General features: G+C 42.5%; 1 protein-coding gene across 3 annotated transcripts; it reads left to right on the forward strand.

The window, feature by feature from the left end:
- Positions 1-7,478: 7,478 nt before the first annotated feature.
- Positions 7,479-111,782, forward strand: LOC306987071 (retinoic acid receptor beta-like). Of its 3 annotated transcripts, none has more exons than XM_079591055.1 (3): positions 7,479-7,964; positions 66,850-66,998; positions 111,765-111,782. In XM_079591055.1, the coding sequence occupies exons 1-3, from the start codon at positions 7,835-7,837 to the stop codon at positions 111,765-111,767; spliced, it is 282 nt and encodes a 93-aa protein (XP_079447181.1). In that variant the 5' UTR covers positions 7,479-7,834; the 3' UTR covers positions 111,768-111,782. The 3 variants fall into 3 exon arrangements, 2 of the variants coding, with proteins under 2 accessions (XP_079447181.1, XP_079447180.1); XM_079591054.1 differs by lacking the exon at positions 111,765-111,782 and adding an exon at positions 83,781-83,826; XR_013795083.1 differs by lacking the exons at positions 66,850-66,998; positions 111,765-111,782 and adding an exon at positions 64,790-65,213.
- The last annotated feature ends 32,397 nt before the right edge of the window (positions 111,783-144,179 follow it).

Consider the following 144,179-nt stretch of genomic DNA (forward strand, 5'->3'; position numbering starts at 1 on the left):
GGTGCATGTGTGTGTCTGTGTGTGTGTTGAAATCCTCTGATCATGGTAGAATAACCCAATTGATCAGTGTGTCTCGGTGTGTGTGTGTGTGTGTGGCTATAAACACACATTATGCATTTTTGTGTGTGTTTGTATCACTGTGTGATTGTAACCAAGGCAGGGGCAGTGTGAAAACCAAGGCATTGGTCAATTCTGTTACCGTACCTTGGTAACAGAATTGACAGTAACAGAGTTGACATTTTTAGCATTTTTTTACTAATAACACCACATGCTAGCATAAAGGCTAAGAGCACATGGCCTGATACAAGAGATGATTTTAAAAACTTTTAATACCTCCTTTTGTTAATATCTTTGAACTTTGCTTTCCCTATGAGATTGTTGAAACAGTTTTGACATGTTATATAAGAACTCTTGGTGGAAGTGCCTGTAAGATTACATGGCTTCAGAGAGAACAAAACACATACCTCCTAGTTCTTCAGAGTTTAATACCAAAAGGGAAGTGACATCATCTTGCGTTGCTTAGGATACTGATGCGACAGATAAGCATAATTTAAAGAGACAATAACATGTAGTAACAGAATTGACACAGGATTTATGGATTGGTATTTTTCAACAATAAAAGTTACTTTTAAACAAATTAATTTAGCATAATTTGGAAACTGTCACCAATAATAATTTATAAACAAAATAATTAAAACCCCAACCTGAAATTTGTAATTTAAAACATGTTTAATGCATATTTTACCCTTGTTTGAAAAAAGTACCACCCACTAAGGACAGTATGATATCATGACTTTCAGCATCATTAAATAGCTTTTAAAATAAAATATTTTCTAGTTTTACACTCTAACATTTTGTGACTCTTAAAAAGAATTAAAACAAATAAAAATGTGTTTTTGGAGTAAAATTTTGGTAAAGCTGTTAAAAATAAATGGCTTCGGACTTCAAATGTATCTCCAATTAAAGAATCACCCATATGTATACGCCTTAGTGCTTAAGAGTTGTATTTCCAAGTACGACTGATTAAGATCATTCATTTTCCCTGTATGAATATTGTCCGGAGTGATCCGGATACATATTCATATGGTCAAAACGGTATAAGCCCATATTTGGGAACCATTTTAGAGCGTATGCAAATAATATTCATCAAAACCATGATTATTTAATTTCCCATTTGAGTGCTAATTTCCCCAATTTATACTCAAAGTCAGTGTTCTTACAGAGTAAAGCCTGTTTATGCCATTAAGAAAATTAAATTCTGGCAAATAAATTTTGTTTTAAAGAAATTTTCATATAAAAGCAGCACTCATTCATCAGTGTACCAGAGATGTGCACATCAACCGTCGCCGAGTCCGCCGTTGAAGGTGATGATAATCAATTTATCCTCACGCGTACACATAAGAATAATAGTAATTTGACCAACGAGTGCGGACACTTAAATCAGAGAAAATTATTGGTCCGGGTGAGTGGTGGGTGCATTATTTGTTTTTGGCAGCGTATTCGGGTGACGTTGGAGCTCATCCGCGCATCTCTAATTATCCAGTGTTTTACTTTCCGCACTATTTACATTTATTCATTCATTTTAGCTGACGCTTTTATCCAAAGCGACTTACAATTGCTATATATGTCAGAGGTCGCACGCCTCTGGAGCAACTAGGGGTTAAGTGTCTTGCTCAGGGACACATTGGTGTCTCACAGTGGATCCGAACCTGGGTCTCTCACACCAAAGGCATGTGTCTTATCCATTGTGCCATCACCACCCCTATATTCAAAGGTCAGCAAAACATTGGTCTCGTAAGGCGGAGAAAAACTCCACTGTGTGGAGCCTTTGTCTTCCATCGCGCCATTAATAAGTCATGTGATCGCAGTTGGTGTCCATCTGAGTTGACTCGCATTTACTGGGGAATATCTGATTTGTCTGCTTATGGCAGACGCAAATGCACGTATCCGATTCCTATCTGATTTATTTCCACACATGAGTGAGGCCTGAATATTGGAATCCATGTGCTTTTTTCCTGCTTACACATTCGCCGGACATATCCGATCTGTGCCACATGAGAGGGAAAGAATCGGAATTGGGTCACTTGAACCATGCAGTGTAAATGGGGCCGTAGAGCATTACAATAATCTAGCCTTGAGGTAATGAATGCATGTACTAATTGTTCTGCATTTGTCAATGATGAAAAATGCGGTTTTACATATACTAGTCAAGTCAAGTCTCCTTTATTTATATAGCGCTTTTTACAATACACACAGCAAAAACGCCAGTGTACATTTAACTCAATTTGAGTCCAATTTAACACTCCTGAAATGTATATATGACTCCCTCCATTTTGGAGTTAAAATAACACTTTTGAAAGTGTGAAATATATACATTACTCATGGAGTACATTTGAACACTTACAGTGTTTAAAAATAACACTTTTGAAAGTGTGAAATATATACATCACTCATGGAGTACATTTGAACACTTACAGTGTCTTCACACTTTCACTTTCAAAAGTGTTATTTTAACTCCAAAATGGAGGGAGTCATATATACAATTCAGGAGTGTTAATTGGACTCAAATTGAGTATAAAAGCAAAGAATTTAACCTAACATTGAATGCACATCAAAACAATCCAGAAAGTTAAATTGTAACCTTAGTCTGGGAACATAGTAGAATTCTTTTCATTGTAAGGTTAAAAAAAGGCAAAATGCAAACAGTTGTTTTAACAAACTAGTTTTTTTATTAACGAACAAGCCCCTTTACATCATAGGTTAACTTTTAAAATAAATGATGAAGGCACAATAAAGGCATTTCTGTCATCATAATTATGTGAAAGCTGCTCATCAAATGGTCTGTATCTCTGTAATATTTCAAGTCCTGTACATGTCAGTGAATGCAAGTCCTGTGAAGTGGAGTACCTTCGACTTTGCAACAGTACAACAGTACTTGAGTCAACACAACATTCAGCGGATGAACAACAGTTGCAGGATATGAGTGGATCAGTTGTGTCCAGTTGCTAACAGTAAAGTTCAGTGCATATATAGTTGTTTCACAGAGCAGGAAAGGCCGTGCAGATCCAACTTTCTCAAAATATCCTGGAGTGCTGGTTCCCTACACAACACAAAGCCAGACCAATTACAATTAATACTATTTGTGTTTTATAAATACAAGTTTATGGTGGAAAAAGTTAAATCATCTTAGACTTTTGTAACTCAAACAAGAAACTATTTTGGTTAGATTACTGATTATTGAATTTACTGATTTCCAAGTAAATTAAAGACTTAATTAATCAAAAAATTTAAATTCTGTCAAATTATTCACCCTCATGTTGTTCCAAACCAGTAAGAGTTTTGCTCATCTTCGGAACAATTAATGAAGATATGTTTTATAAAATCTAAGAGATTTCTGTCCCTTCATCAACAGCCTATTCAACTATAAATTCCAAAGCCACAGAAAGGTATAAAAGAAATCAGAAGTAATCCATGTGACTGAAGTAGTTTAACCTCAATTTATTTACAAATTATTAATCTTCAATGCACGCTCACTTAACATCTGCTTTCACGTCAAGAACATGCACGAGTTGTAATGTTCTCATGAACGCATGTTGGAAATTAATATAATTTATAAATTAAGTGGTAAATGTTTTATTGCTGCAAACACAGCACTTGTATAGTAAAATTGATATTAAACCACTGGAGTCACATGGAGTACTTTAATGATGTACCTTTATACCTTTCTGGGGCTTGAAAGTGGTAGTTGCGTGGACTGTCAATGGAGGGACAGGAAGCTTTCAGATTTCATTAAAAATATCTTCATTTGTATTGTGAAGATAAAAGAGTCTTACATGTTTGGAACGAGATGAGGGTAAGTAATTAATGACATAATTTCCATTTTTGGGTGAACTAACCCTTTAGGAATAAATTAAGACACGCACATTAAGAAATCTCACTAAATGGTCAGCTGCCGGAAGAATCTTTGTTCCCTTCTGGTGGCTTTATGATGTAGGGGGAGATCTATGACGAAGAGAGTCGGAGATCTTCAGGCCCTTTCGGTATCTCCTACCTGCCTGGAGTTCGCTCCAGGCATGGTTAAGGCTTTTTTATACCCTAAGCAAGGTTATGTCCCTAAGGTACCTACCATCACTCCTAGGCCTATTGTGCTGCAGGCTTTCTGTCCTCCTCCGTTCACTTCATCGGACCAGGAAAGGTTGAACCTCTTGTGTCCAGTGCGAGCACTGGACACTTATGTTCATCGGTCTTCTTCTTGGAGGAAGGCCGACCAGCTGTTTGTTTGTTTCGGATCACCCAAGAAAGGTCTTCCTGCTTCTAAGCAGACAGTTAATAAGTGGATAGTTGAGGCTATTACTCTTGCTTCTGGTCAGCCTTGCCCTTTGGTGGTCAGAGCTCATTCTACTAGAAGTATGGCGGCCTCTAAAGCTTTAATTTCTGGAGTTTCTCTCCAAGACGTTTGTGATGCGGCGGGCTGGTCCTCTCCGCTTACGTTCGTCAGATTTTATAGCCTGGACCTGGATGCAGCCCCAGGGTCCCATGTTCTTAGTGCTTAGTGTTTTCTGGATGACAGTATTACACTCAGGCATTTGTTACTATGGCGGTTTGGGTATTCTCGTTCCCAAAGCGTCATCGACGCATCGCGAGTTCCCTCGAAAGGGAACGTCTCAGGTTACGTATGTAACCATAGTTCCCTGAGAAAGGGAACGAGACGATGCGTCGCCCTGCCATACTTCCTGCATTCCTGGGATTGTCTTGCTTCGGCAAGTTTATGCTGAAGTGCCGGTTTCACCGTATGCGCTTATGTATCTTCCTGGTCATGACGTCACCCGCACGTGGCGCTCGTTCATTCATAACTTTGGACTAAGTTGACACAGCTGCTTCAGATTCGTTCACGCTGTACGCGTTCCAAAAGCGTCATCGACGCATCGTCTCGTTCCCTTTCTCAGGGAACTATGGTTACATACGTAACCTGAGACGTTCTGTTTTTCAGTTAGGTTTCAGTTAAGATAACGTTAGGTGTGCTGCCGGCAAAACGAGAGTAAAAGATAGTTTGAGGATAAATACATTATGATATTTGCACATCACAAATATTGTCATAAAAAATATCATTATGAAATACGTATTGTAAATGAGTTAAAACACTTACTTTGTGTTTTCACTGTTAAATGCAAACTCCGTGTCTGCACTGCGTCACGAGTCAAAGATGTAACGGGCCTAAAGGTTTAGGCACGCACATCATATAAATAAATATCGTTATAAAACAATATAATGGCATGAAATACATGTTGTAAATTAGGTTAAAAACACTTACTTTCGGAGTTTTCCCTGTTAACGTTACAAGCAAACCTCGTCGTCGTCAGCTCCGTATTGAGTCAAAGATGTCGCCTTTGAGAAAAGTTTCGGCTCGGTTAAGCGCGCAGAGCATTTAAATATCGCTATAAATCAATATGTTATAAAAAATACATATTGTAGATTAGATAAAACACCTACTTTCGTCGTTTCCCTGTGTAAAAGCAACCTCATCTTGTTCTGCTCCTCATCGCGCGTCAACGGAAATGTTTTTCTGAGAGCGGTTTAGCCGTGCACAGCACATAAATATTGTTATAAAACAATATGATGTAATAAAATTATATAAAAGGCATATATAAACACTTAATATGATATAATATTTGCGTTTTCCCTCCTCATATGCCTTGCGGTGCGAGTCAAAGAAAATGGCGTCTGTGAAAAAAGTTTCAGTTCGTTTCGTCGCGCCCAGCGCGTAAATGTCCCGGATGTAACTAATTACACTCTCTCTGTGTTATAGATTTAACTCTACATATTTTCACCAGCCAGAGGGTGCGATTTACACTAGCAGAGTTAATTCAACACCAGAAAATTAACTCTTTACTCTAGGAGTCCTTAACACCAGGATTTCAACACTGGAGATTTTGCTGTGCAGATTGTATCAAAGCAGCTTCACAGTGATAACATGAAAATAATACAAAAAAAAACAATTTCATTATCGTCCACCTTTAAGGCAGATCTATAATATTGTTGAATATTAAATGTCCCCAACTAAGCAAGCCAGAAAGCAAGGCAACAGCGGCAAGGAACCAAAACTCCATCAGGTGACAGAATTGAGAAAAAAACCTTAGGAGAACCCAGGCTCAGTCGGGGGCCAGTTCTCCTCTGGCCAATGAGTGAACAGTGTATAATTATGATTCAGGAGCATTACAGGTCAGAAGTCAGAATGAATCAGAGTATTTGTCCAGTTCCGGTTGGTTGAAGTCGGAGTGGAGAGGAGGAGAGACTGGTTGACACTTCACGTCAGCGGCGTCGTCGTGTCCTGGCGCTGGTCCTTCATCAGATCTGGATCCGGCCTGGTTCCGGTGGACAGCGGTAAACCTCGGGATAGACAGAGAGACTAATATTAGCGTAGACGCCATCCTTCTTATGATGTACCAAGTACATCAGGATTTACGGGAAGTGTTCCCGGTCCCGGCTGTTCTAAACTATGCAGCCTAACATTGAGTTATGGAAGTCTATAATGTGTTATGTGTATGCTAGGCCGAAGAGATGTGTTTTTAGTCTAGATTTGAACTGACAGAGTGTGTCTGCTTCCCGGACAATGTTAGGAAGACTGTTCCAAAGTTTTGGTGCTAAATAGGAAAAGGATCTACCGCCAACAGTCGATTTTGATATTCTAGGTATTATCAACTGGCCGGAATTTTGAGATCGCAATAGACGTGAAGGACTATAATGCGTTAAGAGCTCGCTCAAGTACTGCGGAGCTAAACCATTTAGTGCTTTGTAAGTGATCAGCAATATTTTTAAATGTATACGATGTTTAATAGGCAGCCAATGCAGTGTTGACAGAACGAGGCTAATATGGTCATACTTCCTGGTTCTGGTAAGAACTCATAAGAACATATACTAGACACGTGACTTTCAAATGAAATATTGGTATCAAAGAGCACACCCAGGTTCCTAACCGACAAAGAAGACTTAACAGAGCCCTACCTTTAAGTATATTCTTTTAAACTATTATTTCCGTAATAAGTATAGTATTTTTATGTAAATTATTTAAAGTATATTATTTCCTAAATAAGTAGGCTAGTCTTTTGAAGTATATTCTTCTTCTTTTTATTTATTCTGTAATGGCTTGTGCAGGCTACTTGTTTTTCACAAGGGCTGCTAAACTAATGTTATGTACTGTAGCCTACTCTTTACGCAATGCTGTGAAGTTGTAACTCAGGAAATATGAATGTGTAAGGAATAATTCTTTCGAGGGAAATGCTGTGTTGAGTTGTGCTTCTGTTCTCAGCCTCTCCTGCGTTGCAGAGCTGCTGGTGTGTGTGTGTGCGCGCGTACGTACGTGTGATGTCACACTTGTGTGGGTCATTTGAAGGTTAGCAGCCTCGAAAGGGTTCATAGAAAGTTCACTCGCATATATTAGGCAACTCAAGCTTTCATTGTGTCGGAATGAACTAGTAGGAAATGAGCACGCATGCAGGAGCCGAAATCCGTCATTGTGTGTTTAAACGCGCTATATTTATAAAATAATGTATCATTACAGAGAACCTCTGTCGCTAACCGGAACGGGACCGGTCACAATACCGAGCGGAACCATATTTGTATTCGTTTAGCGATCATTTTTATTCTGTAAAAGCAGGAAAATCGCAAGTGACCATCGGGATGGATCGCATTATTTTGTTGTCTGGTAACTGTGTGGAAACAGAAAGAGATTCGCGCGTACCAAACCAGTGAGAGTTTGATGGAGTTTCTGTGAACATTTGAAGGACGACCAGATTGTTATCTCATTCTTTTATTCTTCAGTGAAATAAAGTGCAGGATGTTTGACTGTATGGATGTGTTATCGGGACACATGCTGGAGTTTTACTCGTCCAGTTCCTCGTCATGCATGTTGCAGGAGAAAGCGTTCAAAGCGTGCTTCAGCTGGCAACACCGACGCAACAAACACTGTATGTACTTTCATTCCCTTAACTAGCAATGTTTTATAATGATTCATGCATGACGCTTAATTACTGAAAAATCAGCCTTTAATTGCCGTTTGCAAAAATTCATTGTAAGAAAGGCTATTTAACCATGTACCATTTGTACATTTTGCACCTGTACCATGGCATAAAAATAAAAATACCATGGTATATGATAAGGGTAATCACTCAGTAACATGGTACGTATCTGATAGTATTGTATAAGTTCCATGAAATTGGCATCTGATACCTCACTGTACCATGGTAAAATCCTGGTCCGTTATGGAAAGGTTTGCTCTATACACACACACACACACACACACACACACACACACACACACACACACACACACACACACACACACACACACACACACACACACACACACACACACACCAGATAAACAGTTTACTATGATAAAAATTATGATACAATTATAAATTATACCATACATTACTGATAACAGCAAAAAAAAAAAAAAAATCATCTAAAGTATTAAAAGTATTACCACAGTATAACTATGTTTTATTTTTGGACAATAACTTTACATACAATGACATTTTAAAATGTTGCCACATTTGGCAATTAATTAAATATAATTGAAGTAACCATATAACTAATAAATAACATGTACTTTACTATCTAATAATCTACTTATTTCATGGTGCTGCTTGTAGTTATTTTTTTATTATTGTTTATAATTGTTATTACAATAAAAATGTTTTATAACAATTACTTATAATTTGTTGCATGGACAATGTTTATTAAAGTGTTATCAAACATTTTAGTGATAAGTTAATGTTTATGGTCCAATGAATAATTAAATATTAGGTACCTATAGCAGAATGTTATTAAATGAAATGTTCTTGCAATATGTACATGTCATAAAACTTCTAATTTTCTCCTAGCCTGAGATACTATATTTTGTACTCATATTATCTGTTGTGTAGCCAAAATCTAAATACCTGGAACATTCCTATGATGTCCAAAAACACAAACCACCACATTTTTTAGATACAGCCGATACTACATATCTGCACGGTGTGAAATGGAAGCTGTTAAACATCCTGACTGGAACATCCCCTCTATGATGGTTGTGGTTTAGGAATGTGCTCTGTAAACATTTATGACTTTGACACGCACTGGCTCCAACCCACACAGAAAGACAGATACACGAAAACAACATTTAAACACGACTAACTTCATAACATTAAAAAAAAAAAAAACTTTGCTTGAGTGCTCATTTATTGTGAAAGCACGTCCTCCAAATGTCTGTTTGGTCCTTTACCGTCAAAAGCATTATGTTTATGTCCTAATGACCCTCATGAAGATAGCACTGAGTGCATGTTCACTGTCATTTCCCCATCCATATATGCTCAGTGGACACAAATCAAAGCAAAGTGGCACTGATCAGACGGCAGCCGTCTGACAGTGTCAACAGCCCACTCAAGCTCCCTGAGATGCCCTCGTTCGTGGTGTACTGAAGAGATTACCACAACCCATTCACTCAATGTGACTGAATATCTTTTCTATATGAGCTCTATCTTGAACTTTCCCCAGAACTGCTTGATCTCACCAAAGGTTAAACAACTGTATTTAAATAAAAAAATCTGTTCTACAGGATCATGTAACAGAATCCAAATCATATATTATATAGTGTGCATGGGCGTCAGTTTGGTTTGAAATGTGCTGGGGACAGAGACGCATTCGGAAGTGCATTTTCAGAAGTGCTGGGTACAATGGCGCATTCATTTATTTTCCTCTTTCGCGCAGGTCATGTTTTGAAAGACGATGTTCTGTAGCTTACTAATGTAAGCTCTCCAAGCTATGCTCTCCACAGAACATAAAATATAAATTTTAATTTATTTTTTGTGTTCACATTTATGAGGAAAAAACGATGTTACGGACGTGACAGTTCTTGGTTACGGACGTGACCGCTCTCAAATCGGCACTAAAAGACTGCTTTAACTTTCACAGAGACCTCAAACAGAAAGTACAAAGCCTTTCTTTAAAGTGAATTTTGTTTTGTATTAATTGTATCTTAATTTTAATCAATGTTTCATCAACCAATTGCCTGGATTTAATCAATAATAAGTAAAGCAGATAAGAGATATCACAACGACGCGGGTGGGGGCGCATGAACTGGAGCTCGTCTCATAAATTAACCGAAACTCAGCATAGCCTACTTGCCTCACGGACCTGAGGAATATATCTATTATCTACAGAACGCTTGAAATCATACTTTTAAACAGAACAATTCAAAACGAAAGAAAACTATGTAATCCGTGTGCATTTCTCTCTGCCGCGTTCACTTGCCTACTGCGAAGATCGCGAGTCAGCATCGTCAACTTCATCTTTGCAGCCGACACAGAAAACACTTGTTTATTAATAAACAATTAAAATGTCTCCTTGCTATATTTGACATTCATAATCATTACTTTTGCCGGTTCTTTGTGACAGCTTTTAGGTGCTTTATTGGCAGCGCCACTCTTACTTGAACGGGTCACACATCAGCACCGAAAACATGGAGAAACAAAAATCCACAAAAAAAATCGTGATATGAACCGAATCGTGGGTTTGGTGTATCGTTACAGCCCTATTAACCCTAAAAAGGTGGTGGGTACAAAATGACTCATGACGAAATCTGGTGGGTGCGCAGCAGCTATGAGTAATTGACTAAATTTCTATAGGCCAACAGATTCTTTAGGAATCACTCAACCTTTTTGGCATCTCATAGAATTAGAAAATGGTCGTCATCATTAGTGTGTATTTGTAATGATTTGGTTGTGGTGGTGAGACAGCATTCAGCAGACAGAGTGAAAATCCAAACGCAGTTTATTATCCAAGGTCATAGTCCATACCAGGCAGAGGGTCAAGCACATGTAAACAGTCCGAGATACAAATCCAATCCACAGAGGAAGACAGGAACAAGAAATCCAAAACACAGGAAAAGAAACCAGGGGCCTGTACTGTACCATGATGGTAGTTGAACAAACTCCGGGTTACAGGATTAGTTTTGAGTTGAAAAAACCAAACCAATCCAACCACTGGTACCATGATGCTGATCATCCACTTTCTCTGTCGACTCAGGCTTTGATACTGAGTTTAGGAGTTTAGGTGTGACATCAATAGCGAACAGCCAATCACATGCTGATAAAGAGTGACTGTGATTCATTTCTCGCGAGAGAAGCAGCGCAATTCACTTCTCCAGAATATTACGAGATTGAAAAATATAAAGAATTTAAACAAATTTACACAGCAAGAAGAAAATAGCTGTCTATGAAAGAGACAACTAAAAGAAAAAGTATTGCTATATCAGTGCAAGTAAAAATTGTGAAGTTAGTTTATACAGTTGATAAAGGTATTGAGAATTCAGCAGCCATATCACCCTGTAGCCCAAGACTGGTTGCCCACTGAAGATAAGCAGGGCTGAGCCTGGTTAGTACCTGGATGGGAGACCTTCTGGGAAAACCAGGTTGCTGCTGGAAGTGGTGTTAGTGAGGCCAGTGGTCTGTGCTCTCCCTGTGGTCTGTGGTGGGCGTTCTGGCGCAATATGGGTGCCGTCGCATCATGCAGGTGGATGCTGCACATTGTTGGTGGTTGAGGAAATCCCCCCTTTGAGTGGCGAGAAAGCTATATAAATGTAATGAATTATTAATTATTATTAGAATTGAACTTTTAAGCTCACATTTAGTCATTTTATAGATTAATCTGTTGATTCTAAATCGGATTTATATTACATTTATTCCTTTAAACTGTGCGTAAAACATTTTTTGATAAACTAAAATTGTATGTGTGATCGATTAAAATAATTACGTAAATAGTATCTAAATCATACAAAATTATTATTCTAAATAAGTGTTAGCCTACTAAGTCAGACAATTTTGTCTTTACAAATCATTTGCTGACCTTTAATTTGGAGTAGAAACAGGTGGAGTGACTTTATCCTTTGCTCACAGCTGATTGGTCCAATTTCGGTTTGAGATCTCTTACCTGGAACATCACCTGCCCCGGACCAGGTTAGCCATGGAGCGTGAGTTAGTATGGCGATAAACACTGCTAAAAGCCAAACCACTTTCAGGGTGCCTAAAAGCCAGGTTTGGGGCAAACTAAACTGAAACATATCGGGCTAGCCACCTAAACCGGTTTCACAGTATAGACCAGGGCTATTCAACTGGCAGCCCAATCATCTCCATCCGGCCCGACGACACCAACCTCGCTCCTCCTCTTTTCCTCGCGGTGCGGCTAATTTAGTATGATACGCGCTCCGATTGACCTGAGAAACGTTTTACATGCGAATATTTCAGCAGTTATTATTTGTGTCCCGTATTTCTGTCGACTGAACCAACAATACCAATAATTTGTGAATTATTTATTATTTTGGTTAGATTCTTTCTAAACGCTTTTGCATGACTGTCTAAAACTATTCGGATTCGTTCGGACCGCTCTCTCACTGCGTATCCGTATCTGAAGCGGTTTCTCGATCAGTAACAACAAATAGCGCTGTTTTCAGTTGTTTCACTAGTTGTTTCAGCATGGCCCAGCACGGATTTACTCCTGGGTCCCGGACACTATTATTAAACAGCGTTGCGACAACCAGTGGGAAGCGTTTCAATTCGACAGACACCTCACTGTTACAAACCACAAATCACTCGATGATTTAGCAAGTATTAAATCGGATGAAACGGCCTCAACATTCCCAACCAGGGGTGCGTTTCCCGAAAGCATCGTTAGCCAACTATGATCGCAAGTTCCGCCGTTATCAGCATAGTTCAACGATTTGGTGTTTCCCGAAACCATCGTTCCAACGAACGTTCGCAAACAGCATCGCAAACTTGTGTGGTTGCAACGACAGCTCTGGAGCTGTGGTTAGAAGCATAGTTTCTAGTTTACATGACATGTAGACTGAATAAATCCTTATCTTTAGCAAAATAAGCAAGCTGACATTCAGTACAACCCGTATTTTTTATTTAGAATACATACAAATGTAATTTACGTCTTTTAGTTTGTCAAGAGATTTAAAGCACCGTTTTTGAAGACTGCGCATGTGCGAACGTGCTCTACTATGTAAGAACGAGCCAAATATTGAGTCTGGTAATAAAGCAAAGTAACTGAGAAAAATTTGAAATGGTCTTCAGATGCCATGTATGTAACTTATATGATGAAATCTATCGTTAATTCGATTTCAAACAGATTAATTAAAAAAAGTTATTAGTCCACCACGTGCGAGACGTCATAAACCAACGTGGTTGAACGATACTTTACGACATTCGGTTTCGGGAAACACTCGTGACTAGCTAGTTGATTTCTCCAACGATGCATCGTACTATGGTAGTTAAGCAGTGAGCTATATAGTTGTACGGGAAACGCACCCCTGACTGATGAGAAAGGCACGAGAAACATTGTGCCATGAACAAAATGAAAAGATGAACTTGTATAATTATTTTATTTGTTCCAAGGAAAATAGTTGTTACACAGCTGTAAATTATTAGTCTTAGTCTTATATATCTGCATACTGTTGGGTACCCCATTTCCAAGTAAATACAATACTTTTTAGGTTTACTTTACAAAAGTTGAGGTGGGTTGGTTTGGGGGTTTCGCTTATTTATTGAAACATAACAGTTTCAATAAATAAGCGAAACCCCCAAACCAACCCACCTCAACTTTTGAATTTGATAATCCGGCCCTCGAATGTAGCTAATTGAATTGCCTTGAATTGCCCAGGAACTGCTCAAAATGCTGACAAAGCATGTGAACTCAAACAAACAATCAAACAATACTTCATTCTGAACAAAGGCAAAAAGGCATTTAAATAGACGGGATGATGATCAAATGAAACAAGACACAGCTGAAACAGATAAACTAATAATGAGCAAAGGGCTCTGGGAAATGAAGTCCGAATAACAGAGTTTATGGAAACTGTGAGGGACTAGGGTTGGTACATGGCAGCTGACAGATGTAACAGTATTATTATATTTGCTCTGATAAACCAGCTTGTGTTCATCTGTGGTGCAATAAATTTACAACAAGATAATAAGGATGAATTTGCTCTTTTGTTCTTTATTTTATACTTTTTATAATATATATATATATATCATTATTATTATTTTTATGTTCAAATAAGATTCCATTTAACTCTGCTTGAATTGAAAAGCCTTTCAACAGTGTCACCTGAGTATTTTAATTGACATATTTTGAGTAATGGAACCCTTTACCATATTAATAAGGGACATGGAAAATGTGAGTTTTGCAGTGATGAGAAATAGAAAACAATTGAGCTCTCTATTATACTCCGTTCCTAAAATAAGGTAGAATTCTGCACACAGGCTGCAGTCAACTGCACAAAGATCTAGTGGAGATTATTGTTGGCTGTGTTTGAAATAATACTAATTGATTTAAAAAAAAAAAATAAGATAGTTTCAGTTCAAAGTATAGAAGAAAATTCATTTTGATTGAAGGCTGTGTTTGAAATAATACTAATTGATTAAAAACAACTTAAGATATTGCCAGTTCAAAGTATAGAAGAAAATTCATTTTGATTAAATTCATGTTTTATTATACAGTAATAACATTACTATTATATTGATATATTTTTAAGTTAATTCATAAAATGGTATCCTTAATCGTGAAGATATAGTCCCTGGCTTGTAAACTAAGGTTATTAGTTGGTCTCTATAAGTGTTAAGCAGTAATATACTGTGCACACATTATAACTAGTGAACATGTGTTTCATGTCATAGCTGTTACTAGTAGTAGTAAACTGCTATTATTATTTTTTCAATGGTTGACTTATAACTAGACAGTGGGTGATCTAATGTTGATATAGACTAATGGTGCTATATTATTGTCAATGAACCGACTCGACCCTCGGATATTACGTCACTTCCACACTTCAAGCGTTCTGGTATGTTTTGCGCGTCTGAGTGAGAGAAAAAACATGGACACCACGTCACTACCTGAAAAGCTGTTGCTATGGTAGCACTGGCCGAGTACCAGGCGCTCCAAAGTATGTGCTTCACCTAGTTTATCTTCTGTTAGCAACGCTAACCACGTTAGTAGACACCCGTTTGAAACAAGGCTTCATTTAATATTGCACTCACAACACCCACAGGCAGTGAGACGGAGGCAGTAAGGTATTGCAGTAATATGAGTGATTAAAATCGTAATTTAAACAACCAAAGCGGTCCGAAAACAATTCATACTTACAAGTCACACAGGGCGCAGCCATCTTGGCTGCCGTATCGGAATTCTTGCTCTGTGTCCTCACGGTTGTCTGACCTCCGAGCTGGGAAATCCGAGGAATTGGTGCGTGTTGCTAGGCAACGTATGTCTTCCTAGGCGGAACTCCGACACTGATAAATAATAGAACGCACCATAATACTATTAGAAAAGTTGTATCTGAGCTTTTTTTTTTTTTACTTTGTACCAGAATTTGAAAAAGGAACAAATAACTAAAAAAGTAAATACAAGTTTTATTGCTTTTTATGTTTGTTTTTGTTTTTAGGACATGAGAGGATAAGTCTACAAGGTTTGTGGTGAAGCTCAAAATTGGCAAATATTGGCCTAATAGTGTTATCAAATACATTTAGTGACCAGTTGTCAGTCACTTGTTTCAGTGTTTTGTATTTTAGCATAGCTGGAATGCTGCACTGACCATTGTATCAGCATCTGGAATATCTGTTTTATAAAGTCAACCAGATTTTAGAAGCCTGTCAAATCTAAGAACTCCTATTTTATTTATCTAAGGCCACATTTACACATAGCCGGGTATTTAGAGAAACGAATATTTCTCCCCCTCCGTTTTCAATAATAACATCGTGCACACAACCCGCATAAATACGCCGTCGAGCGCCTTTATAACTATGCTAAACCTATGGGCGGCAGTGTAGGGAGAAGGATAAAGCCATGCAAGCCAATCAGAATCCTCAGAATCGACAAGAGAGAACCTAAAACTCCGTTTCTCCCAGTTGACACGGCAACACATAACCGGCGTTTTCAGAAATCTCCACTTTGGCCGGAGTTTTTAGAAATGATCGTTTTCTGGGATAAAAACGGCGTTTTCGTGTAAATGACAGGCCAAAACGCAGAGAAATATCTGCGTTTTCCCATCGTGTAAACGGGGCCTAATTTAAGCAGTTCAGCACACCAAATTTGTGTTGGGCTCAAAACAACTGTATTCCCACACCACTAGTCTGTCATCAGAGCTCTTAGCTATCTTTGAACCCTTTAGCCTCAACATGTGAAAACATCATAAGAGGAGTTTGGAGATTAAAGCAAGATATTTATACAGCTCCCTCCATTATGCTAGCATGATATGTGCTAATTACAACCATTGCTTGCTTGCTCTCTGTCTTACTCCCTCTTTAGTGCTTCACAGGCAAACTTGAAAGGCCATAGGCACAGTGTGCACAGCAAGCTAATTTTGTGGGTCTGTGATGTGATGGCTGAACGGCGGGAATAAAAAAAGCTCTAAAACAATTTAGAAATGGGATGAAGCTGCATGTATTATGTAGTTGATGATTGGTCTTGATATTACTATTTCTAATACTGCACTGAAAGTTAATGAGTTAATTTAAACAAAGCTCTAAAATCTTTTTTAGCCTTCTTGTCATCTCACAATAACAAAAATTTAGATTTTAGACTTAATTTCTTGGTCAACTTAATTATTTAAATTCTCTTTTCTAAAATACAAAAACACTTTTAAGTGTGTGTGTTTTTTTATGTTTTTTTTATAGATTTTATATAGATTTAACACCATCTAATAATCTAGAATTGTTCACACAGGATTTTTGTAGAAGCTCTTGGAAAGAGTTTAATCTCTACTGTATGTATGATCTGTACACTGTAAGACTTTTCACTGTAAACTTACAGTAAAATACTGGCTGCTGGCTTGCCAGCCACATACTGTATTTTTACAGCACTAGTACTTTAAACAGCATTTACAGTACTCCACTGTAATTACCAAATACAGTTTATACCACGTACTTTTACAATATTAAACTGTCTACAGCAATAAATTATACTGATTTTATTGTTACATAATTAAAAAATATTATACTTAAAAGTTTCATAAGAGTAGTCACAATAGGAAAAAGAAACCAACTTTCTCTGGGTTTTAAAACATTTATTTTGGTTAAAAGCAAAGATCAGAAAATTGCCTTATGTGATTGTGAACATATTGGCTGAATTTTTTTTTAAACGTAAAATGCAATTTTAACACTTAACAACAAACAGGTAACACTTAGCACTTAATTAAAGGGTTAGTTCACCCAAAAATTTTAATTAGCCCATGATTTACTCACTCTCAAGTCTGTATATGACATTCTTCTTTCTGACGAAAACAACCAGAGTTATATTGAAAATGTCCTGGCTCTTCCAAGCTTTATAATGGCAGTGAATTGCGGTTTCTGTTTTGAAGTCCATAAAAGTGCAACATCCCGTTCAAAGTCTGCAAGTTTTTGCAGAAGTGAGGAAAGCTGTAGGCTTACAGTGGTGTTCTTTTGTTGCACAACTTTTATGGCCTTCAGTTCTCTTTGAAGTTACTTGTGCTTTCTTTGTTTTTGATCCACGTTCAGGATTGATGTCAAGAAAACGTGTAAAAGGCAGAAAAGAAGAAAAGAAAAACAATTAAATATTATGTACGGAGTATATATATATTGAGAGAGAGAGAGAGAGAGAGAGAGAGAGAGAGAGAGAGAGCACAGATGATGTGTAAATAGAAATCAGATATCTGTTTTAACGACTAGTTTGTTTGGATAAAACTTAACAACATGAAAAAAAATGCATGTTGTGATTAATAACTTTTTTTTTTGCCCTGGTTACAATACATCAACTCAATGTGTCTGTTTACATGCACACTGTCTTAATAAAGACTACTAACTAAACTTTTAGAAGTGGGGTTGCCAGATTAAAAATTTTATTCTACAACTTTGTCTACTTATCACCCAGCTCATTAACAATATCATCCCCTCATCAGAGTATCAGTGGAAAGGGGGCCTTAGAATCTCAGTTTATGTAGAGCACACATTGCCAGAATCCAGTCCAAACCTGAAAGAAATAATTTAACTCAATTGCAAGCCTTGCAACGTGTTTACTGCATACATGACAACATGATAATGTTAAACATGACATTTACCAGACTAAAATGGATGTTTGAGCTGGCTTAAAATGCTGTCATTAATTACTCACCCTCATGTCATTCCAAACCCTTAAGACCTTTGTTCATCTTCGGAACACAAATGAAGATATTTTTGATGAAATCTGAGAGGTTTCTGTCCCTCCATTGACAGCAGCGTCATTGCAACTTTCAAGGTCCAGAAAGGTGGTAAAAACATTGGTAAATAGTCCATGTAACTACAGTGGTTCAACTTTAATATTCTGAAGCGACGAGAATACTTTTTGTGCACAAACCCTCCCCCAAAATAACGACATTATTCAACAATCTCTTGTCTTCCACGTCATTCTCCTACGCTATTTTGCTCACAAAAAGTATTCTCGTTGCTCCATAAAATTAAGGTTGAACCACTATAGTTACATGGACTATTTTAACAATGTTTTTATTACCTTTCTGGGCCTTAAAAAAGTTGCAAAGACGTTGCTGTCTATGGGTGGTTCAGAAACCTCTCAGATTCATCAAAAATATCTTAATTTGTGTTCTGAAAATGAACAAATGTCTTACGGGTTTGGAACGACATGAGGGTGAGTAATTAATGACAGATCACTAATCCTTTAACTAAAAACAACTTGCACTGAAATATCTTAAAATATGGAATTGCCACTGTTTAGTTTCAAGATGCACACCAGTAATGTTTTTCTTTTTTATGAGACATTTTTATAAAAGCTGCTTAAATACCCAAATTTTATTAAGACCTAGACCTGGGTTAAGCTAAGCCCTGTATGGAAACCAGGGCCATATTGTTCATACCAGTAGTCGGCTGACAAAACTTTTGTGAAGTCCTTAATAGTCCTTAATAAATACTTTCAAGACAAGGTTAGTGACACAATTTAATCTACTATATATAAATAGCAAATATGCTAATGACTAACCTCTGAACAAACATCCTTACTGGTACTGCAAGCTGAAGTTATAGGAGGAGCCAAACAGCGCTGTCAGGGCAGTGATGAAGTTAGGCTGTGATCCTTCACTCACACCTTGACCTTCCAAACTTAATATCCAGCACTGGTTGCTTAGAGATTGACCTGTAATTGAAAACAAAAATGAATAAATAAATAATATTAATAATTAAAATAACTATTGTGGGTTCCACTGTGGTTCGGTGTAGTTGTCTATTCATAGTTCTACATAACTGTTAAAAGAACTCTGAAACACCATTCACAGGATTCACCATTTCAATCTGTTTTAGTAGTATTTTTGGGTAGGGTTCATCAATAGTCAAGTCCAGTCAAGTCATCTTCATTTATATAGCGCTTTTAAAAATGTAGATTGTTTCAAAGCTGCTTTACAGAGATAAATGGATCATTTAAGGTAACAGATTGTTTTGGCTTTATAGCGGTTCTTTAATAATGTTATTTTCCGCTAAGACAACACCGCTCTCTCTACACAGACTTTAAAAGCGAACCTGTGATAAACACTGATGGTGCTCACGTGCGCATCAAGAATGAATTCTATAGTTATGTGCGTTTGAATATATGTGCGCATGTTTGTAATTCTCTACAAACCAAACCTTAAACTACTTGTCCTGCCTATAAATTTGATACAGAATTTTATTTTATCACTACAGGGAGATACGTGAAATTTCCAGAATGCTTTATCTGTAGAGTGGTAAAGGCATCCTCCATAGGGAGAGGCTAGTTGGCACTTCAGCACTGCGTTGTCATCGGGTCCAGGCGAAGGTCCTTCGTCAGATCTGGATACGGCCTGGATCCGGCAGGCTGCGGGAAAACCTCGGGATAAACAAAGACACTAAAATTAGTGTAGATGCCATTCTTCTTATGATGTAACGAGTACATCAGGATTTAAGGGAAGTGTCACCGGGTGAACAAACCCGGAACAAAAAAATGTGGTTGAGAACCCGGAGAAATGCCGGTGTAACACCGGGCCGGCTGTGGGTTTACCCATCATGGCCGCTGACTATAATGAGCGCCAGCTGAAGCCAATGATTAGCGCTTCATTGAAGCACATGCCCAGGAGAAAGGAGTATAAAGAGAGGAGCTTGAAACACAGAGAGGAAGAAATGTTCTGGCAATAGTGAAGCTCAGTACGAGTGTTTGAGTGGGTTGCAGCAGCGACAGTGAGCGGCGGCAAATGCGGAAAAGCTGAGGTTTGATGTCTGATCGGTGTTCCATGTTGGGTCCCCCGAGGCATGCTCATTAATTGAGTCTTTGAAGAAACCACGAACAGCAACGCAACGAAGTAAGTGAGAAAAATTGCACGGAGAAAGGAGAGTGACTGGCAGAACAGAGAGTGGAAACCCGCTGTAGGATTCATGTGATTCACCGAGGAAAAGTTAAGTGCACCCTTTTGATTCACCTTTCTGGGAAAACCACATGTGAAGATTTGCCATCACCAGTGTACGACTAACCTGTGTTTGTGGGCAGTGTGTGTTATCCTGTTGACGGCGAAGAACAGTAACTGTAACGGCTGGGAAGATCGCTGAATCCATGTCCATATTCTGAAAACCATTAATTCTTGGATCATCCACCCTATGAAGAGAAGAGAAACGAGTTGATTAATCACTGTGAAGATAGAGTGAGTTTGCAGTGTCCGAAAGAGTGAAACAAACACGTGTGAAGATTTACAAGAGTGATTTATGCACAAGTGTGGCGAGATCAAACAACTGTGTTCTCTCTGATGGATGAAATTGACCCATAACTTTGAAGATTCTTTCAAACGGATCTGTCCCCTCAGCTGTGTCCAGGTCCCTAAGATTGTGTGCATGGTGCGGAGGAGAAAAGCTCAACGCACCTCTATTGCCACAGTTCCCGAGCACTGTATTCCACCAAAGAAAGTCCAGTCTCATTATTTCTCCCAACGACGCCGTTCTATCACACACACAGAATGAGAGCGAAGGCTGGTGACGAGAAAAGTCACTGCCTGTCCCACGAGCCTATGCAACGAGTCTTCCGGCGAGAAAAGTCACTGTCTGTCCCACGAGCTTATTCAACGAGTCTTACGACTAGGAAAGACACTGTCTGTCCCACGAGCCTATTCAACGAGTCTGACGACGAGGAAAGTCACTGTCTGTCTCACGAGCCCACCTAGAGAGGAATATCCTTACCTGAAGAACGGGAAAAGTACCTACCAGCACCCCTCTCCCCTAATCTCACCAAGGCTACGGCCACGAACATCCCCACCCCTGCTTTTATCACTTTTAAACTTAATAAAAACTTACCTTTTAAATTCATTCTTGTTGTCTGCCTCTTGGTGTCCTCTGGTGTCTGCTCCTCCGGAGTGGTAAATAACCCTCGGCCCTAACATCGGTGACCGAAGTGTTCCCAGTTTCGGCTGACCTAATCTATGCAGCCTAACATTGAGTTATAGAAGTCTATAATGCATTATGTGAATGCTAGGTCAAAGAGATGTGTCTTTAATCTAGCTTTGAACTGACAGAGTGTGTCTGCTTCCCAGACAATGGTAGGAAGACTGTTCCAAAGTTTTGGTGCTAAATAGGAATAGGATCTTTCTTTTAAGAAAGGATTAATACTATAATTAAATTTTTAGCAATGATTAATTTCCTAATTAAACGAAAAGTCTCCCTGTAGAAATGAAAGTAGTGTTAGAGGTAGTTAGCTGGACCTCATAACCACAGGAAAATAATGCAACAAAGTAATTTTCTAGAAGAAACATAGTCCAGCTTAAGTAAATTCAGTGATGGTTTATTTTAGTTGTAAAAAAAGTTATTAATTTAGTTAATTTATACATATAGCCGCTCTGGAGAAAACAGTGATGTAAAGCCGTATAAATAGCCGTTCTTGCCTTTCAATTCAGACGCATGACCGCTTTTAGGGGCCGTTCACATATCACGTGCAAATCCGTTATTAAAATCCTACAAAATGTAGGCGCGCGACAAGAGCGCTCATAATGAAAGAGACATGGGTCGTTACTAGGGCTGCAACTACCGACTATTGAAACGATTAGTCGACTAATCGAACAATTATTAAATTTTTCTAAAATTTAGCATGAGATTGCTTTAATTCTGTGGAAAATGATAGTAAACACAAGAAAGAAGGGGGTACTTCAATGAAAAATTCATATTTTATTGAACTTTGCTGCTGATAGGCCGATTCATACTAAAAGTAAATAAAAATGCCCTGTCTAAAACCACTGCATTAATAAAGAAACTCATTATTATAAAGGACAGGCACATTTGTTTTATAAGAAAAAATAAATTAAAATCAAGTAAACATTTTCTTCCTGTAAACCAGGGGCAGGCACATTAGCAGCAATAAAACAGTAAACCAAAATATTAAGTGCATTTTGTGAGATACATTCAGTGGTCAATCTGTTGCAAAAGAACTTTACAAGTCGTCTCAACATTATGAAATCTAACAATTTTAAAATAAGCTTTCAGAGTCGTCTGAATTTAAGTTGTAAACATGGACTGTGTGATACTACCTGGACACAATCCTGTCATGGTGGACAGACCAAGTTTAAAATCAACATGAGGCTCAGGCTATGTCGTTCAGTTTATTCATATTAAGGAAAGTCAGCATATCCACATGGTCTCGTGTGAGACTTGCTCTCTTCTGGGAGCAGATATTTCCTGTTGCTGAGAAGATTCGCTCTGCAGGGGTGGATGTTGCAGGAATGCACAGAAGAGATCTTGCTAGGTTTGACAGTGTGGGAAAACGCCCCTCATTTTCGCTCCACCAGCTGAGAGGGTCTTCTTTTTTGGCTATTGGTGGCTCTGTGAAGAACATCTGAACTTCCCTCCTCACCATTTGGATTTTTTTGTTCTCCTGGGTTTCCTCCTCTTCCTCACTCAGACTGTCAGTGTCAGACTGAAGCAGGTTATCCAGCGCTGACTTTCCCCCTGGGATATGACCCCTCTTCTTCTGCTGTAAGAAGCTCCTCAGGGTCATCATGTAGCCCAGTCTTGGCCTTTGCTTCTTTGATAGCAAGAACTTCAACTGTACTTTGCACCCGCCTTGTGCCAACTTCAGGTGAGATAGACTTCAGCTTTCTGAATCTTGGGTCGATGGCAGCTGCAAGAACAAGTGGGTTGTCTCTCTCTGCAGACACAGTGTTAAGATTCTCCCATCTCTCACTTATTCCTTTTCCTGCAATGGCTTGAAAGGCTTTTCCTGAGCTCGTCTCAAACTGGGTTTGCTGTATGGACCGTTGCAGCCCTTTGACCAGCTATGGAAGACATGAAGCAGTAGCATACTCCTGCCCACTGAGGAAAATGGTAGCACATTCAAAAGGCCCTAACCCTTGCACCAGCTCTTCAAGTAGTGCCCACTGCTATGGTTTCAGGTCCAAGTAATGCTTGCCTCTTGGTGTTACCTCAGGGTCTGAGAGAGTTGCAGTGACTGGCCAGCGCTGCTCCAGGAGTCTTGCTACCATGTAATAGGTACTATTCCATCGCATACTGACGTCCTGGATCAGCTTGTGCTCTGTGGTGTTCATTTGCTGCTGCTTCTTCTTCAGTTTTGAATTTGCCAGCTCACTTCTCCTAAAGTGCTCAATAGGTTTCTTGCAGCACCAGTAGCTTTGTTGATGCTGGGCTCTTTGAGGGCACTGTTGACGATAAGTTGGAGGGTGTGGCCAGCACAGCGGACTGAAGACCAACCGTGTTTTTCTTCCAGGAGTCGAGCTGCCCCCACCATGTTAGACCCGTTATCATGTACTATTGCTTTAATTTTGCTAGGCAAGATGTCAAATTTCTCTATCACCTCTTCCATCCATATCATGATGTTCGCAGCAGTATGCCTCTCCTCCAGGGGTAGAGTGGCAAGGTTCAAAGTCCTCATTTGCCAGTCTTTGGTGATGAAATGACACGAAACTCCAAGATATGCCTCTGTGGCACGGCTGGTCCAAACATCACACGTCAGTGTGAAGGAGCTGTTCACCTCTTTTAGGATCTGCTTTACCTTTAAACACAAAATTTAATTTTTTTAAATATTTAACATGCAAAAACCTACATGTCAACAGAAACTATTCAACATACAAGTTTTACATTTTTAATAATTGCAGCTACTATGATTTTACCAAAACGAAGTTTCTACTATGAGTTAACCAAATACTCAAATGTATTTCAGCTATTTTAATATATATATATATATATATATATATATATAATATGATTTTACCAAAACGAAGTTATGTATTTCTATTTTAATATATATTATATATATTATATTAAATATAATATTAATATATATTATATTAAAATAGAAATACATAACTTCGTTTTGGTAAAATCATATTATATATATATTTATATATAAAATTGCTTTTAAATTAAATTTGTGATTTTTTTTTTTTTTTATGAAATGTCTGACTGTGTGTGCATTCTAAACAATTACCTTCAGAAACGTTGTACTGTATTTCTGCTCCATCAAGTGGGTGAAATGGGTTCTGGATGGCAGGATGTAGTCTGGATTGAACTGGGCTATAATTTGTTTAAACCCAGCACCATCGACCATGGAGAGCGGCCTCATATCATAGATCAGCATCTGCAATACTGACTCAGTGAGGGCATTCGCCTGTTGTGGGGTGCATGTCTGCTTCTTTTGCAGAAAGGGGTCCATGGTGGCTCTCTTCTTCAGACTGCATGCATTTAATTTAAAATACCTTTGTCAGGCACAGTCGGGCATAACGTTAAATCCTTTTTTTTTTTTTTTTTAAGCGAAAATACGCTTATAAAATGCACAATGTACATCCAAAACAAAACGTATTGGCTGTCATGTTATTTAAATCTTACCGAGGCGAGTCAAACTCCGTTTCATTTAACTGTCCGGCGTGCTTTCTTTTTAAATGCTCGTGCATCACTGAGGTGCTGCCGTGATAGGCAATGTGCCTATGGATGTACATTGTGCATTTTACTGCTTTGCAAACCATGCAGGTAATCTTTTTATTAGCCGTATCCAGGCGAAAATGCTCCCAAACTTTTGATTTTTTGTTACGCGCAGCTGATGCGTTGGACGCCGCCATTTCTGTTTGTTATCGCTCAGCAGAGAAGCTAATGCGCATGTGCGACTCTCGGCAGAGATTGTAATGAGGAGAGATGCCTCACTCGGTCGCAAAAAACATGTCTGGCGACAACTATTTCTATAATCGATTTTTGTCGACAACGTCGACGAATCGTTGCAGCCCTAGTCGTGACTTGATCTGTACTTGGAGCATTTAGAAACAAAGCTTGCCTATATCTCTGATGATTATTCTGTGTGTGTTGAAAAAAACAGATTAAACACACTCGCAACAGATACACCCCAAAGCGGAGAGGTTATAGCGTTGCCAACGGCACTGAGTGGAGTTTTGGCGCTGTAGTGGACACGCACCGTAACGATGTACAATATAATCATCAGAGATGCACGCGATTACATTTGTAAATTTCCAAATGCTTCAAGTATAGATATTCTGTTAATTCGCTCTGTGCCAGGGCACGCACCGTAACATCTCAACTTTTCAGAATGCCGCAAGCTCACCGCAGGTCATGTGACAAAAACCAACCTATCAGCTTCGGCCTTTCCGTAACAACATCGAAAGCTGGGCCGAACAGCTGATCATAGCTGTATATTATTTATTTTTATTTCTCATCTCTATAAATATATCTAGTTGTAAATCTAATGTAAGGGCTATAAATCAATTAATCCTTTGCTGATACTTCATCGTCATCATTGAGAGCGCAGTTCATGGTTGCATAACGACAGACGCCATGGGAGCAAAAGCGCTTGTGGCAAGGAGACAGCAGCGCGGTCACGCTTTCCACGCGTTTTTAGACACGATATGTGAACAGCCCCTTACAGAGTTAGCAAATTACAATATTTTTGTCATCCTTGATGAAATACTTCCACACATCTAATGTGTGGTGTCTGTTGGTGACGTTCGCCATTTGAATGCACGCTCGAGTAGTCGATTGTTTCCGACAGCGCCGAGAGGTCTCTCGACTACTTGACTAGTATGTGCAAGCCATATTTGTGCCATTAATTACCACCCCAAAAAAGCATGTCTTAAACCAGACACTAATTTGTGCTGCTCTTGGTAGATTGCGTTTGTCAGAAATAGGGTATCCAGGGAAATGTTGGCATACCGCCATGTAGGACGAACCACATCCAACTGTCAGCGCAAGAGGAAGCTGTCTGAAATGGATGTCCAGGTACTATGTGATCTAGAGGCGTGCGGTGCGGGACTAAATTTGATGGCCGAGTGCGAGTGCGGGCGGTAGCCTAATGCACTCACTATGTGCTATAGGCTGCGGGAGAATAAAACGATTAAATAGAAATATCTATGAATAAAACATATAAAAACTAATAAATTGTTATTCCTCTGTTGCAGATAAGCAACAAGAACAACTAAAACAAAATAGAAACGATTTACAGGCCAGAATTTCTATTTTTAACATGTTTGCAGCATTGAGCGATGTAGCTAATTACAGACATATGTGTTGATTTCTTGAAATTGCTTTGATGCCAGGCGCTCTGGATACCGGCAAACATGTGACTATGGTGGATGGTGTCTCTATTTTCACGTTCCATGTAATAGAATCACCGATACCTAGGGCACTTTTCAACAAGATTTTCAGTGGGTGTTTCACTGAGAGGGGAGAACCTATTTAATGCTGTTATCGGAACGGAAGAGCAGTGTTTTGTCCTGCGACTACAGCGTCTCATGGTCACCCAATTGCCCTGCTGTACAGGCTCTACAGCTGGAACCGAACAATGTACAGAGTTCACTAAGCTAGTCGCATCCAAAGCAGTATCTAAAGCCCTAGCACTCTTACTATCCTCGATTAAAGTTTGAATGCGTGTCTCTAGTTCTGAAATTTTCTCCGTCAGCCTAACTATCTCCCTGCATCTATCACATGTAAAGTCCTTGGCGCTGACAGAGAAGGCTACGCTACATGTGACATGAAGTGCAAGTCACAATAACAAGAGAAGACATGACTCACCATGTTTGCTGATCCTACTCACCACAGTTATTTGATGGACTTGAAAAGGTGGGAGCGCGCAAGAGAGAAAAAAGACTGCAAAAACAGGTGGCAGATTAACAGGCTAGCGGATGGCTAGCGCGTTTTGCGAGTGATAGTGATTTAAATTAAAGCTAGCGAAGTCAGATCAATGTGTCAGACAAAATTAGATAATATCAGATATCTGGTTGATGAGTTTTATATATTTAGCGATATGAACAACAAGGAATGATAGTAAATATAGAGATTCAAAACGGATAGCTATACAGACGCAAACCATACAGCAGCAAGACAAAAATATACATACTGCAATGATTCTTGAACTCCTTTAGAAGTAATTCCGAATTGGACATGGCACGATTGCTACTGACGTAACTTGCAGAGGAAGTGCTGGACACTGAGATTGCAAGTCTGCGAATGCAAGTCTGCAAGTGCAAGTGCAAGTCTGCAGTCAAACCCTATTGGGTGTTTCAGTTTCATGTCCAATACATTTCTAAAATGTAAAGCTCTAATTTTATCACTACATAGAATATAATATTATATACTACATGTTAGATAATAGATATAAGGGAAGTATTGTATCAAAATAATATCTTGTGTAAGGCCCGGCTGATCGGCCCAACTTCCTGTTTCTGGCCAGCCGGTGGAGGACGCGTGTTACAGTCTTTCCGCGTCGCAAAGTAATTCAAAGGGGGGGTTAAAAAGGAAATGTCTTGGATTATTTCCAATCTTACACTTGCAACTGGACAAGCTAAACCTATGAACTATGGTAGTTTTAAAATCCTAAAAAAAACATTTTTAAATCCCTTATGATATCCTGCAAGAGCATTTTTTCCTATTGAATATTATTCCAGGAATCCTTCCAGGAACTACATGAAAGATTTTTGTTTTGTATTATGCTGTAATTGCCATTTGGATAATTTTGAGATTCCCTTTAGGATTGGTCGGGATAAGTTCCAATAGGAATCCTGTACACATTCCTTCAGAATTGTTATTTTCATTCCCATTCTCTCTCTTTCCTTGGCAACCTGGGTTGACTGTATGTATCCGCAGTGCTGTTTCTAGTTTTTTTTCTTGAGTGAATGACCTGGAATGGGTGTGAGAGTTTCCTGTTTGACCTTGCAGTGGGTTCAGCCAGAGGGTAAGAGTTCAGTGAGACAAACCATGAGACTTTCTTTAACAGCACAGTTCACCGTTTTTACCAACCTCTTTTTGGCCTGTCTGTCATTGTCCTTTTATCATCTATTGGCTGCTCTGTGTATGTTAGAATGCAGGAAGTCGCCCGGTCACTTAGATGAGATTTAATCACCCAGAAAATGGAGAAATGTTCCTATACACCTCATGTGGTGAATGCAGCCTGCCATCAGAAAGAGTAAAAGGAAATGTCGTTATGTGCCTCATGTGTCCACAGGTGTCCTGAACCTCTCATCGCTACCCCAAAATAAACAGCAATGAGTTAAATGTAAGAATGTTTTTTTATATTCTACAGATATCATCTGTCTCCTCCTCTCTGGTGTAATGACCCTGAGTTATAATGGAAGAATGCCTATTGTGTTACAGTTATGATTTAGTCATAAATGTGTTGCCGTTAGGTGGCACAGTGGCTCAGTGGGTTGTCTCACAGCAGGAAGATCCCAGGTTTGAGTCCTGGCTGAGCCAAAAGGCATTTGTGGAGTTTAGATTTAAGATGGATAGATGTGCAGCACTACATTCATGTAGTTGTGTGCAGGATGTTTTATGCCTTAAACTTGGCTGTCTCTTGCCATTTTGATTGTGGACTAGAGATCTCTTGTGTAAATACTTCATTGTATCTATTAAGTAGGGGTGGGAGAAAAAAAACGATGCATCGCGATTGTCACGGTGTGGGTTTTGTTCCTTGTTGTTGTCTGTCATGTGATACCTTGTTTGCCATGTGTCTTGTTAATTGTCTGATCATTGTTCCCATGTGTTTCTGATTAGCCACGCCCCCTTGTTATCTTGTTTAGCTTGTTTGTCTGTGTATTTATACCTCTGTGTTTCAGTTGTTGGTTGTCGGTCGTTGAATGTGTTGCTTGTAGCTGTTTCCATGCTCCATGTTCCTGTCCTGAGTTCTGTGTTCCATTGTTTGTCCTGGATTACCTGTTCGTTGCATTAAAGTAGTGCTTGCTATTGGATTCTCTCTCCGCTTCATCTATGCCTCAGCGTTACAGAGATTCTCTCTCCAACGATTCTGAATCGATTTTGAGAATTTCAGAATATTAACTGCAGATGCGTGATGGTTTATATATTAAAAACATGAAAGTCACTGACAGAAGGCTTTCAATTTCAAATTATAACGTGCACTCTTACATACTCTTAAATAGTGAAAGCACTCTTTGTTTTTTGCTTGTAATATGTTTTATTTGTTCCTCTTTGCAGAGGTCGACAGTAACGAATTACATTTACTCACATTACGTAATTGAGTATTTTTTTTGTGTAGGCTACTTTTACAGATTTTAAAAACTACTTAAAAAAGTAGTTTTACTTTTACTTAAGGACATTTTGTTTGAAGTATTGTACTTCGCTACATCTTAAATTCGCGCTCCGGCAATTACTGCATTGATTGAAGGGTGGGAGAACCGTCTATGGGGAGTATAAACGCTCAAAAAAGACCCAGCTGAAAGTGAAACGCCGTCGAATTCTTATGAAGCGAACCATGGCCAGTATGTGAATAGGCTACTTTAGATGAAGGAAAAACGTGTGGTTGTCCTCGAGGATATATATCCAATTTGCAAAAAAATGTGGACGCAATGTGGCTGCAAAAGGCATCCATCCGTGCAGATAAAGGTATGTCCCGTTTGCAGAGTGAATCCCGGAATCCAGTCAATGGAATTTACATAATGCAGGTGTCACGTAAAACCAAGGGGGTAATCCATCAGCCGGAAACTGAAGCTTCCCCGGGGGCCGCCATAGTAGCAGACCATCACCTGCTGTTAGCATTCCATTGACTCCCATTCATTTTGGCGTCACTTTGACAGTGAATAACTTTACATCTGAGGCGTTTAAAGACTCCATTTGTCCAATATTTATTTCTAAAGAAACACAACAACGTATAAAAGGCTCCATTACCTTTTATCTAACGTTATGGGCCCGAAGAAGCTGATTTTGTAAAAATAGGCTAACGATTGCATCATAACCACTCGACTCTCTGTCGCACAGTCGAGAAATTACCTTATAGACAGGCGGAGAAGCTCGCAAGCAATCGGGGGGATGTGGAGGCATAAAGTCAAGGGAGAAGTGCATAGAGAGTGATAAAGTTGATCCTGCTGCTAGCTCATGGACAGCTAATACTCACGCTCTCCGTCTCTGCGAGATTCGGAAGGGAATGATTCAGATTTCTCTTGGCACAGCTACTAGAAGACTTACAAGACCCAGCCATCAGGAAGTGAGTGCTTCTAATTGGCTTCACTTTTCTCCGTTGAAACCTATGGGGTCACTGTGTCCATCTTATATACTGTCTTTGCGTAAAACACGCAGTGATGTAGGCTATATGTATAAATTGAAAGTAGAGCTGTGCAATAAATCCAATCGCGACATGGTCTCTGAATATTAAAGCGCAAAAGCTATGCAAATCTGATCTGAAATTCACACTTTGCCTCTGTGTGAATGAGCTGCACCGCTTCGTCTACTGCATACTCAAGTATGCTTGATGCTCATTGTGTTTTCAGCGTCTCACAAACAATATGAGGACATGAATACATGAACATTTAGAGAGCTCCTCTGAGAGAACGCCTAATAAGCATTTTCATCAATTTATTTGAGAAAAACTATTGTCAAATACACTCTGAAACAGGTCTTCACTAGAACCCGTCAAAACAAAAGTTTGGTTTAACTAGGAGAAATTATGACAGAAATATATTACTATTGGATGCCGTTTCTGTTTTGAAGTTCATAAAAGTGCATCTATCCATCATAAAAGATAATCTATTCATCATAAAAGTGCTCCACACGACTCCGGCGGTTTAATAAAGGCCTTCTGAAGTGAAGCGATGAGTTTGTGTAAGAAAAATATCCATATTTAAAACTTTACAAAGTACAATAACTAGCTTCTGGCCACACGAACATACAGATTCCACTTAAGTCTAAAGCGCAATTTATGTGAGAAATGCGACATACAGCTGATATTTACGCTACGCCATGACACACTACGCTACTTTGACGTCATAAGTTGCGTAAGTTGTGCTTTAGACGCAAGTAGAGTGCGGATGGCCATTTGGCCGGAAGCTAGAATTTTACTTTGAACATGTTAATATGGATATTTTTCTTAAAGCTTCAGTAGGTAACATTTGAAAAAAAATATTTTTTACATATTTGTTAAAACTGTCATTATGTCCTGACAGTAGAATATGAGACAGATAATCTGTGAAAAAATCCAGCTCCTCTGGCTCCTCCCAGTGGTCCTATTGCCATTTGCAGAAAAGCACCGCTCCCGTCAGAAACAACCAATCAGAGCCAGGAGGATTGTCTTAGCAGTGTCAATCAAGCTCGTGTACGCGCTGATCACACCCCTCTCTTGCACAGCGCGTACTGTCGTTCAAAATAAAGATTGCCGGTGTGTCGCAGCTGTGCTAATGTTGGACAAAAAAACTAAACTGCCAATTTCTCGAGTGGCACCTGTGACCTGCTCATACAACAAAGACGGGTAAACTGAAAAAGACAGATGACGATAAACAAGCGAAAAAGAAAGAATTAGACAGAGCCCAAATAAAACGAAGGTAAACATCGGACCGGCTTTTCAGAGGTGGAGGGAGCTAACGTTAAGTGTCCTGAAAGGATTAAAAACCGATGCAGAGTTAGCCATATTTCTGCTTGACAAGTAAGTATCCCTGCTTGATTTGTTTCATTTTATAAGAACTACACGCTGTGGGGGTGAATTCCTCGTCGGAGCCCATTGACTCGGTGTCTAAACTCTAGCCGCATAACATGTAGATAAAATGTCACGCACTGTCCAAAGCAACAATTAAAACCTGGTAATTCACTGGCTTGTCATGTTGCTGAAATAATGTACTAGCAAACCTTATCTAGCATTACATATCGCTAGAATAATTACTTGCATACTGTAACAGTCGGCAGCGGGCGGGGGCGGGGATGATATTACATGCGCTTCATGAGCCACACGCGCGCGGTCTCTTGCTCTCTCTGCCGTGCACGCGCCACGTGGTTTGGAGCACAGTCTCTGTCTCGCGGGCGCGCTCGCTCTAGATTCCGGAGATTTTAACTAATTCGCGGGCATCAGTGAGCCTCTATCAATATGCGGGATACTCCCGGAACTTCCGGGAGGCTATTTTTTTGTGCCCTGCGAGTGAATGTGCCATAACTGTTTATTCGCCGTCATCGGTCCTGCTTACTAGCCTGCGCGTTCACGGAGGAGCTGTGGATGGAGGGCTGTAACGCAGCAGAGAGCAAGGGGGAGTGACCTGTAAGTTGTGCTTGTTCAAATTTTCAGGCTAAGTCAACGTTTTCTAAAAACTCCCTACTGCAGCTTTAAACTCATTGCTTCGCTTTAGAAGGCCTTTATTAACCCCCTGGAGCCGTATATAGCACTTTTAGGATGAATAGAGGCACTTTATTGGACTTTATTAATATTACTTGTATTTGTCTGAAAGAAAAATGTAATATACACCTAGGATGACTTGAGGGTGAATAAATCATGGGCTAATTTAAATTTTTGTGTAAACTATCCCTTTAATACCGTAAACCGTAACATACTGTGAAAATCTCATACCGTTACAACCCTACACGGGAGAAAAACCCGTTAAAACCCGTACACCGCTGTTAAAAAAGTAACTCGGTAACTTTTACTCTCAGTAAATTTTAAATGAGCTACTTTTTACTTTTATTTTAGTAGATTTTTAGACCGGTAATTTTACTTGTACTCAAGTAAAATTTAATTGAAGTAGTAGTACTTTTACTTGAGTAGAATATTTTATTACTCTTTCCACCTCTGCCTCTTTGTTATTTACTTCTTGCTTTTATGTTTTGAAGCATATAATAGTTTATATATTAAAAACTCTTAACGTACAATTGTTTTAATTAAAAAAATTTTTTTTTTTTTTTTTTTTTTAAAGTGCTACTTCCTACTATTAACCCTTTGGGATCTGATATTCGTTCTAACATACACCTTAAGGTGCTACTTGGACACGTCATCAGTGATGAACCCGGGGTCAACAGGTGTTTCGGGTCTTAAATCAACAGACACCCTCGCCCGGGCGACCCTGCCGGGGGTGATCAGTCCCCGGCCTGTGTCCAAGTGGCATGCTACTCCATGGATCTCCCCTCCGGATCCACAGCCATCGTGAGGCTTTTTCGGCAGCCTCAGTGATGTTCTTTATGGCTCGCCTGCACAGTTGACCTTTAACTCCTAGGATTTTGAGTGTTCGGAGCAACGACCGCCCAGCAAAGCCCCGGCATCCGACCTCCACCGGCTCACTGCGTGCTTTCCAGCCGCCGCTCCTACACTCCTCCACCAGCTCCGCATACTTGGCTCTCTTGCGCTCATTTGCCTCCTCCAGTCTGTCTTCCCAGGGGACCGTAAGCTCAACAATGACCACCTGCCTGGTCGACTCAGATGTTATCACCACGTCTGGGCGGAGTGAAGTGGCCGTGATGTAATTCGGGAACTTGAGCTGCCTTCCCAGGTCCACTTGAAGGTGCCAGTCTCTTGCATTGGCGAGGAGCCCACCTGGGGAGCGTGGCTGCTGATGTGCCTTCTCCCCAGCTCTGACAAAGGAGATGGTTTGCTTGGAGGGATGCTGGTTCTTGCTGCTCTGAATCGCTGCGATGATTGTATCTGCCAAAGCCCTGAGGACTTGGTCATGACGCCAGCGATACCGCCCATCCCCCAAAGCCTTTGGACAGCAGCTGAGGATATGCTCCAATGTGCCGCTCCTTTGGCACAATTGGCATGCTGGTGAGTCTACCAAGCCCCAGCGGTGTAGGTTGGATGGGCTAGGTAGAAGATCGTACACCGAACTGATGAGGAACTTGATGCGCAGTGGTTCAGAGCTCCACAACTCTGCCCAGGTAATCTTGCGCTGCTCGGCGTTCTCCCACCTAGTCCAGGCGCCTTGCTGTTTCATACCGACCATCTTGGTCAGGCGGTCTTCCTCCACCTCTGTCCGCACCTCTTCCTGCACCAACTGACGCTTCTCCCTCCCTCTTGCTTTGTCGTAACGTGGCTTAGGAAAACTGCCCAGGCCTGCAAGTCCCACTGCCACGTTGCCAACCAAGACTCCATGCCTCAGCCGCTCCTCCGCTCTGTCCACCGCTACCTGAGCCTGCCACTTCCTTCCCGTCTTAACACAGATTCCAGCTGAGGAGACTTTGGCATCGGATGAATCTCGGTACATCAAGACCTCCCTGGTACGGGTGATCTTGAACTCCTCGGACAAGCTGCTGAAGGGAAGCTGCAGCTTGGTGGAATGGCCATAGAGGGCAATGTTACTCAGGGACCGTGGGAGCCCTAACCACCTCCTGAGGAACTGACTGATGGTTCTCTCCAGTGCTTCTACCGTTGTCAAGGGTACCTCGTATACGAGAAGGGGCCAGAGAAGCCTCGGCAGGATTCCGTGCTGGTACATCCAGGTTTTGTACTTTCCCGGGAGCCCCGACTTGTCGACTGCAGTGAGCCAGTTCCTTACGTCGTTTCTGGTTTGTTGGAGAGCGATTGTGTCCTTCAGGGAGCTGTCAAAGATCTTCCCCAAGCTCTTGACAGGTCTTTCGGTTACTGATGGAATTTGTGACCCCTCCAAGGTAAAGCGGAACCGATCGGCCACTTTGCCTTTCTTTAAAACCAGGGACCTGGACTTGGCTGGCTTAAAGCTCATCCTTGCCCATAGGATGAGGCGTTGGAGCCCCTGAAGAAGCCATCTGCATCCCGGAACTGAAGCTGCTGTCACGGTAAGGTCATCCATGAAGGCTCTTATGGGTGGCTGCCGAGTACCAGATCTAGACATGGGGCCTCTACATTCCACCTCTGCTGATTTGACGATCATGTTCATGGCTAGAGCGAAGAGTGGTACCGAGATTGTACAGCCGGTTATAATTCCCTTCTCTAGCCGTTGCCAGTCAGATGTCACTGTTCCTGATGAAACTCTCAATCTGAAACTGCTGTAGTAGTCTAGAATGAGGTTGCGGATCGCCTCTGGCACATGATGTCTTGTCAGTGCTTCTTTGACCAGCTTGTGGGGTATAGACCCGTAGGCATTGGTAAGATCCAGCCAGAGTACGGCTAGATCTCCTCTGCACTCCTTGGCCTCCCGGATCAACTGGCTCACCACTCCTGTGTGCTCTAAGCATCCCGGTACTCCTGGGACTCCCCCCTTCTGCACCGAGGTGTCTATGTACCCGTTCTTCAAGAGGAACTCCATTAGCCGTTGGGACACGATCTTGAAGAAGATTTTCCCTTCAACGCAGAGCAGCGAGATTATACGAAACTGCTCTATGGTGCTTGCATTCTCTTCTTTGGGTATCCAGATCCCCTCGGCTGATCTCCATTGGGAAGCCGCCTTCCCTCTCTGCCAAAACACCTTCAGGATTTTCCAGAGTCTAACAAGTAGCCTTGGGCACTGTTTATAGACCTTATAAGGTACTCCGCTGGGACCAGGAGCGGAACTTGATCTTGCTGCCATTACCGCCTCCTTCACCTCTTTCAAAGTGGGCCCGGAGATGTTGAACTGGGCCGCTGGTTCTGGAGGTTCGATGAGCTTCTCGCAGGGGCCGAGATCTTGTTCCCTAGCAGAGTCACTGAATGTAAGACTGAGGTGGTGGTTCATCTCCTCTGCAGAGCACTTGAGGTTGCCGCTTTTCTTCTGCCCCAGGAGTCTCTTAGTGAAGCCAAAGGGGTTTGAGATAAATGCCTTACGCTTGCGGGCCCGCTCCTTGCCCTTTTTTCGGTGCCACTCCGCCCGCCTGAGTGTGGTGAGCTTCCTCCTTACGATCTCTCTGAGTTCTGCCAGGGCCGTTTTCTCCTCCTCCTTTGCTGCCTTGTACTGGCGTTTCAGGGATCGTAGATCTTGTCTCAGCTGGCTGATCTTTACCTCTCGCCGGTTTGGTCGTGATGGAGTAGTTGTGCCACGCTTTTCTGTGACGCCAAACCGCTCTGCGCCTATGCCCATTGTGAGGGTGCACATGGTATGGAGTTTCTGTTCAACATTCCCCTTGCATGTTGTCTCCAGGATCTTATCGAGGTCCTCATCGAATTGGTGCCAATCCTTCTTGTTAGCGGCAGGCCACTTCACCCGACGCTGTTCTGGCTTTTTGCTTTGAGAAGAGGCTGGTGCTGCTTGGAGGTTCCGGGCACTGTGGTGTGGCTCCGGGCCTGGCTCCTCCTCCGTCTGACCAGGTTCTGCAACCGGCACTCCAGAAACTGAGGTACTGGCTACTGCCCCTGTGCGTTGCTGCATTCGCCCACCCTTAAGGCAGGCCATCTTTGTCTGATGAATCTTCAGACCTGTCGGGTTTTTGCAAACCTTGCCGCAGATACATACTGTGCTCATTGTCGGTTGTCCGTTTGCTTGGGTCAAAGCCTGAAAGTCTGTCCGGTTGGGATTCTCATTCTCCCCCCCTCTCGGGAATCCCTGGGGGTATTTTTCAGAAGGGTTTTTCGTAGCTTGCTTGGGTGCTCCTTCACAGGAGCTGCAGTTCGGGCTGCTAACCCTCACTGCCCCGGGTGCCGTCTTTCCGGGCTGTCAGCTGTCACTCCAGCTGTTGCCATACTATTCATGGGCGTCATCCGGTCTTTCCCAGAAGTCACTGGCTGAGCCAGAAGTAAACGTTCTAACATACACCTTAAGGTGCTACTTGGACACGTCATCAGTGATGAACCCGGGGTCAACAGGTGTTTCGGGTCTTAAATCAACAGACACCCTCGCCCGGGCGACCCTGCCGGGGGTGATCAGTCCCCGGCCTGTGTCCAAGTGGCATGCTACTCCATGGATCTCCCCTCCGGATCCACAGCCATCGTGAGGCTTTTTCGGCAGCCTCAGTGATGTTCTTTATGGCTCGCCTGCACAGTTGACCTTTAACTCCTAGGATTTTGAGTGTTCGGAGCAACGACCGCCCAGCAAAGCCCCGGCATCCGACCTCCACCGGCTCACTGCGTGCTTTCCAGCCGCCGCTCCTACACTCCTCCACCAGCTCCGCATACTTGGCTCTCTTGCGCTCATTTGCCTCCTCCAGTCTGTCTTCCCAGGGGACCGTAAGCTCAACAATGACCACCTGCCTGGTCGACTCAGATGTTATCACCACGTCTGGGCGGAGTGAAGTGGCCGTGATGTAATTCGGGAACTTGAGCTGCCTTCCCAGGTCCACTTGAAGGTGCCAGTCTCTTGCATTGGCGAGGAGCCCACCTGGGGAGCGTGGCTGCTGATGTGCCTTCTCCCCAGCTCTGACAAAGGAGATGGTTTGCTTGGAGGGATGCTGGTTCTTGCTGCTCTGAATCGCTGCGATGATTGTATCTGCCAAAGCCCTGAGGACTTGGTCATGACGCCAGCGATACCGCCCATCCCCCAAAGCCTTTGGACAGCAGCTGAGGATATGCTCCAATGTGCCGCTCCTTTGGCACAATTGGCATGCTGGTGAGTCTACCAAGCCCCAGCGGTGTAGGTTGGATGGGCTAGGTAGAAGATCGTACACCGAACTGATGAGGAACTTGATGCGCAGTGGTTCAGAGCTCCACAACTCTGCCCAGGTAATCTTGCGCTGCTCGGCGTTCTCCCACCTAGTCCAGGCGCCTTGCTGTTTCATACCGACCATCTTGGTCAGGCGGTCTTCCTCCACCTCTGTCCGCACCTCTTCCTGCACCAACTGACGCTTCTCCCTCCCTCTTGCTTTGTCGTAACGTGGCTTAGGAAAACTGCCCAGGCCTGCAAGTCCCACTGCCACGTTGCCAACCAAGACTCCATGCCTCAGCCGCTCCTCCGCTCTGTCCACCGCTACCTGAGCCTGCCACTTCCTTCCCGTCTTAACACAGATTCCAGCTGAGGAGACTTTGGCATCGGATGAATCTCGGTACATCAAGACCTCCCTGGTACGGGTGATCTTGAACTCCTCGGACAAGCTGCTGAAGGGAAGCTGCAGCTTGGTGGAATGGCCATAGAGGGCAATGTTACTCAGGGACCGTGGGAGCCCTAACCACCTCCTGAGGAACTGACTGATGGTTCTCTCCAGTGCTTCTACCGTTGTCAAGGGTACCTCGTATACGAGAAGGGGCCAGAGAAGCCTCGGCAGGATTCCGTGCTGGTACATCCAGGTTTTGTACTTTCCCGGGAGCCCCGACTTGTCGACTGCAGTGAGCCAGTTCCTTACGTCGTTTCTGGTTTGTTGGAGAGCGATTGTGTCCTTCAGGGAGCTGTCAAAGATCTTCCCCAAGCTCTTGACAGGTCTTTCGGTTACTGATGGAATTTGTGACCCCTCCAAGGTAAAGCGGAACCGATCGGCCACTTTGCCTTTCTTTAAAACCAGGGACCTGGACTTGGCTGGCTTAAAGCTCATCCTTGCCCATAGGATATAATAGTTTATATATTAAAAACTCTTAACATACAATTGTTTTAATTACATTTTTTTTTTTTTTTTTTTTTTTAAGTGCTACTTCCTACTATTAACCCTTTGGGATCTGAGTTGTTTTCTGGGAGGTGTTCTGACATTTGCACTTATTTCTGTTACTTGTGACATTTTCATGGCTAAAGTCTTATTACACTGTATTCAGAACAAACTCTGCTACAATAATATGTCAGCAGCATGTATGTAAAAGTTTGTAGTTTTGAGATAATGTTTATGCGTGGTTTGTGAAAAAAAAAATTGTCACTTAAATAATGTCATGAAACCCACACTGATTATTTCTTCACAAGACATTTGAAAACTGTATCACGTAGCCTAAAATATTTGCTTAAAAACTATGTGAAAATCATCCTGCATACTCATTCAGATTAAAATATATTAGGGCTGTCAAAAGATTAATCGTGATTAATCACATCCAAAATAAAAGTTTGTGTTTACATAATATATGTGTGTATACTGTGTAGAATTATTATGTATAAATACACACATTCATGTATATATTTAAGGAATAATTGCATTTATATACTGTATATACATTTATATAATTTATATTATATATAAATATTTTATATATCAATCTAACCAATTTTTCTTAAATATATACATGATTGTGTGTGTTAAACTTTTATTTTGGATGCGATTAATCACGATTAATCTTTTGACAGCCCTAAAATATATATATTGATTTAAAATTTGTAAGACATGTTTTCTGTAAGAAAGCTGTATGTGAGGTAGGCGTGAACCATCATGCATATTGATGTGTTTCACACCTGAGAAAGACAAAGACCCACCCAAAATGGTCCTATTAGGTGCTATCTGGCCCTATCATTATGAAGAACCTTGCACAAAGAATGAGGAGAGACTTAAAAAAGAATGGCTTTGTGATTGTTTGGATTTATTTATAACACAACATAATCCAAAGATACACGACAAAGGACGAAAAAGCACATTATTGACTAGGGCTGTTGGAACGAATTCCGAAATTCTAATATAATTTGAATATTTAAAAGATCAATACTATTCGAATGCTGAAGTTACTATTCGAATATTGCTTTTTTTTATGTTTTGTTTTATTTATTTTATTATATGAAATCTTGCCTTTCTCGCCAACTTGGCTTACACACGCATGTGAAAATGAAATGCTTTTGTTTCGTCTGATAAACAATACAGTTTTTGAATCGTAACACAATTTTGCGCGTTATCCACGCTGCATCGTCATAACAATACTGCCAATAATGGCGGCGAGCAATGTCTCCAAGGAAACGGAGTACGGAGATCACCACTCCTGACAATTTGAGAAGCGATGTGTGGAAGGTGTTTGGATTTCAAACCATAAATGGGAAAATCACATATAAAAAAGTGGCAATTTGCAGAATATGTGTTACTGGATCTTAGTGCTGCATTTGATACCATCGACCACAACATGCATAACATGCGAAAATTATGTTGGCATTAGTGGAATTGCACTAGCATGGTTTAAATCATACTTATCTGACCGTTATCAGTTTGTAGCTGTAAATGAAGAGATGTCTTATCGATCAAAAGTTCAGTATGGTGTACCACAAGGCTCAGTACTAGGACCGTTGCTGTTCAGAGTGTACATGCTACCCTTAGGAGATATCATTAGGAAGCTTGGCATTAGTTTTCACTGTTATGCTGATGATTTTCTGTTTGCTATTTTATAAGCCTGAGGGATAAAATGAGGGTTAAATTCAACAAGAAAAAGAGGAAAACAATGGAGATTTAAGTTACTTTTGCTTGTGGGCAAACATTCTTGCATATAAAATGAATACATTTAACAACATATTCAAGAGATGACGATTTGGGGGTTTTGTAATATAAAATTATATCTTTAGGGATAAAACTGTGGGGTAAAAATATAAGAACTTAAGGCCACATTTACACATAGCCGGGTATTTAGAGAAACGAATATTTCCCCCCCTCCGTTTTCAATAATAACATCGTGCACACAACCCGCATAAATACGCCGTCGAGCGCCTTTATAACTATGCCAAACCTATGGGCGGCAGTGTAGGGAGAAGGATAAAGCCATGCAAGCCAATCAGAATCCTCAGAATCGACAAGAGAGAACCTAAAACCCCGTTTCTCCCAGTTGACACGACAACATATAACCGGCGTTTTCAGAAATCTCCACTTTGGCCGGAGTTTTTAGAAATAATCGTTTTCTGGGATAAAAACGGCGTTTTCGTGTAAATGACAGGCCAAAACGCAGAGAAATATCTGCGTTTTCCCATCGTGTAAACGGGGCCTAAATCAACCCATAATTTATTGGTTATACTACAATCACAAAATAAATGGGCTGTTTCTTCAAGATCACAAAACGAGCAAGTTTCATCAATATCAAGATATTTACAGATAGATAAGTTAGATCTATAGTTCCTTTTCTTGTTGCGCTTGTGATAACGTCGACTCATAGGTCACATGATAATGTCAACATGGCGGATGATGTACTTAACGAGATCAGGCTATAAAGTACCTACTCTTTTAGTGCTCGTTAAGTAAGTACTTATTGAAATGAAATACCTACTCATTGAGTATGCGGTTTCGGACGCAGCCATAGTCTTGACTTAAATGAAAACAAATGTCAGGCTGCACTCATTAATTTAATCAGGCTTCCCTCACAGGAACGCTCCCTTGAGTGAGATAGATCAATAAGGTTCATTCATCCAAACAACCAGATCAAGCACTCAGAGAGAGACTTCAGTCGTACACAATGAATGTCTGCTGGATTTATTTACCCTGTTCATCTGAACTCGGGTTATGAAATGTCTGGAAAAGTGTTGCTGGAGTCCTGATTGTTGTCTGGTTCATTAAAAATGTTTTTATTATTATTATTTTATTTTGAGTTTGTTGGGTCCCACTTTATATTAAAGGTGCATTAAGCAACTTTTCATGTTAAAAATACCCGTTTTATAACCCATACATGCTTAAACAATTGCCTGATGGGCTGAATGACCCCTTCTCTGATCCCATAAGATTGTTTTTATAATCCTGTAAAGTAAAATAAATAGGAGGGATTCGGGCCGGAATTTTAGACTGGGCGTGACGTCATGCAGACGTCATCACGGCACGCTCACATAGCTATGTCTGGCAGGTTTGTGTATTCGCCGGCATTCTCCGTAGAAGATGGATTGTAAGAGACCTGCTTGTAGTTCATTTCAAACACCAACGCAAACTCCACGTAAGATAAAAAAAAAAAAAACTTTTGTCTAGTGCAACCAAAAGGGCCAAATTGGACTCAGACAGGCGTCGGAATAAGACGAGAGTAAACATAGGGAAGGCTTTCAACAAATGGAGAGATCGCCGGTCTGCTCTAGGGCTTAAACGGGATTTATAACTTTATTACCTCTGAAGACATTATGATTGTAAACAAAAGATTTGCGTGTGATTCTCCTTTGGTTATGAACAGCTCGTGCTCATGCAATCGTGCGTGTGGTCCATGAGCGTGCACATCTCTGGCTGCAGTTTCGCTTGCCGCCAGAGGTGGCATAGTTCTGCAAAAACTCAGAATCTTGCGCTATGCACCTTTAAGTGGCTTATATACTAATATTTAAATTAATATCAAGTATGACATTTTGTTGTACTGTATTTTCCGGACTATAAAGGCCATTGCACACTGAGTCCGAAATTCGCATCCGAAATTTTCGCACGTTAAAAAATAAATACGACCTCACGTTATGTCAATCACGCTTGCACACTGCCTCCGAAACTTTCGTCCGTCATAAAAAAATTTGAAACGGGTTTGATTTTCTGCGTTTTTCGCATCCGTAACAAGCAGTTTGAATGGTGCTTTGACAATTCAGAGCCACCGAATCACGAATACGAAAAAACGCATACGAATATTTCGGACTCAGTGTGCAATGGCCTTACGTCGCACTTTTTTCATGGTTTTGCTGGTCCTGCGACTTATAGTCAGGTGCGACTTATATATCAAAATTAATTCATACTGACTGAGATGAACCAAGAGAAAACATTACTGTCTACAGCCGCGAGAGGGTGCTCTAGTTGGCGGAGTTGTTCAGAAGCGACACAGAGGAAGAATTCAATGGATTCAGTGTTGTGGAATGAGATCGCGGGAGCTTGGTGAACTTGTTTACCGATAACTTGTTGGACTCACTGGCTTATGTTAATTTAGCCTATTCAGCCTCCCAGATATATTATTTATGCTTAAATGCTTCTGATTGGCCATTGCGTTCAAGAAATCAACATATATGTCTGTGATTGGCTACATCGCTCAACGCTGCAAACATGTTACAAATAGAAACTCTGGCCTGTAAATCATTTCTATTTTGTTTTAGTTCTTGTTGCTTTTCTGCAACAGATGAATAACAATTTATTAGTTTTTATATGTTTTATTCATAATATTTTTTATTTAATCATTTTATTCTCCCGCAGCCCGCACACACAGAGTGAGTGCATTAGGCTACCACCCGCGCTCGCACTCGGCCATCAAATCTAGACCTGCACCGCACGTCTCTTGATCACGGGCCCGGCCCAAGTATAGCGGCGGGAAATATCGGGCTCGGGCAGAGAATCTAAGTTCTAAACAGGACAGAGTAACACGGCGGATATCGCTCATATACATTTTTTTGACAACGTAGTTAAGGCGGCAGGCGTGTGTTGCTTAGGCGGCTGCCTTAGTTCCAAAGTGCTGCGGGAAACCCTGTGTTACGTTAACATGCCGGACACCTAATCAGCCTGTTGTTCTGTGTGCTATTGTGTAGTTGAATAACTTGCCTTTCCAGATTAAATGTCTGTTGTTGGTCTTGGATTTTGTGAAATACATTTCTAAATAAATGCGACTTATAGTCCAGTGCGACTTATATGTTTTTTTCCTCATCGTGACGCATTTTTTGACTGATGCGACTTATACTACGGAGCGACTTAAAGTCCGGAAAATACGGTAATTGTGGAGAATAATGGATTTCATGTATTGAAAGTCCTCGAATCAGTGATGAGCATAGTGATAGACAACAATACAAGGCACTCTCATGGTTTTATTTTATCTTCCATGAGCATACGTACGGTAATACCGTAAGTAGTTTTAATACCAAATAAAATATAAACTAAATAAACGTTTCATAAAAGTGGTTAATATTGCTATATAACAAATATTTTAAAATGTTCTATACTTTGAATATAACATTTTCTTATGTAGATCTCAATTAAAATATTAAGGACAAGTATAGGCTAAATATACTTTTAAATATACATTTATTTATATGTATCAACTAACTATACATATAATTTTAGCATTAAAGTATCTCTCGGATTAGTATTTAAAAAGTAAACTAAAAGTATACTTTCTCATTTTTAGTTGAAGGAGTACACCAATAGCACACTTGAATACTACTTTTTTTGTAGGGGCAGGCAGATGGCAATGTGAACAAGTTGGGTGACAAAAAGTCTCTGGTTACTCACGTAACCGTAGTTCCCTGAGAGGAGGGACCGAGACATTACTTATGAGGAAATCCATTTTCCTCGAATTATGAAGTCTGATTTGAATAACTCTTTTGCTTGCAAATAGCCAATGGCGATCCCGCCATCACCTGATTGGCTGACACTCCTCAATATAGGTGACGGCGGGCGCCAAAAACCTCAGGATCTTAGCTTAACAAGAGTAAGGAGACGTATTTTCCACACGGCAGGTTACGTAATGAACTACGGTTACGTGAGTAACCAGAGACGTTCCCTTATCGAGTCGGTCTCTCGACATTACGTATGGGGAACAATAAAACCCCCGCCGTGTGGGAAAAGCCTGCCAGCTCGCAACGAGCTCAAGTAAGCACAAGCACTAATCCCTACCTCACACAGCTCAGGATAGACACCGGACCTGGTTGAAACGGCTCCCCGAGAAGCATAAGCCAGTCGCACGGGCTCCACTATCCAGTGTGATAGCCTCTGTTTCGACAGCGCGCCGCCTTTCTTGGCACCCGCGTAGCAGACGAAGAGCTGCTCTGACGTTCGAAAATGGCTAGTTCTGTTCACATAAGCACGCAGGGCGCACGGGGCACAAAGCGTGCTTCTGAGACACTGAAACACTATTCTCATTGGGGCAAAATGCTGGAATTGTAACCACCTGGGCTCTGAACGGTGTTGAGAGCACTTTAGGCGAATATCTGCGCTTGGGTAAAAGTCTGACCATGCAATCGTCCGGTCCAAACTGCATACATGCACTGTTTACTGACAGAGCATGCAAGTCCCCCACCCGTTTCCCGCAGGCTATCGCGAGCAGAAACGCTGTCTTGAATGAGAGTACTTTAATGTCGCTAGACTCAGCTGGTTCAAAAGGTGGGTCAGACAGCGCACTAAGCACTAACGACAGGTCCCAGACCGGCATCTGACGAAGGCGGGGGGGGGAAAGCCGCCTCGCTCCCCAGAGGAAGCTTGTTATCAAAGGGTGTTTCCCCACTGAATAGCCATCCAGCACATCACGAAAAGCAGCAATAGCGGCCACGTAAACTTTCAGTGTAGATGGCGAACTGCCAACATCCAGACGTTCCTGTAGGAAGGTCAAAATAATGGAAATATCGCAATTCCTGGGGTCCTCCTTTTTGTCAACATACCAGTTAGCAAACACTTTCCACTTCAGAGCATATAAGTGCCTTGTCGAAGGGGTTCTAGCCTCTGCTATTGTCTGCAGCACTCTCTGTGAAACTCCGCGCTGATCGTGTGGCAGATCAGGTCCCACAGCTTTGGGTTGGGGTGCCATATGGTGCCCTTCGCCTGAGATAGGATGTCTCTTCTCGGCGGTATCCGCCACAGGGGAAGAAGCGCCATGTTCACTAGCTCCGGGAACCACGGCTGGTTGGGCCATTGGGGCGCTACCAGAACCAACGCACATCTCTCCTCCCTGATCTTTTGTAGCACCAGCGGCATTAGCTTGATCGGAGGAAAAGTATACTTCCGACCCTTCGGCCATCGGCTCGACAGTGCGTCTCCCTCTAGAGGGGCTGTCGTCAATGCAAAGTACAGCGGGCAGTGGGCGTTCTCCTGCGATGCAAAGAGGTCGATCTCTGCTTTGCCAAACAGATTCCAGATCATGTTTACCATCTGCGGATGAAGCCTCCACTCCCCGTGCACAATGCCATACCTGGACAGCATGTCCGCGCAGCAATTCAAACTGCCCGGCACACGCACTGCTCGAATCGACAGTAGTACTCTGTCTGTCCATAATAACAGCCGCCTCGCTAGCCCCTGCAGGGATCGCGAACGTAAACCTCCCTGGCGATTTATGTACGCCACCACCGCCGTGTTGTCCGTTCTGATGAGAACATGACTGTCTTTCACAAATGGGAGGAAAACCCGCAGCGCTAGATGAACTGCTTCCATCTCCAAGCAGTTTATATGCCAGCGCGTCTGGTCTCCTGTCCACGTACCGAATGCCGTCTGCCATCGCAGAGGGCTCCCCAGCCTGACAGTGACGCATCCGTAGTGACCACTACGCGGCTGACCACTCTGCCCAAAGCAGCCCCCTGCTCGAACATGGACGTGTCGAACCACGGCGTGTCCAGACATGAACACGTTATAATAAGGCGTTCCGATCCCGCTCTCCACGCCCGCGACTGTACTCGTCTCTGTAACCAGTGCTGAAGCGGTCTCATGTGCAACAAGCCCAGTCTGCAGACGGAGGCTGCAGCTGCCATCAGACCGAGTAGCCTCTGAAACGTTTTTAAGGGGATGGCTCTGAACGAATAGGGCTAGTGTACTCTGAATCGACTGGATTCTCGACTCTGACAGCTTTGCGATCATATCGCGTGAGTCCAGCACCATACCGAGGAAAGTGATGGACTGGCACGGTTGAAGCGCGCTCTTCCACATGTTCACAGACAGTCCCAAACCTGTCAGGTGGGCGAGGAGTAGGGCTGGGCGATATGTCCTAAAAAAAATCCCTGATTTTTTCACAAAAAAAATCAATTTACGATTTAAATTGATTTTTTTTCCCCCTATTTAAAATCAATCTGCAGATGACAAATAAATTGTTCAAAACAAGTTTTAGCTTTATTTAATTATATAAAGTGCAATCAGAAACAACAAGCCAAGACGGCAGGCCCTGACTTTGTAAACAGTGAAAATGTAACATAACATAAAATGGGTGGATTGGGATTGGTGGGGATGTAAAAAACACTTGTGATTGTCAAAACAGTTGGTGACTAAACAGAATTTTATTAAGTTTAGTGACAACACAATGTTTACTAGTGGTACACTGACTGTATGCTACTGTTTATTGCTTGACACAAATTTCACAATTTCAATTCTTGTGATTTGATTCTGATCATGATTCAATATCGATTCCTTTGGATAAATATTAGGTAGGCCTGCAGTAGATACGTTAATGTGTTATGTTAATTTTTCTCCTCCAAAAAAACCTCACCTACTGTAAACATACAGAGCCCTGTCAGCTGGTATTATTGTTAAAGGTTAAAAATAACATCTCAAATTTATTTTAATGCGTTTTTTATAATGACAACGTTATATTATTTTATGATATAGGTAAAAATATAATAAATATGTAATATAGTTATCATATTTAGCTAAATACTCCTCTCTACAGACAATTGTTTAAGTCCAACTAACGTGTTATGGTTATTAAATGGCTTTCCTGAGGTAAACGTTACCCGACTGTTCTCCAGCTGTTTATGGACCTCTGTCCGCGGTTGAAAAACACTTGATCGATTGTTTTTATTACATTCGGTAAGTTGAACTGTATCTCTCAAATTACCTATTGATCATTCGTGTTTATTTATGTTAACTAAGTTAGTATAGTAACAGATGACCGGTTCACGTGCCGCTTGAACTGAGATCTGTCTGCGATCTGTCACGTCACATTTACAAGCGCCAAAACAGTGTTTATTGTTTGAATTTTGTAATTAAATTGACAGAATCTGAGAGCTGAGAATTTGTTATATATTAATAGTACCGTAACCATTTTTTCTTCGGTGTCAGTGTCCTCTTTGCTTCGCGATTTTCTCTGCGTGAGAAAATGGATGTGTGGCGTGAGAGCGAGTGGAAAGTGACAACTGCGGCTGAGCAGTTGAGTCTGAACTACAACTGAGTCTCACGGTGAATGCGTGAGAGTTGGCAGCTCTGCAGATTCAGTTTGCAAATGTTGTTGGCTTGTGCAGCCGCGGTCTTGTTCATTTGCCATGTTGTTTGTGTAGCTCTCTGGCAAACGCGCTGAGCGCGTCCGGAACTACGGGAGCCCAGAGGGGAGCGTCTGCGGATATTATAGATCAAACCGATTTTCATTCAAACATATCGACGTACACTACACATTCGAGTTAATAGATTTATCGCCCAGCCTTAATTATACGCTATACTGAAGAGGGGAAGAAAAAAAATCTAAAAAAATAGATTTTTTGAAAATATGAATCGATTTGACCTACCAACTCGATTTTTAAATCAAATCGATTTTTTTCCCAGCCCTAGCGAGGAGTCTGTGTTTGTGTTCCTCGAGGACACTCTCCGACCGAACGATGACTAACCAGTTGTCGAGATAGTTCAGAATGCGCATTCCACTGAGCTTCAGGGGAGCAAGCGCTGCATTCATGCACATTGTAAATACACGGGGGGCCAGGGCCAGCCCGAACAGCAACACTTTGAACTGGTATGCCACACCCTCGAATGCAAACCGAAGGAAGCGCCTGTGATGCGGGGTTATCTGAATGTGGAAATATGCATCCTTTAGATCCACTGCAATGAAGTAATCGTCGGGCTGAATGTGCGCGAGGATCTGCTTCACTGTTATCATTTTGAACGCGCGTTTCGCGAGCGCTTTGTTCAGTTATCTCAGATCCAAAATGGGGCGCATACCTCCGTCCTTCTTTGGTACTAGAAAATAACGGCTGTAGAAACCGGAATTCTATCGCTCTTCGGGTACTGTCTCTACTGCTTGTTTGGCCAGGAGAGAGGAGATTTCTGCCCGAAGTAGCGGAGCGTTCTGTTCTGACAACTCTGTCATAATCACGCCGCCGAAGCGGGGTGGTCTGCGAGCAAATTGGAGCGTATAGTCACGTTTTATCGTGTTTAATACCCAATATGATGTCGTCGGTAGAGTCGACCACGCGCTCAGGTGACTCGATAAGGGGGGCTTTAATGAATGCTGCGGCGGGGGCTGAGCGCAGGCCACCAGGGAAGCATTGACCGCTACATGAAAGACAGGTGACTCGTCCGCGGTATTTTGCACGGGGACATAAATAGCCACCTTCTCGGGATTCCCCGAGCTTCCGCTCTGCGAAACGTCTCCCGGGGGAGAGGTTTCGCTTATGACGCGGGTAATAGTGTAGGGAGGAAGAAAGCTCTTTTGCTGAGACATGTAATGCACTTTGTTTATTGAAACAGAACACAGCGGTTTCAAAATCAAGACATTCACATCGAACTCTGGGCAGGAACACACCCTCTTCGCAGCAGGTCCGACGAACACGTCCCGCGCTCTCTCCTCCCCGACACGCACATCAGGAACGCCGCCCTTTTTTGCCCGTCGGGCGCCCTTGGCTGCTATAGGCTATAGGGAAGTCTAGGTAGGATGCACCGTTCGGCTATCCTACGCACGCATGTCCAGCAGGCGCGCGCACGATGGCTGTATGGGGAATTAGCAGTCTTGTAACACACTCAAAGACGGTTCCTGTGGCCACAAGGAACTTTATTTTCGTGTTTTAGACAATTTAGGGATTATAATATTACAATAGGGTAGAGCTTGTAACTTGATATTTTACACTTTCATTGACTCAGTAATGGAACACAAACAGATTCAATTCAAAAGATTATGGAATTTAATGTAAAACAAGCTAACGATTATACGTACTAAATCAAAAACACACATGAGTAAATATGCATAATAAACAAACAAAAATAAAAACGATCGCAATAAGAACAAAAGGTGAGTGAGAGAGAGAGAGAGAGAGAGAGAGAGAGAGTTAGAGCAAGAGAGTGTCTGTGAAGAGATCAGAGAAGAATGAGAACTTTTGACAAAACAGTTTACACAGTTTACATCAAAAATGAAACCCCAAAAGACCTCAGCAATATTTAGACAATCTTACACAGCATTTCTTTCAGATGGTAAATTTAAGAATATACGTTACTCTGTAAATGCCCTTTTGGTGCGTCTGTGTCTGAAGGATGCGTGATCACGTGGTAGGATGCGTCTTCAAGGAGACGGTGAGACGAGTATCTCAGGTTCAGAGCGTACGCGAACTTTGTCAAATATAACTTAGTCTTAAGTTGGTATTTTGAGGGAAATACCGATTGAGGCAGAGTATCAAGAAAATAAGAACTTAGAATAAAAACGAAAGTAAAAAGCAAACGGAAGAAAACTTGTAGTGAAGAAGAGCGGTCTCTCTCGGGTGGAAAACACTACAGCAGAAGAGCTTCGCGCTCGTGTTTTGAAGGAGTTAGGGTCACGCCTCCCTCCCGTGTCCGACCAATCGCTTGGGAGGGCATGCGTGACCAAAACTCTTTTGGTTCGCTAAGAAAACGCCTCCTGGGAGGATGTCCAGCGGAGATTAAACTGTTATAAATTGATATAAATAGCAGAATGTATAATTTCATAATTTGAGTTAAGGATTCGACACCAGTAGTCTTCCTCGAATAAAACCATACCAAAGATTGCGTTTCTGTGATTTGATAGCAAGGAGTTACATGATTCTTAATAAAAATAAGCATTTCAATCATGATTATACCACACACTTATCGTTATGACGGTCTATCATATAGCGACCGTGACACACAATACAAATACATTTCAAAATACATCGGAAAAAGAGTTGATTTCTGACCACAATGTCCAGAGATGGAGTGTCTTGTGTTTGGTGTGTGTGTATAGGGTTTGTTCGCAGTTCGTTCAGAGTTCGAACGCGTGTTGAACTTTTGTCCTGAGCTCCGGGGCAATACTCTGTTTATGTGCGTTTTTCTGAAATTGATGAAATTAGCAGCTCGTGGGCTTTGGGTCCAACATCTGTTTAAACAATTCATGGCTTGTTTGTGAGGTGTTAGGTCCGTTTGACGAAATTCCGCGATGGGCATGTGAGTGTGTGTATGTGTGTACGTATGCAGAATTCTTCACACGTTGACGTTTGTCTCCCAAGGTTCGTATGTGTGTGCATGTACATCTGAGCTGATGAGATCAGCAGTGAGCGTTTGGCAAAACACTGTTCTGTTGTTCTACTGGGGTTAATCAGTGGTTAAACGATCCCATGGGGGTTCGCGAGACCCGACGCAGTGGCGACTTGTTGATCGGCAGCTCCCTGTGGAGCAGTACATGATGGTTCTTTGGCGATTCAGACAGACGTGATCTGTGTCCTCGCGCCATTTGGTCTCTTGTGTTGCAATCAAGGAAGAGCAAAGCTGTATTTGTTGATTGTAATGTCATTAACTCTAATCACGGAAAGCACTCTGTACTTTGTGTGGCAAATCAGGAAGGACAGGGTCGCTAGACTTGATTAAATTACTCAGCGGCAAACCGTCCCATCTGATATGCGCTACAAGCTCCTCGTGGACCTCCGAGAAAAAGGGCGCGGGTCTCCAGCCTGACTTCAGCCTGACAGCTCGCGCCGAGGAAGGAACCATCCATCCATTCTTAGACGGCAGCTCCTTGGGTGATGTCCACTCCAGCTCCATATCCGCCACAGCCTCTGTGAGAATGGCCATCAGCTCCGCATCCAGAGAGGCGGGGGCGCCTTCAGACGGAGACTCGGACCACGCTCCTGGGTCGGAGGCGCTGGTAGACATGACGTCGTCATCGTCGTATCCGAACGAGACCATTTCCTGCGCTTCCTTAGGAGGGCGGTAACAGGCCTCAGAGTAAGTTAGGGGCTCTGCCACTTGAGGATGGCGTGGGTGTTGGGCCGACGTCAGCGCCTCGACAGAATCCACGGATGGAGTTCTCTGCCGTCTCTCGGTCCGCGGCACGACGGCGGCAGACTGGAGAGAGGCAGGAGACACAAGGCCGTCGTTACATGTAGCAGCCAGCCTTGCACAAAGGATCTTAATGGGAAGCTCCTCACAGGCAGGACATCCCGATCCCTCGAGTGCCGCCTCCGCGTGGGCCCGGCCCAGGCACAGCACACAGTTTTCGTGTGCATCCGGTAATTCGATGGGTCCACCACACATGCGGCAAAGAGACATGATATAATCCACCGGAATGCGAGAGGGGAAAAACTCCTTACTATATTCCGCTCTGAATGCGTACATCAACGTTGAAACAGACTCGAGTGAAGAAAAAAGATTCTAAGGTTTTTGGCGCCCGCCGTCACCTATATTGAGCAGTGTCAGCCAATCAGGTGATGGCGGGATCGCCATTGGCTATTTGCAAGCAAAAGAGTTATTCAAATCAGACTTCATAATTCGATGAAAATGGATTTCCCCATACGTAATGTCGAGAGACCGACTTGATAAGGGAACATGCATGCTAAAAGAGAATAACACCGGATTACATTACGCCCCTTCTCAGACATTCCACGACCTGACAAACGGCATTTATACTTTCAAAAGATGACAAAAGATATGCCGACAGGGGTGGTAACACACTTATCTGACAAAATCTGATGAAGTGTCTGTTGCTGTCTGTCAGTGCATCAGTATGGGCTATGGAATTGGTTGACTGGCATACAAAATTCTGCAGTGTTTTTTGGAGGGTCATTTGGAGTCAAACGGGTCATCCTGTCAACAGTTGACATCCCTAAACTTTAGTGCTGTTGAAACTTTGAGTTTCTGTAAAAACATTCAAACAAAGACTTATGAAATGCTGTTAAATATTTCCAAAGACATATGTTTTTTCGAAAGAACAGTGTTTGTTTTGCAGGTTGTCAAGTATAAAGAGCATTTTAAAAGAAAAGATCTTCATACCCCCAAAACTGCAGAATTAAATGTAAACGTACCTGGTCATGGTCTCTCAGAAAATTAATCAGCTAAAGCCTTCAACTTTTACATCGTACCCTTGTTAATCTTCACAGACTTACACAACACTCTATTCTTTGCTTGAAGAATAAATTTAGTCCACTGACAATAAGCGTAATCTCTATCCTGTTACTCTCATCAAACAAGACAGTCATTTGTTCTCAGTAAAGTTGTTCAAGTCAAGTCACATTTATTTGTAAAGCGCTTTTTACAATAAAGATTGTTTTAAAGCAGCTTTACAGAAATAACAGGAAAATAATTCAAAAAAGTTTGTATCCAGAAGAAAATAGCGTCACAGTCCAGCTTAAGTAAGTTCAGTTATGTTTCATTTTTGTTTAAAAAAAAAGTTATTAATTTAATTAATATATATATATATATATATATATATATATATATATATATATCCCCTTAACGCCTGCATTTATATAGCTGTATATAAAAAAAATGTTTTATGTGTGTTTTTGCCTTTAAGTAGATGGTAAATAATGTTGAGATTATCAATTTCACTTTTGCACAACAAATAAATAGAAATTTTGGTATGTTGCAAATTTGCAACAGCATGCATAATGGTCAATAATAAGATAACAAACAACACAGTAAAATAACAGTGAAAAAATAATGTTTTATTTATTCACCCTTTTTTTTTACTTATTTATATAAATCCATAAATCCATAATGGTCAATTTGGTATGTTGCAAATTTGCAACAGCGGGCACAATGGTCAATATTAAGATAACAAAAAACACAGTAAAATAACAGTGAAAAAAACAATGTTTTATTTATCCACCTTTTTTTTTTACTTATTCATATAAATCTGCAACAGCAGGTATTTAATAATAAGAATTATGACCACTTTCATGTCACCAACACAATATACACAAACGTTAATGTTAAGGCTATAGGAAACATTGCATTAATTTAAATTGTAGATTGATTTGAATTGTAAATTAAGTTTTCAAATGTATGTTGCTGAACATGAAAGAATGAGAGGGAATGCACAGAAGCAGTTCTTTGTACTATAACAATGTAACAATATAACATAACAATGCTACTCCACTCTTTAATTATTTAAGGAGCAGGGGCCGTGAAACACCTCTTGGGTAGCCCCAGGGTTAACCTCCACACACACACACACACACACACACACGCGCGCATGCATGCATACATACATACATACACACACTCACGCACGCACGCACGCACGCACACACACACACACATGCATGCATACATACAAACACACACATGCACGCATTCACGCACACGTGGACACACATGCATGCATGCATACATACACACACTCAGGCATGCACGCACGCACAACAATGTAACAATGTTTTTCTCACTCGTGGAATGCACAGAAGCAGTTTTTGTTCTTGTTTAGGCACAAGTTCACATCACATTTTGTACACTTGAAGCTAGTGTGGTCCGTGCACGTAGGGAATTTGCAGCGTTGCCGCACACTGTCGATTTGCGGCCAGTGACCCACAGCATCAGCACGGACATCTTGTGTGGGAATAGCCTTAGTTGGTCCCCTGCGCTTCTTCTTGAACTCTCGCTCCACGTCAGACGAAGGCCGGCCCCTCTTTTTGCCTGACAGATCTTTGCCTTGCATGCACAGGGCCTGTGCAATGGAAAGCTTGAAAGCCAGCAAGTCTTTCTGCTTCTTCCGTGGAACATTCATACTGTCACAATCACGCCGATAGAGCAATCAGCCGTTGACAACCACCATGTCCACGAAGTGAAAGAAGAATCGGTGGTAATACTTCTTAGACCTGATGTGGATGTGGTAGTAGGCGTTTAGGGCATCAAGTGCATCAACACCACCCATGAAAACTGTCTGAAATAATCAACTGGCTGTTTGATTGTGTCACTGACTGGCAGAGCACCTTCCCACACTGGCACTTTTTTTGTAGAGCTCTGAGTCTGTTTCACCGTCTTCCACGCCACTTTGTCTTTGTTTTGTCTCTTTTGTGTCTTTCTTGCAGCTTGGGCACTGGTGCTATCAACCTCCTTATCACTGCTGCTCCTGTTGCTCTCTTCATCCCCTGGCTCGGGAACACATTCACCATCGCTGCCCGCACTGCCCGCATCTTGGTATTGAACCTCCTCCTCACTGCTGCTGCTCCTCACACCTGCAGGGGTCAACATTAACTTTTAGAAATGTGAAAATCTATGGATAATCTATGGATAAACTGGCGAAATTCACTAGCCATTTGTCACAAGGTGACGAAACAGAGGCGGAACGAAAAAGCCACAGAGAGACGTTCCCACCCGGAGCGATTTCAAGCGAACACCAAGCCAGCCTTGGGTGCGTCGCTGCCATAGCAACAGCAGCCGCTGATGGTGAAGTGACAGCAGGTGCGGCAAATTAAGCGGCTGTTTGGTGATTGGGACACGGAGCCTCGAGGGAGACATAAAAACAAAGCGGGGAGAAGAGAGTGGGTCGTTGGTTGTTCTCTCTTGTGTTGGGTCGTGGCTGTGATCGTCTTATTCCTGTCGAGGTGAACCGGGAGATTTTTTTGTGGATTGAAACGGCTGGCGAGACTGCTCTGTGGAAGAACTGGGAGGCGAAGAACAGAGAGGTTGAGGGCGATATCCATACCACGTAGCACTGAGTCTATCCACCTGGCTTGGGAATATATTCCTCATCGCTGCCTGCACTGAGAAAACTATCCTCACTTTCCTCTGGAGGAGCTCTGACGTGAGGTTGCACATTTACGTGCTTGCGGTAAAACACGGAAGGTTTCATTCGGATCTGCATAAAAATAAATAGCTTTTGTATTTATTTCCCAGCATGGTGTATCCCAGCATGGTGTCTGTATACAGACTATTGAAAATAACTAAGCAAAATACAAAGGATTACCTAGATAAGCTGTCACGAAAAGCGTTTTTCTATATAGCGCTGGTTAGCATTAGGCTTATGGTCTACTGTCGCTAATATGCTACAAAGCTAAATATTACAATAACTTAACAAATACTTCACACATATTTCACCTCATTACGTCGATTGTATAAGCACACAATAAGCAGGTGAGTATTTTTATCTTAGCACAACTTACCTTGTATACACCTCAGGATCAAACTTTCCAGACTCGCGACCGGAGTAATCCTCGTGCGTAAAATGTAAACAGGAAATAAGTCCGTCACTTTGCGGTCCCACTAGAAACAAGTGCTTGTCGAAGGTTCCTAGGTCCGTAGCAAATAAGCACTAACCGGCATTGGGGGAATGCAGATGCTATCTCGGCTGGTTGATTAAGTCAAACGGTTTGTCGCATATTTATGACAGTGGGCGTTAAGGGGATATATAGCCCCTCTGGAGTAAACAGTGATGTTATCGTCCAGCTCAGTTCAGTTCTTGTATAATAGTGTCAATGCAGGCAGATTGTTGAATATTAAATAAATGTTACATTTAATTTCCCCAACTAAGCAAGCCAAGCCAATGGCATCAAAGGGTCATGGAGTCACCAGATCAGCACACTCCGCCCACTCGTTCACTCTCCCCGGAATTCTAATTCACCGCACCTGCTCATCATCATCTACACACACTATAAAGAGGCACTTCTCCTTCTCTTCCTTGTCTGGTCTTGTCTTTATAGACTCCTCTCTGATACTTACCGTTGCCTACTTACCTTAAGGACTTACCTTGATGTCTACTGCCTTCAGCCTGTCGAATCCTCTTCCATCATTTGCAATCAAGATATCGAGATTAATGTTCAGTTAAGTTCACCATCCAGTTATGGTTCTCCGATACATACTCACCAGTCTCCTCTGCTGTTCCACTCCATGCCTCTGTTCAATAAATCATATTTGAATGTATTACCTGTCTGCTTCTCTCTGTAACGTGAAAAAAGACCAGACCACATGCAGAGCCCCACGGAGACTGCAATGAATCGTCCCAACGATCCGTTTGCACATTTGGTTCACGCAGTTCGTCTTTCCCTTCAACCTTCTACGTCAGACAACCCACCTACCGTTCCCGCCGATGTTGTTCAAGCCACACGTCAATCACTCAGGCGGAGGATTGCAGCGGATTCCTGTTACAGTGCTCCCTGTACTTTGAAATGCAGTCTCACCAGTTCGCCACCGATCGCACCAGAGTAGCCTTTGTCATCTCGCTGATGTCTGGATGCGTGCTACAGTGTGCTCAATCACCGTGGCAATCCAATGGCCCAATCATCACTTCACTGTCAGCTTTTTACAGTCACTTTAAAGAAGTGTTTGGACAAACCACCTCGAATTTATCAGTTTATGACGAGTTATTCAACCTACGTCAAGCCAATAATTCCGTCAGCGCTTGCGCTCTCCAGTTCCGCACTCTAGTTACCGCTAGCGGCTGGAATGAGATTGCACTGCTCACGCCTTTCGCCAGGGACTCAACGCTGATATCTGTCAACTGATGGTTGTATATGATGACGCGATGGGTATAGAGCATCCAAATGATGTTTTATAAACAAAGTTAGGGAGGAGCACAATCAGATAACCAATGCAATTACTTGTCATCAAACAATTACGTCTACCCTAATCAGCATGACAAGAAGCATATATATCCATTCTGTCAACTCACCTAACATTCCTTGACAGTTTCCAGCATCCCTCCACCACCCCGACTCCTCACCCTTGGCTCTCTTTTACAGCCAGGAATACGGGGGGAGTACTCTGGGTTCGGGCCGAATACCGAGCCCGGAGCCCTCTCCTCGGACAGCACGCCAAATATGCATACCATTTATTCCATCTGACTTATTTGTAAGTGTGAACTCGTGAAAAGGCCATCCGAGTTTCTCAACATCTCACCGCCTATTCTCTCTCAAATCCCACTGAATGTCCTCTGCACCATTAGTCGCCCTTCCCATGCGTGAACCCATGCAGATAGACTCCTATCACCTAACACATGCGGAGTGTCAGTGAAGAATTATTAATCAACTGTGTTTTTACTGTGGGAGAGAAGGACATGTCATCACCGCCTGTCCAGTTCGACCACCACACCCAGCGGTGAGTACTATTCAACTTCCACCTCAAGTAAACTCTTTGTCCCGTACTACTGTAAATATCCTGTAAACCCTCCGCATTTGTCTCAATCCTGGGATGCCTGTGGATGTCACAACATCAACCACATATCAACTGGAACATGGGAAGTATTGCAATGGAGTGATACCTGTTTTCTATCCTGTCTCTTATCTGTCCAAAGATCTTCAAAGTCTCGTCCTTTCTCATCCACCACTCCAGAACAACCAACTCTCTCCATCAACTCTACCACCGTTGAGAGTCCAGAGGTGGATCACAAGGTGGAGATTCCTCCAGAATACCAGACATTCTAGGATATTTTAAGTAAATGGTTGACAACCCAATTTCCACCACATCGGCCATGGGATCAACCTACTACCTGGGGCTACTCTGCCCAAAGGCAGATTATATCCACTGTTCATCCCGGAACTGAAGGCCATGGAGGAGTATATCCAGGAGGCACTTTAACAACAATTCATCAGATCATCTACATCCCCTGCCGCTTCAAGCTTAAGGCAGTGCGTCGTCTACCATCAAATCAACTCCCAAACATATTTAACATATGAGCAGAAACTGGCTAACAAAAGCTTATTTGATGTCTATTTTACAGTAAAAACTTTATAGTCTATCCAACTAGTAATAACTGTGCGCATATGTGCCGTTCATTCATTCTCACACAGAAACGCAATTCATATTTAAACAGTCTTTTTGCGGTTTACAGACACTATTCCATATTGCGATTAGAACAAAGCATATAATTATAAAAAAAAACTTACTACTAATCCTCAACTGGATCCATTGCTCCAAGGCAAGTTTCCCAGGATTATTCCTCACAGCCTCGCAAGACGACATATTACATTCATCTGATTAAACTTGATGTGTTTTTTATCGAGCTGATGTGGCCGTTTTGCATGTATTGTCTCAGATTATTTGCGTTTAAATAGCGCGCGCTCTCCGTGGGCGTGGTCACATTAAAAGATAACGAGCTATAATTAGCTGAAATGAGAACTCACTCTTTTTTATATAGTAAACAAGAGTGAGTTTAGCTCAGCCTCCTGCACGAAGCTCCACACAGCGCCCGTCCCAGCCTCCGCCATCTTCGCAGCGATGACAGGGCGGCCGCCCTAGATCGCGCTCTAACAGCCGTCACAGGCCTATTTTATTTAGGCTACTGTTTTTTTATAAATACCATAGAAACCATAAAGTAACATGTTGCCATGATAGTGAGGTGCTGTAGGCTATGCCTGGTTTTATCTGTGGTTATCATGATCTAAATGCATGATGCTGGATGACCAATTGTTAATTTAGTCCTTCAGTCCTCCTTGCCTGTTTTCAGGAAGTGAAGCTATGGCTTACACAAATTTTTTTAGCTCTTAATGAAAACAAAACTGAAGTAATACTGTGTGGACCAAATGATCGCTATGACTCCGGTACTTAAGATCTTGATGAGTTAAATCCTTATGTTACTTCATCAGCAAAAAATCTAGGTTTCCTGTTCGATTCATGCCTTAAGTTTGATCAACAAATTAACTATGTTGTTAAATCCTGTTTCTTTCTAAGTAAAATCTTTTCTCTCTTCTAAGAATTTCGAAATAGTCATTCATGCATTTATCACTTCACGACTAGAATATTGTAATTCACTTTATTTTGGAGCTAACCAATCATCAATTGGGCGCCTACAATTAGTACAAAATGCTGCTGCCAGGCTGTTGACTGGTAGTCGAAAGTTCGATCACATTACGCCTATCCTAACCTCTCTAAATTGGATACCAGTCAGAAAGAAAATTTTAAAAAGAGTTAAAAAATTAAATTTTTGTTTTTAAATCATTACACGGCCCAGCACCGGGGTACCTATCGGACCTATTACACTACCACAACCCACCCAGGTCACTTAGGTCTAGTAACCTTGGATTGCTCTCTGTACGTCGCTCGAGACTGAAACATCGAGGTGACCGAGCCTTTGAAATAGCCTACCATTATCAATTAGAATAGAGTCGTCAGTTGCCACTTTCAAATCAAAGCTTAAAAGACACTTTCTTAATGCTGATCCTTAATCTACTTTCTTAACCTGTAACTGTATTTATTCTATGTGTTATTTATTTTAGTATGCCTGTAATCATATTGACTGCTCTTGCAATTTTACTATATCCTTGTATTGATTAGTTTGTCCTGTTCAGCACTTTGGTCAACCATGGGTTGTTTTTAAATGTGCTCTACAAATAAATAAATAATGAATGAATGAATATTAATAAAACTCAAAACAGTCAGAATATTACATTTTACCAAATAAAAATTAGCACATGCAGAAACTAAAAAATATATATTTTTCTATTAAGATATTTATTTTGTTAAGGAAAAATGACAAATGTTTGAATGTTCTACCTCAGATTTGTGAATGTTCACCTGTTTGGCAAGTGTTTGTCATGATGTGTTTTGACAATAAAGAGTAGTTTAAAAACACAGTTAACGGTCTGGTTTCTTTTTGCTCCTAACTTTCACTTAGGGGCAAAAATCTGGCTTTAAACTTGAAAGAAATAAAGATTAGGCATTTATCGTGTTAATTATCGATATCGGCTGATATAAAAAAAATATCGTGATAAATTTTTTGGGCCATATCACCCAGCCCTACTTCCTCCCATCTCTGCGAGGCCACCACGTACTGGTCCGCACGGACAACATGTCTCTGGTGTCCTGAGGGACTGGCATAGCTGTGATTGCCACAGTCTTGGCAGGGTCGGCTTTGAGGCCCTCCTTTGTAAATATGTGACCCACATAACAGACCTGATCCAGGCGGAACTTGCATTTGAAACTGTTCAGCCTGAGGTTTATCTCTCGGGCCCGGTCGAGCACTTGTTTTAGGTTAGCGTCGTGTTCTGTAGCATCACAACCTCTTATGATGATGTCGTCCACTATTATAGTGCACGGATATCCTGCAAACAGCTGTTCGATTGAGCGCTGGAAAACTTCGCTTGCTGAGCCAAATGGCATGCAAAGGAATCTGTAGCACCCGAAAGGTGTGCCGAATGTGGTCAGCATTGATGACTTGTCATCGAGACGTATTTGTCTGAATGAGCTCTTTGCGTCTAACACAGAGAACACTGTAGCACCTGACATCTGGGTGGCAACTTCCTCAACGCTGCGCATAGGATAATGGGGTCTCTTCAGAGCAGTGTTGAGGTCTTTTGGATTGATACACAGTCTGATTTCCTGTTTATACTTTTTATGTGTTGCTACCATGGACGAAACCCAGTCAGTAGGTTCAGAAACTGTGGTTATGACACCTTTACTCTGCATGCTGTCAAGCTGTCACAGTGTCTGGTGGTTCCCTGGGTTTAACACTAGAGGTCTCAGTTTTCAAGGTTTCTAGGCATTTTCACTACATTTCCCATAATCCTGTCTGTCACTGATTGTTCATTTCCTTCAGCTGTTTCTCGTCACCTTGTTTGCACTTGTGTATATATACCCTGTCTGTTTCAGTGTTTGTCACGGAGTCCTTGTTTAATGTCCCCAAACTTCCGTTCCTGTTGCTGCCTGTTTCTTGTTCATGTTTTGTGTCTTTGGATTGCCCTATTGGATTTTGACCCTTGCCTGGACTGGTTTTGTGAGTACGGATTACCCTAAAATAAATATTGCATTTGGATCTCTCTCTCCTGTGTGTGTTCCGTGACAGAAGGACTCCGTCATGCAGAGATCCAGCGGTATGGGGTCTCCTAAATATCCAGCCACTGAGAGGGGGAATTCTCAACCTAAAGAGATTCCTCCTCGTATGAACATCTTTGAGTGTTTTGCCCTGTGGGCCCGATTGACTGAGGAAGCTGATTTAAAGAAAGCTTCCACACACCCTTCAGATCATCCCAGAGTATCGTTTGAGGGAACCCGGCTGGCAAAATATTCTGGGACCCGCGGAGGTCATAGGAGAGGAGGTACTAGAGGGGAGTCCAGGTATCACTCTCCACCTCGATCCTCCATGGAACCTGAGGTGGTGAGGTCCAGCCCAGACTTCCATCCGCCGCCGATCCCATCCAGTCCAGAGCCTGCCTGTCGCCATCAGAGGCGGCAGAGGAGGAGGAGAGGGAGAGCTTCCTGCACTCCTGACGTTCCCGAACAACCCACTGTTGTCCCGGAGACCGTTCCGGTACAGTCCGCTGACATCCCGGTGGTCGTTCCAGTACAGCCCGCTGTCATCCTGGAGGTCGTCCCCGAGCAGCCCGCTGTCTTCCCGGAGGCCGTGCCCGTGCAGGCCGCTGTCGTTCCGGTGGTTGTTCCAGTGCAGCCCACTGTCATCCCAGAGAGCGTTCCGGAGATACCCACCATCAGTCCGGCCACGGTAAGGAGGGCTGTCTTCCTTTTTTATGCTGTGGCAGTACTGCATGCTTGGAGGAGGCACAGCACGTCTGCCGATCCAGAGCCTGTTCACGTCACGTCTGCCGAGCCTGTGTCTTCGGACAAGATGGCTGCCAAGCCTGTTCACGTCACGCCTGCCGAGCCTGTGTCTTCGGACAAGATGGCCGCAGCCGAGACTGTTCACGTCACATCTGCCGAGCCTGTGTCTTCGGAGAAGATGATCGCCACCGAACCTGTGTCTTCAGACAAGATGGCCGTTGCCGAGCCAGTGGTGTCTGTTCCTGAGCCGGTGGTGTCTGTTCCAGTGCCTGAGCCGGTGGTGTCTGAGCCTGTGTCTGTTCCTGAGCCTGAGCCGGTGCTGTCTGTTCCATTTCCTGAGCCTGAGCCGGTGGTGTCTGTTCCAGTGCCTGAGCCGGTGGTGTCTGTTTCTAGTGCCTGAGCCGGTGGTGTCTGTTCCAGTGCCTGAGCCGGTGGTGTCTGAGCCTGAGCCTGTGTCTGTTCCTGAGCCTGAGCTGGTGGTGTCTGTTCCATTTCCTGAGCCTGAGCCGGTGGTGTCTGTTCCAGTTCCTGAGCCGGTGGTGTCTGTTGCAGTTCCTGAGCCGGTGGTGTCTGTTGCAGTTCCTGAGCCGGTGGTGTCTGTTGCTGTTGCAGTTCCTGAGCCGGTGGTGTCTGTTGCTGTTGCAGTTCCTAAGCCGGTGGTGTCTGTTGCTGTTGCAGTTCCTGAGCCGGTGGTGTCTGTTGCAGTTCCTGAGCCGGTGGTGTCTGTTCCAGTTCCTGAGCCGGTGGTGTCTGTGACTGTTCCTGAGCCAGGGTCTGTTCCTGTTCCGCCTTGGTCTTCACCGTCATGGCCGCCCGAGTGGTCGTCTTCACCCTGGTCGTCTCCGCCGTGGCCTCCCGAGGGGTCGTCTGCACCCTGGTCGTCTCCGCCATGGCCGCCCGAGTGGTCGTCTTCACCCTGGTCGTCTCCGCCGTGGCCTCCCGAGGGGTCTTCACCGCCGTGGCCGCCCGAGGGGTCTTCACCGCCGTGGTCGCCCGAGGGGTCGTCTCCGCCCTGGCCACCTGATGGACTGTCTGCTTCGCCCTGGCCGCCCGATGGACTGTCTGTTTCGCCCTGGCCGCCGCTTAAGCCGTTCCCCCTTGTTCCTGTTCCCCTCCATGGACCTGGCCCCCCATCCCACCCCCTGATCCTCCACATTTCCACCTCCTGCCTGGACTCTGGTTTTGTTTGTTTCTTGTGGTCTTGGAGCGTCTGGTAGCCGCTCCGTAGAGGGGAGGTTATGTCACAGTGTCTGGTGGTTCCCTGGGTTTAACACTAGAGGTCTCAGTTTTCACGGTGTCTAGGCATTTTCACTACATTTCCCATAATCCTGTCTGTCACTGATTGTTCATTTCCTTCAGCTGTTTCTCGTCACCTTGTTTGCACTTGTGTATATATACCCTGTCTGTTTCAGTGTTTGTCACGGAGTCCTTGTTTAATGTCCCCACACTTCCGTTCCTGTTGCTGCCTGTTTCTTGTTCATGTTTTGTGTCTTTGGATTGCCCTATTGGATTTTGACCCTTGCCTGGACTGGTTTTGTGAGTACGGAGTACCTTAAAATAAATATTGCATTTGGATCTCTCTCTCCTGTGTGTGTTCCGTGACACAAGCTCGGCTTTGACTCGTGTTTTTTTGACTCGCATCCCATTTTGCCACTGGGATGCGGTGTGCTGGACGAATCACTGGTTGTACAGTTGGATCCAGTGTCATAGAGAATGTGATAGGGAGTTTTCCGAGCTTGTCACTGAACACGTCTTTGTATTGTGCGAGAATCTGTTTGGTGAAATTGGCATCGCTCTCAATGCTGACCTGATGAACGTGGGGCTCATTGTGACAATTCCTAAGCGTACACATGCATTATACCCACTTCAAAAGCCCAAAGCTTCTGTCAATACCACATGATCGATAGCTAGCTAGGTCAATAGGTCAAACTAACTGTCAAAAACATGACATATTATACCGGAGCGGAGGGGAAACCCTAAGGTCAAGAGGTCAACCTGTCAATCAACCATCAATCATTTTGACATAAACCCATCATAATAACTACTTGTGTCCTGTGTGGTGAAGGCAGTTGTGAGTGTCAGAGATTTGAGGTCATTGTCTAAGAAACCAGCTGTTACCTATAGAGAGTGAAGCAGCTTACTCGGTTCTCACTTGCACCAGAGCTGTAGATTAGACTCAGGTAAACTTTCAAGTCAAGTCACCTTAATTTATATAGCGCTTTTAAAAATATAGATTGTTTCAAATCAGCTTTACAGTGATAATAGGAAATTAAAGTGACAGTGATTGTTTTGGCTTTACAGCAGCTCTAGAATAAAGTTATTGTCCAGCTAAAGTTAGATTTGACTGATTCACTTCCGTCGCAAGGATCATTAGTTATTAACTTAGGAGCCGCTAATAATAATAATAATAATAATACATTTTATTTGTATTGCACTTTACATTACAGCAATCTCAAAGTGCTACAGAGCAGATAGTTAAAATAAAAACAAGGTAACACAACCGCTAACACAACACCGTTCTAACAGAAAACCCTTAATGCGATCCGGCAAAGAACGCAAACCATGAAATAAATTCCAAGGTACAAGCCTTGAAAAATGTATAATACAAAAAATGTTATCGCTTCCGCATAGTGTCACGGATTGGCCAGGTTCTTCCACCACTATCACCCAGCGATCACAGTCACCTGAGTTTTAACAAGACACACCTGCACCCCATCAATCACCACTGCTTCATAAGCACACCTCACGCACCTCTCATTGTCCGGGCTCGTTAATTCGAAGCGGACTCATAGTGCTTCTCTCTGCGAGTTTCACTACTAAATTTACCTGTGTTTACTTACCAGTTCTCTACGACGATTCCAGTCTACCCCTGTCCGTCCAGATCTCATCTCGAGTGGTGTGCGAGCCGTAAGCCTGTCTGTCCCATCCAGTGGTGCGTGAGTGTGAGTGTGAGCTGTCAGCCGGTCATCCTCTTCATACGAAGATCATATTCACTCTGAAGTCTCATCCCGCCATTCCTGCAAAAGAAACAACGATTATTCATTCACGTATTGCACTCAAGAACTCTGCACCTCTGAACTCTGATACTCCCCTTATACTGCACGTTAATCATCTTCACACTCTGCTGTTATAAATAAACATTACATCACTGCTTACCTGGTTGTCCGTCTGCTTCCGTAACACATAGCCACGTGAACCGAAATGATCCCAACAATATTTTATTTGTACAGAGGTAAAGGGAAGGCAGGGAGGCCTTCACAGGGGAGAGACTAGTTTACATTTCAGAACTGCGTTGTCCAGGAGCAGGTCCTTCATCAGATCCGGATACAGCCTGGATCAGGCGGATTGCGGTAAACCTCGGGATAAACAGAGAGACTAATATTAGCGTAGACGCCATTCTTCTTATGATGTACCAAGCACATCAGGATTTATGGGAAGTGTTCCTGGTTTCAGCTGATCTAAACTATGTCAAGTCAAGTCAAGTCACCTTTATTTATATAGTGCTTTTTACAATACAGATTGTATCAAAGCAGCTTCACAGTGATAACATGAAAATAATACAAAAAACAATTTCATCATCGTCCACCTTTAAGGCAGATCTATAATATTGTTGAATATTAAATGTCCCCAACTAAGCAAGCCAGAAGGCAAGGCAACAGCGGCAAGGAACCAAAACTCCATCAGGTGACAGAATGGAAAAAAAAACCTTGAGAGAACCCAGGCTCAGTCGGGGGCCAGTTCTCCTCTGGCCAACGAGCGAACAGTGTATGATTATGATTCAGGAGCATTACAGGTCAGAAGTCAGAATGAATAAGAGTATTTGTCCAGTTTCGGTTGGGTGAAGTCGGAGTGGAGAGGAGGAGAGACTGGTTGACACTTCAGGTCAGCGTCGTCGTCGTGTCCTGGCGCTGGTCCTTCATCAGATCTGGATACGGCCTGGTTCCGGTGGACAGCGGTAAACCTCGGGATAGACAGATAGACTAATATTAGCGTAGACGCCATCCTTCTTATGATGCACCAAGTACATCAGGATTTACGGGAAGTGTTCCCGGTCCCGGCTGTTCTAAACTATGCAGCCTAATTATAGAAGTCTATAATGTGTTATGTGTATGCTAGGCCGAAGAGATGTGTTTTTAGTCTAGATTTGAACTGACAGAGTGTGTCTGCTTCCCGGACAATGTTAGGAAGACTGTTCCAAAGTTTTGGTGCTAAGTAGGAAAAGGATCTACCGCCAGCAGTCGATTTTGATATTCTAGGTATTATTAACTGGCCGGAATTTTCACTCTTACTATCCTCAACAAAAGTTAGGATGCGTGTCTCTAAATCTTCTCCATCAGCCTGACTGTCTCCCTGCATTTATCACATATAAATCCTATATTGCAGAGAGAAAAGGCTATGCTAAACATGTGACATGAAGTGCAAGTGATAATAACAGGAGAAGTCATTACTCACCGTGTTTGTTGACTCATTCTTACTCACTTGGGCTTTTGATGAACTCAAAGGCGCGGGCGCACGAGAGAAAAATAAATAAATAAATAATTGAGCGCACTGGTGGCGCGTTGAGGCTAGCGAATTACTAGCGTGTTGTGCTAGTAGTAACGGAAGCTAGCGATGTCAGGTTAATGTGTGATGTTGGGTTAGCTGTATTTAGTAGTATAAACAACTAGAAATTATAGTAAATAATGGTTAAAAACAGAAAGAAATACGAAGCTAATACGAGGCTTAGACGAAGCTTACAGCCACAAACCAACTCACAGCAGCAGCAGTCACAGCGAGGCAGACAGGAGCAATCGATCGCAGACCCTGAAAGACAGCTACTGCTACAAGTCTTAAATCATGTCTGAAGTCAGTTTTCATCTCAATCATAATCGGTCATGTTTCTTGTCTCTTTCTCCCCCTACAGCCATTGAAACTCAGAGCACCAGTTCTGAGGAGTTGGTCCCCAGCCCTCCATCACCTCTTCCCCCTCCTCGTGTCTACAAACCATGCTTTGTCTGCCAGGACAAGTCCTCGGGGTACCACTATGGTGTCAGTGCTTGTGAAGGCTGCAAGGTAAACATGCTATTCAATCCAAATGGAACCCATACAATAAATATTCAGGTTTTCAGGCTTGCACATTCTACTACCCTGGCCCCAGGTCTGCCCACTAAACAAGCTAAGGTTCAAACCCATTTGTGTTAAATTATTTAGACTGAGTGCTGTAGAGCTTCAGGCTAAGCTAAATTATCTTGTTTAATGCTGTCTGAAAGTTTGATTGTGGAGTAATGCAGGTCTCACAGGTTCTTGCAGGATTTCTCAACATGAATACACTCTTGTGCCATGCTATCAACACTATAACACAACACTATCAACGTTTTTGGGATTGACAACTGCATTTTCTTCAAAATGTCCTGTCCACACAACAGCCTACATTTGTGGCTCAAATTTTATACCCGAGCGAGAGCAGAGCATTTGAGTCGCACACAGACCATAAAACTGATGAGAACAGCTCCAGTGTATGGCAAAAACTGGATCTAAAACCTTCAGATGACACACAGCTCATATGCTCTATTTATTTATGTTATTATGTTATTAAGTTATTATGATACAAATGTATAGCTACTTGTTTAAGCTAAGAGGTGTTATCTCTAAATCTCTTTACACACGCACTCATCAATGTATTTGTTATTGTATACAAATATTTTTGTTGCCATCTCCAGTAGTTTGTCATTGTTGTTGTTCCATCTCATCGGTTTCTTTTGAAACAACAAGTGAACTGTGAAACAACTGTAAAACAACAAGCCTGGGCAGTGTTGCCACCGTATGAACAAACAAATTAGTGGGGAAAAAAATAATTCACGGTGCATGTGGGAGCTAAATTTGTAAGATTAAGTGTGAGGTTGGGAGTGTTTACGAAGACAAACAACAGAAATAGAATGAATAAAATACTATGTATTTACAGTGATCACAGGACACTTAAAACAACACAATAAAACTAAAATAACTCAGGCTGTTAAAAGAGTGCATTTTCACCATACCGTAAATCCATTAGAATCATACCCCTAGTTTCACAGACTAGACTTAAGCCTAGTTCCAAACTAAAATGCATGTTTGAGCCGTTTTAACGTAAAGCTACTTTTATATTTAGTGTATATTAATATTTAGTGTCCACGTATTTAATTTAATTGTTGAGTAGCTAAGTAATAGTATCCTATGCGGGGTGGCCAATCAGAATTTAGTGAGGCTCTGTGCCATGTAGATCCGCCCCAGGATATTATTAGCTGAAAGTAACGATGCAGTGTGAAAAGCAGAGGCCGACAATCACACATGCGAAACCAGGCAGAAATATTTGCATGCTTTCTAGGTGAGAATTGCGGGGAGTATCTTTGTGAATATGTATCCTGTTGTTTACTTGTAAATATTAATATACAATTCTATAGCTCTGATTGATTTTAAAGTGTCATTTGGCCGGCCGCCACTAAGATGGGTAATTTACCTCTTTGGCTTGATGAATGTAAACTGTCAGCTTAAATACACTGAAATAAGAATGCAGTGTTTATCTTTCAATCAGTTACAGGCCATTCACACAGAATTGATTTTTGCGGTTAAAAACTTGAGATGCAGGTCAGGGCTGGTCTTTTTAATGTTATTTAAAGTACATTATGATAAATGTTTTGCTGGTTACGTATAAATGCAACATTTCAGCTGTAAAGAAAATGTTAAATGTTAGCTGGATTATGTTCATAAGTAACCATAGTGATGTATGTTTATGCTGGAAAATAATTATATTCTAATAATAATAATAATAATTAAAAAACATCTTTCACGTCTAGTGAGTTGGCTCATGTGATTTATGTTTCGTGCTTCAGAACTTCTGCTAAGGGAATATAGTGAGCATCGATGCTCCCTGGTTTTCATTGTGGGACTTTTTAGGGAGCAGACTTTATATTTTACTGTTGTTTAAATTTCAAATAACATTAGATTTCACTAATGTCTGTTTTTTAGGTGTGTATAAAAACTGTATACAATGTATATACAATTGTGTATACAGTAATCACAGTAACTGTAATAGGGCTATAATGAGTCTATTGCATTTACTTAAAAAAGTAATAATAATAATGACAGGAACATAATTAGTTGGGGAATCATGTGATTTTTTTCTTTATCTTTAATTTAAGGAAGTAAACTGATTATTTACAACTGTATACTGGTATACTTGTATACAGTATACTAAAACACTTATTTTTTAACATTTATTTTTTTAACATTAAAATGTTTAGACATAATGTGTTGCATTGATTATACTTTCATACAATAGGAACATTTGCAAATTGCTCACTGCACAGGAGAGCACTTGATATAGAATACATTTTTTAAATAAAATACAAAGTGTGTAGACTTATTCATTCAATTAATGATGAAGAACAAGAAGGTCCCGTTTGAGTGTGGAGACCTTTTTGTGTTTGTATGTTCTCCCAGTGCTCCGATTTCCCCCAATCCAAAAAGACACGCAGGTTAGGTGAATTGTAGACACTAAGGCCCCGTTTACACGAAGGGAAGGCGCAAATATTTCCCTGCGGTTTGGCCTCTCATTTACACAAAAACACAGTTTTTATCACAAAAAACTATTATTTCTCAAAACTCTGGTCAAAGTGGAGATTTCTGATAATGCCGGGTATGTTTTGCCGTGTCAACTGGGAGAAACAGGGTTTTAGGTTCTCAAACGTCACATTATGCGCCAGAAAATGCTTAACGTCATGGGAGCGCCGTGAACAGGAAGTCACTTGTTATTCGTTTCGGGGGGAATATTAGTTTCTCTAAATACCCGGCTATGTGTAAATGTGGCCTAAGTTGTCCATAGGTGTGTATGCGTGTTGATGTGTGTATGAGCACTGTGATGGACTGCAGCCTTGGAAGCTGGGATAGGATCCATCATTCCTGCAACCCATCATTCCAAGTTGATAATCAATAAATATATAATCAAAATAATCTTACAACCCTACTTGAAAATAAGATGAATATAGTGATTATTAGACTTACACATTCATACACACTCATTCTGGACCATGTGGTGAGAGAGAAAGGGAAGCAAAAATAGCATACCCAGGCCAGATTTCCTTTAAAAGGGTGACATTAACAGCTTCAAAGGATTAGAATAAGGATTATAGAATATTTCTGTGTCAAATACAGTAACGTCCCTCTGGGCACAGCATTGTAAAGGACTTGTTCTAAGGATGAACTTCACGGAATAATAGGCAAGTCAAGGGTGCTCTATAGCCACTGGGTCTAAAACACACACACACACACACACACACACACACACTAGTTTCAAGTTCAAAGTACAGAGCCATCTTTCATTGTCAAATAAAAATGCTAATTGGTAATTCAGTTCAATTGACTTATTTGTATAGCGCTTTTCACAATACATATTGTTTCAAGCAGCTTTACAGAAAATGCATCACTACATTACAATTTAAAGTGATCTGTTATCAGACTGTGTCCAAGTTGAATTTCAGAAATGTACATATAAAAATCACGCAGTTAGCTAAAATCATGTAGAAATTTTAGGCCGAAACAACGAGCTCATTAAAGTAATTAGTTACAAGTTGTGAACATAATGATTACAATATATAGAAAAGTTAGGAAAACTTCATGTTTAGATGCTGGTAAAATCACAAAGGCAGAGAAATTTATAACCACACGTAAGCATCACTAATACATCATGGGGTGGTCACACTAGATTTTAAGCCTGCAGTGAATATATAGGCAGTGAGATATGTCACTCTCCAAGGCTTCTGTTTTAAATAAATTATAAATAAATGGAAGTGTTAAATGCATCATCTACTTCTGTTTCATGAGACACTGCACTCCATGCAGCACGTCTTTTTGATATAAGTGTGTATTTTAAACAGGGATGTGTATTTGACTGCTCAAAAAATCTGCTGAGTATAGGTGAAAATGGGTAAGTATACGTGTGTTATTGGAAATTAACATATAAATAAAATGTGTCTGTAGTCTTTTTTTATTATTATTGTAGGTCTATATACACATGCTCTTAAATCCTTTGTTGTTCAAATGTCTTTTAACTATCCAAATTGTTGTTCCATAATGCATATGATTCCCAATTCTCTGTCTGCCGACTTCCAAACAAAGCCGAGAAGATTGTGAGTCAAGCCCAAAGGCACAACTGATGCATATGGCTTTCTCCTTTTCTCATCTGCTCTTTTCCATTAGCATACTTTGTTTGATAATGGGTAGGAGATCTGATTTGAATTGGTGAGGAAAACATATGGCTGAGCATACTTGTATGCATATGCATACAGAAAAGACACATCTCAAGCTAAGCCATAAAGCGCCAGACTTGCTGCGGTCTGTTTGCTTTGACTCTGTAATCCTTTTTGACATTGGCATCTTTCTGACATGTGTCCTCTGTCTTGCTTTATGTTGCTTTAAACTTGCACTCCCTCACAAGTTTTCAAAAACTTTGAGAGATTAAGAAGAAAAAAAACTTTGAATTGAGAATGACTTGCTGGCATCTTTTCCTTGGATGTGTTTTGTGTTCACAATCCAAGTTATAAGCAAACGCACTGTGGTTTTATAACAAAAACTCCTTCTGAGGTGGAGTTTGTATGGATTGGGCACATATTGCACTCTGTCACTGGCTTAAACTGTATTTGTGGGTGTAGGGGTGCCCAATCCTGCTCCTGTCGATCGACTGTCCTGCACATTTCATCTCCAACCTATATCATATCATATCATAATTGTGATTTTATTTTTATTAATTGTGCAGCTCTGTTTTCAAACTACTTTGAATCACCTTGAAATAAGCCTTTACCTTAATGTTTTTCTCAAGAATTTAATAATACGTTAACAACAGCCTAATACAATGTTTATGTTTTGTTTTTAAATCCCTTGTGAAAAAGAAGTCTGTATTGGATGTATTTTTATAAAGTGTATTTAAAAAAAACTGATCTTGAATCATGTCGAGAGAATGGCGATTACAAGCACTGTGAGTTGCTCTCCATTAAAGTGCTTTGCGCTCGTTTCGCATATCGCGAGTAGATCTGGCTGGGAAACTGTTTGTTGAAACTGCTCTAATATGAAAATAACTATATTCAGCCCTTTATCCAGAACGTTTTTACTTTTCTGGTTGATATTTGGTTGATCAGTTCATGCTCTTCAGATTAACATCCACGGCACTAGCCAGTGGCATAAGTCAGAGCAGCTGTTAATTTGTTCTGGGGGCCATAACAACGGGGGCGGTCACCACAAAGCAAACTATGTCGTATTGGGTGAGGGATACTATTGCTCTAGCCTATGAGGTGCACAGTTAAGCATTCTACCAGGGGGGTTGCATCCTCCAGGGCTTTAGCAAGAGACACCCCCTTGCAGCAAGTATGTGATGCAGCAGGCTGGTCGTCTCTGCACACATTTATAGATTCTATAGTTTGGATGTTCACGTTACTCCAAGCTTACACGTCCTTGAGTCGACATCCCAAGCTCATGTCTGAGGCCCTTCTCGTGTTTGTGCGCACACACTACACAACCTTGAGGGGTCCAGGGGCTTCCAGTGCGGTGACGTTGGTATTATCTGTCCCCATTGCGCTTGGCGTGTTTGCCACACGTTTACAACCGGTCAAACGTAGACTGTTCCCTTTCGTAGGGAACTCGCACTGCGTCGTTGAAAACAACTCTTTGGGGACGCTCCCTTAGCGTGCGTCTCTGAAGTATGAATGAAACTAATCCAATCCTGATTGGTGTTGCGTCATGACGTAACATGTGACGGCATAACCGGATGTATAAAGTCACGCCGGCACACACACACACATTAGCTTTCGCTCTTCAGCAAGCGTTCTTTGTGAAAACTGTCTGTCTTATTTGGTGTTGTTTGTCTGTTACAAAAATCCCTGTCATGGCGAGTGAACAATACACAAAGTGTGTGCACCCCTGCCCTCGTTTTCTCACGGTTAGGGACATGCATTTAATGTGTGTGTATTGTTTGGGAGCGCAGTATGCACAGGCAGCTCTCGAGGGAGCTGCCTGTGAACACTGTGAAGCACTTCCCATTAGAGTGCTGCGCTCCCGCTTGGCCATTTTCAATGATGATGGCCAGGCTCGCGATCCCCGCGGTTCGGGTCCCACGTCCGTTGAGGCGCGCGGCGGCTTAGATCGTGGGGATCGCAAAAGGATCTTACAGAGGGGAACGAGACTGCTGAGGTACTTTCTTGTTCTTCATCTGAAGGTTCTGTAGCGCTCGCTCACGGTGCAGAAGCCCGCGACGAGCGCCCGATGCTCGAGCTGTCTGCTTCCGAGGAAGTGGATGTGCTCAGCATCGGCAGCGAGGAACATGAGTCATACTCGCCGGCTCATGTTCCCGCTTTGGAGGAGCTAGTGGAGGTTGAGACGCGTGCTGTGGCCAGACTCAACATCAGCTGGCCACAAAATAAGCAGGATGATCCTTGTCAAAGCAAGCTAGACGAGAGATTCCTGCAGCACCGTTCACAACCTCAGCGCCGGGGTTTGCCGTTTTTCCCAGATCTTCACAAAAAGATCTCCAGATCCTGGGAAAACCCCCACTCTTTTCGTATCTCATCACCCAATTATTATTATTATTATAGTAATGTGGTGGGTGCGAGAGATGGGATATGGCAAGATGCCGCCGATGGAGGAAGCCTTAGCGAGCTATATTTCTCCTGAAGCGGCATCTTCGCTTAAAACCCCGGGGCTGCCCAGCAAACCGTGCAGGGACACCTCTGCACTGGTTGGCCGGGCTTATATGGCGGCTGGTCAGGCTGGTACGTCTCTGCACTCAATTGCGATTTTGCAGGCGTATCAGGCTGACCTCCTCAAAGACCTGGATGAGGGCGAGAGACCGTCACCTTCGGATATTGTGGAATTGAGAAGAGCCACAGATTTATCTCTCCGGGCCACTAAAGAGACGGCACGTGCTATTGGCCGCTCTATGGCAGCTATGGTGGCCACGGAGAGACATCTGTGGCTAAATCTGTCAGGCATTAAAGAGAAGGATAAAGCTTTTCTGCTGGACGCACTGCTATCGCCTTCTGTCTTGTTCGGCGACGCAGTCACTACTGTCGTCGACAGGTTTCAGGAGGCGAAAAAGCAATCAGTGGCGTTCCAGCAGTATTTCCCTCGCCGCTCAAAATCTGGGTCTAGGAGGGCTCAACTAGTTCCCACCACCAGGAACAGAGAGAGAGCGTTTCCTCTAGAGCCCCTCCTCCGGGAGCTTGGCAACAGAGGAAACGCTCTCAATCGAAGTCCTCTAACCAGAAGGGCGACCTGAGGGCCGTCCTTCAGGCGAAGAGGGCTTCGGGAAAGAGGTCCTAACCGAAATGGTAGGACCTCTGAGGGCTGGGCTGGGCTGGGCTCGGGAAATAGCAGTTCGGCATCGAGATGTCGTCCTTGGCCACATTCAGAACCTGGGGTTAAGGCTCAACACGAAGAAAAGCGTGTTGGAACCAGCTCAGAAAACGATGTTTCTGGGCGTGGTATGGGATTTGGTTACGATGCGGGCACATATGTCTCCCGCGCGTGTCGAACCAATCCTGGCCATGGTGTCTGTGATAAAGCTAGGCCAAGCCATCACTGTAAAGCGATTTCAAAGACTGCTGGGCCTCATGGCAGCGGCATCCAACATAATTCCTTTGGGCTTTCTACACATGAGGCCCCTTCAGTGGTGGCTGAAAACCAAAGGGTTTTCCCCGAGGGGGAATCCGTTCCGTATAATCAGGTTTACGCGCAGATGCCTTCGTTCCATATCAATATGGAAGAAACCTTGGTTCCTGTCCCAAGGGCCAGTGTTAGGAGCGTCATGTCGCCGGAAATCCGCTTCGACGGACGCCTTCCTCACTGGCTGGGGCGCGGTCATGGACGGCCGCTTTGCCAGGGGTCTGTGGCAGGACCATCATCTTTCTTGGCATATAAATTGCTTAGAAATGTTGGCTGTGTTCAGGGCTCTGAGGAGCTTCCCCCCAGACATCAAGGGTTATCACATCCTGATACGTTCAGACAATACATCAGTGGTAGCTTATCTGAACCGACAAGGGGGACTCAGATCACGCCCTCTATCCAGACTGGCGCATCAGATTATCCTATGGTCCCAGGGGAAAATATGATCTATCAGAGCAATATATATCCCAGGGGTTCAGAATCAGGGAGCAGACATCTTGTCGAGGCAGGGGCTGAGGCCCGGGGAATGGAGACTTCACCCAGAGGTGGTGAAGTTGATATGGCAGAGGTTTGGACCAATGGAAGTGGATCAGTTTGCGTCTCGAGAGACGTCCCACTGTCCTCTTTGGTTCTCCTTCACTCATCCAGCCCCACTGGGGTTGGATGCCATGGTATAGGCCTGGCCGAGGCTTCGCCCTTTACGCTTTTCCCCCGATCGCTCTGCTCCCGGGAGTCCTAGAGAGGGTCCGTCAGGAGGGCATTGGTCTTCTACTGGTAGCCCCGTTGTGGCCGGCCCGAATATGGTTTTCAGACATAATTTCACTCCTGATAGCTCTGCCATGGCAGATTCCTCTGAGGAGGGATCTGTTGTCTCAGGCGGAGGGAACAATATTCCACCCTCGGCCAGAGCTGTGGAAATTGTGGGTCTGGGCCCTGAGGGGGCTCAGTACCTAGATGCTGGTCTATCAGCCGGGGTGGTTGAAACCATACTTAGCTCTAGGACTCCGTCTACTAGGTGATTATATGGCCTCAAGTGGAATGTCTTTTCCACTTGGTGTAGAGAACATGAGTTAGATCCAGTTAACTGCCCAGTGGCTTCAGTTCTGGACTTTCTCCAAGATCGTTTCTCCGCGGGTCTCTCCCCGTCCACACTGAAGGTGTACGTGGCTGCCATTGCGGCTTTCCATGCACCACTGAGTGATGGGCTTCTGGGGAGGCACCAACTGGTCATACGTTTTCTCCGTGGTACATGGGAGGATGAGACCGACAATCAGGTCCAGGGTTCCATCCTGGGACCTGGCAGTGGTTCTCGAAGGGCTATCCCTGGCTCCCTTCGAACCCCTTCAGTCGACTTCGCCCAAGGACCTTACATTCAAGATTGCCTTTCTTTTAGCTATTACTTCTCTTAAGAGGGTGTAAGATCTTGCCCTGGCAGTAACGCCAGCCTGCTTGGAGTTTGCCCCAGGCAGAGTTAAGGCCATCATGCACCCGAGACCTGGCTACGTGCCTAAAGTACCTTCTAACGTGGCACGGTCCACGGTCCTGCAAGCTTTTTATCTTCTACCGACACATGAGGTGGAGGAGGAGAGGCTTCACTTGCTCTGCCCGATTAGAGCCTTGAGTGTTTACCTTGAGAGGTCCTCTTCTTGGAGGAGGTCGGACCAACTGTTAGTGTGTTTTGGGTCACCTAAAAAGGGGCTCCCGGCATCCAAACAAAGTGTGGATTGGATAATAGCAATTGGATTGTTCAGGCTATTACTTCGGCCTACAAGGTGCACAATTTGCCTTCACCTTTGGCCGTCAGGGCTCATTCTACTAGAGGCATTGCGTCCTCTAGGGCCCTCCTCTCGGGAGTGTCCCTCCAGGAGATCTGTGAGGCAGCCGGTTGGGCTACCCCGCACACTTTTATCAGGTTTTATAGTCTGCACCTCCCTAGTACGCCTGGCTCACATGTGCTCTCGTCCTAGCTAAGTGCCTGAGATCAGTTTCACTCTAGTTTAGTTTAGTTTAGTAGATTAGTTTCATTCATACTTCAGAGACGCACACTAAGGGAGCGTCCCCAAAGAGTCGTTTTCAACGACGCAGGGTCTCTGAAAACGTTACAGTCGTAACCAGAGACGTTTTCCCCATAAAGCTTAAAATCAAGTGCAGCATCTCGTTCCCACTTCTTCAGAGAACAGGGTTACAGTCAAGTAACCCGAGACGATTCTCAATCATAGTGAGAATCATGTGTGTTTTTATGCACAGAGAAAAATAATAATAAACATTTATTTGCAATTATAAAGTATAGAAGTTAGACAACAGTTCAGAAGTTTCACTGAACAACTTTGATATTACATCTAAAATCAACAACCTGCAGGTACTGTTTTTCTGTTTGGTTCTTGTATTGCTGCTTTTAAATTGTTTTTCTATATCAACATATACTGTGGTCTTGAACATTTAAGGCACAATTCATGTCAAAGAAGTTCAACTTTTAGAAATGCGTTTCAAAACCTTCACTCTATTCCACTACACTACGTATCATGTTTTTAAAAGCAAAAAAGCATTTTATCTGCATTCATTCAGCTCACTGCTTTTTATTCTGTGTGAATATCTGACCTGTGGTCAGTGCTGCACCCCCTGCTATCATGACAGACGGACTAGTAAACCGCATTGTTCAATGAGAGACTTTTATAATTATTACGTTCTCATCGAATCGCAGGAAGGACAACCATGGCCAGGGAAAACTCACCCAGTTTTCAAAAAATAATTATTGACATAGGCCTACATCCATACATGATACATGTATATTGAAATGCTAATGATATCAGGGTACGCAGTGTTGATGCATTGTGTACAAGCAGGTTATCCATTGTTTCAGGTAATATACTATTATAGTAATGAAATGAAAGGCCACATAAGTGAACTTAAAGAGTACACTTTCATGGCTGTGAACACACTTAACCCTCTGATGGTTTTCATTTGTGTAGACACTCGTGATCTTTGGGGTCTCCAGGGACCCCAGACAATAACATGTCATTTTGTAACAGAATAAACAAATTTTTTTTATAAATGTAATTTTGCTCTGTTTATTAATGTTTTTACTCCACAACTGTGCAGTTTTTGGAGGATTTATGATATATTTTAAATGTATAATTTATGATAGATTTTAAATTTATAATAAATTAAAAAAAGTTTTTCTTTTTTAAATAGGTTTTTATACAAATTAGCTGTTTTATGTAAAATTCCCTTTATAAAAGACCCAAATTTCTCAATTTCATTTATGGGGTTAACATGGATAATTTTATATGGTTCAGTGTAACATTTTTGCCCATATTTTGGAAAATGTAGTTTTAAAAGTAAAAAAAATTATAATTTTAGCCACTAGATGGCTATAGAGCTCCACTATATGCTATTTGCTATTTGACTAACTGAAAGATATTTTTTCACAAGTTTTTCCAGTTGGATTCATATCTAAATATTATGAAATCCCAATTATAACAATAAAAATGACTTTTTTTGTCAAAGTTTTGCATTTTTTGTACTGAAAGATTTTTTTTTTTTCAATAATGTTACATTATGATTAGAATCAAATCTGAAAAAGATAAAAGTTGAGTTTTTAGAGTTAATCATTTATTTTTCAATCTTCTTTTTTTCATATAATTGTACAAATGTAATCTACACTTCAGTTACTAACTGTAACAGAACAGATATGTACAGTTATATTTTAAATTGAGTACAAATACATGACATGGACATCAAAATGCAATGAACATGAACAGCATAACAAATGAGCAAATAAAGCAGTAACTTTTGTCTCTTTCTCTCTCTCTCTCTCTCTGTGTGTGTGTGTGTGTGTGTGTGTGTGTTTGTGTGTGTGTGTGTGTGTGTGTGTGTGTGTGTGTGTGTGTGTGTGTGTGTGTGTGTGTGTGTGTGTGTGTGTGTGTGTGTGTGTGTGTGTGTGTTCACATTGTCGATGTGTCAATTTTTTTTGGTGGTGGTTCCGCATTTTGGACTATTTTATGTGAAAAATTATAAGAGAGCAGTTTTCATAGTCTCTCAAATGTATTCTTCTGTGTGTGTGAGCATGATAATTTTGCATTGTGAATGTTTTTTAGCACTGTTAGAAGTGTGCCACTTCATTTCTGTCTATGTGTGTTCTGTGTTGTTTCTGATTTTGATGATTTTTGTCTATTTTCTTTATATATTTCTATAACCCAGCGTAGAATTATTATTTTTTCAGTACAAAAAAATGTTAAACTTAGACAAAAAAGTCATTTTAATTGTTAGAATTGTGATTTAATAATATTTAGATATGAATCCAACTGGAAAAACTTGTGAAAATATATTTTTCAGTTAGTCAAATAGCAAATAGCATATAGTGGAGCTCCGTAGCCATCTAGTGGCTAAAATTATGATTTTTTTTTACTTTTAAAACTATATTAATACTAAACCGTGTAAAATTATATATATTTAAAATATATCATAAATCCTCCAAAAACTGCACAAATGTGGAGTAAAAACATTAATAAACAGTTGTTGTCAAGCAAACATAAAAACAGATTAAATCACAATCTAATTTTTTTTTTTTTTTGTAGATCTATAAAGGGTTAAGAGCAGTACAACGTTTCATGCCATTTGGACAAAGATAACTTTTTTTTAATTCAGTAAAGGTCATTTGCGGGTTAAAAAGACCCCGAAGACCATCAGATATGCTTTTAAAAATTGTGTTTTTCAAAAATGATATGGCGATACCCTGAGAAAGGTCTATAGAAGTAATTATAAAATTGCATTTAAATATGTAGCCAAGTCCTACTTAAGTTGAAAGTACTTTCAACTGCATTCAATATACATTTAAAATATAATACATTATTTTCTTTTCATTTTAAATCACATTCAAGTGTCCAAAAACATTACATTCTGTTCACACTTTGTGATGTGAAATTGTGATGTGAAGTCTGATTCATTTCTGTGAACAGATTATTTCTGACAGTTTATTTCCATCCATCCATTTTCTTCCGCTTATCCGAGGCCGGATCGCTGGGGCAGCAGTCTAAGCAGAGATGCCCAGACTTCCCTCTCCCTAGACACTTCCTCCAGCTCTTCCGGGGGGACACCGAGGCGTTCCCAGGCCAGCCGGGAGACATAGTCCCTCCAGCGTGTCCTAGGTCTTCCCCGGGGTCTCCTCCCGGTGGGACGTGCCCGGAACACCTTCCTGGGAAGGCGTCCAGGAGGCATCCGGAACAGATGCCCGAGCCACCTCAGCAGCGGATCTACTCTGAGCTCCTCCCGAGTGGCCGAGCTCCTCATCCTATCTCCAAGGGATCGCCCAGCCACTCTGCGGAGAAAGCTCATTTCGGCCGCCTGTATTCGGGATCTTGTTCTTTCGGTCATGGCCCAAAGCTCATGACCATAGGTGAGAGTAGGAACGTAGATTGACCGGTAAATCGAGAGCTTCGCCTTACGACTCAGCTCTTTCTTCACCACGACAGACCGGTACATCGACCGCATTACTGCAGCAGCTGCACCGATCCGTCTGTCAATCTCCCGTTCCATCCTTCCCTCACTCGTGAACAAGACCCCAAGATACTTAAACTCCTCCACTTGAGGCAGGAACTCTCCACCAACCTGAAGTGGACAGGCCACCCTTTTCCGACTGAGGACCATGGCCTCGGATTTGGAGGTGCTGATTCTCATCCCAGCCGCTTCACACTCGGCTGCAAACCGTCCCAGTGCATGCTGAAGGTCCTTGTTTGAAGGGGCCAACACGACAACATCATCTGCAAAGAGCAGAGACGAAATCGTGTGGTCCCCAAACCCGACACCCTCCGGCCCCTGGCTGCGCCTAGAAATTCTGTCCATAAAATTATGAACAGAACCGGCGACAAAGGGCAGCCCTGCCGGAGTCCAACATGCACCAGGAACAAGTCTGACTTACTGCCGGCAATGCGAACCAAGCTCCTGCTCCTGTCGTATAGTGACCGGACAGCCCTTAGCAAAGGACCATACTCCCGGAGCACCCTCCACAGGACACCACGAGGGACACAGTCGAATGCCTTCTCCAAATCCTCAAAGCTGGAGGGTTCATGGGAGTTTGCCCAACCAATCCAGTTTATTTCAATGAACCTATTCAGAAAACCAATTCACTAGTTAATTTAAATATTACAGATGTTTTACATATCTAAATGAGTTGGCAAAACTGGCATGGGATCATATGGATATTGGCTCACTTTGAGTCTGAGTGTCAAGCATGATCGAAATTGAGTTTTGATTGAGTAAGTTGTAGATCTGTGCTGACTTGAGCTGCAAACTGTTTTAGACAGTTTAGTTGATTTGGTGAGCTAGTTTAACTACTTCAATAAATAATACTGGTTCATAAGAACAATTTGTTTGTGAACCAGACTACACTTATTTATATTCTTTTAAAACGGCAAACGGTGCTTTAATTTCTGAGTATTGTTTTATTTCAAGTACAAATACACTATTGCCAAAAGTATTGGGACACCTCTCCAAATCATTGAATTCAGGTGTTCCAATCACTTCCATGGCCACAGTTGTATAAAATCAAGCACCTATGTAGACTGCGTCTATAAACATTTGAGAATGGATCACTCTCAGGGGGTCTGTGAATTCAAGCGTGGCATCACGATAGGTTGCCACCTGTGCAATAAGCCCTCCTTCACTACTAAATATTCCACGGTCAACTGTTACTAGTATTATAACAAAGTGGAAGCATTTGAGATCAACAGCATCTCAGCCATGAAGTGGTAGGCCACGTAAAATCACAGAGCGGGTTCAGCGCATACTCAGTGCACAGTGCGCAGAAGTCGCCAACTTTCTGTAGAGTCAATAGCTACAGACTAGAGCCCTGCATTTCAGCCCGAGCCCGACGGGTCCCGACTTATTTACGCCCCTAGGGCCGGGCTTCGGGCCAATTTTCACGTCATAGTTCACACACGGGCCGGGCCTTCTTTTTATAGCCTATTTTAGACATGTATTAAAATTAAAAATGAGAAGTTGACGATGGAAAAACAAACATAGAAAGCCGTTCTATAACCTATCACACTGACATATGACTGACACATGACAGTCTGCTCGCGCACACGCACGCACACAGGTTTCCTGGCGGCACGACCCAAGATTCGCGCGACCGGCTCGCTCTGTTTTTAGTGTCCCCGCCAGCAGCAGAAGTATAGCGAGCGTGACTTCAGCGCAGCTGGAATAGTTAAAGAGAAAAGTACGACTGGATTAAAACCTTCAACTGTGGATGCTGTGATTTTTCTTCACGATGCTCGGTAAGAGACTGTTCTTAGCCATGTTAGGGGCTGTCTTGTTGTTTTTCGTTTGAAAACGACTTTTATTTTCATTAGTCTGTTGGAAACTATTGGAAATAAGAATGGCCATGTTTTGTAGTGAAGACTTGATTTTTGAGGTAAAATAATCTGCATGTTTGTTTTTACTTTAATGCCATTTATTTGATTTGTTTAGATTGTAGGCTATAGCTCATTTTGTTTGCGAACGCGAATGTGCTGTGGCGAAAAAACAACTTTTATTTTTTTTGCTTCGATGACGATTTTTTTTTTGCTTTTGCGGCGACAGAAAAGGCTTCAGCCAATCACATACAGTGGATTGACTATTTGATTGCATGTAAACGTAGCCCCTGATGATTTTAAGAGGACTGCTCACCTTAAGCAGACTGCCAGACGCTGCTCTGAGCCGATTGGATCCCTGAAGTTTGTGGTTTGTCTTGTCAGATGCGGTGCCACTGTCTGTAGAAGCTCCTCAAATTTTCCCACAGACATCCGAAAGTAAGTGCGGAACCGGCCATGAGATCATTTTAGCTCCTGTACAAGATTAGCATACCCTTCAGACTCTCTGTTCTTTAAAATTGGGTGCACCCATAACCTTCTTTTCTGTCTTTTAAATAAAATGGAAAGCTTGTCTTTGGATGATGATGATGATGAAGTATCCATGTTTTCTCAGTTGTGGGCGCAAAAGTTTTGGAATGTTGAAGCTCTGAACGTCGCAAATTCGCGTCGCAGCTGATGTGAATGGTTTTGACACAAACTATTCGCATTCGACACCAACACTATTCGGGTTTTCGTTTCGCTTTTTCGTTACGCTTCCGGGCCTGTGAAAGGGCCTTAAAGCCACTGGACTCTAGAGCAATGGAGACGATTCACGCTTATCTGTCTGGTAATCCAATGGACGAGTCTGGGTTTGGTGGTTGCCAGGAGAACTGGATTTGCCTGACTGCATTCTGCCAAGTGTAAAGTTTGGTGGAGGGGGGATTATGGTGTGGGTTGTTTTTTTTAGGGGTTGGGGTTGGGCTTGGCCCCTAAGTTCCAGGGAACTTAATGCTTCAGCATACCAAGACATTTTGGACAATTTCATGGTCTCAACTTTGTGGGAACAGTTTGGGAATGGCCACTTCCTGTTCCAACATGACTGCGCATCAGTGCACAAAGCAAGGTCCATAAAGACATGGATGAGCGAGTTTGGTGTGGAGGAACTTGACTGGCCTGCATAGAGTCCTGAAGAACACCTTTGAGATGAATTAGAGCGGAGACTGCGAGCCAGGCCTTCTCGTCCAATATCAGTGCCTGACCTCACAAATGCGCTTCTAGAAGAACGGTCGAAATTTCCCATAAACACACTCCTAAACCTTGTGGAAAGCCTTCTCAGAAGAGTTGAAGCTGTTATAGCTGCAAAGGGAGGGCCAACTCCATATTAAACCCTACTGATTAAGAATGGGATGTCATTAGAGTTCATGTACATGTAAAGGCAGACGTCCCAAAACTTTTAGCAATATAGTGTATCTAAAAATGAAATCTGGATGCATTTACTAGAGAAGAAAAACAACATATTAAGTCTTATTTCTTGGAGGGGGAGGGGGAGGGGGGTCTAATTGAAGTGCATTTTGCTTTAAACAAGCAAAAATATCTGCCAATGGGGGTAAGAAAAATAATCTTAAATCAAAGGAAAAAACATTATTTTTACCACTCTAAAAGCTTGTTTTAAACATAAACTCACTGTTACAGAACAGAGATTTCAGACAGAGATAGAATGAATGATATAAACTTTATTAGACAAGGATGGTTAACAGGAAATGCAGGTGAGTGTTTGCTGAGGATGTACATAGCATGAGGGTGGATAATGGAGAGATACTGACAGTATTTTGTGTTGTAGATGGATTGGAGTCCGTGGATGGCTGTGTAGAAGGCGGACGGAGCACACACCTCAATGAAAGAACAGGAAGGTAGAGGGAACATGGAACAGAAAATGCTGGAAATAAGGAGGACCAGGAAAACGATGGAAAGATGATGGAGAGAGGTAACATAAACCATGGGATCATAGTCAACAGGTCCTAACTCAAAACAAGACCAGACAATGTGATTGTGTGAGGTGTGTGCTTATATGCTGAGGGAGATGATGAGGTAATGTGATGATTAGTATTTGTGTGATTGTGACCTCTGTGATTGGGTGATGGTGGAGCCTGGCTGATCCATGACAGTACCTCCTCCGTCCATGGCCCACTCCTGAGGGCCGTGGACTCCGATGTCCTGGTGGCCGGCCTCTACCTCGGGGTGCTGAACGATCTGGATAAGTTTCATGGTAAGTGGTAAGGAGGACTGGATCTAGGATGTCATCCCTGTAGATCCATGAAAGTTGTTCTGGCCCATATCCCTACCAGTCCACGAGATACACTAAAAGACTGTGTAATGTGAAACAGTAATGGGTAAAACTGTGTAGACTGCTCCATCTTCCTGAATCAGAGGAAGGAGGGTTCCTCTGTTGGACCAGGCTTTGTGGGGGCGAAACAGACACAGGTGAGGGATAGGGTTTAGGCAGTAAAACATGAAATGAAGGTGGATCCTGTAGTGCAACCACTCTCTCGGAGCCAATGATCGACAGGAGAGACATTTGATGGTTCCCTGGACCACAGGAACAGTGGAGGCTGGTAGCTGAGCATGCACTAGAAAGGAGTGAGTCCAGTGGCATGCTGACAAAGGAAGTTCTATGCATACTAGGCAAAGCCTAGGAATTGTTTCCAAGAGTTCTGGTGGCCATGGCAGAAGGTTTCTTAGGCACATGGATGAGTTGTGCCATGCTCCCCTGCTGCTGAGACAGCACTGCTTCTACGCCAGTGGTGGACTCATCGATCTCAGCGACAAATGACTTGTTGGGGTCAGGATGGATCAGGAGCGGTGCGCTGGTGAAGGCTTCTTTGAGGCTCTGGAAAGCCTGGGTGGTGACAGGTGTCCAGGACAAGGACTTTGGTTTGTTTTTGAGGAGGTTTTTTGGTTGACTGATGATGTAATTCTGGAACAATAAAAGTTAGCAAAATCTAGGAAACCCTGATGCTTGCGTATGTTGGCCAGTTGTGTACTGCATTGACCAATACCAGCGGTGGAATTCTCCAGAACCAGGAAGAGAATCAACTCGCTGTGGAATAGTCCGACTTGCAACTGGATGGGTCCTACTGAATATATCACATAGATTGGACTTGGTAATGGGTCTTGGTGGGCCTCTTGACGTTAAGCTGTCGGCAGATGGTCCTAGAGATGACGTTTCCGGCTGACCCAGAGTTGAGGAGGGCGAGTACTGGAAGAGAGAGATTAGGAACAGTAAGGTGAATGTGAGACGAGTGTTATCAATTTGCATTAGCTCTGATTCTGAAGAGCTGGTATTCTCTGACTGGCAAGGTTTATGTGGGGATGGTCGGCCCTTTAGGTCTTCTAAACGGTGCTGCATACGAAGATCTGTGCTGATGGAAAACTGGATGAATCTTTCAATGCTGATCGTTTCGTCATATGCATGATGTAAACTTTTTCTTCGTCGTCGAAACAGAGACCAGGAGACGTTGGGATATCTTTCAAGCAGAAGTTACTATTTATTGAAAACTCGCTGTGCGTCGCTGTAGTCATCCAAAATCTAAACTAATAGCTCAGCACAGTAGAGTTTATACCTTTCAAGGGGGAGGGGTTGCATAGAGGTGGAGACAATTTGAGCAAAGCAAAAAAAATGAAGTACAGGAGTCATCCCGTTACCGGGTCTGTTCATCCTCAACACGTGCCTTTTTCAGTCGCGGAAAATACTCTGGATTGAAGTAGCAAACATTCAGTGTAAGAGTAAAACAAAGACATAACATTATTTATAATAAGTTTACTTGATTCACAGCTCAGGGTTTTTCCTGGGTCAAAATTGGTCTTCGGTGGTGGCCGATGGACTCCGTCATCCTTTTTTGCCCTCTTTTTTTTTTTAAGCTGTGATTTTACCACTGTATTTCATAGCTTTGTAAGATAAAATCCTTTTTTGCTAGACCTAATAATTATTTTGGTATAATCATCAATATAAAAAAGTAGAATAAAAAATGTAGCAGTAAAAAGTTAATTTTTCTACACATTGTCTAATTTAGAACTTCTACCATTTACAATTGAATAAAATTAACAGCTAGCTAACAACAACTTGCTTTGCACTTTTTTCTGTTTTCACCTCACTCCAGTCTAAATTAACAGCTAGCTAACAACAACTTGCTTTGCACTTTTTTCAGTTTTTACCTCACTCCAGTCTAAGCTAAAAAAAAGCTAAAAAGTAATTTTTCGACACATTGTCATATAAATACATCTGTGACAATTACAACATTAAGACGCAGGTGGTGCTGTCGCGCTTTACTCAACACGCTAATTTTATCAGAGATTAAGGCAATAAGTAAGGAATAATTGACGACGGGCCGTTGAATTATTAGCAGATTAATGCTGTTAGAGAGCGAGAGAGAGAGATAAGTGTTCGATAATTGACTGTTCGATAAGTGTCTTCAACAGTGTTCGGCAGCAGCGGTTCTCCTATAGTGAGACTAAGTTTATCCGCTTCAGGATAAATGTCTTGTAGCTTTTAAGTTGTTAAACAATTTAACAGATTAAATCTTGAAAGCTGTGCTGACAACACATTTATGTGCGAGTGTGTGTCCATATGTATGCGTTTGGGTGGGAGAGAGAGCATGTGCTGTCAATGCATTATAATGCCTGGTTCAGATTGCAAAAAAAATTTTGTCTGTTACGATAGTCACTGTGTCAGATTACACGATTTTGACTCCGAAAATCTTGTTGTGTCATGGACAAGAAAAATGTCAGACTACACGTTGCTTTCTGACCAGTCATCGCGTGCCGTCTCACACGTAGACATTCACTTGCACATATATATGTCATATACGCACGCACTCACTCTCACACGTATACACACACACACACTAGGGTGAGGGACAGTCCCGAAGTTTGAAGCTTTGTCCCGCAAGTCATAAGCAGTGTCCCGCATTTTAATTGTGTCTGCATCATTTTATTTAATCGTCCTTTTAAATTACAATTCTACAATAAAAATGTTAATAAGAAAACACTGAACATGCGCAGCCGTTATTATTGGTTCTAGGCAGAGCGGGAAAACAAACAAAAATCTGCAACAGAAAAATGGATCTATCCGGAGCTCCCGAGAAGAAAAAGCGTCTTTGTTCGTATGATGGAGGAATGGGAGAAAAAAATGTACATGGTTAAAACCAGTTACAGGTGACCCTAAAAGAGGAGATTGCTGTGTGCCACCGAAGTTTCACCATCACGCATGGAAAAGACACAAAAATATAGGATACTGAATCCGATAAGAACGGATTTAATCTGTCTTTCCTAATGGAATTTATGTGCTTATTTGTAAATGTGCTTTTTAGCGATTGGATTATTATTTTCACTTAATTATTTAGATTAAATAGACCCGTGCTGTTAAAATGAGTTTTATATTATTAATGACGTTCACAGCGCCGGTCAGCGCCATCATAGACTAACATTTTTATGAAGCCTATTAGCAATAAAGACATCTAATATAAAATCAATATTTATTCACCTAGTATAATTATAGTAAGTTATCTCCCTCGTGTCCCGCGAAATCAGGTCTGACATGCAACAGAACAATATAGCCAGGTGGTGACCCTAGCCTAGCACACACACACACACACACACACTCACTCACTCACTAGCACACACTCTCTCGCTCGCTCACTCACTCACTCTCGTCGTGGAGGACTGAAAAAAAATAAAAGATGCTAGTCTTTTTGTCGTGAAGCATCGCAGACGCTACGTAGGTTGTCGCACACTATGACACACTATACGAGATGAAACGATCAAATCTTGCGTCCCAACGCCTGTTGTCGTTTACGAATCCCCACGACACCATACGTCAAACTAATCGTGCCAAAATCGTGTAATCTGAACTAGGCATAAAACATAATTTTGAAGCAAAAACATTGAATGAAGAGTTTGGTTCCAAAACGCAATAAATCCATTTTGATTAATTTGAGTAAAAAAATTGTTTTCTTTACCAAGAAAGTGGCAAGACACTATTTTCTGTTTCAAACTTTATAATAACATAAAAAAAAAGAATACAGATTTTTACTTTCAAAGACTTATTATAATAACTGATAATTTCCCCCCCAAAATGCAATAAATCCATGATTTTTTTTCCCCCAAAATGCAATTAATCCATTGAATCCGGTCTGTGTACTTTTGCATCCATTCCTTTTTCATTGAAATAGAAAAACGAAAAATCAACGGTTGTTGTATTTTTTAAATCCAAAGTTTAACACCAAAATTTTAATTTGAACAGTACACACAAAATAATGCGAAAAAAAAAATATATATATATATATATATATATATATATATATATATATATATATATATATATATATATATATATATTGACATATTTTCAGATTTTTGTTTGACTTTTTGCCCATTTACTAAACATTTAAAATTAGTATGGAAAAAAATTTGATTTTACTGGTTTTCTAAGGCCAAATTAGAACCCAGAAATTAAATTTTTCCCGCAGTGCTGATACTGAATGAGAAGAGCCATCTCTGGAACCATGCAGAGAGATGATTTATAGGTGATTTATAGGCTAATGATAACAAATGTGTCTGAAAAAAATAACTAGACATTTTAATTGTTTATTAATAAGCTAGTGTTTTCTCAATCAGTGTCAGCTGCAAACATGATCTCCATCTCCGCTGTAAAGCGGATGCGACATTAGAGAGAAATGCACCTTTCATACGGATTACATAATCAGATGGTATTTGCTTTCGATTCAAATTTGTTCGTTTACAAGTGGACATTTCAAGCTTTATATAGGTAGGCTATGTTTTGTTTCAGTTCATTGAGATCATGAAAGCGCGCCTGATTGTTTTATTTTATTTTACAAAAGCACAACGCTTTCTTGTTATTGTGAGTTTACACAACTAAAATTAGTTGTGAATGATGTATTATTATTTTCTGTATAACCAGAAATGATAGAGTATTTAAGTTGTTTCCACTGTTGATAGGAAATGCAAGTGTTCGCGCCCGCGCCATGAAGTAAGCGTGTATTTTACGTAAAGTTAAAAAGTGACTTTTCAATACCGACCAGATACAATATAGAATTTTGCAGGTTCTCAGTTATTTAAAAAAATGGTGTTTAGAGCGTTTTGAAACCAGACTCTGTATTTGTCTTTTTTTTAGCCTATTGCTTACTATATTTGTTTGCTTGGTCACATATTGCTGTGAGTTTTGGTTATTTTTGCTGTTGTTGGCAGTAAGGACCTTTTGAAATAACTGCCGGTGCGTTTCATTGAAAATGCGCACCATAGAACATCCCATTGAAATTACGCACCAAAGAACGTTCGTCAACCAATCATATTCAAGCATTCAATAACCTCATAGTATAACTGTAAACAATGGAAATGCTATCTGACTTTAAAGAAGCTAGCACAATGGCTAAAAAAAGAAAAATGGACTGCGAATATCGACAATTCCAAGCAAGATGGGAAACCGAATATTGAATACAAAGAAAAGGCAATGTGTCAAGAGTCATTCGCGTTTTTTTAAAGAATATAATCTAAGGCGGTATTTCGAAACGAAACATGAATTGAGTTATTTTTTTAAATAAAGTTGCTAATACAAAATCCTCTATATGTCCGGCCCTTGATTTTATTCACAACCCTCAGCATGGCCCTTACTGAGTTTGAATTTGACACCCCTGAACTAAACTTTGGAATAGTCTTGCTGGCATTGTTCAAAAAGCAGACACACACACTCTGCCAGTTTACATCTAGGCTAAAAAAACATCTCTTTAACCTGGCATACACATAGAACATTATCCATTTATATTATTCAAATTAGTTAAATGATTGATAGGTCAGCCAGAACAGGGAACACTTTCTATAACACCCAATGTACTCGTTACATCATAAGAAGAATGCCATCATAAGAATTTATCCCAAGGTTTACTGTATTCAGCCAGATCCCGGCCATATCCAGATCAGATGGTGGAACTGCTGCATCTAGACACGACCACAATGCATCCCTAAAGTCTCAGCAGAGATTGTGTCAACTAGACTTTCCCCTGTGAAGGCCTCATCGACACGACAACCAGTGGCACTGATCCTTACAAATCCGTCCCCATACTATTACCATTCTGAATGTTCTAAATGTAATCTGACTTATGACCTGTAATGCTGCCTGAATCATAATTATACACTGTTCGTTCATTGGGCAGAGGAGAACTGGCCCCCCGACTGAGCCTGGTTTCTCCCAAGGTTTTCTTTCTCCATTCTGTCACCTTTCAGCTTTCTCTCGAGGCTCCCACCGCGGCGTTTCTCGACCTGGAATGCCTTACCTCCTTTTTCGATGCTCACTGAGTGTTTTTTTTCACACAAGCCTCAATGCAGAGACGAAGGCACTTCTGCCAGGTGTGGAATCTCGAGAGAACTTCGAGGCTTTCATGGAGTGAGTCTTGGCAAACTGTGAGTCTCAGTTCACCATCGACCTTTCCAGCGATGGTGAGCTCGAGTCCGTTCCTGCGCATTGTCCCAAGATGGCCGCTGCCGTACTGCCGGCTCCAACCTGGTCTCCTGAGCTGCCGGCTTTGCCCTGGTCCCCTTAGCTGCCAGCTCCGCCATGGACTCCTGAACCGCCGGCTCCAAGTAGGCCACACCCTCGTCAGCCTGGGATGTTATGCGGCGTGAGGACGGCTCCGGGAGAGGGGGCTAATGTTACATGTCAGTTTGTTTCTGGACTTCATTCTGTGTTTCTTTTGTTTCTGTTTCCCGCCACTCCTTTGTTTTCATGGTCACTGTCATCATTAGTTATTTTGGTTCAGCTGTGTGTCTTCAATTACCTTGTCAATCAGTGTAATCAGTTCCTCCCTGTCACCTGTATATATTCCTATGTGTTCTCCCTCTGTCCTTGTCGGTTCTTGTGTGTATTTGGTTTGTGGTTGTGACAATCTTTGTACTTTTCCAGTTTAATAATTTAAATATTGTTCCAAGGTCTTTGTCGTTGTGCGCTCTCTTCCTCACACCACAACCGTAACTTGTGCACTTTGAAACCTATTTCAAAGTTTGTGTTCTCAGGCCTCCAAAACTCTGTTTTCATGTAAATGAATGGCCAGAATGCATAATGTCAGTTAAAAACAGTGTTGTGTAAACGGCACCTACATTAATAACCACTCTTTAAACTGGACAATGACTTCCTTCAAGAGCTGCTGTACAGCAAAACAAACATTGTTGCATTAATTACCTATTATCACTGTAAAGCAGCTTTGAAACAATCTGTATTGTAAAAAGCTCTATATAAATAAAGGTGACTTGACCTCTTATATATCCTTGTCCACACTTCAATCTCTTCAATAGGTCCGCATTTACATTTTGCCAACTCAATAATGAATAATTTTAGTCCAAATTATAGAGACACGTCGTGCAGGGTATGAATTGCTACATGTTACATAAAACACACGAAAAAAAAAACTAGACAAGACAACCATCATCATGTAAATACAACAATATGACACATACCCCACAAAATTAATGGACAACATTAAACCCTCAATAAAGATTTTGAGATTTTTCTTGAGACTTTGGAGGGCCATTTACTTGTCCTCCTCTTCCATTTTGAGGAAAAGAGGCTCTTCCATATGGCTTCTGAGCACGTCTGTTGACTTGTATCCATTTTACAGCCAATTTAATGTTGTATTATAGAGAATTCCTTTCTTAGAAAATGGTAAAGAATAATGAAATTTCATATTTCATATAAATGTAATATTTGCAACAACACATACTGACAAATACCTCACTGATGCTGGGTGTAGCTTCTTCTCCATGTTCGTAGATTCCAAAAAATGTATTGTGAGTAGAGTAAAAAGTAGCTAATTTAAAAGTACTCATGAGTAGTGAGTACTGAGCTGAGGATTCTACCCCCTTAAACACTGTGCACTAAAACATCCCTTACAATTTACACAGCTACATTTACTCTCATTGTAGTGCTGATAATAACTTGTTAGGAAAATTGTGCATTAAATATATGGAAGTTATATAAACTTGCAAAAGAAATACACACACACACAAACAAATGCAGGTCTCTTTGTAGTCTTGGCGAAGCTGTTTTATCAGCAGCATCCACACAAAAAAAAAGTTGAACTTGCTAAATGAAGGCGGATTGTATGAAATTGATCAACCAAAAAACGTTGTTTATTAACGAGCTGTAGTCACGCACTGACAGAAATGCAGTTTAAGTTAACGCCATATAGTGCACTTCATACCGAATCTGGCTGCATGACGAGCACAAGTGAGAGACGCGGCAGTGCACATATTGCTAAGTGCGTCTCTCTAAATGGGAGCGGGAATTCACCGCATTATGCACTCGGCACTTGAGGAAATTAACTAAGTACCCAATACCCCAACCTCACACCAAATGTTAGGCCCTGTAGATAGGCCAGCCTATATAAATATCATAGTATGCAGAAATGTGAAATGTACCTTAGCATATTAGAGGAAGACGCTGATATCTCGATTGAATTGATGCTTGAAGCATGCACTTCCACAGCAGCCACGAGTAACAGCAGATATAGGCTAGCGGTTAAAGTTTTCTATGCAGAATTTGATTTGATGACAGTCACAAGACCGATTCCTCGCGGTTAAAATTTTCTATGCAGAATTTGATTTGATGACAGTCACGAGACCGATTACTCAATCCAATCACGTTGTTGGATAAAAATAAAATAAAAAAATGCATGTAACGAGTAACGACCTCAAACGGAAGGAAAATAGCAGAGTAAGGCTGCGTTTTGGCATTAACATGCGATCACTATGATCCTATCAAGCAGATCAGATTGTAGCAAATTAGCTCTATGAAATATTAATAACCGATCATAACTTATGATTATGATATGTTATAATTGATTATGAATATTTGTATCAGTTAATCGGATTAACTTGATGTAGCTACATTAACATTACAACCAATTACTCAGTTCATCCTGTGAACCCTCAATATTGGTTATTAATTGATTAATAGAAATGTACATTTCCGGGGCATGTGAAATGTCTTTCTTACTTAGTAATACTATGAGCAAGTAGCCAAAAAATGTATGATTAGTGACTCCGGATATGAGCTTGAGACACGGACAACTTTACATGTGATATGAACAAGACTTTATTAACTAGACTAAACATTTAAACTACTCTAACATACACATACATACAGTTTACCAAGGGAAAGAGACTGAATCAGAATACAGGAAAACAAGAAGTTATAGCATTGTTAGAAATTCAGCAGATCGTAAGCCTTGAGCAAACCACCAGTTTAGTTCTAACACGCCCTTCTTTAAAAGGGGTAAGGATACTTAATGTATCAAATAATGAGACTAAGTTTGATTATTGCATGTCTCGCCCATTTGAATGAAACTGTCCTGATGCAATTTGTTGAGGGTCCAGGGTGGGACGACGACGACGACGACTTCTAGTTCAGCATCATTTTCACATTAGGACTTCTCAGGAAGGATCACGAGAGTAAGAGAGCAAGAAGCAAGAGAAGACGTAAGAGAGAGAGGCTGATCTTGTGATCAGTGAGTTTTAAAGCGTGAAGATGTTACAGCCTCTCGGGGTCTGTGAGCCAATAAGAAGTGTTTCCTTTGGAGGGAAATTGTTACGACCCATTGTGTTCTAGGAGGCATTTGAATACGTAATTTCATTGGGTGTTTAAGAGAAGAATCTTCAAGATTCTTATAATACTGATGCGTCACAAAGTTAGCAAAATGTAATGTAAATTAACAAATTGGGGGACGAAATTTGGAGTTCATAGACCAAAATGCCACACATGATTTTGGTTAACCATAGTTTGCAAAGTTTGAAACATTAAACAGGCCAAACCACATAAAAGGAAAATCATGAAATGGAAAAAATTAGATACATGTTTATACATTTCTAGAGTGGTTATATATATAGAGAGAGAATATATAGGACTAACATGGTTTATTTCTCCCTTCTCAGTAAGAATGAAGTGAGAGTCACAGCTCTCTGGAAAGTCCTTTTGGGGTCGTAAAACTTGTTATCAGTCTTAATGTGTCCTGTAACAGGACACCAGGTTCTGCCAGTGGGTAAGCTTAATTTGTGATGTTAGTTTTGGGGGGAGTTTCATAGACCGTTTGCTGGATTATTAATTAAATATAATTAATTGTGTGTGTCTGATTGGTCCAGACGCTACAGGATCATTAGCCAATCAGGACACTGTGCATTTGTTCATAGCCTCTGTATCTGGATAACCGATCGGATGTCTGTTTCCTGCATAATATTTAAACTAGGTCTGTAGCATGACACCAATAAGAGTAAAGATGATACAAATTAAGCAATGTCCCAATTGCTTTCACTCACTCACTTTACTTTCCTATGCAATCTCCAGTCTTAGATCAAATTAAGTTTTTTGAATGAATTGTAAATTTTTTATGTTTCCAGAGTTGATCATACAAAAATAACTGGGTTGATCATGTCAAACAAGTCACATCATCGATCATCTGTGTTTAAGGTTATAGCGTGCAATGACAATATTAACAGAAACGGGAGATTAATAAACATGCTGAAACAAAACATTCAACATTTAAAACATAAAAAAATTAAAAGTTCACTCCCATTATTCCTCTGGCAAAGCAGCGCACTCTCTTCATTAAGATCTCATGACTGATCACAACTGTGATTGTACAGGCGATCGCCTCGTTCAGATAATGTTGCACAATTAAAATAAAAAAATAACACACAGTATCATGTATCATGTCTAAATAAACTGTTTTATATATTGACGTTTATTGTAAGGTTCAAATAAGTTTAATTTATTGTCTAAACTGCGTCTGGCCATTATTTTCTGACAGCCACGTGAGGAGACTGGGCAAGGATTTATATGACGTCCACCTGTGAATGCAGACACAATCGCTGGATTGCGTTTACATTACACTGAGATCCGATCACAATGCGTCCTCAACCACCTCCGAACCTGGACACGCTAATCGGATAACATTCCAATCAGAAACACATTTACACTTGTCATTTCAATGTGTATGTGGACAACATCCGGATACAGGTTGCATGTTAATGCCAAGTGTAAATGCAGCCTAAAAGTACTGTTGTGGCAAAAATTCATCAAACAAACATCACTGCGTAAGAGACTCAGAGTCAAATTATATAATAGAAGTATTTATTCTTGCAAGAATAGGAGCAGTCTAATACACAGCTGTTACCCTGTGCAGAAGAGTGACACCCCCCCCAGACAGACTGAACCAGCTTTTATCTCCTAGCGCTCCCAAGGTCTTCTTGCCAGAGCCTTCCTCCCAGTAGTCTTCCATTCAGTAATTTTCCATAGACAAGGAAGCCATAACACTAGTTTAGATTCGTCACTAAGCCCCCCCTGCATCAAATGGCCTTCTGACATCTAGGTCAGAGGTCCTTGTTCGTCTGTTCTCTGGAGTGCCTCTCCCTTCTGCCTTCCCAGGTACATAAACAGAATCTTCTCACACTAACAAGTGAGAGTCACACATGTGACATTCTTTGAATCCTCCATATTTTACTAAAGATCAGTGAATATCATAAAATCGCCACCACAACTCCTCTCTGTTTATCATTCTCTGATCTTTGATAAATCAAACATTTGTAATAATAGTAATAATAAATGCAAGTTCAAGTCATTAAAAAATCACTCCCCTTGAACCTGTGAAGAAAAAGTTTAGAATGAAGAAGCATAAGGCTGTTTTTGTGGGGGAAAGCCCCCATAATTATTTAGCAAGCAAGTAAACATGTTTACTAATACCGGGCTGAACGGAAAATCGCTGTTTTCGCGCTCTCGAAACTTCGAACCCTCAGTCACACTAGTAAGGAATAAATTGTTATATCACAGTAGGAAAACAAACAATGTAATAAAATGCAAATGGTAAAAGCATTAAAAATTAAAAAAATTAAAAACCCTCCTTTACATATCAATCGTTCTCAAAAAGAAAAGAAAACATCAACACATTTAACTGTAATCTCTACTTGAATCATCTGCATAATTTTGTTCATCCCCATCATCATTCAGATAGACTGTAATTTTCACCAATGGAACAGACATTCCAGTTTTCTCATATTCACCCATGAATAACAAAATTATCAGAATAACACATACAATCATAACTCCTACACATTCAACATTTTCCCCATATCCATTTCCCTAACCATATTTTGTTCTTTTACTTTTAATTCAATCAGGCAGTGGTTCTACTTAATCAGCTTCAATAATAATCCCTATAATTTACATTAATTAATAGATCTTCTCTTCCTGAAAACATTTGCCTTAAATATTTTCTAATAAATCAGTAACCAATCAAATCATTTGTCATATACCAATATCAATACTAAGGCCTATTTCAATATAATCAGATAAAATCCTCAAAATCATCACAAAACCACATTCTTAAACCATTAGTTGGTCCACATCCTCCTCGGCCTGTTGGTGTAGGTGAGCGGCTTGGACCCAGGTGTCACACTGATCTCCTGAGATCACAACCGCACCCCCACCGGAATTAACCATTTCCTGCTTGCTGTCACCTGTGAATGGAGACCTTAAGTATTTTGTTAGTGACCGCTTGTCTTTCCCTCGTCCCTTTTGGTGTGACCTGTGGAATTTTCAAAATCATTATCTTTCATTTCATTTTCAATTATCATTAGACATTTCTTGCTTATTAGAGTCAGAGTCCTTTTCCCCTGAAAAACACATATCGTTCACAAGTCAATATTCATACATTTGGAAAACAGAATCAGTTCAGCTTGATGCAATCCATCCTGACATTCTGCAAAAGGAAAATTTTAAAGTTATGCTCTGTCATTATTTCATTGGGCACATTTTGCCCTGTCTCCCAATCCTGCATGCTCTCTGTAAAGAAAAAAACAAATTTCGAGGTTATTGTCAGATAGTAAAGTACGTAGTTTCCACGGCCTTCGATGTCCTGGCGTTTCCTGTTGAAACAATCCAGACAGCAATTTTGTAGAGGCAGAAGAAAGGCTTCTTTCAGGGCTTTACCCGATTACCCCTTAATAACCCATATTTGGCAATTGTTATACCATCCCCCTTTTGATGGTCGACACAACTCGATCATCAATTTAACATAACATTTAACATAGTGTCTTCAGACAAATTTCCTCCAGACATCTTTCTCTGTCTCTGAAACAAAAATATTACATTCTTCACTTAAAGCCACAATTTCATTTTCTTATCGAAGTATTTGAAGGGCAACGGCCCTCATTCTCACTGCGTATCCTGCTTTTCAGGCCTGCTGTTTTGTCTCGCAACCATTTTTAAAAGTCGTCAGGTCGTGCTGTACAGACTTGGTCAATGTCAGTCAAAAAAACATTCTCCTCCTGTTTACGATAATCATAAATGGCTCTCTACATAATTTGATATTGACTTCTTTGTTGTTGCTGTCAAATCTATAACATCTTCTTTTATTTCAACCCATGATCTACAACTCCACAATTCCAATTTATATAAATACCTAAACTTATCCAAAAGTAATTCAAATCCACATCATAAATGACAAAAGTAATTACTACCAGACGGAGCGTGATGACCAATTAACTTAAAGCTCGTCCCATGTTCTCTATCATCTTCTCATCAGATTCACTCAGCATTTGCCTTCTTTACAATTTGTCACTTGCCTTAAATCATCTGTAATGATAAAACACTCTCCAGAGGTTAAAGACACAATATACTCACTATTCAGGCGGAATAGCTGCCCTAAACTAACACAAGACATAAAGTGCTGTCCCCATCACACACACTTATGCTAGACACACATATGTTAACTGCTCATTTCCACTGTTCGGTTTTTTTTTATTAACTCTAAAAGTATAATATTTAAGGTTTAAATAAGATTTAAACTTCACATTCTCCTGTAGCTTTTATATAATTTTACATGGCCTCTTCAAACCGTTTCAAATGTTCATTATTTTGTCTTTAGAAAAGTCTGGGTTGTTTTGGTTCATTATCATTATTTTGTTTAAGCTTGCCTTACCAGGCCTGATAACAGAAAGACAAACAGCGTCCCAATCCTTTCCTCCACTCAGCAGTCTCTCATACTATACACAAATAAGCTTTTCAACAGCCTCCTAAGACTGAAACTAAATTAATCATAGTCTAGAACCCTTAATAGTTCACAAATGTTAATATACAAATGTTTAACTCAAATTAGAACCATTACAACAATCTAAAATACATTATGCTATCATTTTCTAAGGTTATCTTGTATAATTTCTCAATTCACCTTTATTATCCAAACTCTACAAAAACTGTCTTAATCTTTATCCACCACCATGTCTAATGATCTTCAGGAGTTAAAACCATCCTATAGACATATTAGTTCGAAATCAACTTCTATAATTTTCCTTGCCCATAAGGCAACCAACATCATGTTCCTGATATAAATTAATATGTTTTGTTACTGTCTCCCCAACAAATAAGGACAATCACCTCATGGTCTCAGCTGACTCTTGAAAGCACATTTCCCATTAGCTCTATCTATCATTTCCATCAGACTTGTCATCATTGAAAACAAGCCATACAGTTAATTGCGGGGTTTTTTCTCTGGTGAGTGATATAGAGAGGAACTCACATTCTCTTGGGTCAGACCGTCGCGATTCCTCACAAAGCATCTGACCTCCCAATGATCTGCTGACCCCAGTTGGCCTCCAGTAATCAGCGCTCAACTCTCATACCTTTCTCACATATTAACACCTCCATCCGGAGGTGTCCAGTGTTATTGCGTGACCTCCCTGCCTTAGGTATAGTCCCCTGGCCAGGAAGATCTGCCCCGTCGTTGGGTAGGCCACTCGTACACACTCTGACCCGCTCATTCCCAATCAGTTTTCTTCAACAGAACTCAGCTGTTTTTCTGGAGCTTAGGAAAGGCACATTCAAGAGTCACCTCCATCTGGACTGCCTAATATTGTTAAGGGAAACAGGTTAATAACAACAGTATTTAATCACTCAAATCTGTTAGACCTGTCCAAATCAACAAAATCTCAGTGAACCGTCTATTCAATGTACATCTATAGCCTTGGTCATAGGTCCTGTGTCATGGTGAAGGCTAAGATCAGACAAATACGTTACTGGTCCTAAAATAACAAGTACAAAAATGTCACTTCTGTCATTCAGGTCTACATTATTATTTTAAAGACTTCTTTAAAGTCATTCAGTTTTACAATCTAAAATATTTAAGTACTAATTGCCCTCTGAATGGCAATGATTTCCTTTAACATGATTTCTTTTAACATCTCATTATGCTATAATTTTCAACTGAAACACTGTGCTTTACTATAAATAGCTTATCGTCATGACTGGCTAAGATAACAGCCTTCTGACATTGAATGAGAGAGAGACTCTGAGGCCTTCAGGACTTGGTACACTGTTTCTCATCCCTAAACATTCTCTACTTTAGCTACTTTATCTTTTAATTCTAGCCCAGTTTAAGGCATCTTTGCCAGCAATTACATACGTTTTCAATATAAAATAATTTTATAGTTGTCTTTTACTCATACAGGGAATTTAGACATTACAAATTCCACTCATATTGAGACTGTCATACAGTTTCAGCCAAGTCCCAAGCTTATCTTTTGAAACCAAAACATCAGCTTCTAGTTCCTTCATGGTCAATTTCCAAGCTGTTTGTTTAATCAGATCCATTTCTACAAAATTGTTTTTACATTTAGCAACCCAGTGCTACTGCTTCTGCTTATTTGATCTTAAATACAAATAGTTATTCTAGTTCTCAATAACGTTTCATTAAAAGACAATCATCTTTTTAGTTACCTTTACTTTTACAAATATTTTTCTTATCTGTAATTTTACATTTTGCTGGTACTTTAGTTATTTTCCTTTTAAAAGGATTTCCTTACGACTTAAATCTTTCAACTTTCTTTTCTCTTTCAATCTACTTACAACTTCCATCTATCAACTTTCTTTTTTCTTTCAATCTACTTACGACTTCCATCTATCAACTTTCTTTTCTCTTTCATTTACTTAGCACTGCACTTTCCTTAGCACTTCATTCACATTCTTAGTTCTTTCTCAGACGAAAAACTTTAATATCGTCATTCAAATACTGTTCTACTTTCAAACCCACATTAATACACGTCACTTTCACATTCCATCAACTTTCTTTTACACCTTTCTGAGTGGGCATTTACAGTTACTGCTAAACGCAGCTGACCACAATTAAAACACTCTCTGTCCCCTTGCCTATAGTTCGATTACCTTGAGCTTTCTAGCAGCTCCAACTTACTGCACACCCTTGAAGTGTCCCAATCAGGAATGTAAACAGAGCTGATAAGCAGTTCTCTCTATTCTTTGACAGTCCACCAGTGGCGGATTCTATCACACTAGCCAAATCATTATTTTATCATTATTTTTGGCAGAACATTAATTTTCTGCACGGAAATGCATAAATTGTTTTCTAAGCAGGCTTCAAAAAGTTTCTGTTTAACTTTAACACTTGTCCAGGGAAAATTATCCCGACCCATAATTTCCTTTATAAAACAGCCAATGTCTTTTTTCCCTCAATGACTTAAAGGTAGGGTAGGTCAGAATTGTCTAAAAAAAACTTTTATTCAAATTTGTTTAAACTGTCTTTATATACCAATGCATAATTAAAATGCAAGTACTCTGAAATAGAGAGTATAAAAAAACGAGTGGCTCTAGTGTATTTAATCTTCAATAAACACAGCTCATTAATTCCATTCACTCCCACCTAAAAACGGGTGCGCGACTGCGCGCACGTGGGCAGAGCCAGTAATAACGGCGGTAGTCATGGCGACGGAGAGTGACAGTCGCGCAAGCCAATCCTGTGATTCGTCCCGAATGGAAATAATGAGCTGTGTTTAATGAAGATTAAACGGTCTAGAGTCACTCGATTTTTATACTCTTTTTATCAGAGTACTTACATTTTAATTATGCATTGATATATATAGAAAGTTTAATCAAATTTGGTAAAAAGTTTTTATATAAATCCTACCTACCCTACCTTTAATATCAACAAAATATCCGACATTTTACATTATTGAATTCCAAAATATGTCTTTACATCTCTCTAATTCGGTATTATCATCAACAACACTGATTACAATAGCAAATACACATTTAACATCCGGAAGCCGGGCTGAATAAGCACGTGCTGTTGCTGTACTCCCAGTATAGCTAGAGTCTTCAGGTTAAAAGGACAATGGTTGTCAAACCAAAAATAAACATAATTTCAATCATTATTTTACCACTAAAACATAGAATTGTTCCCCATTTTACTTAATGAAACATTCATTATCTTTATATCATGTTAATCCCTGTTAATCATACTCAATACCTTATCATTATTATGTTTAATCTGAACCTCACTTTTCATACCATTTCTTAATCTGACTTAACAGGCGTTCATAAATAGTTCCATACATTTTATCAGAAATGTTATTTTCATAACATACATTTTCTACAGTTGTTTTCTTCTCAAAATGGTTAGTCTGCAGATTCAACAAGTATTATCGTTACTGTCTCAGTCCCACTTATCTCTACTGTTTTTACAGAAACCAAAATATCATATTACTCAAATCTCAATCCTTCACAAAGACAGCCTTATTGCTGCTTGCTACTTCAACTTTTGTTACAAACAAAATCTTCTGACATCTAATGTCATGCATCCATCTAATGGATGAAAAATAAAAACCCTTTTATAAGTTATATTCAATCTTACTATATGGCAATACATTCTACATCGACTCCATTCTCTTTTATCTGCTTCAAGCCAACAACTCATTGTCTTTTCACACTTTTACACACGTTGAACGCAGACACAACAACCTTTGTTTCTCACTGCCCTGTTCAACTGATTCCCGCACCATCTTTAATCTTGTGGTGCTCAATATCATACATTTCTGCCCTTAATTTTATCTCATTTGACAAAACACCGGTGTACCAAATTTCGCAAGCTTGCTTTTGAGACATCCCCATATTGGCCGCTTATCTGTTTTCTGTGGATTTCACTATTAGTGCCCTCCTAATTACGGTTTACCAAAAAATCTGTTACGATTTTCTTGGCTCCCCCTAATTAGCCTCAGCACCCAAAAATAATCTGCTCCGTGGTGGAACAATTAATTTTCAGGTACCTATCTGTGTGAAATATCTTGGTCTGTCACAGTTCTCAATTAATTCCAGATTATTTATCTGCTTGAAATATCTTGTTCTGTCACAGACCTCAATTAATTTCAGATTATTTTCCTTGTATCTGTTTGAAATATCTTGATCTGTACGTAGATCTCAATTAATTTCAGATTACGTACCACAGAAACAGCCGTCAGCCAATATGGTTCAATTTCACTCTTCCCCCAATTAAACTGAATTTAATTATACATTACCCAGAGATGTTTTGTTCTGAGCCACCTTGAGTTCTTTTGATTCCAGTGTCCGATTCTCCCGGCCCTGACATCGGCCGGCCTCTCTCTCTTAAGTTTACGAGGTAGAGCTGGAACTTACTCAGTCCAGGTGGCCAAACACCGTCCGATCTCAGGTCCAGGAGGCATCGTCCAAGGAATCCCACTATTCTGACACCAAATTGTTGTGGCAAAAATTCATCAAACAAACATCACTGCGTAAGAGACAAATTATTTAATAGAAGTATTTATTCTTGCAAGAATAGGAGCAGTCTAATACACAGCTGTTACCCTGTGCAGAAGAGTGACACCCCCCCAGACAGACTGAACCAGCTTTTATCTCCTAGCGCTCCCAAGGTCTTCTTGCCAGAGCCTTCCTCCCAGTAGTCTTCCATTCAGTAATTTTCTATAGACAAGGAAGCCATAACACTAGTTTAGATTCGTCACTAAGCCCCCCCTGCATCAAATGGCCTTCTGACATCTAGGTCAGAGGTCCTTGTTCGTCTGTTCTCTGGAGTGCCTCTCCCTTCTGCCTTCCCAGGTACATAAACAGAATCTTCTCACACTAACAAGAGAGTCACACATGTGACATTCTTTGAATCATCCATATTTTACTAAAGATCAGTGAATATCATAAAATCGCCACCACAGTACCAATACATCAATTAAAATGTACTCAAGTGACTAGTAATTTCCTACTACTAAATTCTGAAAAAACAGAGATTCTAATTATTGGACAAAAAACTTCCACACGTAATAACCTAGAATACTGTCTAACACTTGATGGCTGCTCTGTTAAGTCTTTGTCGTCGGTTAGGAACCTGGGTGTGCTCTTTGATACCAATCTTTCATTTGAAAGTCACGTGTCTAGTATCTGTAAAACCGCATTTTTCCATCTTAAAAATATTTCTAAATTACGCCATATGCTCTCATTGACAAATGTGGAACAATTAGTTCATGCGTTCATGGCCTTAAGGCTAGATTATTGTAATGCTCTACTGGGTGGTTGCCCTGCACGCTTAACAAACAAACTACAGCTAGTTCAAAACGCAGCAGCTCAAGTTCTTACCAGAACCAGGAAGTATGACCATATTAGACCCGTTCTGTCAACACTGCATTGGCTGCCTATTAAACATCGTATAAATTTTAAAATATTGCTGATTACTTACAAAGCACTAAATGGTTTAGCTCAGCAGTACTTGAGCAAGCTCTTAACGCATTATAGTCCTTCACGTCTATTGCGATCTCAAAATTCCGGCCAGTTAATAATACCTAGAATATCAAAATCGACTGCTGGCGGTAGATCCTTTTCCTATTTAGCACCAAAACTTTGGAACAGTCTTCCTACCACAATCTGTCAGTTCAAAGCTAGATTAAAGACACATCTCTTTGACCTAGCATTCACATAATGCATTATAGACTTCTATAACTCAATGTTAGGCTGCATAGATTAGGTCAGCCGGAACTGGGAACACTTCCCTTAAATCCTGATGTACTTGTTACATCATAAGTAGAATGGCATCTACGCTAATTTTAGTGTCTTTGTTTATGCCGAGGTTTTCCCGCAGCCTGCCGGATCCAGGCCGTATCCAGATCTGACGAAGGACCTTTGCCTGGACCCGATGACAACGCAGTGCTGAAGTGCCAACTAGCCTCTCCTAATGGAGGATCCCTTTATCATTCTACAGATAAAGCATTGCTGAAAATTTGCGTATCTACCCCGTAGTGATAAAATAAAATTCTGTATCAAATTTATAGGCAGGACAAGTAGTTGGTATAGGCTTGGTTTGTAGAGAATTACAAACATGTGCACATATATTCAAACACACATAACTATAGAATTAATTATTGATGCGCACGTGAGCGCCATCAGCGTTTCTCACAGGTTCGCGTTTAAAGTCTGTGTAGAGAGAACGGTGTCGTCTTAGTGGCCCCTAATTTAATAACAAATTATCCTTTCGACGGGAGTGAATCAATCAAAACTAACTTTAGCTGGAAAGTAACATTATTCAAGAACCGCTATAAAGCCAAAACAATCTGTTACCTTAAATTATACGTTTATCTCTGTAAAGCAGCTTTGAAACAATCTACATTGTTAAAAGCGCTATATAAATGAAGATGACTAGACTTGACTCAAGTAAAAGTTTTTAACTACTCAAAAAAGTACAATTTCTGGAGAAAAAAAAACTACTTAATTACAGTAACATGAGTATTTGTAATGTGTTAATTCAGACCCCTGCTTGTTGGCAGTGTCTTTTGGAGGTTTCCTGTCCTGTAACATACTTTTTTTGGTTAATTTAGTATTGATTGGGATATGATGCAATATAGTGTGAGCTGGAGGGAAATAAGGAGATACCTTTCAGAAGAAAATAAATGCTTTAAGACAGAAATATAGAGAAATATCAAAGGCAACAACAACATGAAATCCAATTACTTGTGCTGGTAATTACTTCCTTAATTACTACAGCCCAGTCCACATTTGTGTATAGTGAAGTCTGAAACAAATAAATCATTATATTAGTAAAGTATTATATTATATTATATTATATTAGTAAAGTATTATGCTGCAATATATATCAACCTAAAGGGAATGCGAGATGCTGAGAAAGTGTGCTTTCTCAATGCTCCCATCTCCCAAGGTGACCTGTTCACGCTGTTGAAGATTTTGCACAACAATTCTCAACAGTTAACCCTCTGGGGCCTATAGGTGCGTTCACACTACAAGCGACAAAGCGACACGTTACCATTCATTTCAATGGGGAGCAGGCGTTTTCCTGTGACACAAGCGATCGCGGCCGTTGGCGACCTGATGGGACGTGTCTGGCGAAGCGACAAAGTTGAGATCTGTTTAACTTTATGCAACTGAAGAGCGACTTTCGGGAGCGACAAACAATAGGATTGAAGTCAGTGGAGTGCGCGTGATCATCCGTCACTCTCTGACAGAGGCAAGTTGAACGAGAAGCTAATTTTAGCAGTCAGAAACTGTCCTATAAGTTGTGATATATCTCGGTGTACATACAGTGGTATTCACAGTACTGACTCAGAGCCTGATTGGTTTCGTGAACCCATATAGACCGATATTTGCCCGTTTGTTGCAATTAAATAGCCGCAATGGCAAAAAGCACTTAGAAATCCTCAGAGACTACGCTTCGTCCCCTTTTTGGGATCTCTGTGGTCTTAAATAGTCCCTGTGGAGTGATCCACCTACAAGGTGCTCCACTTACTGGGGGAGAGACTTCCAACCTCAGTAAATGGTAACGGAGCAGGATTCACGTCACAAGCACCTATTTTTTTCCACTTCAAGCACTGGTTTTGGCTGCATGATATAATTTTGTTTAAAAAAAAAAATTGTAATGTTTAGTGACTTCAGACTCGACTCGGACTTCTGACAAAAGACTTGAGACTTGACTTAGGCTCCAGCATTAAAGGGGTGGTAAAATGCCCTTTTCACAAGATGTAAAATAAATCTCTGATGTCCCCAGAGTGTGTGTGTGTGTGTGAAGTTTAAGCACAAAATACCCCACAGATATTTTTACATAGCATGTTAAAGTTGTCACTTTTTGAGGGTTTGCACCGTTTTGTGCCTGGCCCTTTAAATGCAAATGAGTTCAAGAGCTTGCGTGTGTTAGCAGCTGCGATTACCTCACACTAAAATGACAGAAACTGTTCTGCCTTTAATGTTACAATGGAGTCAGACAAAGATGGAGAGACTCAAGAAGAAGTGACAACATGTAGAATGCAACAGGACGTCTCTGAATGGTTAGTTGTAGGCTACATTTATGTTGTTGATGTGGAGTTAACTATCTTCAATTAGGACATTCTGTCATGGTAATATATAAATCGCTCGTATAGGATCTGTTGTGAGATGCACACAGAGTGACTTTCTATTGCATGTGAAAAGATGGATGCTAAAGTTTGAGCTGACTCACAAATGTACTCTTATACAACAACTTTTCCTCTTCTCAACATGGACTGCTTGTTCCCGGGGGGCGGGGTTTATGTACATTTTAGGGTTGGTGATGTCACTAACCCGGGAGGAATGTTGTGTAGTACCTACCAGCGGTTTGTTGTAGTCATTTTCTTTAAAAGCAAATATCTCCCTTTGCTTTGCACTTTGAGTGTTGTAACTTTGCAGAGGTTGTTTATGCTCAAACAGCAACATTACACACTTACTAAAGTTAGAAAAGTGAAATCATACTCAACCACCCCTTTTAAACACTTCAGACTTGACTCTGACTCCAGATGTCACCAGACAACAGTCAGGTTTTGTCGGATCAGTGTGTTACTCTCGGAGTCTTGTTTCAGAGATCTATTAGGTTTCATCTCATGTAATTTTCATCTTCTCATGTAATGTGGATTAGTGCTTATGTGTCAAAGTTGACTTAAATTGAATCCAGCTCAGGTAATTTCCCTTTGATTTTCTATTGCCTCTTTATACTTCTCTCCAATTAAATGTTAAAATTAGGCCAATGTTGCATAGTGTTTCAGTTGGTTGCAGAAAGGAGCACAGGGGAATACGGGGATGCAGGAGAAACACAACCAACTGAAAACAAACAAGAACAGACCAATAACAACTCAAACTGAGGGCTATACACAGAGTAACTAAAAAACAATGAAAACGAAACATTAACCAAAACTGAACATCACACAGTCACTTATTTTTATTGGTCAATTGTGGCATACCGCCGATTTACTTCCGGGGCGCTCCAGTGCGTGTGCGACACAGCAGCTTGCCCATCCATTGTTTGTTTACTTTCTTATCGTTATACTGAGTGTCTAGTGTTTGATGTTAATAATTATGCGTGAGTGAAAAGCATCAGTGATCCAGAGATGCGGCTTCTAAAGACTTTTGATCAACTGTTCGCAATACTTATTGTGATAACGCTACTGCTGGAACTCTCCACCTGTTACGGTTCGGAGTATGGAGTACTGGGGAAAGTTATTCACAGCCGAGAGTTTCTGATCTCCCTACGTACATCGTCTGCCGGTATTATACCAGATATTCCGGCGGAGTTGTGCAGATTGCATGCATGGAGCAAACATCGGAAAAGAGGGAGAAGAGGAGGTCTGCATCGGAGACTTAAAAACCTCAGGCTCGACAACCGCCGTAGGCTACCCCCACTCCCCTCAATCCTGCTGTCAAACGTCCAGTCATTAAGACACAAGACAGATGAGCTGGAAGCTTGGATCAAGTGCAAACCCGGCATAAGAGACACTTGTCTTCTCGCCTTCTCGGAAACATGGCTGAGGGAGTCAGACCGGGACGAGGACTTAATTACGAGTGGGTTCGGTAGCCCAATTTGCCTGGACCGAGACCCGAAGACAACTGGGAAAAGTCGGGGAGGAGGAGTGTGCCTCTACGTAAATAAAAGTTACTGTAACACTGTGGTAGTGAGAGAAAGAATATGCACTTAAGACATTGAATTGTTGACTGTGTCTCTCCGGCCGTTCTATTTACCCCAAGAGTTCCAACAGCTGTTTTATGCGCTTGTGTATATTCACCCGCGAGCCAATGCTTCAATTGCAACGCAAGTGATTGCTGACGTCACTCATAGACTGGACTCTATTTGCCCAGAGGCCCCCAAGTTTTCTATAGGAGATTTTAATCACTGCATCTTAGACAAGACTTTAAGGTCATATGAACAGTATATTACTTGTTCTTGTTATATTACGCAGAGGAACACCACCTTAGATCTCTTCTATGGCTCAGTAAATGGGGCCTATAGATCCATGGCTATGCCGCCACTTGGTGCTTCCTACCACGATAGTATAAATATGATGCCTATGTATAAGTCCGCTTTCAGACGCCTTGAGCGTGTGGAGAAAACCATACAACTTTGGACAGAAGACAGTATTTCCTCTCTACGGGGGTGTCCGGAATGTACACTTGTAGTGACATTAATGAACTTATGGAAACAATGTCTAGAAAAAAAAGCTGCCTCAAGAGAAGTCAAAAATGCAATAGGGAAAGCAAAAATCCAGTACAAGAATAAAATTGAAAATCAATATAACAGTGGGGATCTAAAGGCAGCCTGGCGAGGTATTAAAACTATAGCAGACATTAACCAGCCTGTATGCAGAACAGGGCAGCCAATAAAATTGAACGGTATAGACGACGGCGATTTGCCAGATACTTTTAATAAATTCTTCTGCAGGTTTGAAAGGTCCTTCTCAGATAGTATAGTCACATTGAGAGAGACGTTAACGCCTCAAAGAGGGATAAAAATACAACAGACAAAATTCATAATATTACTTAAAAATACAAAAATAGGGAAGGCTGCTGGTCCTGATGCCATCTGTGGGCGTACACTGCACTATTGCGCCAAGCAGCTTAGTGAGGCTTTTACAGTTATCTTTGAAAAATGTGCCAACAGTGGGGATACACCTGACTTATGGAAAACATCAACAGTAATACCCATCCCCAAAACAAAATATCCGAAAGACCTCAATGAATTCAGACCAATTGCACTAACTTCCCTGGAAATTAAATGTTTTGAAAAGATCTTGAAGGACACAATCATCCCCCTAACTGTAGACAAATTAGATCCGCTACAATTTGCATATCAAGTGGGCAAGGGTGTAGAAGATGCAAAGCTTTTCATTCTTGACAGGGTGTATAAACATCTTGAGAAACCTGCATCACACGTAAGAATTTTATTTGCGGACTTTAGTTCAGCTTTTAAAGGAACACTTCACCCATTTGCACTAGACTTTGTATCTTTAGAAACCCAGTCACATTTTCGAATGGTCATGGTTTATTCCCTTATTTTCCCCTGAGATGGGAGAAATAAGGATTTAAGTGTTCCACTTCCTGCTTTTTATGACGCAAAAATCGTCATTTTCCGTCATAAAAAGCAGGAAGTCAAATTTCTTTGAATAAGGGTAAGACTACAAACACTAGCTCATCATTTATCCAGTAGAAGGCGCTGTTCCGCATGTTTTCAACCCGCCCATAGAGGGATCTCACTCACAGAATGTACATATAGTGTCAGCCATTCTTTATTTGGAAGCTAAAACAGTTTCTTATTCTGTGGAGAAAGCTGAGTAGGCTAGTAGCGGTGACCATCCTCTTTTTCCCGGACATGTCTGGCCGTCGAGATGGTCCAAAATGTCCGGGATTCGGCTTTTGCTTTCTGCAGTCGCATTCATAGTTTACATGCACACCTTTTGTTTCAATCTAACTGAATTCATTCCGATTGGTCAATCTGAATGTAGTGTTTACATGAACGCTAAACAAGTGATCGTTTGATGTGCGTTTTAACATTGCTAGGAAAATTCCCGCTCCTCCGTGAGAGATACGAGACCGGTGCGTCTCACAGGCGCCGCTCATCAGTAATCACGCCACCGGCCTCGCATCGTTCTCCGCGGCCGTCAGTCTCGTTCCTGCTCGCCACAGTAAACATGAGGAATGGCGACTGAAGAACGCAAAAGCCGCGAATCCTGGACATTTTGGGCGACATCAAAATACTGGGCAGACTCACGGAGACTCACTAGTAGCATAGCCTTGTTGTTTACTGCGATCTCTTACCGGTAGGCGTGGCCTCCTAGGGCAGCGAAGCAAGTGCATTCTGGGAGTTGTTGTCTTTCATCCCCATAAGCCAAAAATACATTTTCTGGCTTTTCTCAGTCTAGAAGGCTCCAAATTCAAAAATAATTTCACATTTCTTCTACATAAATGACCCATTTTAAATACACATTTATCTTTCCAGAGGTGAAGTGTTCCTTTAACAAAATGCAGCCTCACATCCTAATTGAACGATTAGCCTCATATTTTAAGTTACCGGAGCAGATCGTATTACTAGTCTACAACTACAACTGCAGGTCATCTTGGGAGAACAGCCACCTGGTGAAGTTTTCAGACGACTCAGCCCTGTTGTCCCTTCTACAGGGCAACCAATCTGATCATAACATTGCCCTTACGGAATTTGTCAGATGGTGTGACGACAGCTTTATTGACTTAAATGTGTCAAAAACTAAAGAATTAATCATGGACTTTAGGAAGCATAGTGACGAACCAAAACCAAGTGTAATACACAATAAAAATGTTCAAATAGTCCGAACATATAAGTACAAGTACTTGGGCACAGTGTTTGACTCGCAATTGAAATTCAGTGAGAACACTGATATTATTATTAAGCGAACAAACCAAAGAATATACCTACTGAGGAAGCTTAACTCTTTTGGGGTCTGTAAAATAATTATATGCACATTCTATCAGGCCTTCATTGAGAGCCTATAAACATTTTCTTTCCTGTGTTGGTTTAACGGACTAGCTGTAAAAGACAAAAAGAGTTTGAGCGACATTGTTAAGGTATGCTCAAAAATCACTGGTACCCAATTAAATGATCTCTGTTCTCTCTGAAAAATACGAGTTGTCCAAAAAACAGACAGAATACTGTGCCAACCAGACCATGTTCTCAGTAATGGATTTGTTATCATGCAGTCAGGTCGGCGGTATTATGTGCCAATACGGAAAACTAACCGCTATGCTAACTCATTCATTCCCTGTTAATTCAAGACTGTTAAATGACTGTTAAACACATAACTCCACAAAACTGTTTCTTGCACTCCATTCCGTCACTGGCAGGTGTGTGTGTGTGTGTGTGTGTGTGTGTGTGTGTGTGTGTGTGTGTGTGTGTGTGTGTGTGTGTGTGTGTGTGTGTGTGTGTGTGTGTGTGTGTGTGTGTGTGTGTCTAAGTGATTTTTTTTGTAAATTGTAACAGATTTTAAAACACCCATGTAAGAATTGTGTGTATGAGTTTACATTATCCTTTTTCATGTGCATGTGTGTCTTGTTTGAACTTGTTTGTAAGACTGTAAAGAGAATTAGCTTTGAATATTATTATATTGGTCATGCCCTGTAATTTTCATAATAAAATGTTGCTCAGTTGTTTCTGTAAAAAGTGATAACCTACAAATTGTTACCTTAAAGAGTGATTTTGATCTTGTTTAACCCATAACAAAAGTTTTGTTGGTATAAATGATTGTATTTAGGCTGATTCGGTGATACTAAATTATATTTTTGAATTTAATAAAACCAGGTATTTTAGATGTTACCTATTTTTATAGTGTACATTAGATACACATAGTTTGTGTGATCATGTCTGTGTGCGTAAGATCAGCCATTTGGCACTGTTTCTGATCCATATCTCTCTTTGATAAGTGTCAAGTCTACACACACTCACAACCCAGGCTTTCCCACCAATCCACATCAGTTTCATCAAACTTTAATGTCATGTCATCTAGCCATGCATACACAGTAGAAAGTAGTTTCATGTTACGCCATTGTTCCCTGAACTTCAGCCGTAAATGGCTTCTTTAAAACGTCCTGAGATTTTGGTTCTGTCTGCTGTGTAATTCTATCTGACGAGTTGTTTGTTAACCTTTCTTACAGTGAGGGACACTGGAGGTCTTTTGGGTCCGTCGCTGATATCTCCTGCCAAGGAAGCGAGGCTTAGACCTCTGGAGACCTGCCATTTACAGTACTTTCCAGTTAAATGCTCATTTATGGATACAGAAGGGAGAATGTTATTACTCAGAGGTTACTTTTCATAGCTAAGGAGTCTAAATGGAGTTCTCAGTTGTGATTCAATTAAGGTTACATTTTGTCTCTGATGTTTCCCATTAATAAAAAAAAAAGACACAAATGAGACAATTATTGACAAGGATCACCGGTGCATTACCACTTTTTAAGAACTATAAAAGGTGTAGAATTACTCAAACCATCTGTTCTCTTCCCCCTCTCATTGCAACGCTGCTTGGGTTTTGTATAAAACAAAATAAATTTGTATTTTGACATAACATATTGACAGTAGTGCGGATCATGGTCCGTGGAGAGTGTGGATCATGGTCCGTAGACACAGCGGATATCCGTGGGTCGGGTGGACAAAGTAGGCCTGTTAAAAAAATAACATTCCAAATAATCATGATGATCAGATGGAGGACCTGCGCCTGGACACGACCACAACGCATGATGTAGTCAGCCAGATCCGGGCCATATCCAGATCAGATGGTGGACCTGCGCACGACCACAACGCATCCCTGAAGCAGAGATTGTGTCAACTAGACTCTCCCCTGTGAAGGCCTCATCGACACGACAGCCATCTGCACTTATCCTTAACAAACCGTCTCCATACCAGCGTGACTCCGATCTTTAACCAGATGGAATTGGATAATATTCTGATTGTTCCAATCCAATCTGACTTTCTCCCAAGGTTTTTTTTCTCCATTCTGCCACCTGATGGAGTTTTGGTTCCCTGCCACTGTCGCCGCCTTTACCTTTTTTCACCTTTGTTGCCATTGGCTTTTGGCTTCCTTAGTTGGGGACATTAAATTTAACATTTAATTTAATTTTCAACAATAATATTGATCTGCCTGCATTGACACCATTATATGAGAACTGAACTGAGCTGGACGATGACATCGCGGTTTTCTCCAGAGTGGCTATATATATAAATATAAACTAAATTAAGAAATTTTTTACAACAAAAAAATGAAACATTAGAGAACTTACTTGAGCTGGACTGTGGTGCTATTTTCTTCTGGAAACAAACTTTGTTGCATTATTTTCCTGTTATCTCTGTAAAGCTGTTTTGAAACAATTTGTATTGTAAAAAGCGCTATATAAATGAATGTGACTTGACATGTGCCTAGAGCACCTGCTACTGGTCATTATATAAAACACAAACAACAAAACCTATGTTATTGCTTAAGTAATTTGACTTAAATATCAGTGAAAGTTCATAGAAAAAGTTATGCAAAGTCAATAACTGATAAGAAGAGAAAATATTACATTTAACGGTAACACTTTACAATAAGGGTGCACTAATAAGCATTAATTCATGCTTAACTAATGCACAGATAATACTGAATTAATGTATTACTATTGATTATCTAAGCTATTCATTAATGATTGCCTCATTAGCAACTAATGAAGAGTCTGTCTGGTTAATATATTAGTTAATATATGAATTGTTATTAATTAAATATGTAAGTGAGGATTAATTCCATAATACCTTATTTTATCAATTAATAGTGTTAATTAATTTGTTAATTACCACAATGAGCCAAAGCCTTATATTTCAACTTACAGATAATACAGGTAAACTAATATGCATTAATACATTATTAATTACAGCATTAGTAGTGTGTCAATTACTTTGGACTTCGACCGAAAACACTCGCTCTGTGCCAGAGGGACAGTTTCTATGACCCCTTTTTTTCAGCAGTTTCGCTATCTCAGCGCAAAGTAGATACTCTACTTCGCCTTTCACCGTAGTTTCGACCATGGCTCGAAAGCGCGTGGGTCTGCGAGCGAACTGCAGCGAATAGCCTCGCTTTGTAATGTTCAACACCTATTCTGACATGCCCGGGATAATTTCCCATGCTTTTGCACATATGGCTAGGGGTAGAATGGTATCTGGGCTCTGGTCGCTGTGTACTAGGGACCCGGAGACCCGATTGGGCTGATACATTGACACTGCGCTTACAGTGTTAATATGGGGCGGCCGGCCGGTTCACACATAACACTCCTGTCGCAGGGACGGGGAGTTGATTTATTGAAGGGAGCCCTATATGTGTGTGTGACACAGGGCGTACAGTGTTTATTAGTGAGCGTTGAGAGGCGGGCACACTTTTTACACTTAAAACACCCTCTGTGTTTATTGATGGGAGCCCTAAGTGAGTGTGTGCCACTGAACGGGCAGTGTTTATGAGTAGGCACTGAACAGCGGGCACATTTCCTACATCTGAAACACACGTGGCTTTAACTGATTTTATTGATGTGGGCCCTGAATGAGTGAGTGACACTGAGTGGGCCGTGCTTATGTGTAGGGGTGAACATTGGGAAGCGGGCAAAATTCCTACATTTATAACACTGTCGGCGTGAGCCGGATAGACAGACATAATGCTCTTTTTGAGATATATCTAGGTCGCCGTGAAAACGCTGTTTGGGTACAGGCGGGAGGGTTTCAAAACGGGCTCGTTGGCTGTAAAATACACTCCTCCAGTCACCTTTGCTGTGGGAACTGCGAGAGCGAAGCACGCTGCTTTCGATGGCGGTCCGGCCGCAGCTGGATTCGACCATCGTCGTCTTCTCAGTGTTAGGAAGACTTGGGAGGCTCGGGATTCAGCGCAATCTTGGGCCTGGGTCCCCGGGGGGGAGGCGGCCTGCGGCACTCTCGAGGAGCCTAAGCGCTGATGAGAGTCTCTGGGCTGATGGCGCTGTGAAGCTGGCGGCAGAGGCGGTGGGGGCGTTGTGTTCCGGCCAGGCGGCTGCTTTTTAGAGTGACCTGTCGCGGAACTCAAGCGCCTGGGAATGAAGTGTTGCATGGCCTGCTACGTCTTCTGTACCTCCGTGCAGCGCTCAGCAAAGCCTTTTACAGACGGGCCGAAGAGGCCGGAAGGAGACACAGGCGCGTCGATGAAGGTGTCTCTGTCCACGTCCTTCATCTCCGACAGCGTGCAGAGGGCGGGGGTTTCAAGAGCTTATGTATGTTAGCAGCTGCGATTACCTCACGCAGACACACTAAAATGACAGAAACTGTTCTGCCTTTAATGTTAAAATGGAGTCAAACAAAGATGGAGAGACTCAAGAAGAAGTGACAACATGTAGAATGCAACAGGACGTCTCTGAATGGTTAGTTGTACATTTATGTTGTTGATGTGGAGTTAACTATCTTCAATTAGGACATTCTGTCATGGTAATCTATAAATCGCTCGTATAAGAACTGTTGTGAGATGCACACCAAGTGACTTTCTATTGCATGTGAAAAGATGGATGCTAAAGTTTGAGCTGACTCACAAATGTACTCCTATACAACAACTTTTCCTCTTCTCAACATGGACTGCGTGTTCCCGGGGGCGGGATTTATGTACATTTTAGGCTTTCTGATGTCACTAACCCCAGAGGAATGTTGTGTAGTCCCTACCAGCCATTTGTTGTAGTCCTTTTCTTTAAAAGCAAAGTTTCCTTTGCTTTAAACTTTGAGCGTTGTAACTTTGCAAATGTTGTTTATGCTCAAACAGCAACATTTCACACTAACTAAAGTTAGAAAAGTGAAATCATACTTTACCACCCCTTTAAAATGTTGCTACAGTTTTTGCTTGGACATGTTAAACAGATCTAATCATTACTGTAATACATTTTAATTTTAATTTTATAATTAATATAAATATAATTTTATAATATGTATTCAATTTACATATTAAAACTAGTGTATGCAATGGCAAATGTAAATTATATAATTGAATTTTCACTTTAATTTTGAACCATTTTCACCAAACGTTGCACAAATGATGGGAAAATTTAAATTTAAATACAGAAATGCATAGCCATTTTACATATTGCATTGTCATTTTCAAATTGAAATTTATAAGCTTCCATAGGGCATGTTGCAATCTGTGACAACATTTAGTAATTGATGCGACAGTTGAATACAATAGAATCAAAACAATAATGGCAAGATTTTAAAATATTTTAATTTTTTTAATTCAATCATTCGTACGTATGCATTCGTACCTCTGTAAAGTTGTTAATACATAAATAATTGAAGTTTTAGTGCTGTGAATATTTCAATATTGTATGTTTCAATATTTAAATGTACGTTTGGTTGAACCACACCTTACGTAAAAATATACACATATTGCTCAAATTAAAATTGAGTTCTCATATTTAAAATGGTTAATAATGCATTCGAATTTTAAATTTTATAATATATAGTCTGTAGGAAACATTTTGGTAAGTTGGAGATTTTTAAAGTAGAGAAATATTATTATTGAGATATTTGTTTAAAATAATTTAAATAATTTAATTATTCAAAATAATTATGGAATTATGGAAAAGATTTATTGATATAAGAAAACCCTTTTTTAACATCCCCCCTCCCCCCCCCCTCTCTCTCTCTGGTCTACTGTGTCCTCTCCATTTTCGTTAACCATGATAAGATGTCTGTGTGATTAGGAATGAAATGTGATCCTGTCCTGGGCCCTTACTGAATGCTCAGACAACACACAATGCCCTAGCAAGCGGGATGGAACAGAGAAGAGAAGTGGGGTGAGGTGGGAGGTAAATAATTGATGCGGCACTTTCGTTTTTTAATCTGTAAATGAGACGCTAAGACACACTATCTGTCCCCCATTAAGATAACAAGATGGAAGATAATTATCCTAGTTAAGACACAGTTTACATTGAGAGCGAGAAAGAGCTCTTCAGGTATAGGTTTTTTTATTAGATGCTTTTGTTAAGGTTGGATGAACCAGGTGAAGTGAACCAGCACTTATCTCCATATCACTACAATACACAACAGTGCTGTGCTGGACAATCATCAAACATCCTCACACACACAGATCCAACATTATCTTGTCCATTAATCTGTGTCATTTACCTGCCACCTGTTGTAAGTCATCTGAGAACAGAAAAATCTATAGAAGGAACCTCAGCCAGGTGAGCAGCCAGATTTCAAAGAGTCAGAACACACATTTCAACATAAGCCGCATTTCAACCGCAGGAACTTTCCCCAGGAACTTGGAACTTTGGGGTGGTACTCGGTGTGTTTCAACAGCAGGAAGCAGGGTCTAAATTAAGTTCCGGGTAAAAAATCCCCCTTTTTCAAAGTGCAGGAACTTTCAGGGGTGGGACTTTTTAAAAATCCGTGCAGTCCTTTATCACCACACTAATTTGCCTAATCTTCAGGGTACTTTAGACTGTGGTGAAAACACAGAAATGTATATAGTAATTTCGGTGGAAATGCAGCAGTCATCTGACATATTTCTCTACAGCAGGGGGATCCCTGTAGCCTTAGGGACATTTTTGTCCTAATTTGCACAGTAATATTTTATTACGGTACACACCTATCAATATTGAGATAATTGAAATAAAGATCTTCCTTTTTCAACAACAACAAAAAGAAACTCTGCATTAGTTGCCACAGTATCGCTACATGGTTGCTAGGGTATCGTGGATGGCTGCTACAGTGGTTAGCCTACATGTTTACAGACTCAAGCCAAATCCAAGCCTGAGTCTACCCCAAATCTTAATAATATTCTGGCCCCTCATCAATGTACCTCTATAGGATATTTTTTTGCAAAAGGGAAAATAATAAGAAGTCTGATGGCTTTAAAAAGTAGTACCACCTCCTGAACAATCCCCATGGTTTGAAAGATTATTCATGCATGTAGCACAAGTGGTACAACAAGATTAATACTTAAGATTGGGGTTAAATTGTCTGAGCAATAGTAATAGTCAAGTCAAGTCAAGTCATCTTCATTTATATAGCACTTTTAAAGTTGCTTCAAAGCTGCTTTACAGAGATAAACGTATAATTTAAAGGTCCCGTTTTTCCTGTGTTTTTGAAGCTTTGATTGTGTTTACAGTGTGCAATATAACATGTGTTCATGTTTCGCGTGTAAAAAAACAGTATTTTTCACAAAATGTACTTATCTGTATATTTTATATCTTATCTTATCTGACTTCCTTGTTCTATGAAGTCCCTCCTTCAGAAATATGTAACGAGTTCTGATTGTGCCAGCGGTTCCTGTGTTGTGATTCGACAGCTGCTTAGCGCATGTTGCCCGGAAAGGTCACGCCTCTTACCATAACGTGGAGATGCATGGCTCAGTGTTATTGTTAACATGGCCAAACAAAGGTGATTTGACTCTGGGATGAAAATAACAGCGTCTCAACGACATGGCGACAAACACTCTACAAACTGTGTGCGGAGGTTAGTCAAAAAACTGTTCTAGTGACGTCATTAAAGCAGGATGTAGAGGGATGTAGTCCAAACCGGCCGTTCGCTGTAGGCTTTGAAAGGGGACTTCTGTTCAAAAAAATATCTCGTTTGGCATTGAGCTTTGAGCTTTATAATTTTACAGGTATTATTTATGCTCTAAATAACTTTAACTTGACTTTCAAATGAAAGATTGGTATCAAAGAGCACACCCAGGTTCCTAACCGAGGATTAAGACTTAACAGAGCAGCCATCAAGTGTTAGACAGTACTCTAGGTTATTACGTGTGGAAGTTTTTTGTCCAATAATTAGAATCTCTGTTTTTTCTGAATTTAGTAGTAGGAAATTACTAGTCATCCAATTTTTTATATCAGCTATGCATTCCGTTAATTTTGTGAATTGGTAGGTTTCGTTAGGTTTTGAAGAAATATAGAGCTGAGTATCGTCGGCATAACAATGAAAGCTAATTCCATGTTTCCTAATGATATCTCCTAATGGTAGCATATACAGAGTGAACAGCAGCGGTCCTAGTACTGAGCCTTGTGGTACGCCCTACTGAACTTGTGATTGATAAGACATCTCTTCATTTACTGCTACAAACTGATAACGGTCAGATAAGCATGATTTAAACCATGCTAGTGCAATTCCACTAATGCCAACAAAATGTTCGAGTCTATTTAAAAGGATGTTGTGGTCAATAGTGTCAAATGCAGCACTAAGATCAAGTAACACTAATAGAGAGATACAAATACGATCGGATGATAAGAGCAAATCATTTGTGACTCTAACGAGAGCTGTCTCGGTACTATGGTACGGTCTAAATCCGGACTGAAAATCCTTGCAGATATAATTTATTTCTAGAAAGGAACACCTGTAACGAAACAGACACTCCAAACAGGAAAGTAGAAATGAGTAACCAGTTTATTGATACACAATGAGAAGTTGCAATGGGCACCGTAGTGGATTGTAAACAATGAAGGGCGTGGAACCGTGGATACTGACTGTCCTTGATGATGGTGGAAGAAGCCGTGGTGAAGGAAGCACACACCAGTGTTGGAGAGAGATAAACTCAGACAACGATGATTAAGATGAAGAGGGTGACGAACTTGGAGACACAGAAGACTTCAAACTAGACGATGGAGATACTCCGTAGAGAGTTGCTTGGAAGGTAGGCAAAGAAGCTTTGAGAGTCCTACTCATTTACGAGACCAGACAAAGTACCAGGGTGAAGTGTGTGCTTATAAGTGTTTGTGGTGATGGCGTACAGGTGCTGGTAATTAATATTCAGGTGATAGTGATCTCAGTGATTGGGTGGTGGTGGAGCCTGGCTGATCCCTGACAGTACCCCCCCCTCCACGGCCTGCTCCTGAGGGCCGTGGACCCCGACGTCGTGGTGGTCGGCCTCTTCCTCGGGGTGCTGGACGATCTGGGTGAGAATCATGGAAAGCAGCAAGGAGAGTAGGGTCTAGGATGTCATCTCTAGGTGTCCAGGAACGTTCCTCTGGTCCATAACCCTCCCAGTCCACCAGATACTCCAAGCGACCACCACGGCGCCGGGAATCCAAGATCTCCCGGATCGTATAGATGGTTCCATCTTCCTGAATCAGTGGGAGAGGGGGTTCATCTGTCGGGCAAGGCTCTGTGGAGGGAACAGATACAGGTGAGTGATAAGGTTTAAGGAGTGAGACATGAAATGTAGAGTGGATTCTGTAGTGCGAGGGTAACTGGAGTTGGTAGGTGACGGGGTTGATTTGTCGGATGATAGTGAAGGGACCAACGTATCTGGGACTCAGCTTCTTGCAGGGCAGGCGCAGCTTGATGTCTCGTGTGGATAGCCAGACCTTCTGTCCCGGCTGAAAGGCAGGTGGCTCTGCCCTCCGAATGTCTGCTTGGTTCCTTTGTCTGCGCACTGCCCTCTGAAGATGATGGTGTGCGTCGTCCCAGACCCTCTCACTCTCTCGGAACCAATAGTCAACGGAGGGGACGTCGGAAGGTTCCCCGGACCATGGGAACAGTGGAGGCTGGTAACCGAGCACACACTGGAAGGGAGTGAGTCCAGTGGCAGACTGACGAAGGGAGTTTTGTGCGTACTCGGCCCAGCCTAGGAATTGGTTCCACGAGTTCTGGTGGCCGTGGCAGAAGGTTCGTAGGAAGCGCCCAACCTCCTGAATCTTTCTTTCCGTTTGCCCGTTCGACTGTGGGTGGTATCCAGATGAAAGACTAACGGTCACACCTAGGAGTTTGAAGAAAGCCTTCCAAACTTGTGAGATGAACTGGGGGCCTCGATCGGATACTATATCTTCAGGGATTCCATAGTGCCGGAATACCTGATTGAAGAGGAGCTCTGCAGTAGTCATTGCTGTGGGTAAGCCCTTTAGGGGGATCAGACGGCAGGACTTTGAGAATCTGTCAACTATTACGAATATGCAGGTGTTACCATCGGATGGAGGGAGGTCTGTGGCAAAATCTACTCCCAGGTGTGACCAGGGTCGTTGAGGAACGGGTAACGGAAGAAGCTTGCCGGATGGAAGGTGGCGTGGGCTCTTGGAGATGGCGCAGTCATGACATCCTTGTACGTACCTTCTCACATCCCTAGCCATGTTAGGCCACCAGAAGCGGTCTTGCAGCAGTGAGAGAGTGCGGTTGGCCCCTGGATGGCCAGTGCCCACAGAAGTATGTGCCGAGTGAGTGAGATTGATACGTTGAGACCTGGGAACATAGGTGCGACCGGGAGGACACCCCGGCGGAGATGGTTCAGAGACACTGGAGGAGATTTGTTGATCGAGAGACCACTGGATGGGGCATACGAAGATCCTTTGAGATAAGATGGGCTCAGGTTCCTCAGTCTTCTCTTCAATGGTATGGATACGGGATAGAGCATCAGCTTTACAATTCTTTGTACCAGGACGATATGAGATTGTGAAATGGAAACGGGTGAGAAATAAAGCCCATCTTGCCTGTCTGGGGTTGAGCCGTTTGGCTTCTCGGAGGTATTGGAGGTTTTTGTGGTCGGTGAGTACCGAGAAGCTTTCCTTAGCTCCCTCCAACCAGTGTCTCCACTCCTCTAAAGCAAGCTTAATTGCCAGTAGTTCTCGGTTACCGATGTCGTAATTCATCTCCGCCGGGGATAATTTCTTGGAGAAGAAGGCGCATGGATGGAGACGAGGTGGAGTCCCCTGCTGCTGAGATAATACCGCTCCTACTCCGGTGGTCGAGGCGTCTACTTCAACTATGAACGGTTTATTCGGATCAGGGTGGACTAGAAGCGGCGCATTGGTAAAAGAATTCTTGAGGCTCTGGAAAGCTTGAGTGGCTGCTGGTGTCCAGGACAGAGATTTGGGCTTGTTTTTGAGAAGATTGGTTAACGGGGAGGTGATGGAACTGTAGTTGTGAATGAAACGGCGGTAGAAATTTGAAAATCCCAGGAAACGCTGAAGTTCTTTAATGGTTGAAGGAATTGGCCAGTTTCGAACAGCTTCCACCTTCCCCTCGTCCATTTGGATGCCGTGTTCGCTAATGTTGTAGCCGAGAAATTGGGTGGTAGACTGGTGGAAGGAGCATTTCTCGGCTTTAAGAAAGAGCTGGTGTTCCCGGAGACGTTGGAGGACCTCCGCAACATGGTGGCGATGTTCTGCCAGGCTCCGGGAATATATCAGAATGTCATCTATATAGACGATCACAGTACGATGGAGGAGTTCCCGGAGCACCTCGTGCATAAAGTCCTGGAATACGGAGGGGGCATTTACCAGGCCATACGGCATGACCAAGTATTCATAGTGGCCAGTTGGGGTTACAAAGGCCGTCTTCCACTCGTCCCCCTCACGTATCCGAACGAGATTATACGCGCTGCGGAGGTCCAACTTAGTGAACACGGTTGCACCACGAAGTTGTTCAAGGGCTGCTGGGACGAGAGGAAGTGGGTATCTGAACTTAACGGTTATCTTGTTGAGGGCCCGGTAATCGATGCAGGGCCGCAAACCTCCGTCCTTTTTGGCCACAAAGAAAAAACTCGAAGCAGCAGGGGAGGTGGAAGGGCGGATGTAGCCTTGCTGGAGGGCCTCTTCTACGTACTCCTCCATGGCCTTCTGCTCTGGAAGTGATAGTGGGTAGATCTTACCGTGGGGCACTGGCTCATCCGGAAGGAGATTGATAGCACAATCCCATGGTCGGTGTGGTGGCAAGGATGACGCTCGTTTGGGACAGAAGACATCACTGAAGGGGGCGTAACAGGTCGGAATGTCAATGGACTGCTGTTCCAGAGGGCTCTCGATGGAAGTGGAGTTCATAGGAATGTGAATCACCGGTTGAGGAAGATGTGGGAAGCAACCCGGAAAACAGCTATCGCCCCACTTCAAGATCTCTCCTGTTACCCAGGAGATGATGGGATTGTGTTGCATGAACCACGGGCGCCCTAGGATAATCCCAGCTGTGGAATTCTCCAGAACCAGTAGAGTGATGGATTCAGAGTGAAGCAGTCCAAGTTGCAGGTGGATGGGTCCCACAGAGAAACGGACGTTCTTCTTATTGAGAGGCTTGCCAATTATCGAGTGTACCTGGTAGTGGTTTTCAGTGGGCCTTTTCTGTAGGTTGAGCTGGCGGCAGAGGGAGTCTGAAATGAAGTTTCCTGCTGACCCTGAGTCAAGGAGGGCGTGTACTGGAAAGGAGATGTGAGAAGTGATAAGGATGACTTCAGTGGTGAGTGGTTTAATATTGACCAGGGAGGAATGAATAACACTCACCAGGGGTCGTGGTGGACGAATAGGACATGCTGAGACAATGTGTCCACCGGCGCCGCAGTATAGGCATAGACCCTGAGTCATCCTCCTCTGTCGCTCCACAAATGTTAGGCGGGTGTTATCCACTTGCATGGGGACTGGTTCTGGAGTGCTGGTATTCTCTGGTTGGCGGGGTAGAAAATGTGACGTCTGGCCATGCAGATCCTCCATGCAGGGCTGCATACGGCGATCGGTACGAACTGCGAGCTGCATGAACCGCTCAATACCCAGGGAATCATCATATGCAGCGAGATGCAGTCGTAGACGAGGATTAAGTCCCTGCCGATAGGTGGTGAGGAGCGAGCACTCATTCCATCCACTGGCGGCCGCTAGAGTCCGGAATTTGATATTGTAATCAGACACGGATTCCTTCCCTTGGCGAATATGATATAACTGTTCACTGGCAGTTGAATCACCATCTGGAATTCCAAAAACTTCACGGAAGTAAGTGGTGAAGTTACTCACAGACTGCGTAGCGTCGGCATCTTGATTCCAGAGGATGCGAGCCCAATTGAGAGCCCGTCCCGTCAGCAGGGAAATAATAAATGCTACTTTAGATCTCTCTGTGGGGAAACGGGGCGACTGCATCTCGATGGCCAACGAACACTGAAGAAGAAATCCATCGCAGTCCTCCGCCAGACCTGAGTAGGGCGCCGGGTTGGCCACTGGACTGGAGACCACTGGTGGTGAAGGAGGGGCGATGACGGGTGGTGCGGAAGTCGACATGGTAAGCGTGCGTTTGAATGCATCCACAAGATCCTGAAATGGATCGGGTGAACTCACTTCGGCGGTTTTGGTCTGGTCTTCTGTAACGAAACAGACACTCCAAACAGGAAAGTAGAAATGAGTAACCAGTTTATTGATACACAATGAGAAGTTGCAATGGGCACCGTAGTGGATTGTAAACAATGAAGGGCGTGGAACCGTGGATACTGACTGTCCTTGATGATGGTGGAAGAAGCCGTGGTGAAGGAAGCACACACCAGTGTTGGAGAGAGATAAACTCAGACAACGATGATTAAGATGAAGAGGGTGACGAACTTGGAGACACAGAAGACTTCAAACTAGACGATGGAGATACTCCGTAGAGAGTTGCTTGGAAGGTAGGCAAAGAAGCTTTGAGAGTCCTACTCATTTACGAGACCAGACAAAGTACCAGGGTGAAGTGTGTGCTTATAAGTGTTTGTGGTGATGGCGTACAGGTGCTGGTAATTAATATTCAGGTGATAGTGATCTCAGTGATTGGGTGGTGGTGGAGCCTGGCTGATCCCTGACAACACCGTTGTGAGGATACTGCTTTTTCTAATATCTTATTCGAGATCGTTCTGTAATTGACTAATTTTGTAGGATCAAGTTGCGTTTTTTTAACAAGTGGTTTAATCATAGCTAGCTTAAAGGTTTTTGGTACGTATCCTAGAGACAAAGATGGATTAATGATATTAAGAAGAGGATCTATGACATCTGGAAGCATCTCTTTCAGTAGCTTAGTCGGTATAGGGTAATGTCACAAGGTGACGAAGTAGAGGCGGAACTAAAAAGTCCGCGGAGGGACGTTTCCACCCAGAGCGACTTCAACAGAACACCAAGCCAGCCCCTGGTGCGTCGCTACCATTGTAACAGCAGGATTAAGCGGCTGCTTGATGATTGGGACACGTAGGCTTGAGAGACAGATAAAAGCAGAGCAGGGAGAACGAGAAGAGGGCTCTCTCGTGTTGGGTTGTTTCTGCGCACTGTCTTTGTTTCTGTCGAGGTGGGCTGGGAGATTTCTGTGGGTCGAATCGGCTGGCGAGATCGCTCTGTGGAAAGGGGTCTGCTACGAAGAACTGGGTGGTGAAGAACAGAGGTAGAGGGCGAAACTATATACAAAGTAGCATCGAGTCTACCCACCTGGGTGAAGATAAGTACCAACCTTTCACTGGCTGTATTGAATGTTGATTTACACCCCAATATATTGCATATGAGAAGAGGTGGAATAGAAGAGGAGTCCAGACGCCTGAATGTGAGGACAGTTGTTGTGACACATGATTATTGTCGCCAAATTCTCTCTTCTTACAGTCCCCACTTGTCAGAGCGAGGCAGTGAACTTTCTGCCCTAGCCAGCTTCCCATCGGCGGGTTTTTCCCCTCTGGAGCCTCATCGGTTCACACACTCTCAAGACATTGGGGAGGAGGTGGGCCGTGGCCTAGTGGGTGAGAGTGACGTGTGGAAATGCTGTGTTCCACCGTGTGTGTTTGAAGTGAAGTTGCTGCATGCCTAATGTACAGAGTTCCGTCACGTGCCCATCGGTCTTGCCTTGTGTTACAGTCTGGAGTTTTCCGAGGAAGTAATCAAGTGGCTGTGAATTCTAAGCCTTCTGTACCTGTTGTACTGGGAGGAAGCCAACCGTACTTGGGAGTACATACCTGCCGTCCAGTCGACGCTCCTTTCCACAGCCGTAAGCCTTCTGCACCTGTTATACTGGGAAGAGCCAACCGTACCTGGAGTACTCACCTCCTGTCCAGTCGACGCCCCCTCCACGGCCGCAAGCCTTCTGTACCTGCTATACTGGGAGGAAGCCAACCATACTTGGGAGTTCTCACCTGCTGTCCAGTCGACGCTCCTTTCCACAGCCGTAAGCCTTCTGTACCTGTTATACTGGGAAGAGCCAACCGTACCTGGAGTTCTTACCTGCTGTCCAGTCGACGCCCCCTTCACAGCCGCAAGCCTTCTGTACCTGTTATACTGGGAGGAAGCCAACCATACCTGGAGTACTTACCTGCTGTCCAGTCGACGCCCCCTTCACAGCCGCAAGCCTTCTGTACCTGTTATACTGGGAGGAAGCCAACCGTACCTGGAGTTCTTACCTGCTGTCTAGTCGACGCTCCTTTCTACAGCCGTAAGCCTTCTGTACCTGTTATACTGGGAGGAAGCCAACCGTACCTGGAGTACTTACCTGCTGTCTAGTCGACGCTCCTTTCTACAGCCGTAAGCCTTCTGTACCTGTTATACTGGGAGGAAGCCAACTGTACCTGGAGTACTTACCTGCTGTCCAGTCGACGCCCCCCTTCACAGCCGCAAGCCTTCTATACCTGTTATACTGGGAGGAAGCCAACTGTACCTGGGGTACTTGCCTGCTGTCCTGCGAACACCTTTCTTTAAAAAGAACTTATGAAGTTTTATCTTCTAGGTAAAGGGGGCTTTTACACTGTGCTCGTTTGCTGCGGTCTGAGCCCGAGCGCGATTGTTCCCGCCGGACCCTGGTGCGTTTGCGTGCATATTACGTCATCGCAAACGTGCACGGCGCATGACAGAAAACAGAACGCAGGTCAATATATTGGTTTACTGTGTGTGTGTGTGTGTGTGTGTGTGTGTGTGTGTGTGTGTGTGTGTGTGTGTGTGTGTGTGTGTGTGTGTGTCGCATAAGGTGGTCTTCTGGCTCAGTGGCAGGGGCGGCAGTGGCTCAGTGGCAGGGGCGACAGCGGCTCAGTGCAGGGGCGGCAGTGGCTCAGTGGTTCATGTAGGTTGTCTACAAACCGGAAGGTTGGTGGTTCAATCCCCGGTTCCACCTGACCAAGTGTCGAGGTGTCCATGAGCAAGACACCTAGCCCCAGCTGCTCCCGACGAGCTGGATGGCGCCTTGTATGGCTGACACCGCCGTTGGTGTGTGAATGGGTGAATGTGAGGCAAAATGTAAAGCGCTTTGGTGGCCATTGGGTCTGTGAAAGTGCTATATAAATGCAGTCCATTTACCATTTACCATTCTGCTGCTTACAAACGGACTCTTTTGAGGAGACAGTGGATTTCCAAATTTGTTGCCCTGATTCCACGCACTATGCGCGAATACACTGCAGGCTCACTCTCGCTCGTCTTATCCAAGGTAAATCATCAACACTACCATCTCTTACATGCGTTTTATTTAACTAAATACATAATAATCAGCTAAAACGCATGCGCAGGTCACTTTACTTCCTGAACAAGTGCGCACCCGAGTCCATGTTGCTTTCACATTCACGCGAACCGTACCACGGTTCGGGAGCAACCGGACTCAATCACCTCCTCCAGGTAGTCTCGGGTTCGGTACCCAAGTGCGCACCCGGGTCCGCATGACAGCGTTCACATTAGCGATTTTTCATGCGAACCGTGCCCCGTTCCGAATCAAACTACCAGTGTGAAAGCCAAATACATGTTCACCTCAACATTTTTTTTCAAGGGCACTGTAACACACACAGGCTGTTTGACCTCAGCAACTAACTGACAGCACAGCTGTATATTCACAGCAGTCTTGGCCTTAGGCTCAACATGCTAGCTGAACATTACAATAAACAAGCAATCATATTATCCATCAATGTGATGATTTAAGATAGATCCTGCATTGGAATGGTTTGAGTGGGCATCACCATAAATCATATATTTTCTTAGCCGACTGAAGAATCGAGGGAGATATTTGTGTTGCAGTGAGTAAACCAGGAGACCCCTTTAGCAAGATCTGAAAGCAATATTCTCCAGAATGGAATTATAATTGAGTGTTTTCTGCAGGAGACTGATATCTAGTTATCTGGTGCAGGGTGAGACAAATGGCGAGCCACATGATTTTTGTCAAAGTGCTACATATGACCACTGGATTAGACTCTGTTGTGTGTGTTGCATGCTTTGTTACTTAGTCTAACCCCCAGAACAATACCAGACCCCATAAGACCCAGACCAAGACATACCAGTCCCAGATCCAGACCAAGAGTTGGCCAAAATTTAGATGCAGAGCCATTTTATTTATTTGCAAATTCTCTATAACAACTTAGCTTGAGGTAATTATCACCTTCAGTTCATTGGAGACAGACCCATACCAAGTGTTAGACCACAAAATCAAGTCTCTCTCTCTCTCTCTCCACAGGGTTTCTTTCGTAGAAGTATCCAGAAGAACATGGTGTACACATGTCACAGGGAGAAGAACTGTATTATCAACAAGGTGACTCGGAATCGCTGTCAATACTGCCGGCTGCAGAAGTGCTTCGCTGTTGGGATGTCTAAAGAGTGTGAGTGTTAAAAGCCTTTATCCTACACACACACAAACTTCAGCTCAGGGGTTTGTTTCTCAACAGATACATATTATTTTTCCACACTGTCAAACTGTGGAGTAATCTGCAATTATATTATTCATTGTAAGTGATTCAGTAACAAAAAATATCACACTGTAATATGCAATTGTCCCTAAAATATTGTGCCCTTTGTCTTTGAGATTTATTTAAGAGCTTTAACCGTTTTGTCCTTTTTTTATAGTCAGCATAACTCGACTCATGCAAAGTCACAACAGTTTTGTCAGAGGTGAGATGTGTTGGTATCCCTGTTTAGTGCACTGTCCCGTATTGCTTTCCACTCCAATTTCCTATGACTCACCAATGAAACCCAAATGATTTTGTGCATTGGCTATAACTAGGTGTAAAACGTTGAGAACGGACTGTTATATCATCCAGAATTAGAATCATCTCGTGACATTAAAGGGGTCTCATTCTGAAATAAAAACAACAACTGAAATTTCTTTATAATCTCAATTGTTTTTCAGTTGTTTTAATCTCATTAGATAACAATAATTTTAATAATGATTTTTAAAACAATTAGTTTATTTTAAAATAAACTAAATAAACTTTTACTTGATCTTGTGTGATAGGTTAGGGATGGGGGATATGGCCTAAAATCCATATTGCGATATACATTGCAGCCTCTTGCGATAACGTTATATATCACGATATATAAATTATAATAGAACCCTTTCAGAACATGTTTTTTTATTTTATTTTATTTTTATTAACAAAACAGTAATATATACAAGGTAAGAAATCAGTGACACATATACATACAGAAGAGAGAGAAGAACAAAAACAAAATAATAACGAGAAATAGAGTCTTGAGTCTTCCTCCAAGGAGTACACCGGGGAACCATAACAGGCACCTCCATACCAAGCTCCCTTAGTCTTGTTGTGACCTGACATAACCAAATGTTATTGTTGGTTGGCCCTCTTGTCCCTTTATTCCCCTTCCGTTTTTTTTTTTTGTTTTTTTTTTTCCTCCATGGCTTGGACCATGGTGTGCACTGGTTAGCTCCCCAGCCAGAGACACCATATCCAACCCAGGTATCAATCCAAATTATTTTTCATGAGGGAGGTATTTGGCCAGAGGCAGTGTAAGGGAAGGGTCGACCAATCCTATGACCAATGACCATGACAACAGGGCATGCCAATTGGACCCACCAACAGCACCTAGAACAGACACCCCGACACAAAACCGTTTATATTATTTAAAAAATATATATATAATAATAATATAATAAATATTTATACTTAATATTTTGTTATTCATATAAGAAAAGAGAGGATTTGCTAATGATTATACTATAGTATTACCAATATCACCACTCTTAACACCACCATAAATAAAAACAACAATAATATGCAGAAGAAAAAAAAAGAAAAAAAAAAGGTATAGCTTATTGAACATTATACAAATATCTTCTACACACATATATTGGGAGAATACGTTGATCTGTTTCCCGGTTGTTGAATTTTATGAAGATGAGTTAAGAATGGCTTCCAAATATCAAGAAATGTAGATATAAAATTCTTGTTAGTGGACGTTATTTTTTCTAGTGTAATGTATTCTATAAGAAGATTAGTCCAGTGATTAATATTTATAAAAATTTTGGACTTCCAGTTTTGCAAAATTACTTTCTTGGCGATAGTTAGAGAAATAAGGAGGGGGTTTTTGTATTTAATTCGGAGATGATTAACTTCCATATAGTTATTGAGTAAACAAAGTGATGGAGATAGAGGGATTCCACAACCCATGATAACGGAAAGTTTTGTGGTCACTGATATCCAAAATGAATTAACTGATTGACAGGTCCATAGGGCGTGAAGGTAGTTGTCTGTGCTTCCCATTGTGCACTGAACAAATGTCTGTGTCCCTCAAGCCCATTATAAACATCTTTTTTTCAGTGATGTGAATCCTGTGTATAATCTTAAACTGTATGAGCTGGAGGTTAGTGTTGTTAGTCATTGAAAATATATTGTTACAGATTTCCTTCCAGAGGTCGGTGTTGGGGGATAAGACTAAATCATTTCCCCATTTGTTCATGGGTATTATAATTGTTGTATCATTATTTAATATAAGTTTATGTAGTTTGGATATTAGTTTGTTGGTGTTAGTAATTTTCATTATATCTTCCATTTTTATATCATATCATAGTAATTTTCTGCAACATAGTAATTTTCATTATATCTTCCAGGGATTAAGTGGGTTATTAATTATGTTGATCTTAGATTTAACTATGGATTTAATTTGTTGGTATTGTAGAAACTGTTCTCCCCCAAGACCGTATACCTCTGGACTAGTGTTTGGAATGATACAAATTGATTATTTTCAAATAAGTGATGGAGATGAGTAATTCCTTTTTGTTTCCAAGATGGAAAATTAATAGGTTTATTGCACAATTGGAAGTCAAGGTTGAACCAGATGGGGGTGTGTCTACATGATGTTAGTGATGAGTTATTAAATGTATTTACTTTCCACCAGGCTGTCAGAGTTTATGCAATTGTAATATTATTAAAATAGTGCATTTTTTTATTGATTTTGGTAGGAAAGCGAGATCTGAAACTGAAGTATTTTTACATTGATTTTGTTCTAATTCCAACCATGAATTATTGTGATTTTTATTATGAATCCATTTATATAAATATTGTAGCTGGTTTGCTAAAAAGTAATATTGAAAATTTGGAGCTTCTAAGCCACCTTGTGATTTTGTCTTTTGTAATTTTTCTAATGATATTTTAGCTGTTTTATTTTTCCAATAGAAGTGAGAGATTAATGAATCAAGTGATTTGAACCATTTATCGCTGGGAGTTGTTGGAAGCATTGAGAACAGATAGTTGACTTGTGGTAAAGTTTTCATTTTAACTGTAACAATGCGCCCGACAAGTGATAGTGGTAGGTTAGTCCAGCGTTTTAAATCATCTCCTATTTTTTTTTAAAGTGGAGTATAGTTAAGATTGAACAACTCTGACAGTCTGGAGGAAATGTTGACACCCAAGTATGTAATATTGCCGGTGCGGAGTGGAAGAGAAGAATCATAAGCTGTGGAATCCCAGGCGTCCTCAGAAAGTGGTAGTATTGTTGATTTATTCCAATTTATTGTATAATCAGATTTTTTTTTTTTATTATTAATCATTTTAAAGGTTTCTTTCAGTGATTTAGAAGGGTTTTGTAAACATAACAATAAATCATCCGCATAAAGATTATTATTTTTATTATTATTTTGTCGTATTGCTGCTGCAAGTGGTTCTATAAATATGGCAAATAAAGAGGGAGAAAGTGGGCATCCTTGTCTAGTCCCTCTAAAAAGTGTGAAATTTTGTGATATGATCCCATTTGTTGTTATTGTGGCCCTAGGTGAAGTATATAATATTTTTATCCCATGGATGAATGACTCTCCGAAGCCAAATATGTGTAGAGTGTTAAAAAGAAATGTCCAGTTTACTTTATTTAACGCTTTTTCAGCATCAAGTGATACAATTATAGTTTTTGTTTGTTTTTGTTGGGCAATATCAATTAAGTTGAATAATCTGCGTACATTATCTGAGGCATTTCTTTGTTTAATAAAACGTCTCAGGTTACGTATGTAACCCTGGTTCCCTGAGAGGGAACGAGACGCTGGGTTGAGACGCGGTGGGAACGCCTTGCGTGATTGCGTCGTGAAGCACATGTGTAATCAATCCAATGGAAACGGGAGACGTCATGGGCGGGTGACGTCACCGACCAGGAAGCTATATAGCACTCCCGCGATCAGAGAATCACTAGCTTTGAAAAGCCTGAAGCAAGATGATCACAGGTATGCAGGGAGTATGGCAAAGCAACGCAGCGTCTCGTTCCCTCTCAGGGAACCAGGGTTACATACGTAACCTGAGACGTTCCCTTTCAAGGGAACTCGAGCTGCGTTGAGACGCGGTGGGAACCCTATACCCACGACGCCATATGACAAATGCCTGTTGTGTATGAAGACTGTGCGCATACTACGAAACAAGCCCCCTAGACCTTGGAGTGGAGTCTAGGTCCAAGTCATAAAAATGGACAAATGTATGCGGTAAGGACCAGCCTGCCGCATTACAGATGTCGTGGAGAGAAACTCCTGAAATTAAAGCCCAGAGGCAGCCATACTCCTAGAGTGGGCCCGGACAGCCAAAGGTGAAGGCTGTCCAGCCGATACATAAGCAAGTGAGATAGCCTCAACTACTCGCTTGCTCAATATCTGTCTTTAGCTTTTCCTGATTAAGGTGGAGGACAGAAGACCTGCAGCACAATTGACCCGCAAATTGAGTAGGGACCTAGGTATACAACCCGGCCTGGGGTGAAGAAAGACTACCGCCATACCAGGTGCAAATCCAAGTACGTGCAGGCCTCAGCCTCATGTACCACGGAGAAGATGAAATAAGGATCTCTCCTCAGAGATAACCCAGCAAAGAAACATTCATTGCAGAAATCAAGTACTGTACCATAGGGCAGATAGCAAGATTCAGAAGGTGTTCTCCGCACCTGGCAGAGAACAGTTAACATTTCAATGCATATTCAGTCTTCTCGTGGAGGGAGCTCTAGACTGGAGTATGGTCTCCACGACCTCAGTCGAGAGACCTGAATCTATGAGCTGGGCCCCCTCAGAGGCCGAGCCCACAGTATCCATAACTCCAGATGAGGGTAACTCCCGGGAGCAAAGATATCGGGAAATGCGTACAGGTGTAGCCTCGACCACATTTAATACATCGCATCCAGTCCAAGTGGAGCTGGATGCGTCAGGGATAACCACAAAGGCAAAGTTTTAACCGAAGTTCTCCCAAAGAAGCTCCACCACCTCGGGGTGAAGTCTCCATTCTCCGGGCCTCAGCCCCTGCCTCAACAGGATATCTGCTCTGATATACGAGACCATCAGTGTGCTGTCCAGAAGGATCAGGCACATGGTGACCTCTCGGTTCTGACAGGAAGTATTGAGATTCTAGGAATACCGCCATCACTTCTAGCCAATTATGTGCCAAAAGGAGATGGTCCTGCCAAAGACCGTTCGCCGAGTGACCACTCATGATCACCCCCCACTTGTGAGGGAAGCATCCGTCGATAGCATAAGCGTCGACAAGAAGCCCCCAACACTGGGCCTGGGCGAGGAACCAAGGTTATTTCACATGACCGAGGCACGTAGGCATAGCCGCGTGACCTTGATCATGCAAAAATGGATTTCCCCTCGGAGAAACCCCTTGGTCCTGAGCCAACACTGCAGGGGTCTCATGTACAGAAGGCCAAAAGTAATTACGTTGGACGCAGCTGCCATGAGACCCAACAGTCTGAAACTGTTCCACAGTGAGTGACTGGCCTAGTTTTACCCCCTTTACAGCGAATCATATATAACACCTGGAAAAATGGTCCTCTGAGCTGGGAGGAGCACACTCTTCTTGGCGTTGAATCGCAACCCCAACATCTTTAAATGAGACAGAACGACATCTCGATGCCGAACTGCCATCTGCTCAAATTGAGTTAGGATCAACCAATCGTCGATAGTATAATACGCAAATGCGCTGGAGTCCCAGAGGAGCCAGAGCTGCATCCACGCATATTGTAAAGGTGTGGGGTGATAAACCTAGGCCGAATAGAAGAACCCGTTACTGGTATGCTTCGCCCCTGAAAGCAAACCTCAGGAACCTCCTGTGATGAGGATGGATAGATAAGCGTCCTTCAAGTATATTGTGACAGACCAGCCCTCGGGCTGAATCTGTGACACAATCATATTAGCGTAAGCATACTATGAACATGAGATTCTGAAACCTGCTGTTTAATAGATGCAGGTCTAGAATAGGACGCAACCCTTCATCCTCTTTCGGAACAATGAAGTAGCGGCTATAAAACCCTGACTGTCTGCTGGGAGGAGGAACCCCTTCTATAGCTCCTTTTTGCAAAAGTGTCAGCACTTCCTGCTCCATAACCAGAGCCTGCTCGGGGTCCACCACTGTGGGGAGGACCCCTAGAAATCTGGGCGGACGAGAACCGAACTGAATTCTGAACCCTTTTCTATAGTGTGCAGGACCCACTGAGAAATATGTGGCAGTAGTTTCCACGCTGCCAGAAATTCTGCTAAGGGCACCAGTCTCTCGAGACTGGCCTCTGGATTTGGTTGAACAGTCACTTCAGTGCCCTGAAGCGGCGAACCGGCAGGGAACAACCGAACTGACCGTTCTACGACCCTCCTCGGAGGATCGTTTGGGGACGCTGACACCTCGGTGCCCTGAACGGAAGACCGGCAGGGAACAACCGAACTGGCAGCGCTGCGACCCTCCTCAAAGAGTCGCACCCCAGAGGTCGCCGAGGAGAAACGATTTCTCAAAACCGTCCCTGCCCGGGGGGAACCTTCAGAAGCCTGATAGCCTCAGCGTCAGGACTTCTTGTCTAAGTTTTATGAGAGATAACGACAGTCCTCAGATCTTGCCTACCTCTATCTTAGTTCCAACGACCCTCCTTGGAGGATTGTTGGAAAAAGCAGGCACCTCGGCGCCCTGAAACGGCGAACCGGCAGGGAAACCGAACTGACTGCTCTACGACCCTCCTCGGAGGATCGTTTGGGGACGCTGACACCTCGGTGTCCTGAAACGGCGAACCGGCAGGAGAACCGAACTGGCAGCGTTGCGACCCTCCTCAGAGAGTCACACCCCAGAGGGCGCCGAGGAGAAACGATTTCTCAAAATCGTCCCTACCCCGGAGGGGACCACCCTCAGAAGCCTGCAGCCTCAGCGTCAGGGCTTCTTCTTCCAGCTAAATTAGAGATAAAACAGTTCTCAGATCTTGCATATCTCTAACTGGCTAGACAGCGACCGCCACCCAGGTCCCTCTCGATTGTGGATGACGCCGAATGGCGACGCGCTATTTTGCAGCACTTTATGCTGCGAGGAGCTTTAGTAGGCTGAGACTGCTCCCGCCCAGCAGTCTCAGGAACATTAGATCGGTGATGAAGACACATCTGGAACGCCGCTGGATAGTTTATATCTTCATTTTGTTGAAAGCGAAGCGTTCAGAGAACAGACATAAATATATATTTTTTTTCATACATCAGAAAAACTTATATCACTCCGTGGCCACCAGCAGGAAACAACCGAACTGGCAGCGCTGCGACCCTCCTCAGAGAGTCGCCCCCCAGAGGACGCCGAGGAGAAACGATTTCTCGAAACCGACCCTCCCCCATATAGTTTATCTGTTGCGCGACGCAATTCTCGAATAGCGTCAGTGCTGACATCCTCACATTCATCCATGTCCTTATATAGTTTACCCACCAATGCTGCCTAATAATATTTATCTATTATTTATGATGGCTGGTGGATAACGTCGGGGTAATGATGACGCCGACTCGGGAGAGAGATAGCTAGTAAGCGTCTCTTTAACCCGAGGCACTGTCATACTATGATATTTAATACCCAAAACATTACTTTAGTAGAAGTTTTTGGGGATAAACACATAAAATAGAAACCGGTTTATTCCAAAATCTCAACTCCTCAGTGTGGAGATAGGGAAAAAACGGCAAACCCCGACGAGGAGGCTGAGATATAGAGATTTAATTATATTCTCACTCAGATAATGTTCAGCTGGCCAGAAAACATTTAACTAGGCAATCAGCACAAAATAAAACCTCCTTTTATAAGCTCCTCTTTATACAACAGAGTTATGAGCTGAATTATTCATTTATTCATTGAAAACTCACAAGCTTTGTTCATAATATACGTATACACATATATCCTTTTCTTTTTTCTTTTTCTTTTTTCACACTAACGATACCAATTCCTCGGAACTGGAGATCGCAGCACGATAGGCACTGGAACTAACACGTGTGGCAGAGATAGGGCGCGCCTGTCTCAAACCTCGCTGTTAGATCCATTTGCGCGATCCCCGAGATGCACGTCGCCGCTGTGCCTCGGCAGCAGCGGGACTCGCGCCTCAGGGAGCGCGCGCAACCGAACCGTCCTCCTCGAAGGACGCCCGGCGGGAGTGAGTTGAAACAGACAACCTCTGCAATACTCAGTCAGTCCCCTCGAGAACTGACTGGGTAAGCAAAACTCCCAAACAAGCAACACAAAGCTGATGCGCGTCCCCACCGAGATAAAACGAGGGTAGGGAACAACACAACGTTTTGAATTCTTGTTTCTCCATAATATCTAGATACTGAGACAAACAGACAATAAATAGACAAGGACAGTATTAGACAGATCGCACTTGCTGAAGGCAACAAAGCTAGTGATTCTCTGATCGCGGGAGTGCTATATAGCTTCCTGGTTGGTGACGTCACCCGCCCATGACGTCTCCCGTTTCCATTGGATTGATTACACATGTGCTTCACGACGCAATCACGCAAGGCGTTCCCACTGCGTCTCAACGCAGCTCGAGTTCCCTTGAAAGGGAGCCTGTTTGATCATGGTGAATTAACATTGGGATAACTGTTTCTATTCTAGTAGCTAATGCTTTGGTAATGATTTTTAAATCTGTGTTTATTAATGAGAGAGGTCGGTAACTAGAAGGGTGCATAGGATCTTTGTTTGGTTTTAGCAGAAGTGTCATAGCCGCCGTGTTCATATGTGTCGATGTGGTTTTAATTTCTTTGATAACTTTGACAAATAACTGAGATAAAATTGGCCAGAAGTGTCTATAAAATTCAGCTGGTAGTCCATCAGGTCCGGGTGATTCATTATTTGGCATTTTGTCTAATGCTTTATGGAGTTCATCATTAGTGAGCGGTGCATCTAATGTATTTGCCTGCTCTTTTGACATTGTTGGTAGTTTTAATTGTTTAAAAAAAAAATCAATTTCTTTTTCATCTGGATTGTGATCTGATGAATATAAATTTTGGTAGAAAGTTCGGAATACATTATTAATTTCTTGTGGGTTCTGGGTTATTCGGTCTGATTCATTGTATATGGATGGAATAATTGCTTTTTCTTGTTTACGCTTTAGTTGATTTGCTAAATATTTGCCCATTTTGTTAGAATATTGGTATTGTTTATATTTGAGCTGTTGGATAATAAACTGTGTTTTTCGGTTTATGATGCTTTCGAGTTCAGCTTTAAGACGCGTTGTATTTCTTCACTAGGATTGGTAATATTTGTATCTGTGAGAAGTGTAATTCTCAGTTCTAAATTATTTTCCAGCTCTTGTTTTTTTTTTTTTCCTGTATGTTGAGTACGATATTATTTTTCCTGTAATTACTGCTTTACCTGTTTCCCATAGTAATGATGGAGAAATCCCTGGAGAGTCATTCATTTCCAAGAAGGAAGCCCATTCTTTCTTAATGAAACTATCAAAGTTTTTTTTTTTTAAAGAAAGAAAGAAACATTGTATGTAGTTTTGAGAACATTTATTGTGCAAAACGTACTCGGTTACTTAACGTAACCTCGGTTCTCTCTAGAAGAGGGAACGAGTACTGCGTACTGAAAGTACGCACCGGGTAAAGTCTCTTTGCTCGAGATATTGAAGCCAAAATTTATCCTTAAATTTCTATATATTGTAAACGCAGTGCAGCAGCAGTCAGACCTAGAGCGGGCAATCTAGCGCGCTCATTGGCTGCTCCGCGGCAACTGCTGCACACTGCTCCTACCACTGAGCCCCTAGCGTGACGTCACGCCCAATGAGGGCGCTTCGCGCCCTCACGCGGCAAAGCCCGCCGAAATGGGAGTGGCTTAGCGTATATAAGGGGCCGTCAGGCTGCTAACACTCGATTTTTTCATCGCTGAAGCGAAATGAGCTCGAAGCGCGACACGGCAGGGAACGCAGTACTCGTTCCCTCTTCTAGAGAGAACCGAGGTTACGTTAAGTAACCGAGTACGTTCTCTTACGAGAGGTTCTCTCGTACTGCGTACTGAAAGTACGCACCGGGAACCCCTTGTAAACGCCGTGTGCGCTTAAGCAGTCACTATATGAATCCCAGGGGGGAACGCCCCGGGGGACATGGATAAGTGAAATTTAGGTGGCCAACGGAGTGGGCTCGCACCTGTACATAAGCACTTTATGAGGGGATATACATACAGAGCGGCACTGCCGGTCTTATATTGAACACATCTACCCTTGTAGCGCAGTTCACGAGTGAGTCGCTAGGACTTTTTTTTTTTTTTTTTCAGACTGAAAGGAGTCTAGCCTGCAAGGCGGGGACTTCTAGGTTGTAGAACCTAACAAATGTAGACGGGGAGGCCCAGCCTGCCGCCGTACAAATGTCATGAATAGAAATCCCGCTGGACCAAGCCCACGAAGAGGCCATGCCTCTGGTGGAATGAGCCCTAACGCCCAAGGGGCATTGCAGGTCTTTTGACGCGTAAGCCGCAGCAATAGCGTCCACTATCCATCTGGATAGGCTGTGTTTCGAGGCGGCGAGACCTTTGGTGCGCCCACCGAACGAAACAAAAAGCTGCTCCGAGCGCCTGAAGGCGGCGGAGCGCGTGACGTAAATTCTCAGTGCTCTGACAGGACAAAGGAGGTTCGCATCGACCTCGTTGCCCGATGCCGGCAAAGCTGAGAGAGAAATGATCTGTGCTCTGAACGGGGTACCGATCGCTTTGGGGACATAACCATGTCTCGGTTTAAGGATGACTTTAGAGTCATTAGGTCCAAACTCGAGGCACGTAGCACTCACAGAGAGCGCGTGTAAGTCACCCATACGTTTAACTGATGCAAGAGCGATCAGAAACACGGTTTTAAGCGCGAGGTACTTCAACTCCACAGAGTGTAGCGGTTCGAAGGGATGCGCTTTCAGGGCCTCTAAGACCAGGGAAAGATCCCAGATAGGAACCGAGGGGGGCCGTGGGGGATTCATCCTCCTGGCTCCTCTAAGGAAGCGGATGATGAGCTCATTCCTTCCTATCGTCTGGCCGAGCGCCGACTCGGCGAACGCTGCGATGGCCGCGACATATACTTTGAGCGTGGAGGGGGACCTGCCCCTGTCCAACATCTCTTGAAGGAAGCAAAGCACCCACGAAACTCCGCACGTTTGTGGCTGTATGCCCTTGTCCGTGCACCATTTAGTAAACACCGACCATTTAGACGCATAAAGCCGCCTGGTAGAGGGGGCTCTAGATTGCGTGATCGTGTTCACGACCCTTTCTGGCAAAGCAACGGGTACCCGTTGACTATCCATGCATGCAGAGACCATAGCTCTGGATGAGGGTGCCAAATCGATCCGCCGGCTTGGGAAAGGAGGTCTTTCCTCACCGGGATCGGCCATGGGGCTGAGTCTGACAGCCGCACCAACTCCGAGAACCATGTCTGGTTCTCCCATCGGGGGGCTATGAGGAGCACCGAGTGACGCATTTCCCTGATTCTCTTGATTACTTGTGGTAACAATGAGACCGGAGGGAACGCGTATAACGGGCATCTGGGCCATGTCTGGGCCAGAGCGTCCTCGTTCTTCGAAAAGAATCTTAGGCAATGGGCGTTGTCTGTCGACGCGAATAGGTCGACTTCCGCCTTGCCGAAGCGGTGCCACAATAACTGGACTGACTGAGGGTGCAGGGACCATTCCCCGAGGGGAATGTTGTTCCTGGACAGTCTGTCCGGTCCGTCGTTCAGGCGTCCTGGCACATGCGTGGCTCTGAGCGAGCGCACGTGGTGCTGAGCCCAGACGAGGAGGCGTTCCGCCAGATCGCAGAGTGACCTGGATCTGACACCGCCCTGGCGGTTCACGTACGACACCACAGACATGTTGTCCGTTCGAACCAGTACGTGGTGGCCCCGCAGAAAAGGGAGGAAGTGTTTCACAGTGTACTCGACCGCTATCATCTCCAGACAGTTTATATGGAGGAGCTTCTCCGTGTCTGACCATAGGCCAAAGACCGGTCTGCCCTCGAATACCCCGCCCCAACCTAGGTTGGAAGCGTCCGTCGAGATAACTTTTCGGTACGAGACAGTTCCCATCATAACTCCCCGCTGATACCAGTCGGTCACTAGCCAGGGCTGCAGAGCTGAAACACAGCTCTGAGTCACACTGATTCGGTAACCGCCGGAAGCCCAGGCTCGGTGGTGTACACGAGCGTTGAGCCATCGTTGCAGGGGGCGCATACGCAATAGACCTAGCCGGAGCACTGCTGCGGCTGAGGCCATAAAGCCCAGCAATCTCTGAAACGTTTTCAGGGGAAACACTTTGTCTTTCTGGAAAGATGTGGCCAAACGCTGAACACTGCGCGCGCGCTGTGTTGACAAGCGAGCCGTCATTGCCACCGAGTCGAGCTGTATTCCTAGAAAGGAAGCTGACTGACGGGGCAGCAGTGAGCTCTTGGTCCAATTGACCGTGAGACCCAGGTTTTCCAGATGACTGAGTAGCACAGCTCTGTGAGACACGAGTTCCGCCTCTGATTGTGCTAAAATCAGCCAGTCGTCCAGATAGTTCAGTATTCGCATCCCCTGACGCCTCAGGGGAGCGAGCGCCGCGTCCATGCACTTCGTAAATGTACGGGGTGCTAAAGACAGGCCGAACGGCAGGACGGTGTACTGATATACCTGACCGTCGAAGGCGAATCTCAAGAATGGCCTGTGACGGGGTATGATCTGAATCTGAAAGTACGCGTCTTTCAGATCGAGAGAAATGAACCAGTCCCTCGGGCGAATTTGCGCGAGGATTTGTCTGGTCGTGATCATTTTGAACGGTCTTTTCATAAGAGCTTTGTTCAAATGTCTCAGATCTAATATAGGTCTGAGCGCTCCGTCCTTCTTGGGCACGAGAAAATAACGGCTGTAAAAGCCTGACTCGCTCATAGAAGGACGTACCGGCTCTATTGCCCCCTTGCATAACAGTTTTGCTATTTCTGCGCGAAGTAGGTGTGCTACTTCTGGGTTCACGCTCGTCACTGTACGGGCTCGGAAGCGCGGGGGACGGCGAGCGAACTGCAGTGTATAGCCCTGTCTTACAACCTTCAGCACCCATTCTGACACGCCCGGGATCGCTTCCCATGCTTTCGCACGCATAGCTAGGGGCAGAATGGTCTCCGCGTTCTGAGCGCCGCACTGCGCGGGCTCGAGAAACTGAAACGGAGGTATCAGCGCGGCGCGCGCGCCCTCGTTTGCTGAGTAATGCTGCTCGCTGGTTACAGCAGCCTGCCGTTCCACATTCAGTAACTCGGTCGCTAGGGACGGAGAATAGTCTGTGGCGCGAACAGCGGTGCTTGTGAGCGATATGGGGGGAACAGTGTTCGTCAGTAAGCGCGCGTGCTCGTGAGCATGTGCAGCGCTTATATCTGAAACACGGCCTATTGGCTTTATTAGTTTCGCCCCCCGTGATAACTGTACGACAGAGCGGACATTTTGTAGGTGTGGGCACTGGGACGTGGGCACAAGTCCTACATTTAACACTCGAGCGGTACGTGCCCGCTTTATGTGAGTGGGCTCTGTGACAAATATGGGGGACGTGCTTGTGTGTAGGGGTGAACACATTGGAGTGGGCACATTTTCTACACATAGAACACAATCGGCGTGAGCCGTATGAACAGACATTACACTCTTTTTGTGACTTATCTGGGTCGCCGTGAAAACGGCGTTTGTGTGCAGGCGAGCGTGTACTGTGAGTGGCTCGTTGGCTGCTGAATACACAACTGCAGTAGCCTTGTTTAAGGGGACTGACAGAGCGGTTAACTTTGATGGCGGTCCGGCGGCGGCGGCGGGACTCGCGCATCTTTTCCTCTTCGCGGTGGCTAGGAGGATTTCGCGGCCTCAGGCTTCAGCACGATCTTCTGTCGCGGTCCCCGGGGGGGAGGCGGTCTGTGACGGCTGTTTGAACGCGATCGAGGGCGGCCGCCCTGTCGCTGCTGCGAAGCTGATGGAGGCTGCGATGGGCGCTGTTGCGATGAGCTTCGTGCAGGAGGCTGGTTCTGGGAGCGGCCTGCAGCGGAGCTAACGCGTCGAGGGAGGAACAGCTTCATGGCTTGAGACGTTTTCTGTACCTCAGAAAATCTGTCCACAATCCCGGTCACCGCAGGGCCGAAGAGGCCGGCGGGGGATAGCGGGGCGTTGAGGAACACGGCGCGTTCAGCCTCACTCATCTCGGCGAGCGTCAGCCAAAGGTGCCTCTCCGTTACCGTGAGCGAAGCCATGCATCGTCCCATTGCCTGTGCTGCGGATTTCGTGGCGCGGAGGGAAAGATCCGTCGCGCTGCGCAGATCCGTCACGATGTCCTGAACCGGGCGTTTCTCGTCCAAACGGCGGAGGAGTTCAGCCTGGAGGATCTGGAGGACAGCCATAGAATGCAGGGCGGAAGCGGCTTGTCCGGCGGCGGCGAAAGCGCGGCCGACAAGGGCTGAGGTGGTCCTGCAGGCTTTCGACGGGAGGGCAGACTTTGAGCGCCATTTTGGTGATGGCGGGCAAAGGTGCACTGCGACCGCCTCTTCCACTGGGGGAATCCGGCTGTAACCTTTTTCGACGGCTCCGTCCACTTGGGAGAGAGTCGAGGAAGCAGGGGAGCGGAGTCTCGCGGAGAATGGAGCATTCCACGATTTAGAGAGCTCGCTGTGGAGCTCCGGCAGGAAGGGTGCTGACCTAGAGGCAGGCGCTAGGCGGCGGCTAGGTAGAAAGCACCTATCGAGCCTGTTGGGCGCGGGCGCCTCCGGTGGAGACCAGTCCAGGCCCAGCTGGTCGACGGCCATGGTGAGGAGGCGGATAAGTTCGGCGTCCACATTAGACCGGGCCTTGCCAGGTTCCTGCGTCGAAGAGGAGGTGGAGTGTGCTGATCCAGACCACTCTTCACTGTCCGACGCCAGGAGAGAACAGCTGTCGATGGCGTCGTCCCCCGCCTCGTCCCCTGTGTCGACGGCAGTGAGGGCCGAAGCCGTCATCTGCGCGTCGGGAAGGGGGGGCGGTGAAGGGGAACGCGAAGCTCGAGGGGAAGGTTCCGGCGAGCGTTCGCGAGCGACGGGCTCCGGTAGTCTCTGGGCACGGCGCTTCTTCTTTCGCGGGCCACTGGAGAGGGGCGGAGCGACAGCCTCGACGTCGAAGAGGACGAGTCGAGCCCGCAGGGTCGAAATCGCCATCTCATCACACTCGATGCAGCCACCCGTCGAGAGAGCGATGGCTGCGTGGTCTCGGCCCAGGCAGAGAGCGCATATCACGTGGCGGTCTCCGTCGCTGAGCGCGGTTCGGCACGAACCGCAGGAAAGACGAGGCATTTTTGTACAAACGCCTGCTCTTTTAGGACGTGAGTCGCGGCGGCGAGCTCACGGAGAGGTATATAGAAAGGATACTTTTGTCGCCGGATAGCGTAGCTGGCACGGACGGCTGAAGGTGGCGAAGACGGCCGGCTTCCTCAGGCGCTGTCCTAAGCTGGCTGGTCGCTGGATTCAACGGCGGCGGCTTCTCTCGGAGGTCAGCGAAGCGTAGAGCGTCGCTGAAGAGATGAAAATCGAGTGTTAGCAGCCTGACGGCCCCTTATATACGCTAAGCCACTCCCATTTCGGCGGGCTTTGCCGCGTGAGGGCGCGAAGCGCCCTCATTGGGCGTGACGTCACGCTAGGGGCTCAGTGGTAGGCTGCAGCAGTTGCCGCGGAGCAGCCAATGAGCGCGCTAGATTGCCCGCTCTAGGTCTGACTGCTACTGCACTGCGTTTACAATATATAGAAATTTAAGGATAAATTTTGGCTTCAATATCTCGAGCAAAGAGACTTTACCCGGTGCGTACTTTCAGTACGCAGTACGAGAGAACCTCTCGTAAGAGAACTGTAATTATACAACATAATGTTGCAGATTATGTTTCAAGTACACTGGCTGCAGAGACTTTAACAAAGAAAAAGCTTAAAGTATTGGGTTTCTTTCCTTTAGTGCAGGTCAAGTCAAGTCATCTTCATTTATATAGCGCTTTTAACAATGTAGATTGTTTCAAAGCTGCTTTACAGAGATAAACGTATAATTTAAGGTAACAGATTGTTTTGGCTTTATAGCGGTTCTTGAATAATGTTATTTTCCAGCTAAAGTTAGTTTTGATTGATTCACTTCCGTCGAAAGGATAATTTGTTATTAAATTAAGGGCCGCTAAGACGACACCGTTCTCTCTAAACAGACTTTAAACGCAAACCTGTGAGAAACGCTGATGGCGCTCACGTGCGCATCGAGAATTAATTATATAGTTATGTGCGTTTGAATATATGTGCGCATGTTTGTAATTCTCTACAAACCAAGCCTAAACAAACTACTTGTCCTGCCTATAAATTTGATACAGAATTTTATTTAATTTTGTCACTACGGGGTAGATACGCAAATTTTCCACAATGCTTTATCTGTAGAGTGGTAAAGGGATCCTCCATA

This window comes from Phoxinus phoxinus, assembly GCF_949152265.1.
Source record: "Phoxinus phoxinus genome assembly, chromosome: 19".
Taxonomy (NCBI): Eukaryota; Metazoa; Chordata; class Actinopteri; order Cypriniformes; family Leuciscidae; genus Phoxinus; species Phoxinus phoxinus.

Bases quoted from the DNA above. Each gene is read 5' to 3' on its own strand.
- LOC306987071 (XM_079591054.1), top strand. From the start codon at position 7,835: ATGTTTGACTGTATGGATGTGTTATCGGGACACATGCTGGAGTTTTAC. The intron at 7,965-66,849 runs GTATGTACTTTC...CTCCCCCTACAG, and splicing joins ACACCGACGCAACAAACACT to CCATTGAAACTCAGAGCACC. The intron at 66,999-83,780 runs GTAAACATGCTA...TTTGTGTTGTAG, and splicing joins GTGCTTGTGAAGGCTGCAAG to ATGGATTGGAGTCCGTGGAT.